This window comes from Cynocephalus volans, chromosome 9, assembly GCF_027409185.1.
Source record: "Cynocephalus volans isolate mCynVol1 chromosome 9, mCynVol1.pri, whole genome shotgun sequence".
Taxonomy (NCBI): Eukaryota; Metazoa; Chordata; class Mammalia; order Dermoptera; family Cynocephalidae; genus Cynocephalus; species Cynocephalus volans.
Window position 1 is genome coordinate 48,274,753 of NC_084468.1, and position 144,179 is coordinate 48,418,931.

Consider the following 144,179-nt stretch of genomic DNA (forward strand, 5'->3'; position numbering starts at 1 on the left):
ACAAGCTAACAAAAACACTATCTACAACCTAAGGAACCACCAAACAAAGAAAGCAAACAGTAAATCAGAAAGCAAGGAAAAAAAGAAACCTAAGACAACCAAACAACCAATAAAATGCTAGGAATAAATCAACACCTTTCAATAACAACTCTTAATGTAAAAGGCTTAAATTCCCCAATTAAAAGACACAGACTGGCTGACTGGATCAAAAAGCAGGACCCAACTATATGTTGCCTACAAGAGACCCACCTCACCCATAAAGATTCACACAGACTAAGAGTGAAAGGATGGAAAAAGATTTACCATGCAAACAGAAAAGAAAAACGAGCTGGAGTAGCTATTCTTATATCTGACAAAATAGACTTTAAACTAAAAACCATAAAAAGAGACAATGAGGGACACTACTTAATGATAAAAGGTCTGATCAATCAAGAAGACATAACAATCATAAATATGTACTCACCCAATGTTGGAGCAGCCAGATTTATAAAACAAACTCTATTAGACCTAAAGAAGGAAATAGACACTAATACCATAATAGCAGGGGACCTGAACACCCCACTGTCAATATTAGACAGATCATCTAGGCAAAGAATCAGTAGAGAAACACAAGATCTAAACAAGACTCTAGACCAATTGGAATTGGCAGATATCTACAGAACATTCCATCCAACAACCTCAGAATATTCATTTTTCTCATCAGCACATGGATCATTCTCCAGGATAGATCACATATTAGGTCACAAATCAAGTCTCAATAAATTCAAAAAAATTGGAATTATCCCGTGTATCTTCTCAGACCACAATGGATTAAAACTAGAAATTAATAACAAACGAAACTCTGGAAACTATACAAACACATGGAAATTAAACAGCATTCTACTTAATGACATATGGGTCCAAGAAGAAATCAAGCAGGAAATCAAAAAATTTCTTGAAACTAATGAAAATGATGATACATCATACCAAAACCTGTGGGATACTGCAAAAGCAGTATTGAGGGGAAAATTTATTGCATTAAACACTCACTTCAGAAGAATGGAAAGATGGCAAGTGAACAACCTAACACTTCACCTTACAGAACTAGAAAAACAAGAACAATCCAAACCTAAAGTTAGCAGACGGAAAGAAATCATTAAGATCAGAGCAGAACTGAATGAAATTGAAAACCAAAAAACAATTCAAAAGATCAACGAATCAAAAAGTTAGTTTTTTGAAAAGATAAATAAAATTGACAAACCATTAGCATGGCTAACAAAAAAAAGAAGAGAGAAGACTCAAATAACAAAAATTAGAAATGAAAAAGGCGATATTACAACTGATTCATCTGAAATACAAGGAATCATTCGAGACTACTATAAACAACTATACGCCAACAAATTTGAAAATCTGGAGGAAATGGATAAATTTCTGGACACACACAAGCTCCGAAAACTGAACCGTGAAGACGTAGAAAATTTGAACAGACCAATAACAATAAAGGAGATTGAAGCTGTTATCAGAAGGCTCCCAACAAAGAAAAGCCCAGGACCAGATGGATTCACAGCAGAATTTTACCAAACATTCAAACAGGAATTGACACCGATTCTTTACAAACTATTCCAAAAGATTGAAACGGATGCAAATCTCCCAAACTCATTCTATGAAGCAAATATCATCCTGATACCAAAACCAGGTAAAGATATAACCAAAAAAGAAAACTACAGGCCGATATCCTTGATGAATATAGATGCAAAAATCCTCACTAAATTACTAGCAAACAGAATACAGCAACACATACGTAAAATTATTCATCACGGTCAAGTGGGATTCATCCCAGGGATGCAAGGTTGGTTCAACATACGCAAATCAATAAATGTGATACACTATATTAATAAACTCAAACACAAGGACCATATGATCATCTCTATAGATGCTGAAAAAGCATTTGATAAAGTTCAGCACTCATTCATGACAAAGACCCTCTATAAGTTAGGTATAGAGGGAAAGTATCTCAACATAATTAAAGCCATATATGCCAAACCCACAGCCAATGTCATCCTGAATGGGGAAAAGCTGAAAGCTTTTCCTTTAAGAACAGGAACTAGACAAGGATGCCCACTCTCACCACTCCTATTCAACATAGTGTTGGAAGTACTAGCCAGAGCAATCAGAGAAGAGAAGGAAATAAAGGGCATTCAGATTGGAAAAGATGAAGTCAAACTGTCCCTGTTTGCAGATGACATGATCCTATATATCGAACAGCCTAAAACCTCTACAAAAATACTGCTGGAATTGATAAATGATTTCAGCACAGTAGCAGGATACAAAATCAACACACAAAAATCAGTAGCATTTCTTTTCTCCAATAGTGAACATGCAGAAAGAGAAATCAAGAAAGCCTGCCCATTTACAATAGCCACCAAAAAAATAAAATACTTAGGAATTGAGTTAACCAAGGAGGTGAAAAATCTCTATAATGAGAACTACAAACCACTGCTGAGAGAAATTAGAGAGGATACAAGAAGATGGAAAGATATCCCATGCTCTTGGATTGGAAGAATCAACATAGTGAAAATGTCCATACTACCCAAAGTGATATACAAATTCAATGCAATCCCCATCAAAATTCCAAAGACATTTTTCTCAGAAATGGAAAAAACTATCCAGACATTTATATGGAACAATAAAAGACCACGCATAGCCAAAGCAATGCTGAGCAAAAAAAATAAAGCTGGAGGCATAACACTACCTGACTTTAAGCTATACTACAAAGCTATAATAACCAAAACAGTATGGTATTGGCATAAAAACAGACACACTGACCAATGGAATAGAAGAGAGAATCCAGAAATCAACCCACACACTTACTGTCAGCTGATCTTTGACAAAGGCACCAAGCCTATTCAGTGGCGAAGGGACTGCCTCTTCAGCAAATGGTGCTGGGATAACTGGATATCCATATGCAGGAGAATGAAACTAGATCCATACCTCTCGCTGTATACTAAAATCAACTCAAAATGGATTAAGGATTTAAATATACACCCTGAAACAATAAAACTTCTTAAAGAAAACATAGGAGAAACACTTCAGGAAATAGGACTGGGCACAGACTTCATGAATACGACCCCAAAAGCACGGGCAACCAAAGGAAAAATAAACAAATGGGATTATATCAAACTAAAAAGCTTCTGCACAGCAAAAGAAACAATTAAAAGAGTTAAAAGACAACCAACAGAGTGGGAGAAAATATTTGCAAAATATACATCTGACAAAGGATTAATATCCAGAATATATAAGGAACTCAAACAACTTTACAAGAAGAAAACAAGCAACCCAATTAAAAAATGGGCAAAAGAGCTAAGTAGGCATTTCTCTAAGGAAGATATCCAAATGGCCAACAGACATATGAAAAAATGCTCAACATCACTCAGCATCCAGGAAATGCAAATCAAAACCACATTGAGATACCATCTAACCCCAGTTAGGATGGCTAAAATCCAAAAGACTATGAACGATAAATCTGGCGAGGCTGCGGAGAAAAAGGAACTCTCATACATTGTTGGTGGGACTGCAAAATGGTGCAGCCTCTATGGAAAATGGTATGGAGGTTCCTCAAACAATTGCAGGTAGATCTACCATACGACCCAGCTATCCCACTGTTGGGAATATACCCAGAGGAATGGAAATCATCAAGTCGAAGGTATACATGTTCCCCAATGTTTATCGCAGCACTCTTTACAATAGCCAAGAGTTGGAACCAGCCCAAATGCCCATCATCAGATGAGTGTATACGGAAAATGTGGTACATCTACACAATGGAATACTACTCAGCTATAAAAATGAATGAAATACTGCCATTTGCAACAACATGGATGGACCTTGAGAGAATTATATTAAGTGAAACAAATCAGGCACAGAAAGAGAAATACCACATGTTCTCACTTATTCGTGGGAGCTAAAAATTAATATATAAATTCACACACACACACACACACACACACACACACACACAAAACCAAGGGGGGGGAGAAGATATAACAACCACAATTATTTGAAGTTGATACGACAAGCAAACAGAAAGGACATTGTTGGGGGGGAGGGGGGAGGGAGAAGGGAGGGAGGTCTTGGTGATGGGGAGCAATAATCAGCTACAATGTATATCGACAAAATTAAAAAAAAAAAAAAAGATATTTTCTGAATTTCTGCAAATTTTCCAAATTTCTCAGGAAAGCGGCTTTACAATTCAGGTAGGATCTAAACAATGACTAGTTGTGTTTTTAACGTTGTTCCACAGATTGGAAGTGATCACACAACTGTGTTAGACTTTGAATGGCCATAACAAAGACTCACTCAGACACCTTCAGAAAAAAGGGAATTTATTGTAAATATACAAGAGTACATGGGGGCAAGAACTGAAAGTAGAGGTGAGGCTCTGGGGACTGACATTTTGCAGTCTCTTTTTAAAAAATCGACCTCAAAAACTTCTCTAGTGATTTTTTTTTGCATGCTTCCTCCAATGTACTCTTCCTCCAAACTGGCCAGTTGTAGGTCCCATGCCTGACCCATCAGTTCAATAGCCTTTTTTCCTGTTTTCCAGAATTTTCTATTTTGTCTGCTGTAACACCAACTCTGGCAGAGCAGGGATGAAATGCTGGGTGTCCTGGATGCTTCTCTCAATGCAGAGACAAACCACAATAGATGAAATAGAAAGTAGAAAAGAGAGGAAAAGCCCAGGATTCCAGCCTATGGAAAGAATGCTGTGAGAAGAAAAAGCTGGCTCGGGTAGCATGATAAAGAAAGATCACAGAACTCAAAGAAGTGGGGTCCTCTGGGTAGGAAGTGCACAGATATTTTCCTTTGGTCAAAGAGAACTATCATTTCTGTCCTGCTCCAAGTTTGGTATTCTTCTTATTGCTCATGTGTTCAGTCACACTGAATGACCAGAACCACCACCACCCCACCAGGAGGGAAAAGAAACAAGGTGGTTTTATAGTAAATAGTCATTAAGGTCTTTCATTTTCGTAAACCAACGGCTAGAGTTGCATTGACAAAGTAAACGCCTGGCCTTGATCTCCCAAATAAGCACGTAGGCATTTAGCATTCTCACTACCAGGCATGTAGCTTCACTGGCATATTAAGAAACAATATTTCATCAGGAAGATATAGCACCTTTTAAAGGGAAGAATAAATAACCTCTTCCCTAAGTTTAATGGACAGCATGATCTTCATGCTCTGAGTTGATCTATTCACCAACTCTTCTTCTTATCAGTTATAATACATTCCTGTTGGCAGCTTGATTTAATTGGGCTCGTGGTAACTGATCCAATTGAGCACTTTAATTAGGTAATTATTTTGTTATAAGAGCCACTTTCCAGCATGCATGAAAGAGGGAATTTGTCATCTTTCTCAAGCTAAAAATAGAACCTGGATTCTTTTCTTTTATAACAAAGTGGAATAAAAATGATTAGATAAAGAATTAAGCTGAGATTGAGCTGTAGAACGAAGAAAAATAACCTTGACTTTTGCATTGAAAAGAGACAAGTGTATTTTTGAGAAATGAAGACAGAATTAGAGTTTCTCAGATTGTGAGTACTGCCGCCAGGTATGTCTGTGCTTTTGAACAGAGTGATTATTCATCCTCTGCCTCAGTTTCTCTCCAGAAGTGTAGATTTCTTTTCAGATCCTACACAAGAAAATAACTGCTGGAAAAAGAAAATAAGACATAAAGAAATACTCCTGTTCCTTTGTTCTGAACAAATGTCCTTGGATCTAGGGATTTCCCCCCCCCAAACACATTTAATTAATTATTGCTCTCTTAGAGAATTTATCATGAAAGTTAGTAATTTATTAACTTCAGTAAGAGACTTTGTCTTGAAGAAAAGGAACATCGAGGATAAAAGCTGTCTTCTAATTTCCACATCCTTGTGAAATTTAACCTTATTATCTTTTGCTGGTTGGCAGGAATGATTGCAAATTATCTAAGGATACCTCAGATCAAACAAACAAATAATTAGAGTTGACACTAGAAGGGCCAACAAGACCCTAATTAATTGATTTGCTAATGGCTATTCTCCATTTACAGACATTAGCCCAAATTGGGTTTTAAACTGTGACAAGGACCACAAGATAAACATTTTCTTTCTCTAAACTCCTGATTCCCCACCGGCCTCCCAGTCTCATCATTAATTAGTCTTTGGAGATTTTTGTTCCCTAAAGGGCTGAGGCTACTTCTAAATAGCTTCCATCTGAAACATAATATTCATCTGTAAGCTCTTTGTGGAATGGTCAGTCAACGTAGCAATTATGTTTTGCTTTAGAATTTTTTAGCTTTATTTTTTCAGTAGGAAAGATAGAACAAAAAGAAACATTCCTTAATTAAATCCTCATTTAAACAAATGATGTTGCAAGTGAAAACTTCCCTAGTGTGTGATAAGAATAATGACAATTCTGTTTCAGAAGCCCAGGGGCCAGAGAATGGCTGTGTTCCAGTTATCCCTGTGCAACAAACCTTTTCAAACCTAATGGCACAAAACAATATACATTTTATTATCTGTAACAACTTTGTGGGTTGACTGGGATCAGTTGGGATGTTCTTCTGTTCTATGGGATGTCATTTGGGCTGCAATTGTCTAGGGACTTGACAGTGTTTGAAAAGTCCAAATTGGTGCACTTACATGGCTGGCAGGAGGTGTTGGCCATCTGCTGGGAGCTCAGCAGTTGACAGGAGTGTTTTGGATTTTTCCACGTGGGCTTCTTAAAGCATGTGGACTGGTTGCAAGAAGAAATGTTTTAAGAGGAGGGAGAAGAGGTACGGGTCTCTGAAGGCTCAGCCTCACTTCTGCCATGTTCTAGAAGTCAGAGTGATGCACAGAGCCAGTCCAGATTCAGTGTGGTTGTACCAGCGTATAGGCTAGGAGGCAGGGTCACTGGAAACATCACTGAAGATAAGCTACCACGAGCATCTAATCAGAACCGATGGAGGCATTGCATTAAAGTGTTCTGGAAATCGCTCTATCTTGTGCTTTCTCTATGACCATCTTTGTTAGTTGTTAGGGTGACTTCAAATGGAATTCAGGGCTACCTCTTTAAGAAGAATAGATTTGAGGGTAAAGCTATTCTAAGATGAAGCAATGTTACTACTCTTCTGAATTTTCTTATGTATTAAACAAAGCCACAGTTAAAACCTGTGCTCTCTTTGTCTAAGAAGGTTTTTCCAGACAGTCTTCCTTTCTCCTAGCTGCTGTGGTTGTGATGGTTGAGTGCAGGCTCTAGAATCAAGTTTTTTGGGTTTGAAGTTCAGCTCCTTCAGTTACTAGCTTTATGAAGCTGGGTAGAAAATTAGTACTAGCAAGCCTCAGTTTTCTCATCTTTATAGTGGGATATCCATTCTGCTGCATAGATTGTTAGAGCTGAGATAATGCATAGTGCTTAGTACAGTGCCTGGCACATGGTGAGTGTTCAGGAAATTGTAGCTGTTTTTATGTAGTAAAATAACTGTTATTATGTAGTAATAATGTAGGGGAGAGCCTAAGCATCAACAAGTTGAGCATAAAGTCATAGAGTGCTGAGAGGTCTCAGTCAGATAGGAGAAGAGTTCCTAAGCCACACGTCTTTGAATTAACAGCAAATGTCACTGTACTAAATGAATCTCCTCTTTTTTTCTTCTTCTGATACTTGTGCTGTGTTTCACATCCATGCAGAGAGGATTGCTTTTGGTGTTTAAAGGGGGTTGAAATGGGAGGGGTCTGGGCAGCAGTGAGTAGAACCAGGCCAGAGAAACAAATAACCAGATTCTCATGTCTCCATTGGGACACTATGGCATCAGAAACTCTTGAATTGAGCTCATGATCTTTGAATTCTTTTAAATTATTTCACAGCCCCTGCAAAGGCAAGATTTGGTATTAGTTAGCAGATACTTATCAGAAATGAAGAGTGGTGATTTCCACGAATTGCTCGACCTGGAAAAGCAAACTTGCCTACATGCTTCCCATATTCACTAGCCACATACTGTCCTGTGTCCCAGTGGTTGGGAAAGGGAGACTCACCAAGGGTTTGCCTGTCGTGGGTGTTTCTCCTTTTCTCTGGCTTCATTATTTCCATTTGCAGGCACTTAGAGCAACCCTCTGGCCTCTTGTCCCACTCTTTATTCCTTGTGAGTTACCCTGAGTAAAATCCACTGGTTCATGCATGATCTCAAGAGAAGAAAAAGGTTCCAAGCTCTAGGATATGTTCTCTTACTTTCTGCACTATTCTAGATAAAATGAGGAAACACTTGCTGTAAATGTATGTGCCCTGCAGATACAAACCTTCATGCAGATGGGTTTTTCCCAAGGTCTAGTGTAGAGGTAAGGAGAAGGAAAGGGTCATAAATTATTTGGGTTATAGAATGAAGGGCCCATCTTTCAATGGACCTATCAGTACTAATGGCATTATTACCAGTGCATCACCTTTATTCATCCATCAGCCGGAAACCAGGAGAAAGAAGAAAAGGATATTATTTATGATCTCCCTAAAACCCTAACAGTGACATTTTCCAACCCCTGCTTAGCTGGAGTTGTCCAAATGATTGGGGCTGATCTGATTCAACTGAAGTCATATACATTTTTCCTGAAAGAAATGTATATTGTCTGTAGATGACACTAAAAATGACACTTTTTTCTTTAATGTTGCAAACTTTATTGTTTTATTGTTTTCATTAATTGAATTTTCTAAGTGCATTGAATTTGTTAATTTTCTTTTTTAAAAAAAATTTAATTTTATTTTATCAACATCCAATGTGATTGATTATTGTGGCCCATTATCGAAGCCTCCTTCCCCCCTCTCTCCCCCCACCCTCCCAACAACCTCATATCTGCTCACTTGTCATAACAACTTCAAAGAATTGTGATTGTTATGTCTTCTTCCCTCCCCCTCCCAGTTTATTTGTGTAAAGTGACACTTTTTTTGAAAAGCAAACATGTATAGAACTCTTAAAAAAACATTACTTTTTGCATACTCACATACCTTGGGTGGCAAGATAGGTGTGCTTCTCTTTAGTGACACAACAAATATGTACTTAGCACCCTCTACATGCTAAGCGCTGTCTTAGGTGTTTGGAGCTTCACTAGGAAGTAAAAACAGATGGCACCCTGCCTCCTTGTTGGTCTTACATTCTACTAGGGGACATGAGCATAAATGTAAAAACAAGTCACACAATTATTGTGTATATAAGAACAAGCTGAGACCAACGTGATAGAGTAGCACATGGCTTGGTGAGATTGTTTAACATATGTCCTGGTCTAGACTGTGGGTGGGTTTGGGAGCCTGGAAAGTTCTCTCTCAAAATATGATGCGTGAGCTGAGGGTGAGCATAAATAAATAAACAAATGATTTAAAGTTAACTGGGTCTATATACTCAGAAAGAAACAATTAACTGGCTCTCTAACTTTTAATTTTGTCACCTATAGTATTCTGTTCAGCTCTTCTGAATATTCAAATATGGCAATGAATTCTATTGTATTTTCCAGCGATCTTGACCAGATTTCCCAAACCTAAAATAAGAACACCAACCTGTCAAGAGTTTTTTTTCTGAGCTGTCTATTTTTAATGTATTTACTCATCACTCACTCTCTATCTCTTCCCATCCACTCACCTGTTCATCCGTCCATCCAAACACATTTTTCATGTGCCCATGTGTGCCCACTACTATGCTAGGGAATGTGGTATAGAAAGGCCTAAGAATGAAATTATGGTTAATTGACATTAACTATATCTTTTGCTGGGCTACTACACTACTGTGCTTCTCTCTCTGCCCTTTCAAGGACTGTGTTCGTTAATTTTTGTGTCTTCTCGAGACTCAGCTCCTCAGTCAGGCACCATATCTCATTTATTTTGAGTTCCCAGTGCCTAATATGTGACGGACACATAGTTAGTATTTAAGAAATACTAGTTAAGTGAATGAACTTATGTATTACCATTATTGAAATGCATCACATTAAATGTCAGATGAACAATCACTGTTGTGCAGGCTAAAGTTCGAGTAACTTGTTTGATCCTATGGTATAAACTAATAATGTTTCGCCTTAAAGAAGCAGATAGATTCTGGTGAGATCTTGACAGGCATGTCCAGGAGCCATCAGTACTTGTCCCTCTGCTGCTCTCCTAACTGTATTCCTCCGCCAAACACTTTGCCTCTTAGTGCCTCACGTCTTGAAATCTTCCAAAAGATTTCAAGAGAGCAAAAGCAGTAGCCCCATTGCTCTGCAACTAGGGAGGATTAATGACATGAAATAGGTAAAAGGAGCCTGTTCCTTGGACACAGTGCTGTGTAAACAGCACTCCATGAATGGGCATATCTTAATCACATAGCACCACATTGTGTCTCTAGATTCTAGAAGAGTTTAATGAAGTAGTTAAAAGAGTTAATGAAGAGTTAATGAAGTAGTCAAAAGAGTTAATGAAGAGTTAATGAAGTAGACAAAAGCAAAAGGAATTTGAGTTCCAGTCAAGATGGCGGACTAGACGGTTCCCAGTGTCACTCTCTCCCACAAATCAACCAAATTTACAACTATAAAAATGTAACATCAGCCAAGCTGGGGCCTCTGGAGCTCAGGGGAAGAGGAGGAGAGACCTACAGAGTTCATGAAGGCAGGAGAAACTACGATGAGAGGAAGAAAAAGCTGCTCTGAGCATTTCAGGCTGCGGCTGCTTTAACGCTGGAGCTGATGAGCACATGGAGCAGGAGCCGGCAGAAGCTGCAGCTGTGCCCTTCGGATGGAGTTACTTGGAGGCAGCAGGAGAGAAGAGGACCGTGGTGGCCCCCAAGACAGCAAGGCCACTAATAGGGTTCCCATGGACCCACAAAAGAGCAAGGAGCTAGAACAACTGAAAAAAGTGGAGCCATTCAGAGGCCAGTGAGTCATTGCAAGGGACCAGCACAGGGCCCATCCCATGGGAAGTGTTTGGAGCACAGGCAGTGGGCAAGATGGGAACACTGGGAGAAGACTGGGACACAGAAAGGACAGCCGACTTGTCCCCCAGTCAGCACAGGACCACTCAGAGGAGACTGGTCACGAATGCAGAATTGCATGGGGTGCAGTTTGATGAAAAAACTCAGGCCCAGATCAGAGATTCTGCAGAACACAGATCCACCAGGTCTCTGGAGAGCCAGAAGTACCTATAAGGTCAACCATTAAACCCTGAGCTGCACAAAAAGTCTTCCCTAGGGAAACAGCAGCAAAGAAGCAATTTAAACAACCACACAGCTCAAGTACTGGTTCCCACAGGAAGTTCCCCGTGTTAGAAGCAAAGAACAAAAAATTAGTTCTCGCCCAGGCACACCACCAGCACCTTGGGGCCTGCTTAGGAACTGGAGGCTTGGATCTGGGGACCGGACCCCACTCCCACTTCCAGGCAAACTGCACCAGTCCCTCAGGGCCTGCCCAGGGACCCAGGGCATGGAGAAGAAGACCAGACCACCCTCCCACAACCATGTACAGCAAGCCAGCACCTTGGATCCCCCCTGGTGAACTGAGGTATGGAGCCAGGAACTGGACCCTCCTCCCACAACCAGCACATGGCTCCAGTGCCTTGGGACCTGCCTGGGGACCCGTAGCATGGAGAAGGGGATCGGACCATCCTCCCACAACCAGGGACACCAAACCAGCACCTTGGGTCCCACCCAGGGACCTGGGGTATGGAGAAGGGGACCAGACCACCCTCCCACAACCAGGGACACCAAACCAGCACCTTGGGTCCCACCCAGTGACCTGAGGCATTGAGCCAGGAAGCGACCCTCCTCCCACAACAAGGCACACCATGCCAGCACCTTGGGGCAGTGCCTTGGGGCCCACCCAGAGACCTGGGACATGGAGAAGGGGACCAGATTGCCCTCCCTCAACCAGGCACACTGTGCCAGCAACTTGGGGCCAGCCCAGGGACCCAGGGCATACAGAAGGGGACTGGACCCCTCTCCTTCAACCAGGCACAACGAGGCAGCTCTTTGGGTCTCATCCAGTGACCTGAGGCATGGAGAAGGGGACCAAACACACTCCACAACCAGGCATACTGCCAGTGCCAAGGAGCATACCAAAAACAGCACCTCCACGTGGGAGGCCCACCACAGCCACCACAATAACCATGGCTGCTGCAAAAGTGGCTAGATGCCACAACCACCACGCAGATGGTCTGCCAACCACTGGAGTGCATTCACACAAGAAGAGTCACCAGCAGAGACAAAGAAAAGAAGAGGATGTCTCTTTCCACAAAGCCCATTTCAGAGTCACAGAAGAAGCATCTGCTCTATGATAATATTGGGGGACCTGATCACACCTCTCAGCATTGGACAGATCATCTAGGCAACAAATCAACAGAGTAACCATTATTCTTTCAGAAGGAAAGAAGAAATCTAGGGTTATCAGTGGTGTGAGGGGGGAGGGAGAGGGGGATGGGGAGAGATAGGACAAGGGGTATGAAGAATAATTACGATTTGTAACAATATATATGCTAGTAATATTGATTTAATCAACATATCTCAATGTTCAACCCCCAAAATATGTATAATCGATTTTGATTCAATAAATAAACTAAAAAAAAAAAAAAGCAAAAGGAATTTAAACTTTTTCCTTAGCTTCAGAAATAATTTCTATAAATTTTACACTTGAGTTCTCTTTAAGTAAAGGCTGTTTTAGAAGAGTGAACGAAATACCCACACAGATCCCTCAACTCTCAAAATAGACCTGTGAGATTCAGATGTAAAAAGGGGCCATAATTTCTTCTCTCACAGGTGCAGTACAGATCAAATGATTTCCATTTGTTTTTCTTGTCATTTTAGCCACTGCTATAGCTTTATTATATTTTTGTGTTTCCTTCCTCTCTGCTTTACCAATTCCTCCTAAGATTTTCCAGTTCTTGGGTGAGAACTTATAAATGACCTGACAGTAAAGTCAGGGGATAAGTAAATCAACATCCAGTCTGATCACATAATCAAAATGTTTGCGATATGTCAGACCTTTAACAAGTCAATTGCTTCTTTTGAAAAATGTGTCTGTTCTTCCACTTGCTGAGAACAACCAAATCATTCTATGAATTTTGCTCTGGTATAGAACAAAAGTCAATGTCTTCAGACTACAAATTATGTCAAACATCCAACGAAATGGCTAAGCAGCCCTCATATCTTTTTAGTTTTAAGAATCTTATTTCATAGTTTAATTCTCTATATAGAACAGAGTCAAGCTCTGCATCTCTGGTAACTCATGTAGGTAATGTAAAATTTGCCTTGAAGTTTCAGCGAGTAAAAATTTAGTCTACAGGCTTTGAGCCATTTATGGTTTCCCATTAATGTCATCAGACATTTTCCTTCTAACTTGTCTTCAGAGTGGTGCTACATATCCATTTTGTGTTGCTCATAAAGGAATACCTGAGACTGGTAATTTATAAAGAAAAGAGGCTTATTTGGATCATGATTCTGGAAGCTGGAAGGTCCAAGATTGGGTAGCTGCACCTGGCAGAAGCCTCAGGCTGCTTCTAGTCATGACAGAAAATGGAAAAGGAGAGGATGTGTGCAAAGAGTCCACACGGTGAGAGAGGAAGCAAGAGAGAAACCAAGGGAGCCAGACTCTTTAGCAACCCACTGTTGCAGGAACAAGTCCATTCCTGCAAGAACGAGGACTCACTGACCTCCTCAGGAAGGCATCAATCTTTGCATGAGGGATTAGCCCCCATGACACAGGCACCTCCCACTAGGCCTCACCTCCTAATGCTGCCACGTTGGGAATCAAATCTCAACATGAGTTTTGTGGGGACAAGCCATATCCAAACCATAGCACTACATATGTATGTATATACTTACCATATGTATGTGTATGCACATTTATATTTATATATAAAACTCCCTCCACTCTGAGAGTTGTTCATCAGACCCTAGTTTGTTAATGACTATTGTTTCTGCTTGACTTCAATTAAGCTTGCCCACAGATGACAAACTGGGAACATTTGGAACACATCTGTCAAACCCAAGCTCTTTCAAAAGTCAAAAGCAAAGATCTTATTTAAAAGATTTTGAAGAAATGTTTGGACACTAGGATGAGCAAGCATTTCCAAATCTTCTGAGTCTCTGCAAACACTGGGCTCACTGAGACTTGAGGAATTCAAACAGGGCTACCAATTTCTAGGTGAAAAATTTTGTACCAGAGGAGTGTGTTGGCCTATTAAATAGAAACCCTTTTCTGAGAATGGTCAATAACTGGGGCCTTAGAAAAAGGTGATTTCTCACAGGTGGTTTCAAAAATGGTTAAAGAAAACATTCCTGAGCCTTTTCAAATAGTGTAACTGGTGATCTGAGATGGAATATGAATACTCTTTTGTCAAAAATAAAGCAGAGAATGAATTCTCTCTCTCTCCTCCCACACTCCCCATCACACACACCTGCACACAGAGAATTTACACAAGTACACGTAGAATCCACGTAATGCTTTTTCAGACTTAGGTATGAATTCATGTGGATGAGAAAGAACTATCTGGGCATGGAAAGAACCACAGATCTTTTGTGTTTGTCACCTTTTCTCATCTTGCTCCCTATCTCAAACAACTCTTTCCCAGCTTACAAATAAGTCGCAAACACAACCTCAGTATTTTGGGGTTATCCAACTAACTAAAACTCATTTAATTTTCTTGCCCGTAGTTTTCATTACACAAGATTGGCTAATCCTCTCAAAGGATCTTGACAACTTTATTTTAGCTCTAAATATAAGGTGAAGGGCCAAAAAGATGTTGGTGGGTGTAGCTGGGAGATAGAAAGTCTTGTAAAACCCTCCGTTTATAGCCCCCATTAGCATTTTTCTCATACAATGAATCAGACCATTCTGGATCTCATTAGCCAGCCCTCCCAATGGCTCAGTCTGCTTCAAATGGACCGCTAGCTGCAGATCATGCATGCTCAAATATCTCATCAATTCCACATAATTCCCCTAAATGAGAAACTTGTACTTTCACTGCATTCTCAAAAAGCAATTTCCTAATGACTTATTAAAATAATGCCATTTCCCAGCCTTTTAAAAAGTCTCACTTTTGCATGGTGTCTTGCTATAATTAGTAATACAGCATCAGTGATTAGGCTGAATACCAATTTGAGGCACTTGCACAGCCTTAACAGAGTTCTGTCACTAATGGGATATGGCACTTTGATTGTTCCTTGACACCTGAATGCTGCAACAATAACTAGATCTTGGGATTACCTTGAAATGTTGATTTTAGACTCTTGAAACCATGGCAACAGTTGGTTCAAATGAATCCCAGAGCTTTAAAAACCAAGATTTTGTTGTTGAATTTCTTGGCTCTTTTTTCTTTTTCACCCTTTGGATCACAAAACTCATGGGAGAATAGTTACAACCAGACTTTATATAAATGTGGTATCCACCCACCTTTCTATAGAAAAGGTCAAAATGCAGAGATGACTATCTTTCCATTAGAGAAGGGAAAACCGATGTGTGGCCCCATAACTGGTCATCTAAATGTTATGCAATAATAGCAAAATGGTAGCAAGAAAACAGTACAGTATTAGAATATACCCAGTTGCTTAAGCTTGGAAATTACCACTCCTGTATCCATCCGCTTGGATAATGAGACCTCACATTCTACGGACAAGACATTTTTTTTTTTTTGTATTTCTCCCCTCCTCCTCGTTCTAATTACCACTTCCCTAATCTAGGCAAGAGTCCATTAACCCTGCTCCCTGTCTCTCATCTGGCACCTTTTCAATCCATCCTCATGGCTGAGTGATGCCTGAGTGGTCGAAAACCTGTGATGGCTCTCCAGAGTCAGAATAAAATAAAATTTTGGATAGGAATTCAAGGCTCTCTACTCAATAAAATTGGTTCAACCTACCTTTCTAGGCTTATTTATATTTACTTCTCCCCAAGCACACAAATTCTAGACATACAAGGTGTTCCCTGAACAGCGCCTGCCATTCCTTTTGTTTTTGACTTTGTTTTTACTGTTCTGTCCATTGTCCTAGAGGGGACCCTTTCCTCACCTGGTCTGTCTGATGTCCATGAAGATATTCTTCAAGTCTCGGTTACATTTCCCCTCCTCTCTAAGCTTCTCTGACACCCCTGCTCCTTCCCCTACTGCCCAGCAAACTGCCAGCCATCTTAGCATACCAGGCATGTTAGATTTCAATTTCATTAATTATACATTTCTTTTTTTTTCTGCTGCATCATGAGCTCTTTGAACACCAAGAACTTGCCATATTTACCTCTTTATTCCCAACATTTAGCACAGTGCTGGCCACATGACAGACTCCTGGTGTTGAGATGAACTGAATGGTCACGAAAACTGGTTCTATGGCCATTCCTCACTGAAACAGCTCAAGACAAAATGGCAAAGAACTAAAAATTTTTTTATTTTTTATTTTGGGTCAATTGATTTTTAAAATTTTTAATTTATCAATATACAATATAGTTGATTTTTGTGTCCTTTTATCAATTCCTCCTTTTTCTCCCTCCCTCTCCTCCCTTCCCCCCTTTGTTAAGACGTGAATCATATCTGTTCACGTCTTAACAAAATCAAGGTGTTGTTGTGATTGTTGTGTCTTCTTCCCTCTCCACCTCCCACGTTCATTTGTATATTTACTTATTTATTTTTATTAGCTCCCACAAATAAGTGAGAACACATGGTATTTCTCTTTCTGTGCCTGGCTTATTTCACTTAATATAATTTTCTCTAAGTCCATCCTTGTGGCTGCAAATGGCAGTATTTCGTTTTTTTTCATTCCTTTCTCTCTTCTTCTCAGACCTAACCCTTATCAGTCTAGTTTCAACGTTACTCTTATAGCTTTGACGGCATGTAGAGTCCCCCTCTATCACACCTCCTTCATGACATCCACAGTTTGTGCGCAATCTGAACAAATACTTAGCAGGAGAGGAGACAGGAGAGGAGACCAAAGCAGACATTGGGGCAGCACGAAAAAGGCAAGTCTGGGTTGATATCTCAGTGTTAGGATTGGACTGCGTGCCCCTCAAGTGCTCCTACCTCCCCTTCCTCCTCACCCTCTTCCTTAATGTCCTTGACTAATGCGAAGTTTGATTTCTTCACAGACTGTTAAACTCAACAACTCACAGACCCTGTGGAGATTCCTTTCCCTTCTCTTTCGTGGAGAAGTCTATTTTTTTTCTTTTCTGGATTCCTGATGCGTCATGGCAAATAGTAAGTTAATATGACCATTTGAGAACAGTAGGTGGTCATGGTCCATTTCCAGTTATCTGATCTCCCATAGCATCTGAAAATAGAGGAGATTCAACTCCAGGGCTATGTTTCCCCCCCTTGAGAAGCTGCCTATACATACTTATTAAAGAACCTCCATCATTTCACCCTAAAACCCCAATGCTGTATTGATCCATCTCAGGGGTCAGAAAGTTGTTCAGCAGCAGCAAAAATTTCACCTCAGACTCTCCTCTTTTTATTACTTTTTAAATTGCCGTTTGACAAAAGGAGGCCAGAGAAGAGCGAACAAAGTAAATTCTTTCTCTGATTGGGGCAGGGAGAAGCAGCAGTGGTGCTTCGTATAGTTTGTGTTTTCCTATCCACTTTCTTGTCTCTGGGCTTCTTTCACTCTTAAAGCCATCTTTTTTTATCCCTAGTTTTATCTTTCCTGTTCATGGGTTTCATCATATTTATTTAAATATTTCTCAGTTATTCCTTGAGTTCATTCATTCATTCATTCAACCATTTATTTCAACCAAATGTAATTAAATACCTGGGCTATTAGTCAGGGTAAGTAAGGCTAACAACAATTTTAGTAGCTTCGCACAACAAAGGTGTATTTTTTGTCCACCTGAAGTTCAACGTGAATGTTCCTGCTGAGGCAGCTCACCTCCCGTGGGTGATCTAGGGATCTGATCTCTTTCATCTTGAGGCATAGCCATATTCAAGGATATGGTTCTTTGCTTCCAGCCACATGAATAAAGAGCTTTTGAAAGCTTAGGATATGTTATGGCCGGGATGTTACTATTGTATTGACACTCACTCATGCTCCATTGGGTAGAACCCAGTCATATGATTACATGTTCCAGGCTGGGAGTGGGTAGATGCAAGAGGATGATGCAAAATGTATTTTAATTGTATGTCTAGGAAGGAGAGGAGAACTGATGAATACAATGCCAGACATTTTACTAGGTATTGGGAATTAAATGAAAGTGAATAAGAAACAATGCTTAGTGTCAGGAGCTCATAGTCCAGGGGCCCAGACACATAAATAGAAAATTAAGTATAGTATGGTATTAACAGTTATTGAGTGTTTACTCTTATCCATGTGCTGTACTAAGCCCTTACATTAATTTATTCCTGAAAACAGCCCCATGAGGTAGGTAATTTTATTATCTTCATTTCATAGATAAGGAAACTGAAGCATGAGTCATGCTGAAAATAAGTGACTGAGCCAGGATTCTAAACTAAGTGGGTCTATCTCCAGAGTTTGAACACTTAATCATTACATTATACTACAATGATAAAGAGGTTTATACAGTTTGGGGACTACAGGGTAGACCCAGCTGGGGATGGGATTAGGGCAGGGCTTTTTGCAGTAGGTGGTCCATGAACTGAGGTATAATGGCCAAGTTGGAGTTATCCAGTTTGGGGAAAGGAAGAACTCCAGCAGAAGAAACAGGATGAATAAAGGCAGAACAGTGACAAGCATCTTGGTGTTTCCCAGGAACTATAAGTAGTTTGATACCATGGGTCATGTTCAGGCTGAAACTGGGGAGAGACTAGTTGTAGACGTGGATGGGGCCAGGTCATGGAAAGCACTTTAAGCAGCATTAAGAAGCTTAGAATTTATCCTAAGTGCAGAAGCCTCTGAAAAGTTTCAATTAGGGGATTTAATGAATAAAATTTACATTTTACCTACATTCCTGGTGGCTATGTGAAGGATGGATGGGAGCAGACCTAGAGTGCTGGCTAAAAGATCAGTTAAGAAGTTTTGAAAGTAGTACAGGAAGGCCAAGGTTTAAAATATCTGGTTTTATTTCTTATGGCACAGACAAAATAAAATGATAGCAAATACTTGCATACTATATGCATTTATCATGTGCTAAGAATGGCACTCATTTATCTTCATAACAACCATGTGAAAGAGGTACTGTTATTATCCCTATTTTACAGAAGAGGAAACTGAGGCATAGATTATTTGTGTAAATGGGTAGTAACCAAAGGCACCAAGACTCAACCCTCTGCAGCCTGGCTCCAGAGTCTGTGCAATTAACCCCTAGTGTAGACAGTTTCCCCATATGAGTTACTGTTACACTTTATGGAAGATACAGAAAGCTGGGTGCGTGATATGGGGAGGAGTAGGAGGAGGAGGGATTGGGCAGCTGGATCAGTGAGAGGTGAGCCAGTCATTGGGCATGAAGACCTTCTCCTTTGGGGCCAGACAGCAGGGAGTCCTGTCAGGTGGTCAGGTGTGCCTCATTTCACAGATGAAAACACTGAAGTACTGACAAATTAAGTGACTCACCCAAGGTCCTGTAACTAGTAAATTACAAAGAGAGACTATGAACCCAGTTTGTTATTTCTGGAGTCCATGTTCTCAATCACCATGCATTGCTGACTGTCTGTCCCCTACCCAATCAGTTATCTAGAGTGGAAAGCATTTTCCTGGAGTATAAGGGAGTCTTGGATCAATACAAAACTTACCAACTTTCAAACCCACTTTCACAGTTATCAATAAACACCTTACATCAATAATAAAACAGGGGTAGCTGTGGAATATACATATTCTTGGTAAGGATGGGAGCCATTTTTCATTGTTTGCATGAATTACTTCTCACAGATATAAGGTCTTTAAAGATATATATATATATGTCAAGTCTGGTGGAGTTTGGAAGTGTCTTTACTCTCTGAGAGTTCTCTTGGGGACTCCCTGCTTTCCTTTTCTATTATCCTGGGATATGCAGCCCTTGTTCCAGATACACCATAATCAGGGCTGAGTACATAATTTATGGGGTCCTGAGCCCCTTTTTCAAAAATTAGTAAGGTTTCAAGATAGCAACAACAGAGCATTAAACCAAGCCGGGGGCTTTTCTAAGGGTAGGGCCCTGTGTGACCACACAGGTCACACATTGTGAAATCAGCTCTGGGGGTGGCTCTGTCCAACATATAGCTCAGTGGTTTTCCAAAGATGTCATCTGAGGTTGCTAGTTTTGCTGATCCCTAAATTGATGGTATTCATGTCTCCAAAATGCTTAATCTGGAGAGTGACATCATGAAGGTGGTGGAATAGATCATTCCCACTGTCATTCCTGCTCACAAGTAACCAATTTACAACTATTAAAAAGCAAAGACTGGAGAAGAGGAGGGGAGACCCAAGGAGTTTGTGAAGACACAAGAGGCCATGGTAAGAAGACATAGGGATGACGCCTATCATTCTGAGCCATGGCTGCTTCTCAGACACCCTGATACTGAGGTGTGGGGTACCTACTGCACATGGATCAAAGCCAGAAAAACCTGCAGCAACATGCTTCCCACAAGCCTGCTTAGACTCTGCAGGGGAGAGGAGGGCTTCAGAGCCTACCATATCAGCGCACAGACCAGAAAGAACACTGGCAGGATTCCTTTGTGCCTGCAGCCACAGCCCACTGGAGAAAGGAATCACCCAGAGGCCAGTGAGTTATCGTGAAAGACCTGTACACGACTTGTCCCATGGGAAGCAGTTGGAGTACAGGCAAAAGGCTGGCCTGCCAGGGGAACACGGGACACAGTGTGGGCAGCTGGTGTAAGTAGAAATCTGTCAGGGTGATAGAACTGCAGGGGGCACAACCTATAGGAGAGACACAGTCCCAGGCTGGAATTCCCACACAGCCCAGACCCAGAAGAGATTAAAAATCTGCACCAAAATCCTTTCCCAGAGAATCAATGACAAAGCAGTAATTTTAGCTCAAGCTCAAGGTCTGGTCTCACAGGAAATTCCTCCATCTCAGAAACTAACCACAAGACAGCACATTAGTTCTAGTGCAGAGTCTCAGTGGTGGTGGTAACTATTAATCCACCACAGAATGGAAAAAAAAAAAAAAAAAAAAACCCCAAAAACCCACAGGCCAGAGACAAAGCTCTGATATTAACCAGTAAATATCTAACATAACCAAAGTACACCTATAAAACCTAGAAGAGGTAGCAGTCTCCTCAAATGACCAGGCATCAATGTAAAGATGCAAAGAATGAGAAAGAATGGAGAAATATGTCACCACCAAAGGAAAAAAAAAAAAAAAAGTTCCGGCAATGGATGCAGAAGAACAGCAGATCTACGAAATGTCAGACAGAGACTTCAGAATAACTCTCTTAATCATGTTCAGGAAGTCAAAAGAAAATAAAGTGGAGTACCTACTGCACATGGATAATTTAAAATATTAAATTATATCTGGAAAAAATATTCAGGAGCAGAACAAGAAACTTGACAAAGGAATTGAATCAGTAAAAAAACCAAATAGAAGCTCTAGAAATAAAGAACACATTATCTGAATTGAAAAACTTGATAGAAAGCTCCAACAGCAGACCTAATCAAACAGAGGAAAGAATCAGTGAGCTTGAAAATAAACACACCAAATTATCCAATCAGAGGGGCAAAAAGAAAAAAGAATAAGAAAAAATGAAACAGAAATACAGCAAATATGGGACTCCCTCAAGTGAAATAACTTCTACATAAATGGCATACCTCAAGGAGAAGAAAAAGGAAAGATGTAGAAAGCATATCTGAGAAAACAATGGCTGCAAATTTCCCAGGTATTGAGAAAGATAACAGCATCCAGGTACAGGAAACTCAGAAGTCACCGATCAAATTCAATCCAAAGAGGAACATCCCAAGGCACATCATAATCAAATTATTGAAAACCAAAGATAAAAAAAATAAAATACTGAAAGCAGCAAGAGAAAAAGAAATACATAACACTCAAGGGAGCCCCAGCACATTTCTCAGTGGATTTCTCAGTAGAAACTCAGTAGAAACTTGACAGACTAGAAGACAATGAATGGGATGATATATTCAGAGTCCTGAAAGAAAAAGTCTGTCAGCTAGAAATTCTCTAGCCAGCAAAACTAACCTTCGAGTATGAAGAAGAAATAAAGTCTTTCCTAGACAAACAAAAGTTAAGGAAATCGACCAACATTAGACCTACCTTACAAGAAATGCTAAAGGCAGTTCTTTAATCTGGAAGAAGACAATGCTAAGGTACATAATTCATTAGTAAAGTAAGCTTACAGAAAACCTCAGACTACTCCAATGTCATAAAGGCAGTGAATAAACCACTTACCTCCTTAGTATAAAGACTAAAGGACAAATCTAACAAGACATTAATATATACATAACAACCATATGAGAGATAGGCAGTATTAAAAGATGTAACTTGAAACCATAGACTGTCAAAAAGTGGTGCAGAATGACGCTAAAGCGTAGAGTTGGCTTTGGCTTCTTTCTTTTGTCTTAGATATCAAGTTAAGTTGTTATTAGTGTAAAATAATTTGTTATAACTATTACATGTTTTTTTGTAAGCCTCATGGTAACCATAACACAAAAACTTGTAAGAGACATACCAAAAATAGACAGTGAGAAATCAAAATGTGAAGCTAGGGAAAACCACTCAATGATAAAGGAAGACATTAAGCTGGAAAAAAGCAAAAAGGAATCTACAAAAAAAAAATCAGAAAAAAAAGCGAAATGGCAGTAACAAGTGGCTATATATCAATAATAATCCTAAATGTAAATGGATTAAATGCCCAATTAAAAGACACGAAGTGGCTCAATGGATTGTAAAACAAGGACCAACAATATGCTGCCTAAAAAAACCTCACTTAACCAATAAAGACACACACCAGCTTAAAGTGAAAGGATGGAAGAAGATATTTCATGCAAATGGAAACCAAAAAAGAGTGGGAGTAGCTATACTTCTATCAGATAGAATAGACTTCACACCAATAAAGGTAAAAAAAGATAAGGAAAGACATTATATAATGATAAAAGGATAATTAAACAAGGGGATATAACATCTCTGAATATATGTGCACCTAACTCTGGAGCACCCAGTTATATAAAGCAATTACTATTGGATCGCATGAGAGCAATAGACTCCAACACAGTAACAGTTGGGGACTTTAATACCTCACTTTCAGCAGGGGACAGATCATCCAGACAGAAAATTAACCAGGAGACATCTGAATGAATCTCTACGATAGGCTGGCTTAACCTAACAGACATATATGGAACATTTCTTCCAACAGCTGCAGAATACACATTCTTCTCAGCAGCACATGGAACATTCTCTAAAATTGACCATCTGTTAGGAAACAAAAGAAGTCTCAACAAATTAAAAAAAAAAGTCATATAAACTATCTTGTACAACCACAATGGCATAAAACTAGAAATCAGCAAAAAAAGGGATACTGGAAACCATATGAATAAATGAAAATTAAACAATATGCTCCTATACAATGAATGGGCCAAAGAATAAATCAAGAAGAAAATTAAAAAATTCCTGGAGACAAATGAAAGTGAAAATGAAGCATACCAGAACCTGTGGGATAGAGCAAAAGCAGTTTTAAGAGGGAATTTTATAGCAATAAATGTCTATATCAGAAAAGACAAGACTCCAAATAAACGACCTAATGTTACACCTCACAGAGCTAAAAAAGCAAGAACAAACCAAACTCCAAATCAATAGGAGAGAAATAACAAAGATCAGAGCAGAAATAAATGAGTTAGAGATTAAAAAAAATACAAAAGATTGATGAAACAAAGAGTTGGTTTTTCAAAAAGATAAACAAAATCAATAAAACTTTAACTAGACTAATAAAGAAAAAAGAGGGAAAACAAATAAATACTATCAAAAATGAAAAAGGAGACATTACACCTGATACCACAGAAATACAAAGGATTATAGGAGACTATTACCAACAACTATGTGCAAACAAACTAGAAAACCTAGAAGAAATGGATAAATCCCTGGACACATACAACTTACCAAGACTGAATAATGAAGAACTAGAAAACCTAAACAGACCAATAAAAAGTAATGAGATTGAAGCAGTAATAAAAGGTCTCCCAACAAAGAAAACCCTAGGACCAGAGGGTTTTACTATTGAATTCTACCAAATATTTTAAAAAAAGAGCTAATAGAAATTTTTCTCAAACTCTTCCAAAAAAGTGAAGAGGAGGGAATACTTCCAAACTCATTCTACAGGGCCAACATTAACCTCATACCAAAACTGGAGATACAACAAAAAAAGAAAACTACAGACTAATATCCATAAAGAACACATATGCAGGCCGAGCCTGTGGTGCACTCGGGAGAGTGCGGCGCTGGGAGCGCCGTGATGCTCCCGCCACGGGTTCGGATCCTATATAGGAATGGCCAGTGCACTGACTGGCTGAGTGCCGGTCACAAAAAAGACAGAAAAAAAAAATAACACATATGCAAAGATACTCAATAAAATACTGGCAAACAGAATCAAACAACACATTAAAAAGATCATTCACCATGATCCACTTGGATTCATCTCAGGATGCAAGGATGGTTCCACCTATGCAAATCAATAAACATGATAGATCACATCAACAGAATGAAGGATAAACATCCCATGATCATTTCAATAGATGCAGAAAAGGCATTTGATAAAACCCAACATCCCTTCATGATAAAAACACTCAATGAAATAGATATAGAAGGAATGTACCTCAACACAATAAAGGCCATATATGACAAACCCACAGCTAATATCACACTGAATGAACAAAAACTGGAGGCTTTTTCTCCAAGTTGTAGAACAAGACAAGGATGCCCACTTTTCCTACTCTTATTCAACACAATACTGGAAGTTCTAGCCAGTGCAACAAGGCAGGAGAAAGCAATAAAGGGCATCCAAATTGGAAAGAGGGAAGGCAAACTATCCATATTTACAGATGACATGATCATATACATAGAAAATTCTAAAGATGCCACCAAAAAATTACTAAAACTAATAAATGAATTCAGCATAGTGGCAGGATACAAAATAAACACACAAAAAGTTAGCCTTCCTACATGCCAATAATGAAACAGATGGGGAAGAAATCAAGAAAATAATCCCATTCACAATAGCTACCAAAAAAAAAAAAAAAATGAAATATGTAGGATTAAGTTTAACCGAGGAAGTGAAAGTACTCTACAATGAAAACTATAAAACACTGGCGAAAAAATTTGAAGAGGACACAAGTAAATGCAAAGATATCCCATTTTCTTGGGTTGAAAGAATTGATATCATCAAAATGTCCATATTTTCCAAAGCAATCTATACATTCAATGCAATCCAGTGACATTCTTCACAGAAATAGAAGAGACATTCTTAAAATTTGTATGAAACCACAAAGGACTCCCTATAGCTAAGGCTATCTTGAAGAAAAAGAACAAAATTGGAGGCATCACACTTCCTGACCTTAAAATATACTATAAAGCTATAGTAATCAAAACAGCATGGTACTTGCATAAAAACAGACAAATAGTTCAATGGAACAGAATAGAGAGTCCAGAAATAAACCCATGCACTTATAGCCAATTGATTTTTGACAAAAGTGCCAAGAATACACAGTGGGGAAATTACAGCTTTTTCAATAAATGGTGTTGGGAAAACTGGATATTCATATGCAAAAGATTGAAACTAGACCCCAATCCCTCACCATACACAAAAATCAACTCAAAATGCATTAAAGACCTAAATTTATGACTCAAAACTGTGAAACTACTGGAAGAAAACATAGGGCAAACACTACATGAAATGGGAGAGGACAGCACTTTTTTGAATAAGACTTCAAAGGCACAGGCAACAAAAGCAAAAATACTGGAAATTTTCTGCATAGCAAGAGACAGTATAGACAAAGTTAAGAGACAACCTACAGAATTGGGGGAAGTTTGCAAACTACACATCAGGTAAGGGGCTAATATCCAGAATATAGAAGGAACTCAAATAATTCAACAGCAAAACCCCCCCAAATAACCCAATTAAAATGGGCAAAGGACCTGAACAGACATTTCTCAAAAGAAGACATACAAATGGCCAACAGGCATATGAAAAAATGCTGAACATCACTAATTGTCAGGGAAATGGAAATTTAAACTACAGTGAGATATCTTCTCACTCCTGTTAGAATGGCTATTATTAATAAGACAGAAAATAATAAATGCTGGCAAGGATGTGGTGAGAAGGCACCATCCTACATTGTTGGTGGGAATGTAAATTGGTTCAGCCATTATGGAAAACCGTATGGAGGTTCCTCAGGGAACTGAAAATAGATCTACCTTACGATCCAGCTATTCTACTACTGGGTATATACCGAAAGGAAATGAAATCAGTATATCAAAAACATGCCTGCACTCCCAAGTTCATTGCAACACTATTCACAATACCCAAGAGATGGAATCAACCTAAATGCCCATCAACAGAAGAGCAGATAAAAAAACTGTTGTATATATACACAATGGAATAGTATTTAGCTATAAAAAGAAATGATGTCATTTGCAGCAACATGGATGGAAGTGGAAACCATCACGTTAAGTAAAGTAAGTCAAGTAGAGAAAGACAAATACCGCATGATCTCACTCATATGTGGACACTAAAAAAAAAAATAAATAAAAAAGTGGTCTTCATTCTCATAGAAGTAGAGAGCAGAATAATGGTTACCAGAGGCCAGGAGGACAGGGGGGTGGGAGGGAAGAGGAGAAGCGGTGCATTAACTGGTACAAAACTATGCTGTCTACCCCAAGTGAATCATTGTGCAGTATATGCATGTATTGAAACAACACACTGTACCCCACAAATATGTACAAGTAAACAGTAAAATTAAAAAAAACACTTTAAAATAAAAATTAAAAAAATGACAGAAGAGTAAGAAGAAAAAATGTTTTCAATACATATGACTGTCACAGGATGTGTCCAGAATATATACAGAATCCCTATAAATCAATATGAAAAAGATAACTCAATAAAAATGGGCGAAAGATTTGTTCAACCATTTCATTCAAGAGAAATCATGAATAACCAATAATCTTATAAAAATATACCCCTTCCCATGAGTAATCAGGGAAGTGCAAAGAGATCCCCTTTTGTGTTTGTCAGGTTGGCAAGTTAAGGTTTTTTAATACCAACTTTTGGTGAAAATATGGATCAGTGGGCACTTAAAAATTGGTCCAACGATTTTGGAAATAATTTGACTTAATCTAATGAAGATGAAGATGTGTACATCCTACAAGCTTGCATACATCCCCTAACCCAGAACTTTGTGCTCAGAGGGTGGTCCCCAAACCAATAGCAGCTAGAGATTGTTGCCTGGGTGCTTCTCAGAAATGTCATGTCTCAGGCCCACCCCAGACCACTGAATCGGGATCTGCAGGTGATAAGTGTGCACATTACAGGTTGAAAGGCTCTGCTCTAGGGTGCTGTTTATTAAACATTCTTGACAGAGACTTATGCTAAGAAAGCCTTAGAGTAATAAATACATTTTACAGCATAACACAGCACATGCATGCACACATGCATACACGCACACACAAAGTAAAAGAAACAGTTTCATAAAACAATACTTACCAAATGACTTGCATTACACTCTGACATTTTTTATTCTAGCATACACTGATGGTTGAGCCTCACTAAACTAACTGGCTAGAGTCTTGTCTGGAAAACATTGTACTAGGGACATTCTTACACATGTTCTCTGGGAGACACAGAAAAGAAGATACGATGTAAATACTGCCAAATACTCACAGCCTGGAATACTACACAGCAATAAAATGAATGAAGCCCCCATTATTTGCTTCAACAAAAATGAATCTCATGGACATAATGCTGAGTGAAAAAACAAAAACAAAAACCAAGTTGCAGAAAAGTGCACACAGTATAATATCCTGTGTAAAGTCCAAAAACATGGAAAATTGCATAACATTTCTTAGAGATACACAAATATGTGAAGCTATAAACACAAGCAGAACATTGATCGATGCATAATTTGGAATAGCAGTTGAGGGGTTGGGATTAAGCAGGAGCATGCAGGAGGCATGAAGGCGATGTTCTAGTTTTTAAGCTGGGTGATGGTTAAGAGCGTGCTCATTTTATTGTTATTCATACCTTTTATATTTTTTTCTCAAGTTCATTTTATTAACAAAAAGTGCAAACTATTTTCAACAAAAGTAAACTATCTGGCAAGATATGGGACACGGAAAAGTGAACAATATTTATTAAGTAAAATGAAGCAGGTGAGATGTCTCTCACATGTATATGTAGTTATTCATACTTTTCAACAGTCTGTTAGTCAACTTTCAGTGTAATTTTCACAGATATATAGCAGCTTAAACTCATGCAGGAGCACAATGACAAAGTTTGGCAAAATTTTGGGCTAATTATGAGTATGAAAGAAAACTTTATTTCACAGTTTCACTTTGGTATAAGCCACTGTGCTATATGCATCAATTTTTAAATGTACTGACACTGAAATCAATGTCCAACTAATAAGAATAAAGAAAAAGAAGATTTTAAAATATTTGTTGCTTTATAGTTGCATAGTAAGAAGCAGAAAAAATAAAATAATTTTCAATGATCTTATGTGTGTCCACATAACCAGGAACATAACCAATCCACATTAACTTAGATCATTTAAAATTACCTTTGCAAAAGCATACCTTTCACATCATAAATATTCCATTGCACATATTTAATATTAACAACAATAAAGACAAAGGGAAGGCTGAACATCAGAGCAATTACAAACATAGTTTCCAAAAACCACATCTTCTTTAAAAAGAGGTTTTTATTTTTTTAAGACAGAAGTAAATCTGTTAAAAAATAAAAACTACTCTCTCCTCCATATGACTTGCATAAGATGAAAATACCTAAGTAGATTTAGAAACCACCCTTGTAGCATAAATATCCCTTTAATCACTGTGTTGGTCAAAATACTTAATTGTGGTACTTTATTCTTCCATTTCAATGTAAGAAAAACATGGTTTTGCTGATGACAATTATGCTGTCATGTTACAGTGGGGGCAGATGTCTGCACTGAATCTGAGAAATTATCTGCATTTCAATGTTGTGAATATCCTTCACGATAATTAATAACAGACTGTGTAAGCAGACCCTTTCACCTCCCTGACGAATTCAACCAAATTGGCGATACATAACCATCTACAGACTCATATGCCATATGCTCCATGGAGCGTTCTTTTTGGGTCTAGACACTAACTAGTCAGGATTCATTAGACCCTCATCTTTTACTGAGTCTTCCATTTCTTTATTATTTATTCTTTACCAGTCCTGAAGAATAGGGCTTGGCTGCTTCTCCAATTTTGCAGGGAAGGCGGTGGGAGGCAGGTCATTTGCCAAAGGTGAAAGAGTGAGGTGGCAGGCCTGAAATTAGAGCCCACAGTCCCCGGGGGGAATTTAGATCCCACCGCCTCTGTGAGTGGATCACCTGTGTTCATCACACGTCTTCATCCGAGGTTGCCGATGCATTTCATGAGCAGAAATTCTTTTTCTCCTGGTTGCTATGGCCCTTACAGGACGCATCACACCACTCAGCACCTCAATTGCTTCTATATGTTTTTATTTTCTTCTTTAAATGTCTGATTTGTGGAAAGGACTTGAATCTTTGATAAAGGTGTGAGCTCCTTAACAACAGGAAACATGGTTTTCTATTTTCTCTTGTTATTTTCTCTCTTTATTAGCACAATGCTAGGCGTGTGGGTCAGCCCTGTATTAATAGTTATTGTCTTCTGATCCCTCATTATGACCCTCTGTAAACTAGGTGACCAAAACACAAGATTCCAAATTGCTTTACAAAATGAAAGTTTGCTTTTATCAAGAGAGATCTGTGTTTGGGCTACTTTTGAAATATGGCTAGATTTAATAAAATTCAGTTTTGACATCATTTCCTGTGTGCACATTTAGCAGGGGCTTTTATGGGTATATTCCTCAGGGAGTCATTTGACCACATTTAAAAAAAATTGTAGAAAACATGTTCTGTGTTTCCTGTAAACATCTGCTCGGGCAACTGGAACTGCATAAGGCACCATCACCTCTTGTCTGTTCTAATCTTAGGTTTCTCATTTAAGCAATTGTGTCTGGCCTATATGATTTCCAGATTTGGAAGGAAAATGAAGGGAAGCATAAGGGAATTGAATTACTTACCATGAAATGGTAGGAATAAATGATTGTGAAGAATACTGATCTTGAGTTTGAATTATTTCAGAGTCATTTAAAAAGGATTAATTATGCAAGATGATCTCTGTTCTTCCCTTCTTTGCTTTCTTTTTTCCTTCCTTAAGCCTTCTCTCTAAAGTGTTCTGTTTTGTTTGGTTTGGAGACTCCCTCTCCCCCAGCCTGACAAATTGTACAGCGCCCCCTTCAGGGATGATAAGCACCAATTCCCACTGACACATGACAGCGGCATCCATTCTGAGTTGTCTATCCCTGTATCACACTGGTTGTTAACGATTTTGACTATCACCTATCCCTTGCCATACATGATATAAGCTCACTGCGTATTTTGGTTCTCTTCTATCCAGGTGTTCTTGCTGAGCCTTTTTCTTCAGCTCCACTTTAGGTTTCCAAAGTTGAAGATGAACAGGGTATAGTTGGTCTTTACTATTCTTGCCTGCTCAGCCTCTATGGATCCTACTTCTGGTAATAACCCCAGATTTTGTTCAGGGCTCATCCCTCCCCATGTCAGTCCATGAGGTCCCAGTAGAGCTGACTCTGTCCCTGACACAAGTTCCAGATCTGGCCACATTAATTATGATTTCCTGGCATCACTGGCCTCCGTGTAGATCTTCATCTTCACTGGTCTTGGAGTTGAACCCTTGCATTCTGCTATTCCCAAAGTCAGTTTTACTCCTGGAATTTGTAAAAATTCATATAAAATTTAAGTTAAATTAAAAAAATTGTCTTTGAACTGAATTATGACAACATCCCCCAAACTGGTCTCTCTATCATCAGTCTTATTCTCCTTCCAATCTTTCCTCCACCATCAGTCACAGGGATTGTTCTGATTTACAAAACACACCACATCACTCCTGTGCTTAATTTGCATGCCCACCCCCATCCTTGTGGTATACTAGGTTCTTGGGATAAAATCTAATTATCTGACAAGACCCAAGACCCTTGGCTGATCTAGTCCCCTTCTCTCAGCACTTCTCTCTCATTCTTTGTTCTAGAATTGTCTGTCAATTCCATGACAGTTCTGGTACCTTTAAGTCTGCATATGCTGTTCTCTTTGCCTTGAAGACTATGAACACCAGTGCCTCTCCCCTTGCTTGGCCAAGTCCTAACCCTTCCATGCTCAGCTTAGATATCACTTCCTTCAGAAGTCCTTTCCTGATTCTGTAGTCTGGGTTAACTCTCTCTACTATATGTACCCACATAACATGTCTACTTAGCATTCACTATCACACTGAATTGTGATATTCCAGCTGCTTTAGTGCGAGCCTTTGATGTGAGCCTAGAACCAAGCCTCAAACCCATGAGGTGCTGTGGTAGGTGGCTGGACGGCTGGGTCTGGAATCCTAGACCAGGATAAAATGGTCTATGGAGGTAGGGTGAAATGAGATGGGCCCAGATTTGGGGGGAGGGGAAGGAAGGGAGAGGAGGAGAATATGAAACTCAGTGAGGAAGAAGGAAGGAAGGAAAATTTCGGTAGGTGCTTTTATGCATCTCTCTGTGACTGGTATTCCTCCTGTGAGATGAACATGATTCTCTCCATTTTCCAGAGAGGGTTGAGAGATGTGAGAAAATTATCCCAGTCCAACGATTAGCAGGAGGCAGAGTTGATCAGGTTGCCCTATTTAGCAAATAAAAATACAGAATAGCCAGTTGAATTTGAATTTTAGGTTAATGACTGTCTTGGTCTATTTGTGCTGCTATAACAAAATACTGCAGATGGGGTAATTTATAAATAATAGAAATTTATTTCTCATAGTTCTGAAAGCTGAGAAGTCCAAGATCAAGGTGCTGGTGAAGGCTGCTTTCTCTGCTTCCAAGATGGTGCCTCATTGCTGCATCTTCTGGAGGGGAGGAAGGCTGTGTCCTCACCTGGTATAAGCACAGAAGAGCAAGAGGGCCAAACTCTGTGTGAAGCCTCTTTTATAAAGGCCTTAACCCAATTCACAAAAGAAGAGCCCCCATGACCTAATCAGCTCTGAAAAGGCCCCACCTGTTAATACCACCACAATGAAGATTAAGTTTCAACATGAATTTGGAGAGGACACACATTCAAACCACAGCAATGACAAATACTTTTTTAGTATAAGTATGTCCAAATTATGCATCATTTTTCTGAAATTCAAATTTAACTGGGTGTCCAGTATTTTACTGAGCAACTCTAAAAGGTGGGCACTTTCTACTACACTCATAGCAGATACTTTCACAGGCAGGATGCAGCACTCTAACCTAGTCACTCTAGTCTTGAGAATATTGAGCCTGAGAAAGTAGTAAACAGGCTATGTCAAGGTGACAGTTGAACTGTGCAATTCTCATATATCCTTAGTGGAAGTAAAAGTGTTGTCAAAAAACCACAAGGTGATATGTTTCCAGAAGAGTCATGTCCTCTAATCTGCATCACAAGTCTGAGGATTTTAGGAAACAGCCACCTTAAATCCCCTTCATGAAAGTCAGGTGTCAGTTAACCATCAATTGATTTCCCAAAGAAGTATTCCAAAATATGGAAATGTTTTTGAAAAATTGCTCATAATTTATAAATGAATTTCTTACCCCAAATGGAAAAAACACTGGAGAGATGATTATATCCACTCCATAAAATACTTTGCAGTGTTAAGAATGATGATTATGAAGAGTCTTTAGTAACGTGAGTAAATGTATATGCTACAAGGTAGGATACGTAATTGCACATACAGGATGATCATAACTGTTTGAAAGGGAAAAAAGGGAAAAAAATGAAAACTTATATTTGAGAAAAAAGATTGGCAACAAATATACCAAATGTTGAAACTGGTTTTCTTTGGGTAGTAGGAGTTTTTTTTTTTTTTTCCCTCTTTTCAACTTTTCCATATTTTTAAAAATTTCTATCGATGGCATGTATTACCTTTATGGTGAAAACTATCAGTATTTTATTTTAAAAGAGAGGAAGTAGATACAAATATTATTTGTTGTAACACCTGTTTTCTCCAGTAGATATAAACGTTTAGCATCATGTTTGGTGCATAGTAGACACTCAATAAATACTTACTGAATGAATAGATGGGGACAAGGAGTGTGTCAGTATTCTTTACCATTTTATTCTCTATATCCAATTAAAGAGAGTTGAATGAATGGGAGATTTTAGCTTAGTGGCTTTGGATAAGCCTCCTAGCCCCTGTGGATCTCAGTTTTCTCACCTGTAAGTTGAAGGCTTGGACTATCATCTCAATGGTAGAAATAAGCTGAAATATTTTGTGATTATTTAATTATACAGTATGAGTGAGGTTCAGACTGTCGGGCAGTGAGGGAGTAGGAGCCAGTTTTTGATCTTATAATTCCAGGCTACTTCTGTGCTCTAGATGTCCCTACTTTAGGATCAAGCAAGCCTTTTACAAGAGACTATTTTATGAGATTTCAGAATTGCCCAAATGTTTAGGGATCACTCATGATTAAATCTGCTGCTTTCTGCATTTCAAAGATTTTATTTTACGTGGCTCCAATGCTTTTTGATTTATTGCTTTGTTCTGAAATAGTAGCAGTTTCTGGCTTATTTTAGGATTGTTGGCAGTTCTTGGTGTCTCTCTAGAGCTGGCTGGACAGTTTGCTCTGCCCATAGTATATCAGAGAAATAGCATGTTGCGAGGCCAATTTATTCTATTGTTGTTATTGTTGTTTGTATTTGGACAAAGAGATACTTTATATAAAAGCAAATTACCAAGAAAAAAGAGGAATTCAGAAACTCTTTATGTTCAGAATTCTGTTTATCCGTTTGAGGCACATTCATAGATAAAATGGAAATGTGCTCTGCTGAGCTAGTTACATTAGGGAGGATGTTTCTTTGTTCAACAATTCTTTTTTTTTGTGGCTAAAGACTTTCTTATTCTTAAGTCTTTTGCTGTTGCCATCTCCAAAATTTTTTTCCCAACTCTTTGCTTATAATGAGAGATGTTTAGCAGCTATATTTAGCTAACTTAGTCAATAGCCCCTAAAATATTTTCTTAGTTTTTAATGATATATCATATTCTTTTTACCTTTTCTCAAAGCTGTTTAGTTTTCATGATAAAATTTTTTTTCAATTATTATGTGAATAGTTTATTATGTAGGAAAAATGAGAATGCTCCCAAACCTAAGTTAGTTAATTCTGTTTGCAACAGGAGTCAGCTGAAATGCCATTTGTCCAAGGTTATATCAATCGTGAAAATACCAGTAAGGTTGAGTTACCAAAGCAATATGTTGTCGCTTCTTCCATATTCTCCCAGAGTTTGTTCCCTATCTGCTCCAAGAGAGGGTCAAATAGAGAACGGGGAACAGCGAAAAAGTAATAAATGCATGAAAAAAGCAAATATGCAAAATAATGAAAAAACAGTTTCTCTAACCCTAAATTAAAAATACCCATGCTTAGGGCACACAGACACAAATGCACACAAGAAACCAGAAATGACTGGATCTTGTAAGAGCAACGCCCTGTTTTTTGAGAGAACCTCGCCAGCCATATCAGTTCGCCTTCTCCAATTAGTACCTAACTCTATAATGTGTTTAGCTTTCCCTTTCACAAAAGCTTATTGATTGTGGCAAAAATGCCATTTTTTCAGAAAAAAAGAAGAATATCAAATATTGAACCGGCATAAACATTCATACAACTGGATACTTGTCTATTCCAGTCCTTGCTCTCCAGCTATTGGGTTTTGGCTGCAATTGTTAGAAACTGAATATAAAAGAAGAGGAGGCATCAATACCTATTGCAGGAGCAGTTTCTTCCAATCTTGTCCCTAGCAAATTGAGGGGAAAAAATAAAAATGAAAGATCCCATTTCTACCTTCTCTGATAAGGATGAGGATGTGGAATTTAAATGCATCCATTGGAGGATGGGTAGTTGGCTTGAGAATAGAGAGTAAGGTGGAAAGACATTCTTCAGCTCAGTGAGAGGGCCACGAAGCTCACAGCTTTCACGGGAAAAATACAGAGTGAGGAGCAAATGAGATAGTGTGTTCTTTATTAGGCCTGGAGGCAGATCAGCAATTTATGCATGTATTCATAATTATTTCTTAGCTCTGTGACTTGGGGACATTTAGTCACAACCTATCTTTCCACACTGTTATCCACCTCCCTGATCCACCCTGTGTGCCAGGCACACTGTTCTACTTGTGATTCTATAAACATGCCATGTGGTTTCATCCCTTATGCTCTGCATTTACGTTTCTCCATCCCACAGTTTTCACTTGCTTGTCTCCAAGTCACACCTGAAGCCTTGATTGAAATGTCACTCCTGTATGAAATCTTTCAGATACCTTAAGAAAGATATAACTGCATCCAATCTGTGATCCCACTGCAATTTAAATATATACATATATATATATTTTAGATAGCAGTCAATTATATTGTAGCTAGATACTTGTGTCTATTTTTCCAATAGACTGCAAGCTTCTTAAGAACATGCTAGTGTGTTAATCAACTCTGTTCCGTAAAGCACTGGGTACAAAATAGGCACCTAACTTCCTTATCTTCCATTTTCTTTCTGTGTATAAAAGGCAGGATGGGGTTTTTCCTCCCCTTCTTGCTGGAAAGAAGGTCTTTGTTAGTTACAGTAAAGAAACGGTGACTTTTTATAACATGCATCCAAGTCAAGTTGTTTGTCATTCAATATTAACAAGATAAAGATTTGTCTTGTTCGACTCTGAAAGATATAAAAGAACTAGGATTTCTCATACAGTAAACTGTAGGATTCTTCCTTTACCTGACAAGGACAAAGCCTTGAATTGCATTCATGGTCTCAAGGACACTGCAAAACATCTCCAAATTGGAAATGCAGCAAAGGTGGATCTTAGGGAGTTGAAAGAAATGAAAAGAATCCAGAGCAAGCAGGAACTCCTGGAATTCTTTTTGAGGAGATCCTATATGGAGGGAAAGATGACTATGAAGAAAGACCAAACAGATCTTTTGTACAATCTTTAGGACTTTGTGTGTTCCTGGTCATCTAAAGGCAGGATTATTTTATTTGGAAATGGGTTACACCTTTGATGGGAGTCTGGGAGTCTCTCTCTCATGTCCTTTTCTCTTCTTCCTCCTGCCTCATCATCCTCAGATCCTTGCTTTGTCTTTTCCATTCCCTTCCCTGGCTCTAGGATCCCAACTTCATCTTCAAGGCTCAACCCTGACTTGGTGGAGAGAGATCACTATGCTTTATGACATGAGCATAGGTCCAACTGGTGTGGACTAGTGTCCCATCACCTGTACCAGATTCTTTGCACCACGGAAAGGGCTTAGTTTAAAATTTCCATCAGTCCAGTGAAAAGAAGCCTTGCAGCCAGAAAGTAAGTTGAGTTATAGAAAATAAAATACTATTTCTTGCACACTTGTGTTTGTGAATTATGATTCATACTTGGTAGCTTTGCAAATATTCATTTTTTTTCAGATTATAAAGCAAATACACGTTCATTTAATATATATGTATATATGTATAATATAGAAAAGCATAAAACCCCACCAATAATTCTACCATTATTTTATCCAACATTTTAGGTACAACAAATCAATAAATGGAGTTTCTCTTCTCCACTCATTTGCTATCTAATCCATAATTTATTTTAATGTTTAAAAATATATAAATTACTTACTATATTCATTTACTTCTATAATTAAACAATTCCAAAATATTAGTTGAGTACTGTAAGTGTGAAACACCATGGTGGGTTCTACGAAGGAGTATGTATGTATGTGGTGTGTGTATGAGTGTGTATGTGTGTAGAGTTGAGTTTGATTCTTATCCTTGAGGCATCAATTAACCACGTCAGAAATATAGACAAGAAAAAGATAAAAATATTTTAAAAGAAAATATGTTACTACAACCCAAATAATTTCTGGCTAAACATAATTATTTCTTAAGAATAGGTTAAGATTTTGGGAAAAAGAAATTATCTTTTTTTCAGGAACTCCAGTGACTTCAGTACTTTACTTATGATACCTTTGAAGTGACTGCATTGAGTCATGCACTCAGAAATCTAATCAACTTGAATAATGTATAGCTTTATAAAGAAAATGAAAAAATATCATTTTTGCAGGCCAGCTATAGGAATCAACCCTTATCTTTTTGCCCCAATCTGCCTTCCAAGGAGCATTGTGTGAGACCGAGCATGAAGAATAATTGGGAAAAACAAGCCCCTATGGTACTGACAGGAACTGAGTAAACACAGCGATCTTTCATCTTATGAAAATAAATAACATTTCCTTGTTCCCTCACCTTGGGTTAGGCTTGATTGAGCATGAAAGGGGAATTTTCTTCTTCCTTTCAGAGCAGCATTTATGAACCTCTAAATGGAAGTCACTCTATCTGCTCCTTTGCTCAGACGAGGGGCCTCGCTGCCATATCCTCAGGGTCTACACGGACCACAGACTACCACGTGAGAGCTGGATTCCTATTTCTGGGTCTGCCCCCTGGCTTGCTGTGAGACCTGGTATAAATCACTCACACCTCTCCATTTCCCCGACCACAAGACAGCTGCTGAAACATTCTCCACTGTCTCCAATGTCACAACCAGTCTCTTGCTACAGGCTTGAGAACAGGACAAAATAGTGTCAGTTGTCAGAAGAATCATTTTCTCTAATGTGATTGAACTGCCTTGGATAAATCTACCAGAGGCTTGATTTTTACTTTACCCCATTAAAAACAAAACAAAATGAAACAACCTCAAACCCTACAAAAAAAAATAATCCCAAAACACTCAGGTGAAGTTTTGGGAAGTTTTAATACTTAGACATTTGGTCCTCCTGGGAATACATATATTTTTGGTGTGAAACAAAAAATATTTTGGAAATTCTTGGAATCATTAAACTTGAAGATTAAAAGAAACTTTGGAATTAAAGAAGATCTGGCTGCTCGTCAGAATAAGCCAACAAACTTTAACAGGAATATAAATTCTCATAACCCAGCCAAAATATATTAATTTAGGGGGCCCAGGCACATGTATTTTAAGAAAACTCCTCAGAAAATTCTGATGATCAGTTAGCTTTAGGAACCATAGATCAAGTTCAGTACATTGGAGACATATTCTCTTTCAATGTATTTGAATACTTCCAGGTTTGGGGAAATCACTAGCTGGAGAGAGACAGTAAATTCTATTTTGGAGTAGTTTGGGAAATTAGCAATCATTATCTCCTTTGATTACGAATGAAAACACTACTCTTCCTCAATTTGCTGCTACCACTGGTAGGTGTTAATATTTATTGGATGCTTGCTGCGTACCCGATATTCCGTTATAGCGTGACCAATTTTCCCAGCTTGTATGACACTGTCCCAGTTTTAGCACTAAAAGTTCTGCATTTAGGGTAGTTGTTTATGCAGAGATTTTCATACACTGTCCTTCTTAATCCTCAAAATCAGCCTATGAGATAGATCCTGTTATTGACCTCATTTAACATCTGAGGAAACTGAGATGCAAATAAATTAAGCAGGTTGCCTGAGGTTACTCAGCATGTAAATTGAGAACTGGGATTAGAATTCAGATAATTCAGCTCAGGAAACCCTTGCCTCATCATTATTCATTCCCAAATGCTTTCAAAAGTCATTCTTATGTCTTCTGTTAGTGGCAGATTCACCATCATCGGTGCAAAAGGACGCCTTCAAACAGTCTATTCAAAGCTCTCTGATTGAAGTGGATTAATACTGGCCTTTCTGGGTGACAAAATCTAGCCTTGCTATTGTGCTGTTGGCATTGATATGGGGTCTTCCTCTGAATTTTTTATTCTGGCTAAACTTGGTTGTAAAATAATGACCATATGCAATGGCCTCAAAGGAGAAGATAAACACGGCAGAATAACTTGAGTTGAGCGGTTGGGAAGCATGTTGAGAAGGAAGCAGGAGGTGGTGTTGCTTGGCTCTTAACAGTAGGCTTTTTGTTTAGGGAATGTTTATAATGGGATTGAATATGAGCCTCAAAGTTTGTTGGTTGTTTTATTTTGCTACTGCTATTATTTTTATTTTTTTTCTACCAATTTCCAGGGCTCTCAGCTTGTCCTTTATCTATCGCCTGACCCTTACTATTTAGAAAGGTACGCTAAAGAAATTTGAACACTGACTGAATAGTTTATGATTGAGTTATATGATTTTTTGAGATATGGTACTGCTATTTTTGGTTATCTTAAGAAATATAGGAGTCTCTTAGCGATACCTACCAAAATACTTATGGATGAAATAATTCTCTGTGTGGATTTGCTTTAAAACAATCCAGTGGAGCAAAGCAAGATGGTGGCTACATGAAGGCTCATTTTCCTATTCTCTCAACTTTCAGTTTGTTTAAAATTTTCCATAATAAAAAACAAAAGACAAGTCCCCAGGGTAGAATCAGAGAGGAGTCCTGTTGCATGGCAGGGTGATCACAATACTAATATCATTTGATGTCTTGTGCTTTGATTCTACTTGTGATATCTTATTTACTTATGTGACCTTGTTCAAACTGAAGAAACTTTAGAAAGCACTACATTAAATATGAATTTATTTTAAAAATGTCTTTATCACATGGATGGAAAAGATCAAGCCCTACAGAAGGGGTCATCAACTCTCTGGCCCTGTCACTGGCTTCTGGGGTAGAACAGAGTTAGGTCAGGAATGGGCTTACCATGAGCCAGGTGGGGATGGAGTAGGGTCCAAAAGAAGGACTTGCTTATTCTGCCATGATTTGATTCTGCTTTCTGTCTGCCTCAGGATTTCTACATCATATTTCCCAACCCTTCCTACAACTCATCTCCTCTGTGCTTAGTAAATTTCTTTCTCCCCACTCTTTAAAAAATTCTCTTGCTTCCAGACACTTTCTTAAAGCAACTCTCTTCTGGCTGTTAGCATTAAGAATCTGTCAGCATTTTCCATTATACACCTCTCTCAGCTGACACTCTATTCTTAATTGGCACTATTGTAGTGGGGAAAAAGACAAAAAGCTTTAGTTAATGCTGTGGAGCAGGCTAGATTTTCAATCTTAATACTGTGTGTCCTGGATTAGTGGGTTTAAGTTAGTCCTTTAATTTACTTGAATGTCTTTTATTCCCAGGTGACTTCTCTGTTATTTGCAGTGCCTTGTCTACTGACAACCAGAGGAAAGTCCCTTTGCTAGGAAGAGTAGAATCTTCACCTAAATTTAACACCAGTCTTAATAGTTTTCCAAATGGGCCAGCTCTTGTAGAAGAATAGTAGTGGGACACACCAATTGGAAGCATCTTTAGAAATTATCTTGTCTACTCACCTTGTTTTATAAATTTAAAAATAGGCCAAAATATTTGAATGACTTTTGCAAGTCAGCAATCTATTTAGTATAATACAGTCTTCTGAATTACCCTTAAAAAATGATTCAGTCATGAGTATTCTTTAAATTTACTTTTTATATAAGAATTTTTATCATGAGTTCATATGGAGAATTAAAAAAAGATACACATCTTAAATATTTATTTTACCTTAGAAGTGTCAAATATACCTTCATTTGCAAGTATTTTGTGTAGGCTGTACTAATTGGTGTTTTTCCACACCCATGATGTATCATCTTTGATATCCACTTTCTTTAAAGGAACTTGAGTGAAGTGAAATGTGTAGATATTTGTTAAGCAATCTGACTGCAGAATTCTTCTAAATTTTTAAGGCTCCCCAACCCTTTTACAGTTTTGTATTTCCTAACTAATTTGATAGAAATATTTTTAGCAACTCACCTTTATAGTCTTTCCAAGGAATTCAGGCTGTTTCTATAAAAACAATAAGTCCCTCTCCTTATATATTCATATTCTATCAGTTACCTTAATATTTAATTAAATTATGAAGTTAAAATTACAAGTACCCAAGCAATGACAGGTTTAAAAACCAATATTATTGACTTTTGGTAGGCATAACAACTGATGGAAGCAGAAGTACATGGTTTACCAGGGAATTTACTACGCCAATAAGGGGCATTAGTCAGTGGGTTTCAAAGGTAATGAAGAGTTTTAGTTTATCTGGCCAGATGGTGAAGTGGTGGCCATTTAAGAGTCCATTTTTTAATAGGCGTGTGCTTTGGGGCTTGTGGCCTACTGTAGGAGGCCGGGTTCTAGCTTCCCAGGCTCCTAGGACCTTTGCCACATGCTCAGCCCTGGCCCTAGAGCCCATGTCCAGGAGCACAGCTCTGCTGGAAGACTGCACAATTAGCTCACACTTCCTTTTCTGTGAAATCTCTTTTTGTTTTGAAGCACTTAGATATTTCTATTTCTATATTTCAAACTCAGTTATGCATTACTTTTTCTGGTTATATTTTATCCAGAATGTGTATCTTTTTTGGACAAGGGGATCCATCCCCACCAGCTTAGTTCATTTGTCCAGTCCTCTGGAAGATCTTTCTAGTCCAAGTAGTTGATTCAGGAATAAAGAGCTATGATTCTCCTAGTGAAATGTTGCAGTAGGGTCTTTGCTTTCAAGAAGGCAGACACAGCTGTGCTACTGGGGGAGTCTCCTTTGCTTATGCCCACCCAGTATTAGAAGTGTCTTTGTTCTAGCACACTCCCCAACCTCACACGTTACTCCCACATTCCCTTGGAAGTACTCCAAGTTATCATTGCTTTTTATCTCCCTAGAAGCCAAGTTTTAATTCTACTTCCTATTATCCCATCACTCTGTCTCTTGGAGATTCTTCCTTTGATATAGGTCTGTCAGGCCCCTTTGTAAAAATGTAAACCTATTACATTCCCTTTATTCACCTTGGCACTAATGTCCTGACTTCAAATAAATGTCCTGAAGCTCTGTTGGTTGGCCTTTACAGAGCAGCACATTTTTAAGTTACTTTCCATCTACTGTCCTCTTTTACTTTGTTTAAGATGTAAAATGAGGGCAAAGCATCACAGGGCTTAACTAATAGCCTGCAATTTCCTGCTGTCTCTATACCTTTTTTATGGTATTAATTCATTGCCACTTCTCTGACCTGCAGAATCTCTTCTGGATAGCAATGACTAGGAGTTAAAATAAAGTTAAAAAAATACCGATTTGATTCAATAGTCTTGTCAGAGTTCTTGTCACTGCCTCTTTGGGACAGCACATACTATTGTAATCACTTTAACAACTGCCCTCTGTGTTAAAACACATATCTTAATTACTCATCTCCTCTACCTGAAGGTTAGGGTTTTGATTTAGCTTCTTTTGGTTAGAAAAGAAGTGATATTCACTTAAACTACTTAAATTCATCTAAATTTCTCACCTCTACTGACCTCTATTTTGTCAATTTTCTCCAAACAGATCATTATGGTATAAGAACTAAGGAAAACACCCAGTTAGAGTTTTGCATTCTCAACTTTATCGTTTGATATTACACTGTTTGAGTTTCTCAAACGTGCGATGGTTAGTACATATCAGGCAGGTTGTTTGGGTTGCAAATAATAGAAACTGATTCTAGTTCATTTAAGCACAATGACAATTTTATTGGCTTATACAAGGGGGCTCAGAAAATCAAGGTGAAGCCTTCAGAAAATGGGCAGTATGATAATCAGCTACTGCCACAATGATGCTGCATTATAAACCACCTCAAAACTCAGGGGCTTAAAACAATGAACATTTACTCTCTCTCTCACAGGTCTGCAGGTTGACTGGGGTTTGGTGAATCCTGGATGAACTTGGCTGGTACGGGAGGCTGAGTACTGACCTCCCGAGATATCCAGGTCCTAATTCCTGTGACATGTAAATGTTGCCTTATATGGCAAAAATGTAGTTAAATTAAGGACCTTGAGATGGGAAGATTATCTTGGGTTATCTAAATGGACCCTAAATGGATTACAGTGTCCTTATGAGAGGAAGGCAGAAGGGGATGTGACACAGAAGGCAGAAGGTGATGTGGGATGGTAGGAGAGAAAGATTTGAAGATGCCATTCTGCTGGCTTTGAAGATGGAGGAAAGGGCCACGTGCTGAGGAATGCAGCTCTACAAGCTGGAAATGGCAAAGAAACAGATTCTCCCCTAGAGCCTCTGGAGCGAGCCCAGCCCTGCCAATACCTTGTTTCAGCTCAGTGAAACAGCTTTTGGGCCTCCAAAACTGTAAGAGAATACATTTGTGTTGTTTTAAGCTACTAACGTTGTGCTAGTATATTACAGCAGCCCTAGGAAACGAATATAGCCTGTGGTTCTGCTTTGGGTTACAGGTGGGCTGGGCTCAGCTCCAGGCTTTGAGTTGGGTTTAGATGTACTCTATGTATGTTCTTCCTGGGAGCCACAGAAAGGAAAGAGACTTCCCAGAGCATGCTCTTATTATGGCAAATCACTGGAGTGTATGCTTCAAGCCAAACCACACAAGCACATTTAAGGCTTCTGTGCATCATGTCAGCTAATTCCTTTCACCAAAGCAAGTTACACAGCCAAGTTCAACATCAGTGGCGTGGGAGGCATACTCAGTCTACCAGCAGAAGGCAGGGGCTAGAAATAATAAATGTTTGCTGAGTTCTAATCCAGTCCACCACAGGCATGGGTCAAGTGAATCTGTTGACCTGAACCACAGCCAAGGTGGTCCTTTCTGCTTTTTTTTTTTAAGTCACTTGATCTAGAGTCAATGTGCCAGGTGCAAACATGTGATTGGCCAAATCTAGGTTCAGAGTTCATGGACAGCAATTCTCTAGCCTTTTCAGCTTCCATATTGGGAGGCAGGGCCTTGCCTATTGCCAAGTCTCACACATGAACTGGGGGTGGGGGGTAGGGGGGTGGGCACAAACATTCAAACCACAGCAAGTGTTTTACCTTCCCACTGAGGTGGCAAGTGTTGGACATCTGCTGTGTACATTCTTCTGGGTGAGGTCCAGGTGATGAAGGCTGCTGTTTTCCTAAGGACTGAACTTTATTCTCTTGGCCTGTGCTTTGTACATTCATGTTTTCCTTCTCTACCTGTGTGTGTTAAGAAGTTTGCTCCTGCAGTGAGATCCAACATTATAAAGGGCGAATAGTCTTATTCCATAGAGAAAGTATTAGGAGAACCATTTAGCGGCAGGTCGAGGTGCACTATTGAATCTGGTGACTTCAGCAGTTAAGCTGATATCTTGATATCTAGTTGACTGCTGTGTCTACTCCAAATCCATAGTATGAAGGGGTGCAATTGGCAACCTCAACCTCTCCAAACATTATTATATATGAGTCAAAGAATGAGACTTATGATAGAGAGCTGTTATTCAGAACTCTCAACTTAGCACTATCTTATTGTGCTAGTTTCATGTCCTTTAAAATGGTTTATTTTTATATAGGTAAATGACTGATCTCCAAATATCGAAAATAGCCTGAGAAGGCAGATGACAAACTGTCGTGTGGTAACCACAGTGATGAGGAACCTAAAGTGTTTACAGTCTTCTGAGTGGGCTTAGCTAAGCATACCATGAAAGAAGCATGTAATTGGGAGCTGGGCAGATCTGTGGCTAACTGTGCCACCTGCATGTTCAAGTCTCTTTACTTTTCAACCATCCTGTCTACAGGCCGTATAGTGAGTGCAGAGGGAGCTGAGTGGACCTCACCCCAGTTCTCTCACTATTTGGGTGCAAGGATGCCCACAGAAAGTAGTCTAGAATGGGAAGTCGTCATAGTCTTTTCAAAGTGATAGCAGTGAATTCTTTCCAGAGGAGCAGAGGGTGGATAGAAGCATCATCAATGCAAGGTCAATTCTTTTCTTCACTTTTCCAGTCTTGACCCAGCCCACCCTGCTTTTCAGGTCTAAATATCCTGGACAAGTCTAAGATGAAGCTTTACTTTTCTATCTGTTTGGAGAGCATGAAAGATGTAAAAACCTATCCTTAAGTATACTTCCTCTGTAATTCAGAGAAATTATATTTGAAAATAGTTACTCAGTCGTGTATATAGTCATGTAGACATGTCTTTAATGGGACTTGTCCAAAGTGAATCCTGTAGATCAAAGCAAATATGCAACCCAAGAATAAAGTTCCCTAAATAGAAAATCAATGAAACCTTGATACAAATGACAGACATATAGATAGTGTTATTAAGAGTGGCATGGATGTTGGGTTTTCTTTGCCTACCCAGCATCTATTTTCCAGTCTTGGGAGTTTTCTTGGGTAGAATCACCCTTCCTCTGTGGTTTGGGTATGGCTGACTCTACTTTCTAGATATTGAGATTTCTACGTGACACAAATTGATCCAATAAGATAAAATCTCATGTGACTATGAGGGGACTTCATGGTGTGACCTCCCTGAGAATGGAGCGACAGAGATAAACAAAATCAAGAGATGAAGAGAGTGAGAAGTAAGTACTAATAGCATCAGTTGAATACCTGGATTCAGTCATGCCTGAAGCCCCACTGCCTCTGGAATTTTCAGTTTATTTGAGCCAATAAATCCACTATTTTTAATCAAGTTTTGGTTGGATTTCTGTTACAAATTAAGGAGCTCCTACTCATATAAAGAGCAGACAGCAGATAAGAAACACAGAGGCAGCATGTAGCAAGTAGAAAGAGCACAAGCCTGGATTATGAGCTCCACCTCAATAACTAAACACTTCTGGGACTTTTCCTTCACCTGTGGAATGAAGCTAGAGTTTTATAAGTGCTATTTATTTTACTGAGGATCTAAAAGATTACATGGCCAGGCAGCTAGCATAGTCTTGTGGTCAGGTGACCTAAGTTCTCATTCTTGGCCTCTGTTCACAAGATTTCTTCTCCAAGACTGATAGTCTTTTATGCTATTGGATTGACATCTTCCACAATCTGTGAAAATCCACATGGATAAAATGGTAATAAGAGAAGGTCATGAATGAATGGATGTTTCTTCTATGTCAGAAAAACACTCATTAGATACAAGAGGGGGCATTGGAAAACTGACCCACACTTAAACCAAGGATTGATGTACTAGAGATTTTTCTCATTTTATTCTTTGAGAAATGTTTGAGAAGGATTTAAGGCAGTTATTTGTTAGATCCCCAGTGCCTCATAGTGTGCCTGGTACATAATGAGTTCTTAATAAATATTTAATAAGTGGTTAAGTATCTGGGGTTATTTCTGCTTGTATTACAAAGTCCTTCATTTTAAATCAATAACACTTTCAAAAGAAGGAGATTCCCAGAAGTCTATTCCCTTTGTTACTACTAAAGAATATTTAAAAGTGGTATATTTTTAATACATGGCAACAATTTTTAAAAAATGGACATTTACGTATGATAGTTATTGCATTGTTTCTTTTCTGTATAATTCTGCATTTGGTTCCTTATTAGTTTTCTCAAATTTGTTTGACTTACTTTTCATGTTATGTTAAAAGATTAACTTCTTTCTTCCTAGAGAAGTCAATATTATTCATGGTTGAATTTATATTTTCTTAAATGTTAACACATTCTACCCCCTGCCATGTTATTTGCCATGGTGGTTCCTTTACTGCACAGAGAGTCTGAAATAGATTTAGATATAATTGGGTCACAGATTATTAATTAACCAGGTTCTCTACTTAGTTTTTTTTTTTTTGCCCAGATTCTCTCTTTTTTTTTTTTTTGCCCATTACCGCAGATAATTTCTCTCCATTGAAATTAACTGGGTGGAAATTTGCTCATGATCTGAATTTATTCAATGGTAGATGTCACTTGTTTGTACCCCTTCTTTAAAGTCCTTTTTAAGCCTTCAGATAAGATTTATCATTGGTTTTCCTATTTTCAGCTATTTATTTTATCATATTTCCTTCCTCCCTCTCTCGTACACGCTGTCCTTGAATCTCTTTAACCATTCCATTATTACTAAATTAATTTCCTTCCTTCCTTCTTTCCTTCCTTTTTACTTCCTCCCTTTCCTACTTCCTTCCATCCTTCCTCTGTCCCTCCCTCCCTCCCTTCCTTTATAAATTTAAATAAATAATTTGGAACCGATTTACTATTAGATGCCCTCATTCTGGAAATTTTTGGTCACCCACTTGGGCCCACTGGACAAGGGCTTCATTTCCACTTTTTGCTTCTTTTCTCTTTTTGTTCTCCTTTAATTTATGTAACTTTAGATCTCTGGATTTGTTCTTTTGTTTTCTTCCACAGGAAATAACAATAATAAAATATGAACACGATCTGTTTTTCAGGAAGCATAGCCATGAGATTACTGTCTGTGTACACTGCCAGCTTTGAGATGTTTATTCCTGACAGCTTAACCTTTCTGTATGTTGATCAGACAGAGGAAAAGAGAGAGAATTTATTTCACTGGTTTAAAGCAGGGGTTCTGGTGACAAGCCACCCAGCTGACTCCTAGCTTTGCTCTATACCACTGTGTGACCTTAGGTAAGTTACTTAACTTCTCTGTGCTCAACTTCCCCACTTTAAAATAAGAAGACATTAACAATACCTAATGGATTGAAATATTGGGAAGTTTAAAGTCAATGAGAGATAAAAAAGTAGAAAATCTTTTATACATGCTAGCTGTAATTATTGTAAGTGGAAATTAAATCCAAAGAGCTGGAAGGCGAAGATTAATATTTTTATCATTAGTAAAATGCCTAACTTAGAAACAAATATTAAAATTAGCCAATCATTTGATGAATCATTTAAGCAGTGAATAAAGGACTGTATCGTTTTAAAGGGATTAAGGTATATAGATAGCACTAGAAGCAAGAACAAAAATTTTGAAAAATTACTTTCTATATTAAGGAAAATCTTACTAACTGTTTATTAAAAGACTGTGGATATGTATATGTACTGGAAGAAAGATGTTTCACTTATATACTGTTGCATAGTAATCACCCCAAAATTCAAGTCATAAAGCAACAACCATTTTATTTGCTCATGGATTCGGTGGGTCAGGAGTTTGGACAGAACACAGAATGGATGTCTTGTTTCTGCTCCACATGTCTGGAGACTCCAACATGTCTGGGTCTCACCTGGGAAGACTCAAATGACTGGAGACTGGAATCATCTGGAGACTTCCTCACTCACATGCCTAGCAATGGATAAATGGGTTGGGATGGAATAAACACAAGACTCTGGTCAGCTGGGACTGTTGATTGACATGTCTACCTGTGTCCTCTCCACGTGGCTTGGATTTCCTCACAACATGGCAGACTCAGGGTAGCCAGACTTCTTACTTGGCAGCTCATGGTGCCAAGAGAATGTGCTCCAGAGAACAAGAATGAAGCTGTGTAACCTTTCATGACCTAGCCTCAGAAGTCACATGGTATCACTTTCACCAAGCTCTATTGTTCGAAGTAGTCATGAGCCTGACCTGATTCAAGGGGTGGAGACATAAACCCCACATGTTAATGAAAGCAGTATTAAAGAATTTGTGTCTATGTTTTAAATCACCACAAGGGGTTAGAGAAAAAATTAGTTGCACGTCATTCTAGTTACATCTGCTGATTGCAAGGAACAAGTGTTCTTATTTATTCACCTGAAAACATAGGATTAAAAGACAGAGGATCTTCCAGTAAGTAAGTAGCATCTATGGGAAAAATAGTTCTATGGTCCTGAACATTTCTGGTTTATGCCACCTTGATGCTTTTCTTATTTAAATACTTATTTCCATTTTTAAGATTTCTCCCATTCTCTGATTATACAAATAACACTTTTGTAGAAAATGCAAAAAGTACATACAAATATAAGGAAGCAAAACTATGCTTCCGTCAATCCTCCCACAATTAGTTCTGCTACCAAGAGGGAAATACTGTTAATATTCTGACATGCTTATCTCTCTCCAGTCTTTTTATTATGATAGTTATACACAGTTTGCATAATACTGTGTGTATCATATTATATTGCCCAGTTTTTCCATTTAACATTCTGTTATAAGCATTTTTCTTCATATATTTAAAAGTTATCTGTAATATTTTCTCTTTGTCTCTCTTTATTATCATTAGGTGTTTAAATGAAAAATTTAGATTTAAATTAAAATAACACATGTTCATGATAAAACATTAAAATATACAGGCGTATAAAATTAAAAAAGAAAAGCCATTTGTCCAACCAAATTTAAGTTATTGGTCTATAAATAACAAGTACTTAACATTTTTTTCAAAATGGGATTTTAGTACACTTATTACACTTATTGTTTTACATCTTATTTTGCCTTTACATTAGTAAATTTTGAACTTTCTCTTTAGCATTTCTAGATTTACCTTTATTTAGAAAATCCCTTGTCCAGGTTTTCCAATATTTGATGTTATGCTGCAACAAATATCTTTGAATGTGAAAACATTTTTTTTGCACATTTATAAAAGCTTTTCTGTAGGACGAAGACCTAGGAGTAAAAATATTGGCTCAAAGGACGATCATTTAAAATTTTGATAAATAATGACACATTTGTAATCACCTGTTTTAATATTCTCATATATGAATAATATGTGAATGTAATTGAATTTGCTTAATCATTTTCCCAGAATTGGAAATTTAAGTTGTCTTCAGTTTTTCCTAATGATAAATAATGCTGCATGAATACCCTCATGATAAAATTGTTGTCAGCACTGCCTTAAAATTGATTTTTATAAAGGAAATTAGTTGTCATAACATACAAACATTTTAAAGACTCCTCATTTATATTGCCAAATTGCTTTTTAGAAATGTTGTATCAGTTTATATACCTGGTACCTGTAAACTTCTGAACTTGAGATCAAGCTAAAATGTTGCTACGAAATGTTATGGCTGGTTCTTAATTTGCCATACTTGAGGTTAATAATATCTTGATTAAAAAGGCCAGCATTTGGCCAGAAAATAAATACTTTTCAAATGATTCATATATTACTCAAAATTCCATGGACTTTCTATTAAGAGTGTCCTCTGTTATCCCTTGGCAGTCGCTCCCTATAGCTGCAACAGGTGGGAAATCTCATTATGTGTTAGCGGCGGTCAGGTCAGGTGCCACCAGGTCAGTGGTCAGTATGGGTCTATCACATATGAAGATGAAGTGGTAAATGTTCAGCTCTGAAAATATTTTGTTTCTCTAGATGAAGGAAATGTTAGAAATAATCCCTAAAAATCACTCCCATGTTTGCAACTAGATTTGCAGAACTTTTGAAATTATGTTTTATTACTTCATATGTGACTTCATTTTTTCTTATCTTTAGGGTTAAAACAATACCCTGAGGTAAATGGCTTTTGGATTTTTTTTAGAAAAATGCTTCAAGTTCAGGATGTAAATAAATAGAGGACTGGATTTTGTATTCACCCTAAATCTTGATTTTTCTTTCCTTCTATCTTGACAATCACTCTCTTGTCATTTAGTCCATATTGCTGTGTATGCGTAATTTTATTCAGTTTGGGCATATATTTGTGTTTAATTTCAAAATTAGTTCCTTAGCTCCTCTAACACAGGAATCATTTCCTGTACATTTTTGTATCCCCTGATAGTGCTAAAAAAGTGCCTTGAACATGGTGAGTTCTTCATTTACTTACTTGTTCAATATTCCTTTGTTGAGCATGTATTCTGTGCCATATGCTGTGCTAGTTCTGGAGATTCTATGAAAAAAAAAACATAGTCATCATGCTCATCAAATATTCATATAGTTCCCTATATTTTCCAGCCTTCATTGAAGTTGTGTTGGGGCCAGGGGACTAGTTCTGACCCATAACCTAGGAACTTTTAACTGTGCTGGGGAGGTTAAGAGTGAGCGTATCACTACCACTCACCCTTACCCTGATGTGGTGTCCTTGGAAGCCAAATACTGAGATGATAGCATCCCGACATGGAGTCTGGATCCCTGAGACACTGAATAGAGGAGAGCTGGGAGTCCCCACGATCCACCTCAGACTGTGTGTGAGTGAAAAATAAACTTTTGTTGCTTTAAACCACTGTTATTTTTGGGTCGACTTGTTTCCATAGCAAAACTTATTCTATGTCCAGGCACTGCCCTTAGGCAGCTCATAGTCTACATGAATTAAGTACATGTATGGTTAACTTTTGGGTATGTGGCTGGGAAACAGAGTGACCTGTGGACCCCGAGAGTCTCAGTGAAATGAGAGTCCAGTGTGGTCAGTTTCTCTGGGGTTTGGACTCTATTTTAACTATTTAGGAGTGTGGGGAAAAACAGCCTCCCAGAGCCACAATTTCCTTGTTTGTAGAATGTGAGGACTGGCCACTTTTCCTGCTCTAACTCTGGCTCTTTGTACGCAGCTGTGAGAGTAGAAGAAGCAGAAACCATAATGACAGTCATATCTGTATAACAAGAGGTACTTTTCTGTGATTTAGTGCTTGGGCACTCAAAACACTCCATGTGAAGTAGCAGACGGAGGCAGGAAGGGCCATTATCTTCTAACTCACACATAGATCTCTCGGTCTGTCTTTAGACAAGCCATGAAAATTTGTTGCAACACATTCATTACTACCAACAAGGATACCTTTTCTTTATAAAGAGAATACTCATGACACCGTCAAAATCCCACTCAACCTTCCATGTCAGATATTGCATCTTAGGGCATTTTTTTTCTTGAATATCTTTCTATCCCCTTACACAATTAAAGTTATCCACTACCTTATACATGCTATTGCCACATTCCAGACATACTTTTATTATGTTACATGTTACCTGGTATTTTATTATTGTTTTTTAAATAGGTATTTCTGCTCTACTTGATTGCATGCTCCACAAGGAAAGGCTTTTATTTGTTATATTCTCATGGTCTAACCCAGTGCCTAGCACCCTATAGCCACCTAATAAATGTTTCTTAAATAACTGATTGATGAGCAAATGAATCTTTCTTTGATACTGAATGTTTCTTGGTAAACTGGACTTGGAAATGGATGAGACAGTGCTAGTACTTAAATCAATTTGCTGTTGCTATAAGTCCCTCCTCACCACTGTTTTTCTTTCAAATTGACTTGGCATGCAGTTGCATTGCAGAAATCATGTTTTAGCTCTGGCTTCTTAGTTTGTTTTGCAAAGGAATTAGGTGGTTTAAAGCATTTGTGTAGCTAAAGAGCTTGAGATCTGCTTAGGAAAGTCACTTTAAAATGCCTAAGTGCTAGTATCATAATATTTATTGAGAACTGATGAATAGAATTCTTAAAATAGTCTTGCTCATTGTGGTATCACTGAAAACATGCTATGCTAAATCCCATTTGTCTTGGATGTAGGATTTCTGGAAGATGAATGGAAAGAGGAAATTAGTGGATTTGGAGTGGATTGTATAAGAAATGAACAATAAAGATCCCTTTTCTTAAAGTGACAAATGCTAGAAAAGTGCCTTTAGCTGCACCTACACTAGCTTGGTAATTACAAGTCTGACAAATGGACAAATCCCACATGCTGCCAGATGGAGAGTGTGAGAAGCACCTCCATCTTTAAGCCTTTCCTGGGACCTGGCAGAAACACCGCAGAGGGTCATTCCAGTTTAGGATCCCTAACATTAGGTATGTCATTTATGATAGTGTCCATTCACTGTGGGAGAGAGGCTTCATTCTTTTGTTGTGTGAAGTTCGACAGCCTTTGGTATTTATGTCAGGCACTGATAAAAAAACAAAAACAAATGTCTTTCATGCTGAGATAGGATTTGGTGGTTGGACCACTTGCTGGCTAAGGTGGGATAGTCATCTTCACTTGGGAGAGCTTGGACAGTGACTCAGGGAGACAGCTAGAGGGAAAAGAGACTATTCCACTTGATGGTGCTAAACATTCCCTTAAGTGTTTTTCAAACATCTAGTCTAAACCTTTCTTCTCCCAAAGAAAAAAGCAGGGCTGTGCTTCTGTTCTTCTCAGTCCCTTTTTTTGCACTGCCTCTTGGCTGCTCAGTTTTCTCTACAAAGTTTCTGTTGGTATTTGCTTAAATCTCATTTTACTTCTGTAAAAATATATAGAGTATCTTGTCTAGTGAGCCCCCAAAGTCCTGCCTTCTCCTAATTTTAAGGAACAAAGACTCCAAAATAGAGAAGCTAGTCCAATTTCTGCTCTGGGAGAGTAATCCATCACTATCATCTACAAACACTTATAGACTACCCATTCCATGTAATAATAATAGTTACAATAATAGTTAACAATAATTAAAAGCTTACTTAGAGGTCCTGACACAGGGAAACTTCAGAGGACTTTCACAGATCCCTTGTAGCAGAGGCAAGAACAGACCCTAAGTTATGGAAGTTCAGCCTAGAACTGTATCAGAATGGTGGCTGAGCAGCCACCCATGCTTAGCACTTCTCTCAAAGACAGGTTTTAAAGACCATCGGCCCCTCTGGTCAGAGGAAGTGATATTTTCCCACCAAAAGGGGGAGACGGAGGTATTCCTGGGTGTGAATGTAGATAAGGTTTTCATGGTGGTGTGTAAAGTGTGTATGGGAGATGGTGAACAGAAAATCATTGTGACTGGATGTCATTGACATTATTCTCTCCAAAGGAGAACTTGAAGTTTTCTGCTGACAGTGGGTGAAGGTGGGGGCTTGATGGGTATGGTTATTACTTAGACTAGACTGTAGATTATCGGATGTGTCTTCAAATCACAACAAATATAAATTTCAGTAAATTCCAGAACTTAGGTTAGTTCTCCATCACTGTTATGATGATGAATCCTCCATCACTGTTAGAGATGATAAATCCTCTGGTCTGTGACTTCATCAGAGAGAGTATGCTTACAGAATGGCAGGAAACTGGCTGGTATTGATGCCATTTTGAAAGCAATATTTAACGTAGCATTGGGATACCTGGGACCTAGTGTTACCTGCAGTTGGAAAATCTTGGATGAATACTTCCCCAGGCTTCAGTGAATTCTCATTAATTCTGAGAAGCCAGATGGAAGACAGAAGAGGCTGAGACCCTCTCACCGTACCTCTGTGAGGGCCACACAGCACTCTTCTGTTTGTTTCCCCAATTGTCCCATAAGAATTAGACAGAGTACCCACTTTACACACTTCATAGAAATTTGGGGATGATTGAATCAGAAAAGAAACAATTTTTTACTTTTTAATTTTGTTCCATTTTGCCTTTCGAAAAGATCTACTTGGAAAGGACTCTTTGTATATAGCTTATCTGTTCACAATTTTAGCAGTTTGTCTGCACTTCTATTCTTAATTCAATTGTTACCTTTTAGAAGCTTTTCATGCCATGTTAAAAAAAGTCTCTTTTCCACAGCCGTACAGACAGCAGAAGTAGATACTGGTATTCAGTAAGGAGTAGGTATCATGAGCTTAGCACATCAGAAATCCTCTGAATATAGAAGGATTTCTTCTGAAATGATATAAAAATTAGAGTATTTAAGCGGAGAATACCATTGTCATAGCAATTCATTCCAAAAAGAATTTGAACCTTTAATTTTTCACTTCTCTTTTTTCTAAAGTGTTAAGCAGGGAAAGTTTAGTGTAAATACTTATAAAAGCACATTTTCCTTACTAAAGCAGTAGTAGCAAAGCCTTCTGGGTAATAAGGCAAATTAAAAATTAGGAGGACTGGGTTCTTTCAAATTCAACTACTGCCTGGCCTTAGTTATGCTGTTTATCCTCTCTAAGGCTCAAACTCCCCATCTATAAAGTTGGACTCATAATGATCTTGCATTTACACACTCCTTTGAGGATTATAAAGAGAAGGTACTGCATAAACCAGGAACTTTTTATTCTTTATAGTTTTCAACTGAGAGTATTATTAGCTAGAGTTCAGGACAGATTAAGGAGGGGATAGAAAGTAGGCTTTTTAAAGAAAGGTTAAACTAAAAGCTGTGCAAAAAGAAAATATTTATATATTAATTTATATAATTCCATTGGCTTCCAGTATATGTTTGGAAATGTTTTTATAGGAAAAACCAAAGGGCCTGAAATTATAAGAAGAAATTTCACTTGAGAATCCTAATACTTGGCTGGCCAACAATGGAGCCAGCCTGATGCCCCACCTGGGGGGAGCGGTCCTGAGATTCAGGGGCTGTGGGCCTCAGCCCTCCCCTGTCGCCAACCAGCAATGGAGCCAGCCCAACGCCTGTCTGGGGATACTGAGAGACAGGGGTTGGCGCCTCAGCCCTGTTCTTGCCTCTGCACATCCAGGCCAGCAAAGAGCCAGCCGGACACCCAAGGGTCCTGAGACAGGGCCGTGGGCCTTAGCCCCACCCCTGGTGCACATCTAGGCCAGCAAGAGAGCCAGCCGATCCCCCCGCCCCCCCCCCCCAGGAAGCTGAGAAGCCCCACTGCTGCCTGCAACCATATCCTAAAATGTACTTATTAACCACGTGTGTTTCTTTGGGGTGTGTGACTTATCTGCTCACGTCCTTCACCAAATTTCTGCTTAGATTTTTCTAATTCATTTTTAAGAGTTCTTTTGCAATAAGGATGTTAATCTTTGTGTGTTTAAAAAAGAAAAAAATAAAGTAGAGAGTAGAATAATGGTTACCAGAGGCTGGGAGGGATGGAGGTGGGGGTGGGGGGAAGATTAAGGATGAACTAATGGGGACAAAACCATGCTATCTACCCTAAGTGAATCATTGTGCAGGGCATAAATGTATTGAAACAACACAGTGTACCCCACAAAAATAAGTATAAATAAAATTGAATTAAAAAAAAAAAGAATCCTAATACTCAACTTCAGGGAGAATTTTGCCTTTGTCAAAAATATAGTTAGATTATATTTAATTCTCCTACTCATTCTGGTAAGATGTTAGAAGATTATACTGTATGACCACACATATATTTAAAAATACACTGGACACTAATGACCTCAATGCATATCCCCACTGTCTCAACTGAAGTTTGACTGGGCTATGACATCATTATAGCTGATTGGTAGAAGTCCCTGAGGAAGCATAAGAAGGTGTGTTTTTAGAGAAGATATTAGTTGTTTTCATTTAGCATAGTAGTGCTCTCTGATGTGCATGGATGTTGATTCTCAGAACTAGACCAGAAGAAGACTTTAACAATGGCAGTGTTGACAAAACCAGCAAGAGTCCCAGCAAGAGTAACTTTGGAGGCAACCATTACTTCACATCTAAAATAGATAATTTTATATTAATAAAACTGACTTAAACTAAGTATGATCAAGGTGAGAGAGAACTTTTACTTGGAGGACAGATGAACCTAAGTAAAAAGGATTTAATGAGGCCTTCTGGGTTCTATGAATTGCAAATAGGTGCTCCACCTGTCTGTCTACTCAACAGTTATGGGTAAGGAATAGCACTAGATACTGGTATGGGTAATTAAGCAAATTTTCTGTATGCACAAAGAAGTCTTCTAATCAAAGAAAAGGGTAAACAAAAGAAGAAGAACAATAACAGAATAATAATTTGGAGATTAAATATCTTGGGGTAGTAGAACTACTCAGGCCTTTGAATGGAGAAACTACTCCAGGAAAAGTACTGGCTAAAAAGACAAAGCAAATTATGGGAAAGAGAAAAGGAAAGAAAGTGAATGGAAACCATGTTTAGAGTTTATCATTTATAAAAGACTGACAGAACATATTGAGAACTGCTGGAATGTTTTTGCATTATTTAGTGATGGAAAACTGACTTTAAATATGTGTATTATGCACTCATTTTATAATGAAAACTTGTGGAATTTCCTTTCTAATAGTTTGAAGAAAAGGATGTAGAGATGTCTTCTGTCATCAGTAGTTCCATACATAAAAGATGGCTTGAGGCATTAGGGATTGGTGGAGACTGTGGTGAAGTGTAAGTTGCTGGTTATGTCTAGAGGAAAGAGGATGGACTTTCTCTGACCCCTTCAGTTCAAAGTTCTTGGCTGCAAGTAAATTTCTTTACACTGTTTTTCAGGGAAAAATTACATTTGGCTTTCTTGACTAACAGATTATTCAAGAGAAGACGGTCTCTTGTGAACAAAGAGATTTCAAAGCCCAACTCACCCCCACACAAGAAAACACAACTCATTCCCACAATGACACTTTCTATATGAGCATTTGGTGCCTTGTTGCTGATTCCAGGCAGCATAAACTTTGTATAGCTGACATTTTCTGACTCAACTCCTGCTATAATTGAAATTACTTTATTAAACAAGCTTGAATCATTTCAATTACTTTGTGGCCTGGAGTGCTGGTGGCGTACATGATGACTACATGCTGATTAAATTAGAGCTCATATACCCCAGAAAGATGTGCATACCAGAAAATGGCTTTCTCTTTCTTCAATATACAAAGCTCTCTCTAATTCATATTCACTGGATAGATCCCTTTGGGTTGTATATTAATATTCATAAGATAAACCACATAGCTAAAGCAGAAGATTAAAGTCAAGTCTCTTAATAAAGAAGCAAGAGTAATGACTACAGTAAAATCTCCAAAAATGCCATTATCCCCCTGAAGAGTGAACACTACTACTGTACATGTGTTGAAGCTGAGAAAGAGAACAATAAAAAATGAATTACTGCAGTGATTTGGATTTTAAAATCTGCTAGAGAGGAATGAGCAAACACAAACACTTAGACCAGTAGATAAGAATATCAGGATCAGACAGCTTAAGAGTAGAGTTTACAGTTCATCCTATTTTGATAAGAAAATAGATTTGTGCTATAGGAGATAGCATTAAGAATTATTTCCATTAAATAGACTGCGTGGTTTTCTCTTGGATTCAGTACGAATGCTGAGGGTTGGAAGTAAATTAGATCACTAATTAAACCTGCCCAGCTAATTCCTTCTGGTTTATCTACTCTACTTTTGCTCTTCTTTGGCCATGTGTATTGAGCTCTCCTTGGTGAGATGAGAAAAGTACATCTGCATAGACACTGCCCTGCCTCGCTCCCCTCTTTAACTTCTTTCTGCATATACATACCGAGTACCCATTTTGTGCTGGGCACTTTCTAAGGAGCTGGGGATCCATCAACTAACTGACAAAGCTCCTGCCTTCATGAAGCTTAAATTCTAGTGGGAAAACAACAATAAACATCTAAACCAATTACAAATAATAGTTTTAGAGAATAAGAAGTGTTGTAAAAGAACACAAAGTTGATAAGGGTGCGAGGATGACTTGGTTTTAATTGGGGGGTGTATGCTATTTTAAATAGGGACATCAGGGAAGGCCCTTTTCTAAGGAGAGGACATTAGAGAAGAGAACACTTGCATATTAATACTACAATAATAATAGTAATTTATTTTTGTACCATGCTTTACAGTTTACAGAACAATTTCAAACAAAATATGTAATTTAATCCTCATATCAATCTTGTGAGATCAGAATTATGGTCTCAATTTTCTAAATGAAGCTAAGAAAGTTTAAGTGACTGGCCCCCAATTTTATAGCCAGTTTATGGCAGGAATTAGGTCCATGGCTTATATCACAAAGATAAATTTACTGTGACAGAGAAAATAGGGATTTAAGTAAATCTAAGACCCTACTACTACAAAAATATTGTATTTGCGAAGCTCCTTTCAGTCTATGTGAGGGCATGAACATGTGTGCACTCGATTCAAAATGACTTGAGCGCTTTAAAAAATGTATTACTCAGTAACTAACTGAGGTTGTACACTAACATTTGGTCAAAACCAATTTATAAAGGAATTGTGACAGTCATTTCTATAATTACAAATATTCCAGATGTGCACCTCCCATCATCCTGTAGCCTAGTTCATTCCAAATATATTGCACTTAAAAGTAAAACAGCAGTCTTTATTTCTTCATGGTTAGGAGGAAGATGACTACGAAATTAGGTTCTTTTTTGTTGTTGTTTGTTTCCTTTTCAAGAGATCATTAAAAAAAATTGTAATTAACAAAATAATTGTATATATTTATAGAGTATGATATTTTGACACATGTACACAATGTGTAATGATCAAATTAGGGTAATTAGCATATGCATCACCTCAAACATTTGTTGTTTCTTTGTGATGAGAACCTTCAAAATCCTCTTTTCCAGCTGTTTGAAAATATACAATAAATTGTTGTTAATTATAGTTACCCTACAGTGCTATCTAGCTGTAATTTTGTATCTGTGAATCAACCTCTCCCTTTCCCCCCACCCTCACCCTTCCCATCCTCTAATGACCACTATTCTACTTTCAGCTTCTATGAGATCAACTTTTTTAGTTTCACATGTGAGTGAGAACATGTGGTGTTTACCTTTCTGTGCTAGGCTGGTTTCACTTAACATGATGTCTTCCAGGCTCATCCATGTTTCCATGAATGACAGGATTTCATTCTTTTTTAGGGCTGTATAGTATTCCATTACATACATATAATACATATAAACGTTTTCTTTATCCATTCATCAGCTGATGGACACTTTGGTTGATTCCATATTTTGGCTATTCTGAATACTGCTGCAGTAAACATGGGAATGCAGATACCTCTTCAATACACTGATTTGCTTTCTTTGGATATCTACCCAGCAGTGGGACTGCTAGATCATATGGTAGCTCTATTTTCAGTTTTTTGAGGAACCTCCAGACTGTTTTCCAGAATGGCAATACTAATTTATACTCCCACCAAAAATGTATGCATTTCCCTTTCTCCACATCCTTGCCAGCATTTACTTTTTTGATAATTGCCTTTTTCACTGGGGTAAGATGATATCTCATTGTGGTTTTAATTTGCATTTCCCTGATGACTAGTGATGTTGAGCATTTTCTCAGATACTTGTTGGCCATTTGTATGATTACAAAATGAGGTTCTTGACATAATCTACATACAAACCACATGTTTCTATAATTTGGTTGATTGAGCAATATAATTTTAAAAGTGTTCAATTTTAAAAAATTACCCTATAATTTGTATCATAGTAGTTCATTTCTACTTTTGTGAATTTTTAATAATCCTTACATGCCATAATTTGCTAAATGGTTAGACTGTAAAATGTGGGTTTTCTTACTCCAAACCATCAGTACAGTTTCACTTAATAAAACAATCCCCTCACCTTTGAAAGCTCATCTTGCTTCTGCCAGAGCTCAAAACAGTTGAAGCTTCATTTTTGTTTTCTTCCAGGAAGCTTTTCTATCAAGATGAAGACAAATTCCAGGCAGAGGGGACAGCATACATGAAGGCTTGGAGGCTGACACTTAGAGAGTGAAGGAGCAGAGTGACAAAGATGAAGACTGAATAACACGTAGAGAGGCCCCATCTGGAAAGGTGTTGATGCCAGAAGGGAGTGTGAGTTTTATCCTTAGGATGATGGGAACCATGAAAAGGCTTAAGCAGTGCATGGACAAATTTGCTTAGTTTCTTATGTTGGTTTGCAGGTGCCATTTTTTTTTTCAACTTCTTGTCCTAAAAATTTCATGAGAAACTGGCCATGTTGACTACGTGGGAAGGTGTTTTATGCTCAACCCTGAAACATATTAATAGACATAACCAAAGTCATTTCCCCCTTTCATTCTGAGCTTAGTTTCTATTGTTTCTGGAGGAATTTCATAAGCCTTAATATATATATATTTACGTTTTCAAATGTATTTTTCAAATACTTGGGAATTCAGTGCATGCACATTCACTCATTTAAGAGTGTTCATTCCATCATCTTAGAAGTTCCCATTTTCCCTTCCTTTGCCCCATCATCTCCTTCCCAGAAAGCAACAATTAAAGTTAGTGCTGTACCAAAATTAGAAAGCAGCAAAATATCCCCAGTATTATCATCTGGAGTCATACTGTTTTAAGCTGTAGTCTTGAAAGAGATTGAAAGATTGGATTTCAGGATTGAACACTGACTCAACAGTAGGTACCTTCCTGTGGAGATTAATGTTTTGTTCTGTTTGAGGAAAAGAATGATTTATAAGATATGTTGAACTGAATGTTAGAGGACTCAAGCCCTTATAATGTCATAATGGCTTTACTACATAATAAGGGCTGTAATTTATTGTGCTAGGTGACATGTATATCATCATATATATGAGATGATATGATTGTATACATGTATAATCATAATTTGCAAAAAACTCTATAAAGTAGATATTACCCTTATTTCAAAGTCAGGAAACCAAGATCTAGAGAGGTTAAGGATGTTGTCTCAGGTCATACACAAGAGGTAGAATGTCTCTTTGAACCAGGTTGGCTGTCTTCTAGGTCATGGCTTCTGCTCCCCTTCAGCAAGCCAACTTTAGGCAAATTAACCTCTGTGTATCTTTCTTTTCTGTAACATATAGAAGTTGGATTAAATTATCTCCAGACTTTCTAGCTTGTACATTCCATATATGTTCTTCCTCTGAGACATCGCCAATTATGAGCAATAGTATTATTTATATGAGGTCAGTATTTGAGGTTTGCTTTCCAAAACACCAATTCCTTCACAGGAAACAGTAAGGAATCAAGTCTAGTGGGTAGGCCCACAGTGAATGACAGAATAAGCATTTTAGCAAGCATAGACATTGGAGCCTGAGGTAGCTGGATGCCAATCCTAGCTGACAATCAGTAGATGGGACAACGTGGAAAAGTCACTGAGTATTTCTGAGCTCAAATTTCCTTATACATAAAATTTGGATGATGATATATAACTTGCAGAGTTGTGTGAAAATTAAAGATAATTTTATAAAGTTTCAGGTTATCATTGCTGTTCAATAAATAGTATTATTATTATCAATATCATTGTCATTATTATGAACAGATTGTCATTATCAGAACCCACAACATTAATAATAGATAAAAGCGAAACTTGCTATGATTTTCTTTGATATCTAGTGAAAAAGGTCTGAATCAGATAATTGGTTTATACTCAAAAGATTAGGCTAGAACTGGGTAGATAGGCAATAAGTAGTTGAGTATAATACTCATTCATTCAACAAATATAAAACACATGTTTTATGTCAATTACTATTTTAGACCATGAATTTGACAATAAACAAAACATAGTTCCTGTGGTCACAGAACAACATATTAGTGGGCACGACAGAAATAAATATAAATTATGTCAGGAGTGATGAGGGCGATGAAGAACAATCAAGCAGTGTAAGGAGAGAGTGTGGATTTATCTGTAAGAAGCTTCATATATACAGTGATCAAGGGTGAACTCTCCCATTAGATGACATTTGAGGAAAGACTTAAGGGGAGTGAAGAAGAAAATAATGTAAACATCTGAAAAAGAACATTCCAAGCAAAGGGAACAGAATGTGCCAAGTCTCTGAGGTGGAAATGTGCCTCAGTGCTTAAAAAAGAGCAAGAGATCCAATGTATCCAGAGCAGAGTGAGCCCAGAGAGCATTACGAGATGTTAGAGAGGTTGCAAGAGCTGATCATGTGGGGCTGTGTAGGCTGTTATATGATTTTTGGCTTTTCCTCTGAATGAGATAGGAAACCACTAGAGAGATGTAAAGCAGAGCAGTGACGTAATCTGACATATTTTGCTGAGTGTTATGGTTTTAATGTGTCCCTCAAATTTCATGTGTTGGAAATTTAATCCCCCAGTTCATATGTTTGCAGCATTTGGAGGTGGGGCCTTTGGGAGATGATTAGGATTAGACAAGGTCATCAGGGTGGGGGCCCATGACAGGACTGATGGCTTTATAAGAGAGGAGAGACCTGAGCTGACATGCATGCTCTTGCCCTTTTGCCATGTGATGATTTACACTGTGTTATGATGCAGCAAGAAGGTTCTTGCAAGATGCCAGCACCACAATCTTGGACTTCGGCACTTTCAGAGCTGTAAGAAATAAATTTCTTTTCTTTATAAATTACCCAGTCTTAGGTATTCAGTTATAGCAACAGAACATGGACTAAGACACTCTGGTAGCAGTGTTGTTGAAAATAAACTGTAAGAGTGGAAGCTAGGAGATATGTTAGGAGGCTATTGGAATAAATGTGAAAATTTAACAATAATGTTGTTGTAATCCAGATAGTTTTAACAAAGTGGTAGCAGTGGAAGTGGTAAGAAGTTGTAGGATCTTGGGTAAATTTCTAAGGCCGAGCTAAGATGGTTTGCTGATAAATTAGTAGTAACGCTAAGAGAAGGGAAGTAGTCAAAGATGACACCGAGGTTTTTGGACTGAGCAACCAGAAGGATGGAGTTGACATTTATTGAGAAGAAGACGATGGGAGGAGTAAGTTTGTGTGGTGGTGGGTTAGAAATCCATAATTCAGTTTTGGATATATTAAGCTTCAGAATGTTAAGAGATATTCAAATGGAGATGCCAACTAAGAAGTTGAATAGATGGTCTGAAGTTCAGGGAGGAAGAAAAGTATAGAGATAAACATTTAGGGGACAACAGCATGCATGTGGTATTTAGGGACATGGAGCTGGATGAGAACCCTTGGGAAGTGAGTGTTGATAGAGAAGAAGTCAAAGGACTGAATGTGGGGACCTGCCCATGTTTGAATGTTTGGAAGATGAGAAGATGTAAGCAAAGGAGACCGAGGAGGAGCAGAGAGGGAAGTGGAAGGAGACCTGTGAGGGGGTGACTTGGAGCTAAGAGAAGAAAGTGCTTCCGGGAGGTTGAATGGGACGACGGGGAAATGAACACTGGGTTGTCCATTACAGCAATGGCTGATAGCTTTGACAACATGGCTGCAATGGTGTGTTAGGGTTTAAGTCCTGACTGGAGTAGATTAAAGGGAGAATGAGAGGAGACAGGATGTTTAGAACTTTCTGAGAGGTTTGCTGTTCTGAGAAATAGAGAAAGGGGGGGGGCAGTAGTTGGAGAAGACATATGGGGTCAAAAGAGGACTTTTGTAAAGGTAGGAGATGTTACAGTATGTTGTATGTTCTATGATGATGGGAATGCTGTGATTGAGAGTTGACAATATAGGAGAGATAGAGAGAAAAAGTGTGTGTGTGTGTGTGTGTGTGTGTGTGAGAGAGAGAGAGAGAGAGAGAGAGCGAGAGAGAGAGAGAGAGAGAGCGCAGAATGTTTCCGAGCAGTGTAGAGGGATGGTCTGAGACAAGCAAACAGTAAACAGTGTTCAGGGAAGTAATCAGATTGCAGAAACCAGGGGCCTGTTAATAAGTTATATGAATAAAAATAGAGACATAACTATGGAGACAAAAGTGAGAGACTTCAAAAACTGGGGCAGCTTTCTGTCTTTGATGCAGGGTCTTCAATATCCTGCCTGTGGAGGTGAGAAGTCTAATCCTGGACTACAGCAAACTGGGAGGTCCAGAGGACCTGGCAACGTGGAATATCTGTTTGTAGCCCTTACCAATTGGTGAAGGGCCATAAAAAATGATTACATTGTGTAATGTTGAATACACTGATTATCCTGATTTGAGCATCACATATTGCACACGGGTGTTGATATTCAATGCTGTACTCCATAGGTGTGTACAATCAATTATGTTTCAATTAGAAAATATTTTATTCTAGTCACAAATGCATGGGCAGGAAGTTAGGTTCATTCTAGATTCTTGCTGCCAGACTGATGATGCGTCAACACCCTCCTGGTCAGGTGGCATCTTTTTTTACTCAAGTTCACTATTTGTATGTTTCCTAAGAGCAGGGACAATACTTCATGTCTCTTCATATCCTCCTCTATCTCCTACAGTGCTCTGTACACAGTGGGTGCCGAATAAATGTTTGTAAAATTGAATCTTAAGATACTCCTCAGTACTAAGGATTTACTTTGGGTCAAAGTAACAAATTAAAAAGTAAAAAATTGAATCTTTCAGTCATGGGCAGCCATGTGATTGATATCTTTGTAATTAACTGAATTTGACTTCATTGACTGGCTTAGTGATCTAAAGACAGAAATAAGGCTTCATGGAGAAGTGCATTGAATGACCTCTTTTTTTAGGCCTCCCAACCATCTACCTCAGAGCATTTGAAAGCTTTCTTCCCAGCTTCTTTATGTTTCAGTGGAAACTATGTGTTTTACTCCAAGTAACAGAACATTTTTTTTTGTTTTAGCAGATCAGGCCAATTGCTATTATATCTGCTAATAACATGCTAAATAAGGGAGGGGGCAGGAGGTGGAGTAAAATGTATAGCAAAGAGTTTGAAGATGGAGCAGAGCTCCAGATATGAGCTCTCTCTGCTGATTACTAGGTGTAAGATTTAGGGCAAGACCCTTAGGTTTCTGAGCTTCAAATTCCTCTGTTATAAATTATAATACCTGTGCTGTTGACCTTGCAGAGTACTGTGAAGATCAGATAAAAAATGCCTAGAAAAAGATAAAGCAGATGCCTCTCTGCTTGAGTACATAGATAGGCTTCTGGTATGTTCAGGAACCTCCTGAAATTGAATGCAAAATTTGGCACGTGTGAGAGTCACTGGCATACACACAGTCACTGCACACACTCAGAAGGTATTTAGTGGGTAGGTTATTGGAGAGGGTTTGATTTTCAGGAAGTGAGTAATATTCTTGAATACGAAATGGTAATGATATCTACCTTGGACCTCACTGTTGGAAAGAATAATAAGTTTCTTTGATTTTGGGCAATCTTCTAGGGCTGCCAATAAATACCACAGACTGGATGACTTATACCGCAGAAATTTATTTTTGCATGGTTGTGGAGATCAGAAGTCCAATATCAAGGGGCCAGAAATATGGTTTCTGGTGAGGTCTCTCTTTCTGGCCATCTTCTCACTGTGTCCTCACATGATTTTTTCCTTGTGTGTGGAGAGAGAAAGAGAAAGATCTCTGGTCTCTCCTCCTCTTCTTATGAGGACACCAGTCCTATTAGATTAGGACCTACCCTTTTAGCCTCATTAATTTTTTCCTTAAAGACCCTATCTCCAAATATAGTTCCTTTGGGGTTCAGGACTTGTCTTAGTCTGTTTTGTGTTACTATAACAGAATACCACAAACAGGGCAATTTATAATGAGCAGAGGTTTATTTCTTACAGTTTTGGAGGCTGAGAAGTCCAAGGGTGAGGGGCCTGTGTCTGATGAGGAGACTTCTTGCTGCATTATAGCATGATGGAAGGCATCATATGGCCAGAGAGAGGTTGAGAGAGCAAGAAGGGGCTTAACTTGCTTTTATAACAAACCCACTCCCATGATAATGACATCAATCAATTTATGAGGGCAGAGTCCTGATGACCTAATCACTTCTGAAAGGTCCCACCTCTCAACACTGTTACATTGAAGATTAAGTTTCCAACACATTGTGGAGTACACTAACATTTATACAGCAAATGTATTTCACAGGGCCTATTTTCCAAAGCCCTGTAGTTTCAGGTATAACCTAACTTTTAAAAATTACATATAGAAATGTTAAGCTTGCAAAAGACAGGAAAATTTCCCAGGCTAAAGTCTCTGTTGTAGATAAAGAATTGTAATACAGCAAAATTGCATGCTCAAGGACAGACCTCCTTGGAGCAGGTTAACCTAAAGTTACTTCATTTTTATGTAAAAATACTGAGGAAACTGCTGCAGGAAAGGACAGTATTTGCTAAGACAAGCTTTTGTTGGTGGATCAATTTAACCTTTTGCAAATTGCATTATGGAATGTCACTTTGTTATTTCACTGATGTTACCAGTTTCTAGTGTTAAACTATACTTAGCCATAACTCCACCTGTGTTCCTTTTCTGTAACTTTCTGGCCTGGAGAATAAACACTGAGACAGAACCCCAGTCTGGTGTTAATTTCCCAAGGAGGAATGCCTCTCTCTTGAGGGTTCCTGGAAATTAACCCCTTCGAGGTTTCTCACTGCTCAGAAGAAATGGGCTTTGAGTAATCCTTTGCATCTCCATCACCCAGGGGGAGAGAGGTGACAAATCCGTGTGAGGATAAGGAGAATGCAACACACATGAACTTTGGGGGACACATTCAAACAATAGCAGGGCTTCAACATATGAATTTTGGGGAAATACAATTTAGTCCATAACAGATAGGGCATGTGAGTTCCTTACTAAAGCTGACTGTCTTCATTCTTGAGCAGCATGCCACAGCTCAACAGCTTTTAACACCTCTTTTGAGGGCCAAAGTAGTGTACTGTTCCATCTGACCATACGCCTGCTATTTCCTTGCTAATATCAAAGACAGGCAGAGCTTTGCTGTTTCAAGCCCAGCAACTGGCAATGGCTGCCATTTGGGTTGAATGAGCCCTTCAATTGAGGAAGTCACGGGATTCTCTGTAGAGCCAGTCCAATAACTTGAAAGTGCATTTTCTTTTGAGAAAGAAGGAGGGGCTTTCAGAAATAAGTACTTTTGAAGATGTTTACATCAATGGTGAACAGGGAATAAGGAATTGAAATGTAAGTACCATTTTTAGTTTGGATTCTGATCTTTTTTTTGATGGTACATGGTCCAAAGTCACCTGCACTGTTCCTTAGGAGAATGATGTACTCACATTTGGCATGACTGTCTTGGAAAGCTACTTATAATACTGGTGAGTAGCATAGATATGTAATGGCTAACTACCAGCATTCAGGATGAGAAACACTTGGAAAAAACCTGTAGCTAAAAGGCAGGAGAAGGACATGTTTCAAACACTGCAGAAATTGTGCTCTATGATATATAGAGTTAAATTTGGATAATTTTATTTTGTTCCTCACAAATGTCATTTTTCAAAATCTCACTGCCTTACTATTTTAATTTTCACAGTCCTGGCCTCATCTTCATTTTCTGTTTGCCCTTAATCCTTTAATACTTTCTTCTTATCTTTACTTGACTGTTCAGAATACTTAATGTTTGGAAAAACTCTTTTTCAATTAGGTCTGGTACCTGTCAAGGAACAGTAAATAAACATTGTATTATAGATTAGATTTTAAAAGGCTATATAAGTCCCATCAGTGTGAGCCATATTAATATTTGAGATGCCAAGGGGCTTTCATAGCTTTGCAACTCAGAGGAGACTGACACATCTTAATCCCTGAAATGTGGAAGAGGAAGAAGGAGAGAATGTTCTCACTTTTATGTGGGTAAAACTTGTCTGTCCAAGCGTATGTAGATTCTTAGAAACACAAAGCAAAAAGAGATGGCAGACAGTTGCTGTTTAGGGGCAGTCTTGTCTATTTGCCTGTACAGATTTCATCAATGCCCCCGGTAAGGTTTGAATGCATCCCCCAAAAGTTCATGTGCTGGAAACTTAATCCCCACAATTCATGGTATTTGGAGATGGGGCATTTGGAATGTAATTAGGATCAGATGAGGTCATGAAGATGGGGTGGGCCCCCATGATGGCATTAGTGGCTTTATAAGAAGACGAAGAGAAACCTGAGCTAGCATGCTTGCTTTCTCTCACCAGGTGATGCCCTCTGCCATGTGATGATGCAGCAGGAAGGCCCTTGCCAGCTAATGGCACCATGCTCTCAGACTTCCCAGCCTCTAGAACTGTGAGATGACTAAACCTTTAGTCTTTATAAATTACCTGGTCTGAGATATTCAGTTATATGTATATGAACAGAAAATGAACTAAGACAGCTCCCGAAACCTATCCCCTTTAAAAACAATTGGTACTTCCTTAAAAGCTCTTGCAAACTATTTTCAAACAAGTCAGGACTAGAGTATTAAAAATGAGTAGCTGTAAGTCCCAGAAAAATAGCATATAGGAAAAACTGCAGATATTTATGCAGTAGTTTTGGTTCCAAACATCCCCATTTCTCAAGGCATTTGAATATTGTTGGTTTACAAAGTGCTTCCACTTATTTTTTTAATGTTAGAAGTGTCTACATTTTTATAACTCCTACTAAGTTGTCTTATGTTCATTACTGTCTCCATAACAGCTAGTGATTTGGTAGCTGTGGTGCACTTTATGAGCTGTCATGGGATATACTACACATTACGTTAAGGTGAGGAGGGAGAAGACGACAAACAAATCATAAAGTTGTCCATTTTTCTGGACAATTTTACATCTGTTTTCCTCATTTTTTAATGTTTTAAATGATATATACATTTGGCAAAGTAAAGTGTTTGTGTTGCTTTTTCATGCTTGGTGCAGGGACTGTGTTCTTATCAAAACATATGTTTAACAGTTTAAACCAAACACCGTGAAAAGGAGACTTGTATGCTCATTCCCAGCTGTGCCATGAATGACCTCTGTAACTCTGAGTCATTTCTGAGTTTCTTTCCCTGTTTGAAAGAGATGAAGGGATGATACCACTTAGTTCTGCAGGTTCAGATGTAATATGGACTCCAAGAAGTAGCACAATGGGAAAAAGTGATTTGTATGTCCCAAATTGCCTATGTGGTATTTGGGTTACTGCTGGGGTATAGTCCTCATTGTTAATTAATACATTGGTATTTTAGTCTATAAAGCCATCAATGCAGGTTTTGTTAATGCATCGCAATCCTAGTTGGACCTGACCACTTTTGAGAAAATTAGGCGTAAAAATAAAGGAGCAGTTTATGCAAAGCTAAGTCTGAAGACTTCGATTCAATTGTGTAAGTATTCTAAACTTGTGGACATAAATAATCATCATAATCATAGTTAAAAGGCAAAGGATAAATTTGGATAAAATGTTTATAATGAATATGATGGCTAAATGGTTAATGGCCTCACTATATTAAGAGATCTTTAAAATCTATAAGAAACCTCTAAAATCACAATAGAGAAAAGAAAAAAGGATGTGAATATAATTTATTAAAGAATAAACTTAATGACCAATAATGAAAAAACATCTAATTTCATTAGTAACCAACAAAATACAAGCTAAAATCAAACACCATTCCTCTTTATCAAATTGAAAAAGATTAAAAAATGTATTTAATAATAATTTATTTAATACAAATGGATGCCCTAGCACCTTCAGGATGGCACTGAGATAATAAAAGATGAGAAACTTCCTTGGAGAGTATACATTTTAGAATGTGGGTAAATGTAGCATGTTTTCATTCCCTTGCTGGGCAATGTTGCAATGGGGGAGACCAGAATTCAGATGCAGGCACTCCAGGTTAGATTCTTAGCACTCCTACCTCCAGTTTGACCTTGAAGAGGCTGCTAATTTGTTGTTTTTTGTTTTTTCACAGCTGGCCAATATGGAGATCTGAACCCATGACCGTGGGGTTATAAGGCTGGGATCTAACCAACTGAGCAACCAGCTAGCCTTGAGGCTGCTAATTCTTAAACCTTGTAAGCTTTGATTTCTCTTCTATAAAATGGAGATCATGCCTAATTTGCAGAGTTATTGTGAAGATGAATTAAAATTAAAAATTCTTCTAGAAAAAAGTAGCTCCTTAATAAATGGCACTTATTATATTGTTTTAGACTATTTTCTATAGTTCCAAACATAAACTTTGCAATGTAAAGGTCTTGACCATTCAGAGTATGTGTGTCAGGTACAAATACTAGCAGGAGCTGGCTCATCAACAAACCCCAGGCTGCTCTGTGCTATGAGACATTTGACAGTGCGACTCTGGAAGTCACTGACTTCTCTATAATGGGGAACATTCTTTCAGGTAATAGGCAACTTGGAATTTTTTTCTTTCCACCAAAAATCCATACTGGATTTTGCAGAATTGAACATAAAATTTATGCAGAACAGAGTGAGATAGACTAAGCAGGAGACAGAAAGAAGCATCATGCAAAAAAGAGGTTGATTCTCTGGGTGGCTGTTCCCCCAGGCACAGTACACACAGGAGGACCAAATCTATTGCAAAGGTTCTCAGAATCAAGTCAGCAATGAGTCTTTGTACAGTTAGAGAACTTCAAGTGATGAAGCCACTGTATTTAAAATGTGAACGTTGAACAGCTGAAGATGGAGAGATTGAATGGTTCTGACAGAGAATGCACCCTGTGTGTGAAGTCATGGAAGAACTTGCATAGGACAGACAAAGTCAGAGAAGCGATGGGTAATATTCGCCAGGAAAAGGGTTCTCTAATTGTGCAATGATGAGCAATTGAAATTAACATTAGAATAATGCTGCAAAATGTTTATTGTTTATTTGGTATATGTGTAGCCCTATAGGTACTAGCTCAATATTACCCCATCTGAAAAATAACAAGATTTTAGGTCCTCCCTTATTTAAAATTCATCCTTTCTCTTATTTCTAGGAGTCCTTACAGGATGGTGGTCAGTTGACTGAAGTCGCTATCACCAACTTCTTCTATCCATCAAATCCTTTCTCTCCAGTGCAGCCCTCCACCTGTCCATTCGTTGCTGCAGACCCTTTGGAGAAACACTTTTGCATGAGAATGCCAGTGTCCATATGGAGGGTTGCATCTCTCTGCATCCCCCAAACTTCTGGTCTTGGGGCATCATATCTGAGCTGGATTCTGGCAGAGGCTGGGCAAACAGCCTTATCTTCATCTCAGCCATACTCCTCCAGGTCCCAAAGTAGATCTACTTGTGCCCATCTTCTTCCTCTTTGTGGGATGCAAAACCTGTCTAAGGGACTAAAATAGGCAATAACCCAGCTTAATATATTTTCTGTGTCTTCATTCACTTCACCAAAGCATCCTCTCTCCTCTCCCAAGCACAACCATTTCTCTCCCCACTTTTCCTCCCCGAATGGCCCTGCAGGAAACCAAAGATAACTCATGTGAATGGAGAGTGTGCTTACACACCTATCTAATCTGCTTAAGTTAACTCTTAGGAAAGGTCTCATTCATTCCACAATGTAAGAAGCAACCATTCCCAATTTATCCCTTTTACATCATTGTGAAGTTTTCAAGAAAAGAACCTGCATTGTAACAGAGTAAACCCCCCAGCTAGAAATTAAAATGAACATTCTGCTTCCTGAAGCTGGCTGACTAGTTGGGCAAGTCCTCACCCCTTCCCAAAGGGTCCGAGAAAGCCTGTCCCGGGCTGGGTGTGCCACACATTCTCTGTGCTTCTGAATAGGTTATGCTTCCCAATGCTCCGTTTTATCAGCTTACAATTTTCCTCGGATAATACCAAGCAATTTCTCATTTTCTTCCTCCTCTGATGTACGATCTTTCAAATATTCATAGATGTTTTCCCTGCCTTTTTTGTTGCAACCTGGGGTGTTTATCTTCAGTTCTTCAATCATATCAGTTTTACAATTCTGAGTTCTCACTAAATGTATGACAGCTGGAGGTTTCTAGAGCCTGGCTCCCAGAGTGGAATAAGAAGGTAAAAGCACTTAGGCAAGTGGCTTTGGGACAAGTGTCCTCCTGGCTGAACTTGACCTACTTGACCCTGTGTCATTTCTCTGGATCTGAACCTCAATTTAGGTTTTCCTATTCTCTCTACTCCAGAAATAACAAAACCGTAGCACCTAGGGGCAGTGTTTTGGAGGGTAGAATGAAAACATTAAATTTAGGAAGATCTCTGTTCTGTTCTGCAGTAGATTGGGGTTCGGGTGTGGGCATGAGGGCATGAGCTGCACAGAGCCACTGGGTGGCCTTGGGTAAGTGACTTAAGGTCTCTCAGCTCAGTTCCCTTATCTGTAAAATGATAATTTTTGAGGCAAAAATGAGATGTTGGAACATGACTTTGACCCTGTTGGGCACTATTATACACTTTGGAGCCAGAGAAACCTAGTTTTAAATCCTATTTCTGCCACTCACCAGCTATGTGACCTTCTGCCAGGGGTCAGCAAACTTTCCATAGAGCCAGATAGTAAATATTACGGCTTTGTGGGCCACACGGTCTCTGATGCAACTATCTGACTCTGCCATTGTAGTGTGAAAGTAGCTACAGACTGTACATAAACAAATGGGCACAATTGTGTTCCAGTAAAACTTTATGGCATAGTCTGTTTGGGCTGCTATAACAAAACACCATTAATTGGGTAATTTGTAAACAACAGAAATTTATTTCTCACGGTTATGAAGGCTGGGAAATCCAAAATCAAGGCTCTGGCAGATTTGGTGTCTGGCGAGGGCCAAGTTTCCTTGTTCATAGATGTTGCCTTCTAGCTGTATCCCACATGGTGGAAGAAACTAGCTAGCTCACTGAGTTCTCTTATAAAGGCACTAATCCCCTTTATGAGGGCTTTGTCCCCATGACCTAATCACCTCCTAAAGGTCCCACCTCCTAACACCATCACACTGGTGATTAGGTTTCAACATATGAATTTTTGGGAGAAACAGCATTCATACCATAGCACTATGTTGAGATATGAATGTCATATCATTTTTACATGTCACAAGATATTCTTCTTCTTCTGATCTTTTGCAATCACTTAAAAATGTAAAAAGCATTCTTGGCTATCAGGCCAAACAAAAACAGGTGGTGAGCTGGGTTTGGCCTGAGGGCCTTGATTTGCTGAAGACCCTCTTTTGTTTCAATACTTCATCTTTCTAACTCAGTTCTTTTTCCTGTGAATTGGGTTGGTGTGTATTTTAATGAGGTAAAGTGCTTGGCACATACTAAGTTTTCAATAAATTATTGTTGTTGTATTTTTATTCTTATTAACATTTAAAAATGGTGACCCATATGCTGCAATGGTCTATTTTTAGTTTAATATTATTAACAGTTAAGGAATAAGGTTTAGTTTAGTTCCTTTTTTGAGCTTCCCTTATCGAAAAGGGTGGTTGTATAAAACCCAATTTAAAAATGTCATTTATAAGCTTTTTATCTGTTGTATAATGAAAAATTGGTCTGGTCTTTGTCCTGGTTCCTGGGTGGGAGCTCTTAAACTTTTGGAATTTTCCATGCGATAGGACTGTCTTTGTTATTCACGGGGGGCTCCTGGGACCAACACCTGAGTTTATGCTATGAGGTGACTCAAGGTGGGCCTCTAGTTTCAGCAGGAGGGCTGGCCATGCCAGAGAGACCAGGTGATCAGAGGGTTGGGGCTTTGGGCCATGTGATATCAGGCCAACCACCTGACCTTGGGGAAGGGTAAGGGACCAGAGGTTGGGTACAATCAAGTGCCAGGAATGAGCTGGAGGGGGAGGCATCTGAGGACATGGAAGCTTTGTATTTGGGGCTCTCCTAGACCTTGCCCTATCCAGCTCTTTATTTGGCTGGTCCTGACTTGTGTCCTATATAATAGAACTGTAACTATAGTGCATTCCTTATTCTGAGTCATTCTAGAATATTATCAAACCTGTGGAAATAGTGGAAAGCCTCAAATTTGTAGCCAGTGGGTCAGAGTATGGGTGGCCTGTCATCCTGGAGCTGTTGGCTGGTGTCTGAAGTGAGGGTGGTCTTGTGGAGGACTGCACTAACTGGTGAAGTCTGCTCTAACTTTGTGCATTGCATCATCTAACCCTAAAACCGAGGAATTCGTGTTAGCTCAGTCATTTAGTGAAAGCTGTGACGTAATGCGAGACTTGATGACTCTCTGAAGCTGGTGTTTTAGAAATGTATAGCAACGAGGATAATGCCAGACTAATTTTAAAGGCACATTCCTGCTGTGAAGAAGATAATGTAAAATATTCCAACAATGAGGGTGTACATTTCATGTAGAGAGCACCTATGACCTAAAAAGGAATAAGCGTGTGTGTATACATTTATTCTTCATGTCTAGTTTCACCATATTAAACAAATAAAAATACAGGGACCTAGTTAAATTTGAATTTTAGATAAACAACAAGTAATTGTTTAGTTTAAATTTGTCCCAAATATTGCATGGGATCCGCAGAACTCTTGACAAAGGGGGAATGTTGCCGCTTCCCACCCATTTCAGCCTTGCCCCATAAAGGAGGAGAGACCCACTCAGAGTCCCTCTGTCTGTCCTCATTATCAGCTCCACTCCAAGGTCACGGGCAACCTCCAGGGGAAGTAGGCCCTGTGTGGGTGGTTACTGTCCCTTGGCGTCATGGGGCAATGCAGGGCACTCCCTTCTTCTTCACATTCTGAACCCAGACGCCACAGACCCTTCTCTACTTCTCCTTGCACTTTGTTCCTGTTGGTGGCAAGCTGGTCAGCGAGGCCTGGCTACTGGGCAGGAGGACAGGGAGAATTCTGGGTGCAGGAAGAAGGAGACTCTCTTAGGTGATGTGGTTTAGGCTGCATTCTCCCTACCACTCCAGTTCAGCTTTTACCATAGTGGGGTGTCTGTACCCCCAAGCCCTGTATGAAAATGCACTTAGTTTTGTACCTGGCTGGATCCCTTGTGTGCATAGTTCCCATTAACATTGCCCATAACTCTAGAGAAGGAGAGGGTTGGGATGGGATTTAGGCAGGAAATCTGTCTTAGTCCCTTGATACAGATCTCTACAAACTTAATCTCTAATCTTTATGATAATGTTGCAGAGCAGGGATTATTTTATTATCCCATTTTCCAGATGAAGAAAGTGAGGTTCAGAGATGTGAAGGGAAGAGTTATAGTTAAAATTCGGGGCTCTTCCTATGTATCAAAGAGATGCCTCAAAACTTTTGGTTGTATGAACTATTGCTCTATTGCTTAGTATACGTTGTCCTCCTAACCTAGAATAATTGTAATTATAACAAAATGGCTGACACATATTATTTACTGTTTGTTAAGTACAGTATTGTTCCAAGTGTCATAGATATTTGTGTATATATAAAAGTAGCTTAATAACCATTTATGATAGATACTGTTATTATTCATCTTCTATAAGTTAAATAATATAGAGGCACAGAGAAGATAAGTAACTTGTCCTAAATCACACAGCTGAGAAGTGGTGGAGCCAAGATTTGAACCCAAGCAAGCTAGCTGTGGAGTTCCTGCTCTTAGACACTAAGCTATACTGCGTCTTAGAAAAATTGTGACAGCAGCTAACATATTGGGGACAGTTGCTATGTGCCAGGCATAGTACATGCATGTGTTGATGTATTTAATCCTCACAGCAATCCTATACTAGCTCCTATTATTAACCCATTTTATAGATGACAAAACCAAAGTATAAAGAGGTTTAGTACTTGCCTGAGGCCACTGAGTCAGAAAGTAGCAGAACCAGAATGCAAACCCAGAGCCCACTGCTTTGTAAAAGAATCATACTAATTCTCTAACCTGCCTGAGGAAGAATGTTTAGGGGATAAGACAGGTGATGGGAGAGTAGACTCAGCTCTGTGGCTCCAGTCCGGACATTGCAAGACCTTATCGACAGAAACGGAGAGAACCAGACAAAGGTCTGCAAAGAATCACTCATATACACCCCAAGAGACACTATAAATAATTCCCGCATGAGGAGAAAGTCCCTGAGTTACCTGTGGCCAGCACTAGTAAGTCCCCATGCTCAAGGGAAATGTGTCAAGGACCTCCTTTCCAGCTTACAGCTCTCCAAGGATTGTCAAGTGGCCCCATGCACTTCTTATTTCTGCTTCTTCAGGCAGGGAAGAGGAGGTCAGGCTGCATTTTTCCTAAAGCCAGCCATTCTGAAGATTGGCTAGACATGTGATGCTATATTTTGTCTTCAGGTCATTATTCTGAGTTGTCCCTTCTTTTTCACTTTCACAGCCTCTGTTTATGGATCCCGGGAGATCAAACGTTATTTTTACAAAACTGCAACTTTTCTCAGCAAACTTTTACTGTGAAGGGTAGAGACATACCCTTTTCTAAAAAAATACATCTTTAATTGTTTCATTTTGGAAGAGAAAGAATAAACTACAAATAATTTTTAAATGAGTATGTGCATGGGCAATTATTTCCCTAACGAGAGTAATAGACAACAAAGTACGCCCGGTGGGGTGCACAGCAGTGTTCTGGCAATATTAATCTGGGGACTGGAAGCTTGTTATCAGATGAGGAATTAAAGAGGAGAACCTCACAGCTCACTCATACTCTGTGTGGGCACCTTGCATCTGTGTGCTGGGTTCCGCACTGGCTTCCCATCTGCTTGGGGAAGGAATTCAAGCAGTCGAGGTGGAGATTGTGATCTATGGGGCTCATGATGATTGGGTCCTCACTCCTTAACTGTGCCTCTCCATTTCTCAGCAGGGGCTGGTGACAGCTGCAACTAGCTGAAATTCTCTTGGGAAGAATTTTATATCGGGACTCTTCAAGCAGGGAGGTCTCAGGAGAGGCCATCAGCTGTAGAATAGATGTCCTGTTATCCTGCAGCAACCTAAATCTGTTGAATTTCACTGCCCCTGGCAGAGTTGTTGGCGCTGACATTGGCTTCATTTCCTGGTGGCAGATCCAGGGTGTGGGAGGAGCGGGAGGAAAGGCAAAGGCCAAATTGACTGGGGGCTTGGCTTGGCTTCCTTTCCGCTCGTCCTCCTTTTCCCACCCCTGCTCCTCTTCTTGTGCTCCCTTTCTCTGTTAATTTGTTAATTTGTCCCAGTGCCATCTGTGCTGTCACCCCAAGGGGAACCCTGGAATCATGTTCCAGTTCTTTGTTTTTTATTTCCCATGTCCAGTGTGCCATCTCAGTCTGACACTTGACCCTGGCAACATTTTTTCAGAAGAGGCCAGCCCTTCCATTATTGAGATCTGCCCTAGATTGCATTCTTGTCATGAGCTGCTGCCTGCATTAAGACAGCTTCCTAGCCAATTTCTCTGCCATCCGTGTGGCCCTATCCAGTTGAATAACAACACAGATTCCAGAATAATTTTTCTAAAGTGGTGGTTCTCAAAACTTTGCTGCATATCTGAATCACCTGAAGAGTTTTTAAAACTCCTGATATCTAGACCATACCCCACAACAAATAAATCAGAATCGAATGGGGCTGGACTCTGGCATCAGCATTTAAAAAACTCCCCAGATGAATCTAATCGGCATGTCCTAAATCATTGCTCTAAATCACGTATCTGATTTTGTTACCAGGCATAGGTCAGGCTGCCCTACCCCCTTTCAAAGACAAACCACTCAAAAGTCAAATGTTGGTGAAAATGGAAATCAGCTTTTATTCAGGAATACCAGTGACCTGAGGAGAGATGTTAGGCTAACCCATCTCACTGGTAAACCTGAAGGAAAATGGCCAGAGTAAAACCATCTCAAAGACTCAGATTTACTGAGGGTTTTTTAAAGAGGAGGCTGAAGGAATGGAATATGGGAAATGAAAAGCAGGAGGGAGGTGGACATGAGCTGTGCAGGCTCCATGTGAGAAGCCAGGTGCAAGGTCTCACCAAGACTCCATCTGGTTTCTGTTCCCATTTTTGCTGTTATCTCAGGGTTTAGAAAGTATATGCCTCCTGGCAAGTCTGCAGCTTCAGGCTGGCTGGAAAACAACTTTACATTTATGTAAATAACGTCATCTTACCTTTACCAAGTTTCAAAATATCAAATAACGATGGGAAAAGGAGGAACTCAGAGAAATGCATGCCAAGAAAAAAACTGTCTTCTTAAAATTTGCCTACAGCCCACGCACGCAGTTTTAGGTCCCAACATGGCTTCTGTCCTGATCACTCCAGCAATTCTGTTTCTCTTGCTCAAAAACTGATTGATGGCTTCCTATTGCCTATAGAATGAAAGCTTGTACTCCTTAACTGGGAATTCCTAGACCTTTATTTTTAGTCTTAACTCTGTATTGTTCTAGTTCTAGTTCTAACCTAATGTCTTGTAGACTATAGCGAGTGTAGTAGGTGTGGATGGATCAGTTGGTAGTCAGTTAGCAGTCCACACTAAAGAGATGTGACTTGAAGGCCCTGCTCTGGTGTCATCTCTGTGAAGTGGAGCTTAGCCAAAGGGAGAGAGAGGTGAGAATGGAAGTTGGACTGCACAGTTCATAAGTTTCATTTCTACACTGCACATCGCCCAGATGATGAGGACTTCCTAGTCCCCGGGTCAGAGTGAGTGACTCATTTTATAGACATTGCAGCCTTTGTTTGTTCTGCTGCTACAATGGACATCATTTCATTTCTGTAAAGCAGACACTTGTCCTGCTCGTCATCATGTCATGAGCACTCACTCTTGCTCATGAGTGCAACATGTACTTGGGAGGACTTCAGGAGCCAGACAGCTTAGATGGGACTTCTGACTCTTCCACTTGCTAGCTCTGTGACCTTGGGTGAGTTACCTGGCCTCTTTGTGCCTCAGTTTCCTCACCCACCTCAAGGGGTCATTGTGAGGACTGATGGAGCTCATAAACCTTACTGAAAACAGTGCCTGGCACATGGTAGGTGGTATATATGTGTTTGTCATTACCATTGTCATCAATAGGGTCACTCATCTTCTTTTGCCAGTGTCTGGTTGCTTTAAGAATGATTTTAAAGGAAGCACTAGTACCCTTCAGTTTTCGTCAGATCCCCTCTCTTCCCCCATGACCTACAGGGTGTTCATGTAGGGAGACTTTCTACTACGTCAAACGTTTTCAGAGTGTTAGGAGATTATGATGGTTAATTTTATGTGTCAACTTCACTGGGCCATGAAGTGCCCAGGTAGTTGGTCCAACATTACTCTGGGTGTGTCTGGATGAGATTAATGCTTGAATTGGTAGACTGAGTAAAGCAGATTTTCCTCCCCGGAGTGGGTGGGCTTCATGCAATCAGTTAAAGGCCTGGCCAGAACAGGAAAGCTCACCCTCCCAGGAGTGAGAGGGAACTCTTCCCGCTTGGCTGCTTGAACTGGAACTTTGGTCTTTTCCTGCCTTTAGACTCGAACGGAAAAATTGATTCTTCTTGGGTCTTGAGCCTGCCAACTTTCAGAAAGACATCGATTTTGTGAATCTCTGGCTTGATGACTGTAGATCTTGGGATGTTTCAGCCTCCATCATCGCGTGTGCCAATTCCTCATTAAAAAAAACTCTCTTCTCTGTATCTCTCTCTGTCTCCCTGTCTCTGTCTCATTCTCTCTTTTTCCACGTATGTTCTGTTTCTCTGGAGAACCCTGACTAAAACAAAGATGATGAGGAAGAATTCCCCAAAAGATTTTATTATCCCAGTCCAGATTCTTGGAATAAGCAGTCATGATACAAACTAATGGGTAACGACATCTAGTTAGTACCCCCTGGGCATTTACCCACCTTTAAAAAAATGTCAGTGTCATGACCACAGTAAGAAAGGTCTCTAGCAATTTCATGCAGTGCTTAATTATCTGTGCCTCATTCATCATGTCCACAGGCTGGTTCCTAGCAGGACCCTCTGAGGAGCTCCTTCCCCCTTGGTTTAGATGAAGTGATGGAAGAGTTAGAAGTGGTCCCTTCCTTCCTCCCATTCCAGTGCTCTGCCTCCTTTCTCTGCCCCACATTCAAATTCACACTGCAGAGTCAGAACAGAATATCTTACATTTTTCTTAAGTTATCATAGCATTTAAGGAAGCAAATGAATCTTTTTCTTTCTTTTTTTAATCACAAAATTGCTACAACTTGTGCTTACTGGTGCAGGATGCTTCATCTTCCCAGTTGCGATGCCTTCTAGCAGAACACTGTGGCTCTCCTTTGTCCAAAGTCAAACTATGAATCTAGTTACTTTATAATAATAGTGAATGAAATGAAAATCTCTGAAGTTTCTCCTCTCTGACTCAACATTTGGTTGAGAAAAATGAAGTTGCCATTGTTTGAGCTGATGAAGATTAAATGGACTGCCTCTGAATTTAATTGAGTCTCTGTTTGAATAATATCCATGATGGGTTCTACTGCAATGTTTGGTGATTAATGGTGAGAACGAACAATAGTAACATCTGGACCCAAAGCTGTTCTTGGCTTAGAAGGTGTTCATTCCTTTGAGAAAAAGGATTCTCTGCATCATTGTCCAAATAATCATTAGTAGATAGATCAGCTGAGGCATTTTAATTAAAATTTCAAAACGCAGGGAGAAGCAAAGTTTCTTAATGCTCTTATTTTATGTGTCCAAGTAAAAAAAAAACCTTCTTATTAAAAAGGGAAATAGGTGTCTACTTGCTCAGAGAAATGGAAGAAAAGGTGGATTATGAAATAACATGTGTTTGCTCTTGGACAGATGTACAAAAAGGAAAATTCAAGTACAGGATTTTTTTCAGTCAGCTGTTTTAACTATTATTGCAGGAAATATTTAAGAGAACTTGAGGAATCAAGTTGATTTAAAACACAGTTTTGCCTGGTATTCATCATATAAATTTTTTATGAACTAAATTTAATAAAATGGTAGTCATGGAAAGCATTATGAGTACAGTAATTAAGATGATATAAGAAATAAAGGCTCTAGAATCATTTGGAAGATTCTGTTTCTAAATATTGAATTATTACAAAATATTTTGGTAAATAAAAGGCTTTTGCATCTGTCCTTGTTATAATAGAAATTCTATAACGGAGGGAAGAAGACAGCTAATTAAATATAATAACAAATTATTTGAAGAAGGGTATCTTAGCTGAGGATAATCTAATCCACAGCTAAAAATACAAGGAATATAATTAACAGATCCAACTTCTTAGAAGAGATTTAACCCCAAGAAGATGCTAGATCTCTTAACATTATAAAAAATAAACACAAGTAAACTAGGAAATAAAGATGTTGTGTTTATTTGAAAAAAATGCCCAAGTTTAGAAGTTTCATTTTACAACATAAAAAGACACAATTGGACAAAATAAAAATATCCATTAGAGAAAAAAGAACCAATAGATGTGAAAAATATTTGTTTTCATATAGGTCATTATTTGTTATTATTATTGTTTTGGTGGGCTAGCTTACTCTGTGTCAGAATGGGTATACATTTCAATAGTCACAAGTAGCTGGATTGAGTTTAGGCTTTTCACTAATATTGGAAAATAATCTGCGTCATAAAGCATCAGTGTGTCTGTCCTAACATGTGGAAATCTCTTCACCTACATGGTAAAGATTTGTCTTTTTCACTTTGTCCTTGTTATATGAGGGTACTTCAGAGAGTTCATGGGAAAATAGAATTAAAAGATAATATGAACCTTTCCCTGAACTTTTTGAAGCACCCTTGTTTTGGAAAACCCACTTACTTTCTGCCTAAGGTGAGAATACTTGGTTTGCACAGAATGACAATGTCAATGATTATCTAATGTAAAAATAATAGTTTAATAAGAGCAGAAAATGTATTTTGTAGAGTATTAGAATATATCTAATTACTTTGTAGAGTTGGAATCTGTTGTAAATATATTTAATTATTTAGGAAATAATGTTGAGCTTCTTCTGTCTATAGGTGCTATATTTTATGCAGAATGTAGAAGTGAATTAGATCTGGCCCTTGTCTTTGGAGAGCTTCCAGTCTAGCAGGGGAGATTAAAAAAACTAGAGTTCAAAGAGAAATGTGGTAAACATCACTGTGGGCTGGCAGAGAGCCTCTACTCATCCATTGTACAGTGACTCAGCAAGATGAAGCTTCCGCCATCTTGGATGCTGCTGCTTACTGAATGCCAATGGAAAAGGGTATTCCAGCATTTCTTATAATACTGGCAATTAAATGTTCAGCCAAGAAATGATACATATCACTTCCATTATAACTCAAGGTCTAGAGTGAGTCACAGGGCCCTTCTCAACCAGGAAGTGAAAATCTACCATGAGCAATGTTTTTTGGAACTGGAAGCATGTGACAAGTAACAATCATGACTACTCCAAGAATTAATCCCCTTGTTTTGGAATATCTGATGCCCTTGATTCTGTGGGATGAGATTCAATAAGAATAATATTTATCAGGGATGATAATTTGGCTTTATTTTACTTTATTTTATTTTATTTTTTTTAAAGATGACCTGTAAGGGGATCTTAACCCTTGGCTTGGTGTTGTCAGCACCACGCTCAGCCAGTGAGCAAACTGGCCATCCCTATATAGGATCCAAACCTGTGGCCTTGGTGTTATCAGCACCTCACTCTCCCAAGTGAGCCACAGGCTGGCCCTGATAATTTGGCTTTAGATCCATTATTGCAACCTATATCCAAATATGTGTGCTGGTCATGTGGATCACGACATTTCATATCAAATAATAAAGATTGCCTCCTTGCAGGCCAGTTATAAAAAGAGATTCTTATGTCTGCTCTGTTGCCTTCCCTCTGTGATTGCAAGGGATGGCAATAACAGTTAATCTAAAGTAAAGCACCCTCCTAAACAGAGTGAATTTCTCATCTGATTGTCTGACCAAGATGTTTGTTGGTGAGTATATATGCAAAGGAAATGAAATCAGTATGTTGCAACCATGTTCATTGCAGCATTATTCACAATATCCAAGATTTGGAATAAACCTAAGCATCCATCAATGAATGAATTGATTTTTTAAAAATGTGGTATATATATATTCATATAATATATTTCAATCCAAAAAGGCTGGAATGGAATACTGTTCAGCCTTAAAAAGGAAAGAAATTTTGTCATTTGAGACAACGTGATAAACGAGGAGGGCATTATGCTAAGTGAAATAAGTCAGTAATGGAAGGACAAATACTGCCTGATCTCACTTATATGTGGGATCTAAAAGAGTTAAACTCATAGAAGCAGAGAGTAGAAGGGTGGTTGCCAGGGGAGTGAGTGGTGGTAGCATGAGGATGGACAGATGTTGGTCAAAGGGTTCAAAGTTTCAGTTAGGATGAATAAGTTCTGGAGACCTCTTGTACAGCATGGTGATTATAGTTAATAACAATGTATTGTATACTTGAAAATTGATAACAGAGTGTACTCACTCTTAAATGTTCTCACCACAGAAAAAATGTAAGTGTTTGAGGTGATGGATATTAGCTTGATTTAATCATTTCACAACATATACATATATCAAAACAATCCATTGTACACTGTAAATATGTATGTCTTTAATTTGTCAATTATACCTTAATAAAGCCGGAGGGGGGATGGTCTGTTGGGCTCTCATTTTCTGAACAGGAGAAGGTTAAGTGAGGTCACAGGGAGATTTTCAATTTTCTGTGCCTTCTGGCTTTTTATAATATCTGGTAGTGTTAGCCTGTCTCATTCTTCTTTGTCAGTTTTTTATTTATTTTTGTGGTTACTCTTGTTCCTTTGTTCCAACATGTGAATTTTAGAATCATTTTTCTTCCTTGTGGCTCTTGATGGTAATGTGTAGGAAGGAGAACTAAACAATAACAACCACAACAAAACAATGCAAATAAAAGAGTGTCAAACAAGGGTTATCTAATTATGTCCAAAACAATTCTGAAAATTAAGTGAATGTAGTAGATTGCATTGATTATATTTGTCATTACTATGATTGTACTAAAAATTTCTATGTTTATGGCATTCACTTCACAAAGGGATAATCCTGTTGGGAATTATAAACAAATTAAAATGTGTTGGGCAAATTTATGAAAGTTGGATCTGTAAGCGGCTTCTGAGACAAACTAGAATGTAGTGCACTTTGAAAGATGACCTATAGGAGAAACAGCAAGACCTTTTAGTCCATTACTGTCTGCTTAAATTCTCCAAAGTCTTAACCGTGACAGAGAGAATATGCTTCATAAGCATTATGTGAAAGTTTGTGGTAAAGAGCTTTATTATATAATTTTGGAGGGGGTTTGAATAGACAAAACGTTGCAGAGAATGCCGTTCGTTAGGGAGATACCATGCCACGAAGACCCAACGAACATTCTCGAGTACAGAAAGAGCTTGGGGTGGAATTGGTTGTAGGAAGAGGGTTAAAGGAGATAGCATTTATTGAGGACTCCAGGCTAGGTACTTTTACTTATGTTGTCTTATTGCATCCTCTCAAAACTTTGAGGAAGGTTTATTACTTCCAATTTATAGGTGAGGAGACTCAGGCTGAGAAAGGTTTGTTGATGAGCTTTGGATTGGGCTTTGCATCCATGTATGTTAGACTCTAAACTACACTGTTTCTATGACATTACACGGCTGCACTGGATCACCTGTTTAAGGGAAGGAAATATGTGGGATAATGGAGAAATGGAACCAAGATTTTAGCAAGGGCTGATATCTTAATCTACTCTTCTGTTATTTCCCATGGACTTTCAAAGCTTTTTATTTTTGACTGTGGTGCTCTAAGTTTATAGATGTGTAATAAAATTTTGATCTGAGGAAAAAACATGGCTTGGTCTATAGGATTCTTCTGCTTTCTAATGATCCCGAAGGCAAATTCAGATTTGCTCAGTCTTCTGTAAAATGCTTTTTAGGTGTTCTATTATGTTATAAAACCATCTGTCTTATCTGAAAATTTAAATCCAGTTTTATGTTTTGAATACCTGTGATTTGTCATGGTTACATATTTTTGAACCATGAGAAGTATAGAGGAAAGGTTTTCTTCTTCCAGGTTTTTTTCGGCGTAGTCACCTCACTGGGGGCTTTTTAACTTTTCAGTGATAGGAGAGTTCATACCATTTTGATGATGCAGTGATGTCCGGGGCCTGGTTTAGACTGTCAGACTAAGATTTCTTTGGAATATAAGAAACGAAAATTGATAGAAGTTTCTGGTGAAGGATGGAGTAAATAGCTCACACCAAAATAAAGCTATGGTAGCAGTAGCAACACGCAAGAGTAACTAAAGCAATAGATCTTGTTATTTGTGTAGAAAATATTCCCACAGAATAAGCACATTGCAATGCCACACAAACAACAGCACATTCGGGTAACGCTCTTCCATTTATAAAACATTTTCTTGCAGCGTCTCTCCCTGAGCTTGACAGCAATTCCATGAGGTAGGTTTGACAGTTGTTAGTATGATAGCCCTATTACCACATGAGAAAATGGAGACTTAGAAAGTAATCGGATGTAGAATTCAGGTTCTTTACATCCAAATTCATATGCTCTTGACACTCAAGGACTGTACCCACATATTTTTGACCACTTATGAGATAGGATTTCAGGGTCAAGGTCACTAATAGACCCATTTGTCTTAAAATAGCACTTCACCCCCTACCCTTGGTAATGGTAGTTCTGATTCCACCATTAACTTTTGGATGATGCTTATATAGCATGCACTTCTGTCACTGTAAGACTTTGGAGAGTTTAAGGAGACAGTAATGGCCAGAAGGGTTTTTTTTTTTTTTATCCCTACAGTCTACTAATTTTCAAATAAGTCCCATGGATGCTCTCAGACAGGATTTCCTCAAATTGTACAGATTGCACTTCCTAGCTGTGTCACCCTGTACAAGTTACTTAAGCCCTCTGAGCCCCAGTTCCATCTGTAAATGAAGATAATAACAATCCCTACTGTACTGGGCTGTTGTGAACATGAAATGAGTTGCTATATTTAAGCCATTTAGAATAGGATGTGACACATAGTAGCACTCACTAAATGTTGCACATTGTTATTACATGCAAAGTGCTTGGTACCTAGTAAGTGCTCAATAAATGTGAGTTTTTTAAAAAATTAAAGAACAAGAAAGAAAGGCAGCCAAACCATATTGAATTTATAGTTTTCAGGGGGAGTAGGCCTTGATGACTTAGAAAAAGGGGCAGAACTAACTCCCCCATACAAACTTACAAACACAGTGACCCTAGTTTAGCTGAAATCTGAACTTCTGATCCCAGACTCCTTGCTAAAGTTTATCACCATCCATCAAGAAAATGCCATCAAACCACTGGGCTGTGATTCACGTTGCCAATTAAAGCTGGCGCCAGTAATGACCTCTCTTGCTGCCTCCTTGGGTGGGGTTTGAACCACTAAACCCAGCCATTCACCTGAACATTTTTCAGTACTTTGGTCCCCTGCTAAAATGAATGGACTCACAGGCACTTTTCTCAGCAAAAATGACAGCAGTTGCTTTTAGAAAGAATGTTCAAAAGCACATTCACAAGAATGTTAAGCCAGGCGTGTAAGTAAATGTGAATTAAGTCATCACATTCTGGCTAATCTCTAAAGAGACTGTGCCTGTCTTTGAGCAGTTAGGAAAAAGGAAAGAAAGGATTAAATTATTTGCATGCAGAGGAACTAAATGCCAAGTTTGCCTTTAGGGCAAAATGTTTATATTACTTCCTACCAGGTCTGCAAACAAGCTATTATGCTTCTGGCTAAGAAGATTAAGTGCCCAGCTACCTGGGTTTTCAGAACAGGTTCTAACTTAGTCTTTGGAGAGGAAAAGGCTCTTAGAGTCAGGATACAAGCATGAGGGACAGCAGTTTACCTTGGCACTTTGGGTTTTGTAGTGAGAATTAAATGACTAAGGATGATTTACTTTTCTCTAAAAAATGGACTGTAGAAAACCAGGGAGTAATTTCCTCTCTGGTAATCTACTCCAGAGAGGTAAATTCAGAAGTAGGTAACTATAAACTGAAAAATCATTCTAGATCTAGCTCCTTGGGTACACCAAGTTCCCCATTCTCTGTTTGGGGTTTGACACAATTCTTTCTCTTAAAAAAAGCAACATGGGATAGCTTGACTTTTGTAAGTGCAAAGAGGGAGATTATAAAGTTTTTTAAAAGGAAATTATGACAACCCTATACATAGGACATTTCTTTTAATGAAATTGTTGATGATTGTGGGTTTGCTTCAGACCGAAGGTAGATTATTTCTTACTCATTGCTCCTCAGCCCCAAACTTACTTTGACTTGCTTTCCTGTTACTCTGACTTCTTGCAGGTTGTAGAAATGTGTGATACGACTACTACTAACAATTATAGGTTAGTAATAATAAAGACAGTCCTTTGAAAAATAGCTAAACTTATGAAGTGCTTGTTTTGTGCCAGTACCTTTCTTTATACTTATTTCATTTATTTCACACAACAATCTTAAGAGGTAGATGTTTTTATTAACCCCATTCAAAGGATGTAGGGAATTTAAGTAACTTGTCCAATCTCGTTCAGTTAGTAAATGTAAGGTTAAGATCCAAACCAACTCTTAAGTATTACTACTGCTACTACTACTACTACAACTACCGTGACTATGACTACTACTAGTACTACCTACTACTATTGCTATAACAACAACAGTAACAATAGTGACCGTCACTACTTGCTGTGTGACAGAGACACAAAGGTTACTCAGAGCCCAAATATTAAGAGCAGTGAGAAGCCCAAAGGGATTGCACTTAGAAAAACTCCCTCAAAACATGGGGGGAACATGGCCTAGCCCCGAGTTGGTATTTGCTTCAGCTTTTATTGTAAAGACAAGGAAATACAAGAGAAAAAAGACAAGGAAATACAAGAAAAAAACCAACTTAATCAAAGGAATGAAAACAATTGGCTATGGGGCATTCTCTGGAAAGCATCTTGAGAAACAAAGGAAAGGGAGTGAAGCTGGGTAAGAAATGACCTTAATGTCCTTATCTAATGTAGCAGAACATCCTGGAAGATCTTTGTTGTGCTAAGGGCTTTTGCCCTTTGAACAATCCTTGTTCTGCCTCAAATCTCTTATCTACACTAAGGGCTTTTGCCCTGTGTAAATTCTCTTGTCTTTCTCAATCTTAACATTCCTGTACTCCTCCACAAGCAACCGCTATGGCAATTACTACAACACAATGGCTACTACAACTATCATGATTATGACAACTACTACTAAAATTACTACTATTGATATGACAACAACTGTTACTACTACCACACTACTACCACTACCAGAAATAAACACATATCTATCAAGTGGTGACTTTTTTTAGCAGTGATAAAAAAAATCCTGAATGAGATCTGAGTTGCTGTTTATTAATGATACACTAACAACTTCTTACACTTTTCTATTGAAGTAGCCCTAATGACAGGTGAAAGTGAATAGAGGGTGTGGGCATGGCCCAAGACAACCCTATAGAAGACTATAATTTTCTAGAAGTTTGGTGCTGGGAAAAGAGAATAATTTAATCAGGCACCCCTCACCTCAGGGCTGGTTGGGGGTGGTTCAGTAAACAAATTGTGTGTGTGTGTGGGTGGAGTTGGTGCACATGCATGGGGCTGCGGTTTGGCTGGTGACTGCCTTGGGCTGATGCCACTATGCGCAGCCATGCCTTTCAACCTATGGCTTCCAAGGACCTCTTTGCCAGTTATCTAACTCATAGACCTGTGTGTGAGGGGTCTGGTGACCCAGCCTGGTGTGTGAGGGGTCTGGTGACCCAGCCTGGCATGTGAGGGGTTCATGACCCAGTCTGTGAATGGGCTTGAGGGGTCTGTGAGCTCCAGACCCAGCCCTAGCTCGACAATTGGCCCAGTCAGCAGGATTACGGGCAGGTAAAAGAGCACGGGAATTGGTGACATCAGCAGGATTCAGACATTAGCCAAGCCTGACATTTGGCATTTTTTCTCTTAAAAAAAACCCCACAAAGAACACCTCAAATATTGGTGTTTCTGCTATAATAAATCTGTTGGTTTTAATAAAATTAATTTTTTTCCTAATAGATTTCAAATAAAATTGACAGCATGGAAGCTGTGCCAAGCAATATCATGACTTTGTATTTTCCCAGTAAACTCAGGTGTGTGAGTTTGTGCACATTAGGCTGATAAACATTGATACGTGACGGCATATAACTGATTGGCTGCCATAAATAAAGGGCTGGAAGTTAATGCGGACTCAAACTTGAGTTCTCAGCTCAAATGCTGTCTCTTTGAGAAGGCTCCTCTACTTCTTCTTTTCCCACAACTAAGTCAATATCCCACCTAATTTTTTTAAACTATTGCTAATCCTCAATAACCCATAAGATTGTTGTAATTCTACAAAGAGTTAATTACATGGGAACAAAGATCATGTCTAGTTATTTTCTCACTTTTAAATTCCTGGGCTTAACACAGTGCCTGGCATGTAGTAGTGGCCTAAAACTACTTATGAAATAAATGAACCGATAAAGAAATGCATGAGGTTGTGGAAAAGTCAGCCCTCCTCTCCCTCAGCTAGGCGCTGATGTGGGAAGCCGCTCTCAGCTTGGCAGTTTCTCTCTAACCAGACCAAGTCGGTGCGAGTGGCACCTCATTTATTGGTCACCTTTGGGGCATGAAGTAGTTCTCCTGTGTGATGTTTCCATATAAAGGAAAAAATGTATTTAAGTTTTAAAATAGTAAAACAACAGCCATTTGCACAGGCGCCCATCTGGCCTGTACTGGCCCTCAATGACTTTTTGGTGGAAGGCTCTGGGAGATGGCGTGCTCCCAGCTATCCTCAGAGCACACCTGTACCTTGCTCAGACCGACCTGAGGTGGGTGGGATGCAGTTAGGTAGAGGGCGATGATGCCTGTCCATCTTCCTTAGGAGCTGACTGCCACATCTCTGCAGTGCTTACCTTCCTAATGGGGAAGGGTATGCCTCTCCTGTGTGCTCTTTGGGAATTACAGATTCACCCTCACTGGCCAATCCTCTTTATAGAAACGGCAGGAGAAGGAGAATCCTCAGCAGGTTTCTCCCCCTTTCTTCAGCCTCGTATTATTTTGGTCAGCCCATGCTGTGTTGTTTAAATAACACTGTGAAATTCTCACTTATCTAGCACTATGCTGGATAGAGGTGTTCCACATAAGTGGATTTTCCAGGTAACTGAAACATCCTGCTAAGTTGCAAACTTAAAAAAAAACCCTACATTTTGTTATATAAAGCCTTCTAAAATATTTGATACTCATCCCTGCCTGCTTTTTAAATCAGAGTATAGCGAATGTATTTTAGCTTTATCTTGACGTCTCAGGGTCAGAACTTTGAACATTGCATCATAAGATTTTAGAGGTGGGGGGCCTTGAAGACGATCTGTTTCAACTCCCTCACAATGTCAGGAAGAGGAGGAGGCCCAGAGAGCTGGTATGACTTTCTGAAGACTGCACAGCTAGGCAAACAGAGCTAGGTGAAAACTGAGCCCTCAGTTCTTAGCTGAGTGTCCTTCCTATTGTACTAAATCAGAGTTTCTTTAGGTCTATCTGATTTTTCATCTCTTAATAAGTAGCTCTCCACTGCTGTGTTTACTAAGTTGTTATTCTTAACTTTTAAGTTTTTTTCCCTATATCTTCCCTAGTCTAAAAGTCAGTTTTCATTTGATGTATTTGCCTCTAGTAGTATCCAGTGTTCTTCTTTGGGATACCTCTTTAAAGTGGGTGGTGGTGTTGACTAGAGGGGGGACTTTTAAAATATTTTTGTATCTCTCACGACTTTGCACAATGTCTTATGTGTACTAAGCACTTAATAAAATAGTTGTTGATTGGTTGATTCTATCATCTGTGGGTAGCCAACATGGTTAGAAATGTGTTTTAGGGGAAGGCGACAAACCAGAGGCAGAGAGTGAGCGCCCGACCTGGCACAGCCCTGTGAGTGACCCCTGGCCCAGCCCTGTTCGGGGGGCTGACGCCCACCTGTCTCCTGCCTGCATCACTGGTTCACTCACCGCCCCGGAGCTGCCTCCATTTTCCCAGGTGCTGGCAGCTCCGCCCGGCTCGGCCGTCACTGAGCCTTCCCACTTGCTTGGCCCGGCGCAGGGCTTTCCGGAGCCTGCGGGCCGGCCTCCCCTCCCACTCCCTCCGCGGTTCTCTGGTGGGGCTGGTGGCATGGGGCGTCCCCGGCCAGTGTCGGGAGGGCAAGGAAGTACGGGTGGGCCGACTGTCACTCCACCACACCCTGGACTCTGGCCCCCGGTAAACTTCCTGTTACTAGGAGGCAGATACCATATCTGTGGCCACCAGTTCGGAAAAAAGCCTAACCAATTTCTGGTTGGGAATAGTGTGGTAGGAGAGTTCCCAGGTCCGCTTGAACCTGCCGGAGAGCTGGCTGCAGGTGGGCGCTAGATTCGGTCTATGCCGGGGGGATACAAAGGTGAACAAGTCCCGAGAAAGATCTACACAGTGCTACAAAGGCACCCAGAGAGACCGGTCGTCTGTGCCTACCAGAAACCTGGTAGACTTCCTGGGCGAGGCGGTGCCGAGCAGGGTCTTGAAGGCCCAGCTGATAGACGAGGGTTGCAGAAGACACGCGCCAGCCCAGCACAGTGTGCACAGAGTGGAGAGACGTGTGGCCAGGGAGGCGGAGACTCAACAGAAACCACACACCCAGTGGGGTCGCTACTGCATGATCCAACAGCCTGGGCCAGAGCACACGGAACAGGGAGAAGTCCTGCACAGGAAGTGAAAGCTCAACAGAGATCACACACCCTGTGGTATGTGATCCACCAGCCCAGCAGAGTCCAAGCTGACCAGAAAGGTGGCTCCCTGGAGAAGCCCAAGACCCGAGGCAACCACACACACAAGGCACTAGAGGCCAACTGAGCAGTCACGGAGGGAGCCATATGAAATTGGCAACCACAGCAACATCCGAGTTAGTCATTAGTCTCAAACTGGTGGACTGTGAAACCCCCTGCCACAATGAATAAACATCAGAAAAAAGATACCAGAAATACAAAAAATCAAGAAAGTACACCAGCAAAAGTTAATAAATCTCAAACTCTAGATCCTATAGAACAAGAAGCCTTTGAAATGACTGACAAGGAATTTCGAGTGATAATTCTAAGGAAACTGAATGAGATACAAGAAAAATCAGCTAGACATCATGATGAAATGAGGAAAAGTATACAGAATCTGAAAGAGGAAATGTACAAGGAAATCAATGTCCTGAAAAAAAATGTAGCAGAACTTGCTGAACTGAAGAAGTTATTCAGCGAAATAAAAAACACAATGGAGAGTTTAACCAGCAGGCTTGTCGAAGTTGAAGAGAGAACCTCTGAACTTGAAGATGGGCTGTTTGAAATAACACAAGCAGACAAAAAGAAAGAAAAAAGAATCAAGGACATTGAAGAAAATCTGAGAGAGATATCAGACAACCTTAAGCGCTCAAATATCCGAGTTATGGGTATTCCAGAAGGGGAGGAAAATGGAGATTCCATTGAAAACATATTCAACAAAATAGTGGCAGAAAACTTCCCAGGTATAGGAAAAATCACAGATCTTCAGATCCAGGAAGCTCAACGATCTCCAAATGTATTCAACCCAAAAAGGCCTTCTCCAAGACATGTCATAGTCAAATTGGCAAAACTCAGAGACAAAGAGAGAATCTTAAAAGCTGCAAGAGAGAAGTGTCAAATCACCTATAAGGGAGCCACAATCAGGCTAACATCAGACTTTTCATCACAAACCCTAAAAGATAGAAAGGAATGGGATGATATTTTCAAAATACTAAAAGACAAAGATTGCCAGCCAAGAATACTCTACCCTGCAAGGCTATCCTTCCAAAATGAAGGGCAAATAGTATATTTCTCAGACAAACAAAAACTGTGGGAGTTCACTACCACACGACCACCCTTACAAGAAATCCTCAAGGGAGTACTGGGTTTGGTTCCTGAAAAATAACTACCACTGCCTTAAAAACCCAAGAAAAATGAATACCCACTAGTATAATAAAAATGGCATTCATGAAGAGAAAACAAGCAAACAAAAACGCTATCTACAACCTAATGAACCAACAAACACAGAAACCAAACAGTAAATCAGAAAGCAAGGAACAAAAGACACCTAAGACAACCAAACAACCAATAAAATGCTAGGAATAAATCAACACCTTTCAATAACAACTCTTAATGTAAAAGGCTTAAATTCCCCAATCAAAAGACACAGACTGGCTGACTGGATCAAAAAGGAGGACCCAACTATATGCTGCCTACAAGAGACCCACCTCACCCATAAAGATTCACACAGACTAAGAGTGAAAGGATGGAAAAAGATTTACCATGCAAACAGAAAAGAAAAACGAGCTGGAGTAGCTATTCTTATATCTGACAAAATAGACTTTAAACTAAAAACCATAAAAAGAGACAATGAGGGACACTACTTAATGATAAAAGGACTGATCCATCAAGAAGACATAGCAATCATAAATATGTACACACCCAATGTTGGAGCAGTCAGATTTATAAAACAAACTCTATTAGACCTAAAGGAGGAAATAGACACTAATACCATAATAGCAGGGGACCTGAACACTCCACTGTCAATACTAGACAGATCATCTAGGCAAAGAATCAGTAGAGAAACACAAGATCTAAACAAGACTCTAGACCAATTGGAATTGGCAGATATCTACAGAACATTCCACCCAACAACCTCAGAATATTCATTCTTCTCATCAGCACATGGATCATTCTCCAGGATAGATCACATATTAGGTCACAAATCAAGTCTCAATAAATTCAAAAAAATTGGAATTATCCCATGTATCTTCTCAGACCACAATGGATTAAAACTAGAAATTAATAACAAATGAAACTCTGGAAACTATACAAACACATGGAAATTAAACAGCATTCTACTTAATGACATATGGGTCCAAGAAGAAATCAAGCAGGAAATCAAAAAATTTCTTGAAACTAATGAAAACAATGATACATCATACCAAAACCTGTGGGATACTGCAAAAGCAGTATTGAGGGGAAAATTTGTTGCATTAAACGCTCACTTCAGAAGAATGGAAAGATGGCAAGTGAACAACCTAACACTTCACCTTAAAGAACTAGAAAAACAAGAACAATCCAAACCCAAAGTTAGCAGACGGAAAGAAATCATTAAGATCAGAGCAGAACTGAATGAAATTGAAAACCAAAAAACAATTCAAAAGATCAACGAATCAAAAAGTTCGTTTTTGGAAAAGATAAATAAAATTGACAAACCATTAGCATGGCTAACAAAAAAAAAGAAGAGAGAAGACTCAAATAACAAAAATTAGAAATGAAAAAGGCGATATTACAACTGATTCATCTGAAATACAAGGAATCATTCGAGACTACTATAAACAACTATACGCCAACAAATTTGAAAATCTGGAGGAAATGGATAAATTTCTGGACACACACAAGCTCCCAAAACTGAACCATGAAGATGTAGAAAATTTGAACAGACCAATAACAATAAAGGAGATTGAAGCTGTTATCAGAAGGCTCCCAACAAAGAAAAGCCCAGGACCAGATGGATTCACAGCAGAATTTTACCAAACATTCAAACAGGAATTGACACCGATTCTTTACAAACTATTCCAAAAGATTGAAACGGACGCAAATCTCCCAAACTCATTCTATGAAGCAAACATCATCCTGATACCAAAACCAGGTAAAGATAGAACCAAAAAAGAAAACTACAGGCCAATATCCTTGATGAATATAGATGCAAAAATCCTCACTAAAATACTAGCAAACAGGATACAGCAACACATACGAAAAATTATTCATCACGATCAAGTGGGATTCATCCCAGAGATGCAAGGTTGGTTCAACATACGCAAATCAATAAATGTGATACACCATATTAATAAACTCAAACACAAGGACCATATGATCATCTCTATAGATGCTGAAAAAGCATTTGATAAAGTTCAGTACTCATTCATGACAAAGACCCTCTATAAGTTAGGTATAGAGGGAAAGTATCTCAACATAATTAAAGCCATATATGCCAAACCCACTGCCAATATCATCCTGAATGGGGAAAAGCTGAAAGCTTTTCCTTTAAGAACAGGAACTAGACAAGGATGCCCACTCTCACCACTCCTATTCAACATAGTGTTGGAAGTACTAGCCAGAGCAATCAGAGAAGAGAAGGAAATAAAGGGCATCCAGATTGGAAAAGATGAAGTCAAACTGTCCCTGTTTGCAGATGACATGATCCTGTATATCGAACAGCCTAAAACCTCTACAAAAAAACTGCTGGAATTGATAAATGATTTCAGCACAGTAGCAGGATACAAAATCAACACACAAAAATCAGTAGCATTTCTTTTCTCCAATAGTGAACATGCAGAACGAGAAATCAAGAAAGCCTGCCCATTTACAATAGCCACCAAAAAAATAAAGTACTTAGGAATTGAGTTAACCAAGGATGTGAAAAATCTCTATAATGAGAACTACAAACCACTGCTGAGAGAAATTAGAGAGGATACAAGAAGATGGAAAGATATCCCATGCTCTTGGATTGGAAGAATCAACATAGTGAAAATGTCCATACTACTCAAAGTGATATACAAATTCAATGCAATCCCCATCAAAATTCCAAAGACATTTTTCTCAGAAATGGAAAGAACTCTCCAGACATTTATATGGAACAATAAAAGACCACACATAGCCAAAGCAATGCTGAGCAAAAACAATAAAGCTGGAGGCATAACAGTACCTGACTTTAAGCTATACTACAAAGTTATAATAACCAAAACAGTATGGTACTGGCATAAAAACAGACACACTGACCAATGGAATAGATTAGAGAATCCAGAAATCAACCCACACACTTACTGCCAGCTGATCTTTGACAAAGGCACCAAGCCTATTCACTGGGGAAGGGACTGCCTCTTCAGCAAATGGTGGTGGGATAACTGGATATCCATATGCAGGAGAATGAAACTAGATCCATACCTCTCACCGTATACTAAAATCAACTCAAAATGGATTAAGGATTTAAATATACACCCTGAAACAATAAAACTTCTTAAAGAAAACATAGGAAAAACACTTCAGGAAATAGGACTGGGCACAGACTTCATGAATACGACCCCAAAAGCACGGGCAACCAAAGGAAAAATAAACAAATGGGATTATATCAAACTAAAAAGCTTCTGCACAGCAAAAGAAACAATTAACAGAGTTAAAAGACAACCAACAGAGTGGGAGAAAATATTTGCAAAATATACATCTGACAAAGGATTCATATCCAGAATATAAAAGGAACTCAAACAACTTTACAAGAAGAAAACAAGCAACCCAATTAAAAAATGGGCAAAAGAGCTAAGTAGGCATTTCTCTAAGGAAGATATACAAATGGCCAACAGACATATGAAAAAATGCTCAACATCACTCAGCATCCGGGAAATGCAAATCAAAACCACATTGAGATACCATCTAACCCCAGTTAGGATGGCTAAAATCCAAAAGACTCTGAACGATAAATGCTGGCGAGGTTGCGGAGAAAAAGGAACTCTCATACATTGTTGGTGGGACTGCAAAGTGATGCAGCCTCTATGGAAAATGGTATGGAGGTTCCTCAAACAATTGCAGATAGATCTGCCATACGACCCAGCTATCCCACTGTTGGGAATATACCCAGAGGAATGGAAATCATCAAGTCGAAGGTATACCTGTTCCCCAATGTTCATCGCAGCACTCTTTACAATAGCCAAGAGTTGGAACCAGCCCAAATGTCCATCATCAGATGAGTGGATACGGAAAATGTGGTACATCTACACAATGGAATACTACTCAGCTATAAAAACGAATGAAATACTGCCATTTGCAACAACATGGATGGACCTTGAGAGAATTATATTAAGTGAAACAAGTCAGGCACAGAAAGAGAAATACCACATGTTCTCACTTATTGGTGGGAGCTAAAAATTAATATATAAATTCACACACACACACACACACACACACACACACACACACACACACACACACACACACACACACACACCAAAAAAAAAAAAAACCCGGGGGGGGGGAAGAAGATATAACAACCACAATTACTTGAAGTTGATACGACAAGCAAACAGAAAGGACATTTTTGGGGGGGTGGGGGGAGGGAGAAGGGAGGGAGGTTTTGGTGATGGGGAGCAATAATCAGCCACAATGTATATTGACAAAATAAAATTAAAAAAAAAAATAAAAGAAATGTGTTTTAAATGAGAATATACTGTACTATAGCTAGGTTCTGAGAGACACCCTAGGGGGCCAGATAATACCTAAAGTTTATTGGCTTTGTGATAGCAATTTGGCTACTTAAAGACCGTGCTTGCTTCCTTCTGAGTTTTCAACAGTTATTAATACTGAAAGTAATTGGATAAGAGAAGCATAACTATAGTAGGAATAACAATAAAAATAACAACAGTAATAATATTTTACATGAACAACTCTTCAAAGCCAGGTTTGAGAGTTAGATTTTAGGCCTAGTTCTGCTACCAGTACAGGGCTAGCTCATGTGTGCCGTTGTAACCTAATGTCTAGCCCAGGGCCTAGCTGGAACCAGGTGCTATGATTTAAATGGGTCCTCCAGAATTCATGTGCTGGAAACTTGATTCCCAGTGGGCCTGACAGAGGTGTTTGGGTCATCGGCACCACCCTTATGAATGGATTAATGTCATTATCACAGGAGTGGGTTCCTTATAAAAGGATGAGTTTGGCCTCTCTCTTTCTCTGTCTCTCACCTTCTCTTGCCCTTCCATCTTCCACCATGAGATGATGCAACAAGAAGACCTTCACCAGATGCTGGCCCCTTGGTCTTGAACTTCCCAGCCTCCAGAACTGTAAGAAATTAATTTCTGTTCATTATGAATTATCTGGCCTGTGGTACTTTGTTATAGCAGCACAGAATGGACTAAGACACCTGTTGTCTAGCACAGTCCCTAGTTAGAACCCAGTGACTAGCATATTGCTCTGTACATAGGAGGGGCATCTGACTCTTAGAGGAGGCATTACCTGACCTGAATCCTGAAGAACAAATTGGAGGTAACCAGGCAAAGGAAGGGGTAGCTTTAGAAAAGCACTTTAGGCAGAGGAGGAATCAGTTACAAGATCTACTGGGGGAAAAAACCCCTTGAGAATGAGGGGAGGGTAGTTCATGGTGAAACCCAAGAAATAAGCAAAGATAGTTCATGGAGGGTCCTAGAAATTAGCTAAGGAGCAGGAATTTTATCTGGAAATACAATAAGGAGTCATTGGAGCATTTTAAGTTGGGAAATCACACAGTCAAATTGGTTTTAGCAAGATGACTAGGGCTTCATGATAGAAAACTTATTCATTTCACTAATAAACATTGATAATTTTCCTTGTGCTGGACTCTCTTCCAGAGAAAGCTCTGAATAAGTCAAAGTCCCTACTCTCAAGGAACTTACATTCCAGCATGTGTTAGTGTGTCTGGTGGTAGTGGAGGTGGTAAGGACAAGTAGATATATTTATAGATTTAGATAGTAACAAGGGATCTGAAGAAATCATAAAACAGAGCACTAGAAGGTGGCTGAAGTAAGGGGAGTATCGGGATTGGATGGTTGGGAAATGCCTCCCTGAGATGTGACACACTGGAGACTGTGCGTAGGGAGACCAGTTAGGAGCTATGGATTTGCTAATGACAGTTGTATGTTGTTGGGTCAGAGCTTGCATATTAGTGTGCCAGAACTGAGGGAATTGGTGAAAATTATAGGGGAGGGCTTATCCCTCCCTCCCACTTCTCTTGGTACTGCTACCAGGCACATGAGACAAATGATGAAGATATGGCAGAAGGTTCCTCATTCATTTAATATGTAGTTATTCAGTATGTGTGATGTGCCAGACATCCATCTAGACACTGGTCATGTAGCAGGGGACCAAATAAAGTTCTTGCTCTCAAGCCACTCATCCTCATTTTGAACAAACAAATAAATATGCAATATTTTAGGTGGTGGTAGGTGTAAAGACGGGAAGTGAAGCACAGTAAAGTGACAACGTGTGACAAAGCAGGAAATAACTTATATGATAGTTGGGGAAATCTGACCCGGTGTTATTCAAGCAGACCTGAATTATGGGAGGGAGTGAACCTTCTAGATATCAGGGGAAAGTGTTCCAGGCGAAGGAACCAGCAGGAGCAAAAGACCTGAAGCAAGATTGTGCTTGGCACATGTAGTGGATTGAATTATGTCCCCCCAAAACTCAATGAAGCTTAAATTGTGTCCTCTGAGTTTTATGTATTAGCAACTTAGCCTCCACTGTGACTGTTAAGAGGGTGGGACATCCTATTATGATAATTGAAAGGTGGAGCCTTGAAGAGGTGACTGGATTGTAGGACCGTGCAGTAGTGAATGGATTAATAATGGTGATCAGGGGCATGGTTCGGAGGGCTTTAAAAGAAGAGGAGAGTCTGCCTTTTGCTCTCTCTTTTGCTCTCTCGCTTCTCTCTCTGCTTCCACCATTTTGCAGTGTGAGACCCCTGGGTCGCTGTTGCCACCACCAGACAGACTTTGGACTTAGCCTCAGAAACTGTAAGCAATAAATTTCGTTTTCTTTATAAATCACCCAGTTCAGTGTACTTTGTTATAGAAACACAAAATGGACAAATACAGCATACTTGGGGTATAGCAAGGACGGCAGTTGTTGCTGGAGCAGAGCAAGCCAGTGGAAGAGCAGTGGGACATGATATTGGAGAGTCCGTGAGGACCAGTTCGTGTGGGCCTTGAGAAAACTGTGGCTTTTGGTCTGCATGAGTTGTGGATCACCTGGAACATCTTGAGTAGAGAAATGACATGAAATGACTAATATTAAAAAAAAATCATTCTGGTAGCTCTGTGAAGAGAGAGATGTAGGGATCAAGGGTGAAAGCAGAAGGCTATTGTAAAAATCCAGATGAGAGAAGCTGTTGGCTTGGACTAAGTAAGAGCGGGGGTGGGGGGTGGGGGTGAGGGGGTGGGTTGGAAGTGGCTGAATTTGGCCCTATTTTGAAGGTAGCTCCAATACAATTTGCTGTTGGATTGGATGTGGACATAGAGAGCAAGAGGGTCAAATAATCTCAAAGTTTTTGGCATGAGCAACTGGACAGATGGAATTAATATTTTTTCGAGAGGGGGTTGACTGTAAAAGAAACAGACCAGAGGGGCAAAATTAAGCATAATTTTTGTATATGTTAAGTTTGAGATGCCTATGAGTTATCCAAGTGTCCAGTTGGCAGTTGGAGATACAAAACTAGGACCTGGGAAGAGATCTTGGCCGGAGGTATCACCTATCAAGTTTCCAGTTTATATTTGGATCCTTGTCCTGGAGGCCAAGTGAAGAAAGTATTTCAAGGAGGGAGGAATAATAATCTATAAGAGGTTATATAAGAACTGAGAAATGACAGTTGTCACCATGGGGATCAGAAACAGTGGAATGGTGGGGACAAAAGTCTGGGTCAAGAGAGCATTGGCAGAGAGAAATTTGACGCTGCAAGTATAAATAACTTTTGCTTCTTTTAAATTGTGATTTGCTCTAATGGGTAGCAAAGAAATGGTTGTTGGAGGGGATGAGGTCTGGGAGGGCTTCTGTATAAGATAGGTGATATTATAATATGTTTTAATGTTTATGGGAATGATCCAGGAGAGAGGGAAAATCAACGATGCCTGAGGAGTGAGGGAGAGCAGGATAGAAGAGATCCAATGCACAGTGGGAGTGTTGGCCTCTGATAGGAGTGTCAACCATTCATCCATTTTAGCAGAAGGGAAGGCAGTGTATGTGAGGACAGAGGCAGGCAGGTTTATGGCTGTGGGAAGATGTGGAATCTCTTCTGACTGCTTCCATTTTCTCAGTGAATAAGAATCCAGGTCATAGCTGAGAGAAAGGATAGCAGAAGAGGTGTTGGAAGTTTAGGAGAGAAAACAAGACATAAAATATTCCTCTGGAGAGTTGGAAGAATGGATTAGAGAACTATCAAATGCATACCAGGAAGCAGCAGTGTTGCATTTGGAATTTGGAGTTATGTATTTGTAGTGAGACCAGTCAGCATAATTACATGTTCATGTATCCACTGGCTTGGGTGCCTGTGAGTCAGGTGCAGGTTCAGAATGGGGTTTGCTAGTAATCAGTGTTGAGGGAAAGAGAGGTTAGGGTATAAGCAATGAGGAGTAACAATGGGTTGTGGAATCTAGGCAAGGGTGAGGAGGGACAGTGAAAACATGGACGGGTTCAATGGATTGCTGGAGTTGCAGTATTAGGGGGAGTGAGCTAGAAGGACAGTGGATGGAGCTCAGAGAACTGAGCACACAGAAGAAGGGCAGTCATTTGTAATGACAGTATGTATGGCAAAGAAGAGGCTGGAGGGGCAGGTATGGTGGAAGATCACATCACTGTCGCTGAGAAAGTGATGCAACTGAAAGGCCAAGATATGGAAGGAGTTCCAAGTAGACATTGAAATCACCAAGGGTAGTGTTGGAGAGAGTGACAGTGAGTCAGGCACTGCATCTTCAAGGGAGAAGGAGCAGTAACTGATGGGTCTGCAAGGAGAATGAATGGGATCATATGAGGCTGACAGCATGACTTTGAGGGGTGAAGGGAAAAACATTTGAACCTCATGTAGCACCTTGTGTGCATTGTCACGATACTATCTTATCCTACATTTGGTTTTAGTTTGTGCTCTTATTCTGTCTCTTTGATGAGACCTATTTCCTCACCAAACTCTGAGTTCATTAAATACAGGGACAGTGCCTAACATAGTGCCTGGTCTATAGCAGGCAATTACCATTTGTTGAATTAGATTGTACCAGATATGAAAATTTAAAGATCAAGTGGCAAACAACCTTAGAGGATACAATATTGAAATGAAATTTACACCTAGATTTATTGTGTCTACTAAAAACATAGCACTGTCAGCTAATCATGTAGTTCTAATAGTTTCTCGAGTTCCAAAGACATTAAAAATATAATTTGATCATAAATATTGCGAAGAAAAGCCTGAGGCCATTTTATTTGCATGGAAAGGTGCTGTTGCCTTGTTTCTATACTGCAGGAATAAAATGTCTGGGAAGGAGGACCATTTACTAGCTTTGACCATTTCTTGACCTGCCCCAATGTTTGTTCATCCAAAATAGCTCTTTAAAAGCTCAAGAATAGTTAATTTTTATTTTGCAAAAGGATCTGTACCCCTGCCTTAACCAGACCTAAGGCAAACTGGACAATGTGAAAATATTATTCTTTTAAATCTCATCACTGTGCAATAGAATTGTACATGATAAATAACAAACATCACGAGAAAAGAGAAATTTTGATTGAAACTGTAAACTCAACTTAGGTTTGCTTCCATAACTTATTTCTGTAGCATCTAAATGTAAATTGTAAGGATGAAGAACTGTTTTATGTGATGTCCAAAATTGCCTTTTGAAAACCGTGATGCGGTGTCAGCACTTGCAGTCCTACCACTGACGTGGGTGACGGAGAGAGGCCATCTACCACACGCTAAAGCTTTCCGTGGGTAATTCACATTCTCCTTGTGTCTTTCAATTACCACTAGCAAATTGCATAACTAATCAACTTAGATCAAAGATGCTTGAGTTGTCCTCTTTCTTTCTCATCTTTGTCACCTCTTGCTCTCCCTTTCTTTATTCCCCCCTCTCCTCTTTTCCTAGACACTCATAAACCAGAATCACTTATAGATAATAGCTCCTTCAAAAATGCAACTCCACAGGATTTAATTAAACCCGAAGTCCCGGACTGGCCTGAGGAACCTGAAGCAGTATGAGATGAATCTTTGTTCAGAATGAATATGGGATTGTAGTGACTTCAAGGTGTCAGAGACCAAGTGCATTAAAAGAGAGATTTGGCTTGTTGCTGGCTGTATGAATTCAGTGAATTAAATGGTGGGCTAGAGAGTTAGCAGCCCTCACTTTTATGTGACCTTGGTGATTGCAATGTCCTTTCTTTCCTCTTCCTTGTCTATAAAGTGGACTTTGAATAGCAACCTTAACTTTGTTGTTGCTTTAAACCTTGACCCCCAATATTTTTGCCTTCAGTTTACAAAGGCAAAAATGACTATATGGGGTTATTTCAGTTCTTGCAGATATTTAGATAAAGATTTCAGGGATTATTTTGTTAATGGGTACCCCATATCCCATCATATCTCCTAGGGTCCTGGAGTAAAGTAAATTAAAGTACACTAACAAAGAAGTTGCTATAGCCCCTCCTTAACTGTTATCTAGGGCAAACTGCTCATGCAAAAACAATGTTCTTAAAAATCTCTTGCTTGGCAGATTTATTATAATAGCTAACATTGACATAAGGCTTACCATGTGCTAGGGACTACTCAAACAATTGATCTGTATTAACCTAATAGTCGTGTGTCACTTAATGATGGGGATACGCTCTGAGAAATGCACTGTTAGGTGATTTCGTTGTTGTGTGAACATCATAGGGTGTACTTACCCAAACTTAGCTGTTATAGCCTACTACACATCTACAATCTAATGGGACTACTGCTGTGTATGTGGTCTGTCATTGACCAAAATGTCATTGTGCAGTGCATGACTATATTTATGCCTCACAATAATGGTTTATAATAGATACTGCTCTTATCCCCATTTTACAAAGACAAAGTAATTTGGTCGAGGATTCCAACAGCATATGTGTTAGTCAGGATTCTCCAGAGAAACAGAACCAATAGAAAAAATATATATATATAAAGGGAAGTATTATAAGAAATTGGCTCACACAGTTATGGAGGCTGGGAAGTCCCAAGAGTTGCAGTTAGTAAGCTGATGGTGTAGTTCTAGTCTGAAGGCTGAGGAAAAAAATAAAAAAGATGTCCCAGCTGGAAGGCAGTTAGGCAGGGAGTAATTCCCTCTTATTTGGGGGAGGGTCAACATTTTTATTCCATTAGGCCTTCAACTGATTGGATGAGGCCACCCCCACAAGAAGGGCAATCTGCTTTACTCAGTCTACTGATTCGAATGTTAATCTCTTCTAAAACACCTTCACACACACATCTAGAAACAAGTTTGACCAAGTATCTGGGCACCCTGTGGCCCGGTAAAGCTGACACATAAAATTAACCATCACAGCATGTAAATATCTGGGCCAGGATTTGGGTCCAGGCTGCTTGGCTCCAGAGTACATGCTTTGGGCCAGAGGACATACTTATAACCATCCTAAGATCTTAGCAATTGTTACTGCAACCTGCTCAACATGAAAGTCAAGCAATGCTCAGGCTTTGACAAAGATTTTATAATTTTCAGAAGTACAAATATCTAACATCTTCCCATAAATAACATCAGAACCATAAAGGAACTTTATGAAGAATGATAGTTTGCTACTAGAATACTTGACTTTCTTCCCAGGAGATCTTATTTTGTCCTTTAGTATTTCAAAGTGGCCAAAACTAGATCCTTGGTTGCCTCATACTAAACCTCAAACATTCCAAATCTGATATTTTATAAACCACAGAAGAGAAAACAGACATTCTTTATATTTCCTTCCTAGATCTTTATACACAGAGAGCTGTAACTGGGCTGCTGGTCTGAAGGCTGGAACCTCCTGTCTGATCCAGCTCTTCCAGGAATACAACAGTGAATGAAAGATGCACATCCCCTGCTCTCCTGCTTTACAGTGAGGGACACAGTCAATACATCAGTAAACAAATAAAAAAGACATAATGGGATGCCAGTTAGCTTTTTGATTCAACAGGAGCTGGGAGAAGGGAGAAAGAGAGATGGGAGATGTGAGTGAGGTGGCTATTCACACAGAGGAGTCAGGGTAGTCTTCTTGGGAGCAAGTGACATTTGAGCAGAGATTTGAATGAAATAAGGGAGTGAGTCATGAGATAACCTCAGGAAAGAGCCTTCTAGATGGGAGCTGGATGAGTCCAGGCCCTGAGTCTGGAGTCTGCTTATTGTGCATGAGGAACAGTGTGATTGGAACAAAGTGAGCAAGGTGGGGAGAAGAAGGTGACGACGTCGCGAGACCGCTGGGCCAGGTGATGTAGGGCCTCTTGGTTAATGGAAAAGGCTTTGGATTTTGTGAAGGGAAGACACTAGAGGGTTTTGAGTAGGATAATAACATGATCAGACTCACACTGTAAAGGATCTCTTCAGCTGCTATACGGAGAATAGTCTCTTGGGAGCAAGCTTGGATGCACAGAGACTAATTAGGCAGCTGTTAGGTGAGAGGTGGTGGTGGCTAGGATGGGGTGGGTGGCAGGGGAGGTGGTGAGAATTATTTAGATCTGGTTACATTTTGAAGGTAATAGTGAGGGGCTTTGAAGATGGATTCACTATGTGGTTTGAGCCAATTCTGTTTCAATATTAGACCTCCATAAGGGCGATCTTATAACTCAGCAGATTTACGTGCAGGAGAGCAGGTTGGACTAAATGGTGTCCAAGGTCTGTTTCTCCAATACAGTGATTTTAATCACATTTACTACAAGTTCTCTGAGATATAATAACACTCGACTATTTTATAAGCTGCAGTTAAACTTTATTCTTCCTGTGTCTGAAGCCCAGCATATCTTCTTTTGATCCAGGGGGATTTTTAAGAGCAACGTATTAGTCCACCAAAACAGAGGTGGTAAAAAAAAATGCATAACTTTTCAGTGTATTCATGAAAATGACAGGACAATGTATAAAAAAATTACAAGAAAAATTTTGAGGGCTTGTATATATTAAGTAAATATGGGGAAAGCAGCCCATGAAGAAGAAAAACAACACATAACATAATATGTAAATAGCCCTCACAGAAGAACCAAAGAAAGGATTACTTTAGCTGCATCAGTGAAAAATTGCCTGGTTTTATATCAGAAAAAAAGATCCTATAATCCACTTTGAAAAGTGCTTGCTCCATATATTACACATGACATTTCCAGGCTGCCAAATTCCTGATTGAGCTGGTGATTAGAAGACAGTGCAGCCCCTCCTGGTCTCTCTTTTCCTTTCTTGGAAGCAGCCTTGCCTCAGCTCTGCTTCCTTGAAATGCCTCATGAAAGTCAGAGACAGAGAGCGGTGAGAGTGACATGCACCAAAGAGTTGATTTGGTTAAAGAGGAATGACTAGTGGGAATGTGCAGCAGCTCACACAGGAAGAGCTGGCAGAGGGGAGAAGGTGTTTTCCCTGCGGTGGTAAAGGTCGGAAAGGTGTCAGGTATTAATTGCCCTGGATGACAAATAAAATAAAGCTTTGTTTGATTTGCAGGTAGCTCTGAAGAGAGATGGCTCATTTTCAACACGCATGTTTATATCATATTACTTAACTGGCCTATTGAATCACGAGGTCACTGAAAAGCGACAGTGGGAGAGAGGAAGATGTGTTGGAGAGGGGGCGACAGAGTTAAAAGTGTTAATTTATTATGGTTGTTTTCCATGCTCACCATAATAAACTACTTCTGAGCAATGAGGTTGTGCTCCTGCAGGATTTGGGGTGGCACAGGTAGGCATTATTTAATTCATTTGCATGAAAGTGAGCAACAGAGGGAGATAAAGTGGGTATTAATCAGAACTCCCTGAGCTTTGGGATGGCTGCATCTAAATCAATCCTAGGAATCATCTGGGAAATCAACTCCCTGTTTTCAGCTGGCTTACAAGTTTTTTTCTAGTTGGGGGATATTAGAAGTTTTTATTCACTCACTTCTTCCCAGTTTGGTTTATCCTAATGAGCCCCAGAAAATTCATAAGTCAGGAAAAATTTGCTCTGACTAGAATTTCATTCCGTGGTCTCTGAGTACTGATGACCAGTAAGTGTTATTAGGATATTATCCGATAGCCTGAGGCTCTTCTGAGTTCTTTCTAGGCAGTAATGAGGATTTCTCAATATCTCCTGAGGTAATGAGTATGTATGTGGCTATGTCAGTCTGGAAGCTATGGTATAGTCAGTAAAGGTGACAAAGCAGACCTGAAACGGGATAAAATGAAGAACCAGGAATGAAGTGTCAAGGCTCTTGCTCTGGGCTTGTATGCAGTTTGGAGGCAAATTATTCATAAACGTTTCCCTTGGGTTTTGGTTATGGAATGCAAGAGACATTAGCATTGTCCTTGGAAGAATGTTTTGAAGGGGAAATGTCTTGTTTGCAACATGCCAAGATTGAAGAGCAGTCCCCAGACCTGAGAATGTGTATCATCTCCATGTACCTGCAGGCCTCCAGTTTGGGAAGCACTGCATTAAAAGTTAATTGCTGCCACTTTACGTTATCCCTACATGGCAGTACTCACTTGTAAGGGATCACCGAGATGATCCAAACATGCTTCTGTTGTTTTTGAAAGATGATTGAAATAAACACATCCACTAAATGATCATAAAACCTGAAGATGACCAAACACATGTGCATGGATTCCCAGGAGTCCATGAGGAGAGGCACTGAGCTGTAGGATTCCTCTAAAATCAATTCCGGGGCAAGTAGCTCCTCCTTGGGAGTCATTTGGTAGGCTCTCTGGTAGGCAAATGTATTCTCGTAGGCTTCCCGAGTACCATGTATCGATGCTCCAGGGCACTTACTGCATGCTCCACCAATGTCCCCATCATTTTCTACCTTCTTCTGTGCCAGGGAACTCAGAACAATTACCACGCCATCATACATGACCTGCTACATAAAAAACCTATCAGGGTTAATGAGAGGGCTGGTTTTCTGAGATAAATTTATACTGTACAGGATTCAAAGCTTTTGAAACCTGATCCCAAATTAATAAAAATAAAAAGATTCAGCTGAAACAAAGCACTTATTTATCTGAATATAAAAAAAGTTGGAATCAAGGGAACAGAGGAAGCCCAAATGATGATATTTTGTTGCTAAGTGTCATATCCCTCCCGGGATCTCAAAGCACCTCTTCCCATTTGGTTGTTCTTGTCAACTTGTCTGTTTCTTTTGGCATGTGTGCTGTTTACAGACATTAGTAAAGATGGTTAAGATGTATCAGTCAGTATATATTTTTCTAAACGTGTTTATTCTGAAAACACACATCATTTTCCCAGTGCAAATCTCTGGCCGTGTGTAAATCAAAGTTGACTTGTGTGTATTGACTCAGTGGGCTGCTGGAGATTTTAATGGACCTGAAGATTTCTGCGTTCATCTTTCTGTGTTTAAAAAAGAAAAGAATGGGAGAGAAAAAAAGAAACCTTTTATTCTCCATCTTACCTGGGGAAAGGAGAGTGGAAGGAAACTGGAGGCAGAGGGTTAAATTTACTTTTCGAGAAATGTAAGCAAGAGAAAATACTAGATGTGGCTCCAAGAGGTGCAGGATCACTGTTCCTATTGCAGAAGGGCCAAGAAAGGAGAAGGAAATGGTTTTCTCAGAGTTGGTTTCATAGGTCTGCTTACCTTGGTTCCACTGCCATCCTGGGTGTGTGTTCAGACAGAATTAGTCACACTCCCTGTCCAGTGGCCCTGGTCTCAACTAGTCAGGCCAGATTCAGACCCAGGGAGAGGACGCAGAACACACTCAGGAATAAAGAAGCAAGGCAGCAGGAGGAGAGGTCTGTCAATGCCCGGCAGCATCCACCTGAAAACCTGTTTGACAAAAATAAAGCATGCAAGCTGTGGCTGGTTTTCTTCCTTCAGGCACTATTGCTGTCCACCCAGTCCTGAGCTGTTGGTGTCTCTGCTGAGTGCGTCCCTGCGTGGGGTGCTGGCTTACATAGGCAGCAGGACCATTTTGAAGACAGGCCTCTGCATTGCTCTTCATGTTTTCTTGGCTCATGAATAACATGAAAACACCCATAAGAAAAACAATACTAGTAATTTTAGACACATGACACAAGCGGGACATTACTGAGAGGTAGGCTTCATTAGCTGAGCTCTTATTTTCATAATATCCATGAATAACTGAGCTCAGCATGAAATGCTTATTTCATTATGCCCAGAGCTTCTGATGTGGAGATGCAAAGTGCCCCCAAGGGAGCGTCTACTCCACATTAAACTGGAAAAAGAAGTTCTACTGATTCTCTTGAATCTAAATTTTTTGCAAAGAAATATGAGTCCATTCTTTTCTTTCTTATTCTGGATTATAGAGATAGAACACAGTTCTCATGGTCCATTACATATGACCAGCTCCCCTTTTATTCACCTGCAAAATATTCACTTTGTGGGAGTATTCACCGGGGCAAATAGGAAAAGATTGCCCCCATTTGCCACAGGGGTGCTGCTGGTCTGCATTCTCCCTACCATTATGATATATATTTAAGGAAAATGTAAACTGACCTTAATATTAATTGGACAAAAATTATGAGCAGGAAGGTAAATTCTATGCTGAAAATCATTTCTAAAGGTGAATATATAAATTGTAGATTTTCTGGGATTGGGATTACCTAAACCATAACTGCTCTTCAATGGTGCTGAAAAGCATATAAAACTGGGATGTTGCATATTTCTTTCCTCAGTGACCTAAAGTGAATTGGTATACATAAGCCAGAAGCACACATTTTAAGGACAGTTAATAAAGTCTGTTGCACCTAGTGACACTTTGCATACAGAATTATTGACCCCATTTACTCCCAATGTATTATTTCAATTCAACTATTTTTCTTAGGAAAATGACTCAAAGCGAAGAGCTATTAAGAAATCTCTTCACATGCTGAATTAGTGAGACAACAAGGCAGGACAAGTGTGTTATTAGGTGAAAAATTATCAGACAAGGCCTCCCTTGATTTTGTAGATTCAGAATTCTAGTTGGTGTTTAATTTTGTGATTTTGTAAAAGGTCACTTGGTCTTATAACCTTGTCATTCCTGTGCTCAAATACCTGCCATGACTCCCACTGCTTGTAATAGGTTGAACCTGTCCTTGGTCATGTGACTTCTCTTGTGCACTTATTTTTTTTTTTTTTCAATTTTAACTTCTTAATATACATTGTAGTTGATTTTCATGTCCCTTTACCTATTCCTTTCTTCCTTCCCTTTCTCCCTTCCTCCCCAACTACATCATATCTGTTCACTTATCTTAACAAGTTAAAGGAATTGTTGTAATTGTTGAGTCTTCTTCCCCACCCCACCATTTATTTGTTTGTTTGTTTCTTTATTTATGGCTCCCACAAATAAGTAAGAACATGTGATATTTCTCTTTTTGTGCCTGACTTGTTACACTAAGTCCATCCATGTGGTTGCAAATGGTAGTATTTCATTCTTTTTTATAGCAGAGTAGTATTCCATTGTATAGATATACCACAGTTTCCTTATCCACTCATCTGATGATGGGCATTTAGGCTGTTTCTAACTGTTGACTATTGTAAATAGTGCTACAATAAACATTGGGGTACAGGTATTCCTTTGGCATGATGATTTCCATTCCTCTGGGCATATTCCCAGAAGTGCAATAGCTGGGTCATATGGTAGATCTATCTGTAATTGTTTGAGGAACCTCCATACCATTTTCCATAAAGGCTGCACCATTTTGCAGTCCCACCAACAGTGTAAAAGAGTTCCTTTTTCTCCGCAACCTCGCCAGCATTTATCATTCTCAGTTTTTTTGGATATTAGCCATCTTAACTGGGTGACTTGGTATCTCAAAGTAGTTTTGATTTGCATTTCCCAAATGCTGAGTGATGTTGAACATTTTTTCATGCGTCTGTTGGCTATTTGTATATCTTCCTTTGAGAAATGCCTATTCAGCTCCTTTGCCCATTTTTAAATTGGGTTATTATTATTATTTTTTTTTGATGTAAAGTTGTTTGAGTTCCTTGTAAATTCTGGATAGTAATCCTTTGTCAGACATATATTTTGCAAATATTTTCTCCCACTCTGTTGGTTGTCTTTTCACTGTGTTGTTTCTTTTGCTGGTACGGTTATTTCTTATCATACACCTTCTTGCACTTGGCATCTTGGCCTCAAGGAACATTCAACATTTGTTGACTTACCATTCACATTTCTCTCTTGGAAAATGTTTTCATCTCATGTTATTGCTTCAGCCTTAGAATTCCCTTCTGCTGCATGTTCTCTGCTCACATCCTAATTTAAGACCCACCTCAAGTGATCACAAAAAATATGATCCATTTCCCGACTTGGAATGGTTTTCTCTTCCTTCATTTAGCACATCTATCCTGGATGCACATTTGTATCACTGGGGAGTTTTAAAAAACACTGATGTTTTAGTCTCACCTCCACACCTCTATTCTGTGCACAGAATTCTCACTTTAATCTGGACAGTGACCAGCATCATTGTTCAACAATAACTTTCCCAACCCTTTCCAGACAAGTTCCACTCATATCTCTTTTCAAGGACAGCACGATGGCATTTGCTTTTATACCAAAAGAGTTTGGATGTGAGTGAATAGGGGCAGATCCCTCCCTTGGATCCAGTGGTAGTGGGAGAAGTCTTCAATGCATCTGCCCCCACCTGCCATGGTGGTACCAGCTGGGTGGACTGTGCTTATGTCATGATCCGTGAGGTGTATAAAATCTTCAAGCCACCAGTCAGTAGGATCAGTGGGCAACATGAGGATTTATAGGCAGTTGGACACAATAGGAGGGAAATCAAACCTGAGCAGTACTGCTGGAGAGCATGTCGAGATTTGTCTGAAAGCTCTGGCTACAGTGGTTTTGTGGTTCACCATTTGCAATTTAATAAGTCTCCACTTATTTTATTGTTTGGTAATACTTTTTCCTTACATTGCAATAAACCTTTTTATATTTTCTTGTTCATGTACCAACAGCGAACCCCACAATTCTACCACATTTCCTTAGGTGATTCCTCTCCCACTGTCCCTAATAGCTATTTTACAACATTTCCTTTCTCCTCCAACTTTCATTATCCCTTCCTACTCCTTGCTCTTGGAGGATGATATTGCTTCCTATTTCTCTGAGAAAGTATACCCCTGTACTTTCAGAAGGGGATTTCCTCATTCTCTCACTAAGCAATTCACCAATCCACCAAGTCTGTACTGGGGACTTCTTTTTTCTTCCTGTATCACAGTCCCAGCTAAGGCCACAACCCCCACTCATGTAGCTGATCCTGCGTCCCCAACCCATTTACCTTTCAGACTTTGCTTCTACCTTTTGACCCTCTCTTCTGCTTCATTGTGTTTTGCTCTACTGGGTCATCTCAACATCCTATAGACAGGCTGTGTCATCTGCCACCCAAAGGAAAAAAAATCTCCCTTGACCCTTTATTTTTCCCACTAATGTTTTGTGGCAGCCTTGAGAATGTGCCTGCAGACATCATACTAATGGGAGCATCCTTGCTAGGGTCCCAGCTGCTGTGCTTTCAATCTATTCTCCCTTTGTACTGAGTCAACCCTTGCTGTAGACTGCTCCCTGCCAGTGATTGAGTTAGGCAGGGATACTCAGACAGAGCCCCTCTTGGGAGACACAGGACTCCTTTGTTGACCAAGTCTGGCTCAAGAACTGATAGCTTTGTTGAACTTTCCATGAACTGCATGGCAGTCTAGCCTGCTTCCACTCAATCCTCCTTCTCCTTTTTATACTCAGCATCAGACTTGCATTTATTTTCTGACAGCTCTCCTCACCTCCTCCAGCTCTCTCTCTGTTTCTTTTCACATAGGCATTTCCCCCTAATAAAATCTTTACATGTTGAATCCAGGCTTTGAGTCTGCTCTTTGAAGTACTGAGACAAACACATCTCCCCAATTCCTTTGCTTTCTTTCATAGCAAAACTTCTTTTAGGAGTAGTCTGCCCATTCTCTCCTGCCAGATCCCTCTTGAACCCTCTGTAGTCAAGCTTTGACCCTCACCACTCCAACAAAAATGCTCTATGGAGTCACCAGTGACCTCTGTGTTGCTAAACCCAACAATCAGTTTTCACTCTTCATTTTTCTCATGTACCAGCAACTGTTGACACTCCCCTTGAAACACTTTTTCCAATTGGTTTTCAGAAAACCACCCTTTCCTCTTTTTCCTTCTGCCTCATTCTAAGACTCCTTTGTTGGCCTTGTCTCATTTCTACCCCTAAGTGCTGAAGTGCCCCTCAGGAAAGCCTCAGATCTCTCTACATACTGTCTCCCTTGGCAATCCTATCCAGTCTCATGGTTTTAAATATCATCTATACATAACTCCAAAATATATCTCTCTAGTCTTAATCTTTTCCCCGAAGTCCTGGTTTGCATGTCTAACCTTCCCTCCATTGTCTAACATGTACCTTTAACTTGACATGCATATCTTAAGGTTGTCCCTCTAGAAAGCAGACGCTGAAGCCAGCATTAAGACACTACTAATTTATTTTACAGGAGTGAGTCCAGGTTGCAGAGGTGAAGAGGCAAGTGAAGCGGGGAAGGTGCAGTGCTGTGCTACAAGATCATTTACGCCCGGGCCCTGGATGTTCCATGACATTTTGTGTACAATTTTACCTAAATGTTGTGAGGTGGAGGGGCTGCCTGGCACAGGGGGGAGCTAACCTAGAGAAGAAAAGAATAGGCAGCGATGAGAATCTGAGATGGTGCACAAGGTGTGTGACCCCACACACTGTCCAAAACAGAATGGATTTCTTTCCCCATCCCCAAGTAGTCTCCTTGCTCCCATTTTGCCCCAGAAGATTATTTTCCAAATAACAGCCCATGTGATCTTAAAAAAAAAATCAGATTGTATATTCACCTGCTCTAACCCTTCAATAGTTTTTCATCAATAATTTTGTGTAGAAAAAAATTCAAAGTCCTTCTAGTGGCCTACCACACCTATGTGAGAAGACTCTGGCTTCATCTCCTATGACGCCTCACCCTGTGGCTCCAGCCACCTTTCCACCTTTGCTGTGCCTTGAACACACCAGGCTTGCTCCCCACTTCAGGTCTTCTCACTGCCTGGAACTCTCATCCCAGGATTTTCAGTGGCTCATTCATGTTTTATTTCTTTGTTTCTTTCAGATTACCGCTTTAGTGAGGCTTTTTCTAAATACCCTATTGAAAATCAGAGATATTTTCATTTCCTTTCCTTTTACCCTGCTTTATTTTCTCCTAAGCATGTATATACCCAACATTATATTATATATAGTATATATAATATATATGTGTTATGTATTACTATGTATATTTACTATATATAATAAATATATGTAGCACATATATAAAATATGTATATACTATATATATGTCTTTGTTCAGTCATCTGTCTCTCACTAGAATGTTAGTTCCCTGGGATCTAGGACTTTGCCTATTTCATTGCTATTTCCTCAGTAACCAGTATAATGATCGGAACATAGTAAGCATTCAGTATTTGTTGAGTGAATTAATTCTGGAATATAAAATTCAGGTGTCAGGTGAATGGAGAAAGGGGGAAGGGAAATGGCATTTGCAGTTTGTTATATGTCACCACATAGCTTTCTTTTTTTCCTCTCTTTTGTATTATAAGAAGATCTACTCACCATAAGCAGAAGAAAGTTCCACTATACAAAAACCAACTGTACAGTGTTAACAGCATGCTTAAAGGGTCAGTTTCCCCCAATTTTTCATTAAGCAGTTTTGTGCATCACTAGCCTCCTGGTAGCAAAGGACAGTCAGGGAATTTACTTGGAATAACGTGTAAGAGGGGCTAGTTGCTGAGTGTACGTTGCAGTCCCATTTTTGGATCTCGGTGGGCTACTACTGAAACTGTAGGAGAAGGTCTGGGGAGGCCACATGGCCAGTCTCAACCCACCCCATCCTCTTACCAGGTTCTTGACTCTGCCACAGGAAAGCATTTAAGGGCAGAGTCACAGAAGAAACTTTCTGCTGAAAAACAGGTTTAATATAGCAAATAAGAAATGCAGATTTCGGGCCGACCCCGTGGCGCATTCGGGAGAGCGCGGCGCTTGGGAGCGCAGTGGCGCTCAGTTAACTACAAAAGTAAGAAATAGACGTTCACAAAGTGCAGGCTGGCTCTAGAGTGAGCACAGCCTGCTAAAGGAAAAGAAATACGCACCTCAGATGAAGTGCGGGCTGGGCCCAAGACAGTGAGCAACAGCCCCGCGTTCAGCTGGGATTCAGCTTTTATAGTTTCGGTATCTAATACATATTAATGCTATTAATGAATATTCAGCTAAGGGTGGGGTGGTCCCCAGTTATGGAACCTAGTCTTGCACATGCTCAGTTGTTCTCTTTTAGAGCATGCTCATTGGTCAAATTCCACTACATGTGCCAAATATATTCAAATATATTTGGTGCTCTCTAGAGACTCCAGTGGGAGATCATTCAAGGAATAAACTCCTTTTTACGGAGTATGCTCGGCCAGTGAGATTACATTAAGTCTGCCCCCTGCTAACTCAATCTCCACACGCTGGTGCCCCAAATGGGTTCTACAAGACACGGTAGCTCGGGACTCAGGAGCGGAACTTGAATCCCAGGGGAGTGGCCTGAAACCTGATCCCGGGGGAACGAAGCACCTCCCAGTTCACCTCTGATCTCACTTTTTGAGTCGTGTGGGTGACTCAAACCAGAGCTCCTCAGGTACCCACAGGTCCTGTAGAAAGAGACCCAGGCTGATTTCTTAGGAGTCCCTCTCTATGTGACTGGAGTGTGAGCAGCGCAGCTTTCCATTGGGCAATGAAAAGAAAACATTTTAGTAAGGACTCACATTTGCAACGTCTGTTTCACTTGGGTAATTTTAGACGGCTAAAACCCACATCTCAGAATGATGAAGGCTCCTATCATCTTCCAAATGATTGCTTCCTCGTCTCTAATCACTCAGCACAGTAATTAATAGACTGTAAGGGCTGAGAAAAAATAGGACCCTTATTAAGCTCAGGAAACAGCATTCCTTTAGGGCAAACTGACATAGAAGAAAATAGTAAAATGGTTTCTCTCTCTTAGAAAAGCCTAAAAAAAAAGTCTCTTTTTCTCTCTTTTTAAATGCGTAGTAATGAGTTAAGAATTTTATATTTCTCTTAATCTTTCCTTATCCAGATATCATTGCTTAATTAATACTTAACACTTCTCAATAGTAAAACAACCTTATTCAAAGAAATTTACAAGGATAAAAATTGAATTTTAAAGAGATCAACCCAAACCCCATTGTTACTGAGAACTTTTTCCAAAGATAGCACTTAATAGAAATAATAGCACTTTTATTCATAGTATTTCTGGGTAGAAACATGAGGGAGATTAGCAGCTGTTAATTGTGTTGCACAGATGATGAAATTGAAGGCCCATAAAAAATACTTTCTCTACTTTCCTGCCTTTCATAGCACTTCCTATAGTACCTCCAGCAAGGGCTTAATAGATATATCCTGAAAAAAAGGTGTGACTATGAATGTAGATAATGATGGCAAAATAGAAAATGTAACTCTGATTTTATGAGCTGTGAATCCCCTTTTATGCAACAAACTTTATGCTCTTTTATATATCAAAACAAAAACCCTCTAACAGAAAGCAAGAAGATGGGGCGCTTATTTTAAAATCTTTGAGAACTTAAGTACAACCTAATTGGGCTCTTCGTCAAGCCTAATTCCTATTTGTATAGCTCTATGTGGTAAACAGAACACTCTGGCATTCATTATCTCATTTGATCCTCAAAATAATCTCTTCTGAATTGGATCCCAAAAGACTTCTCAGACCCAAAAAGGATTTCAAAACATTTAATTGCCTGGAGACTGATACTATTCCAGAAGATGGAGGTAAAATGTTCTTTGGGAAGGAGCTGTTTGGTCATCATGACTTTTCTGCCAGGTATTGGTTTAGTGTGTTCTATTTGCTAAGATATATTGAATATATGTAGATATATTGAGGTGGGATACTGCACTATGTTATGTTAATCAGGACAGGATAAATTATGCTATGGTGACAACCCCCATACCTCAGTGGCTTAACAGAGAAATGTTTGTTTTTTGCTTGCAAAGATGACTGCAAATCCAGGTGACTCTTTTGGGTGACTCAGCGGTCCAGGATAATGAGTGCTCACCATCCTGTAACTGAACTCTGGAAATATGTACCTCCTCAGTCATTGCAGCAGGGATGGATTGTGCAGCAGAGTTCATACCAGCGATTAAGTACTTTGCCCTAAGTGTGACACATATCACTTCTGCATTTCTGAGCATGGAAGTATAATCATCCTATGTGCCAGGAAGAAGAGGAAAACCATACATGGGTGACATACATGGTTTTCTGCCCCGTAAGTTGGGCTTTAACCCAGAGTGGACTTAGCCAAAGCAGTCAAGACCTGTGGCCTTTGTCCACACAATATGTTAAAAATGTTATTCTATAATGGCAGAGATGACTCCTTTTTAGAACAATTATGTTGGGCCCTAAAGTTTCTCCGGTAACAAGCCATGATGATCTCAACATGATGCCAAATCCACCCAGTATAGTCAGTGAATTCAGTGGGGAGAGGAAATTGGCCTGGCAGCTTTCACAGTGTGTAGAATAAATAACTGGTTGATTGTCTGCAATATTCACTTTCCACTGCATCAATGAGCAATGTAAGATATGCTTTTTTGGTCACAGCCTTTCTTCATGCAATTATGGAGAGCCTAGAAAGCAGTTACAAGAATTAGGAAGAAGACAGAAAGACTGGGTGTCATAGATTGTACTCTTGCAGGTTATGACTTTGTAGCTGGGACCAAATTGCTGTCTCTTGCAAATGCGATTTCGGCATCTTCTATGTTGATCTTACACCAGCTAGTAAATTTGGCTTAAAAAAATAATTGGCTACTAAAGAAGAATGTTTTGACTTTACCTAAATTGTATTCTCTCTTGAATACCTTAGTCCAAACTGCAGTGATGGGGTTTTAAATCTGGTACTCATAATTGTGAGATAGGCATAAGAACACCCGAGTAGCTTATAAAATTTAAATTCTAGGTCTCTACTCTCAAAATTTTTGGACCAGTACTGTGGAGCTTAGGAAAGCATATTTTTAACAAGAATCTCAGTTGATTCTGGTGCTTGCTAGCCTATAGATCTTGTTTTGAGAAACACTGAACTAAGTAAAAGAACATGGATTGATTGGGAAATGGTCAGAATCTTGTGAATTCTGAGCAGCCCTCAAAAATATCTGTACTGTCATGTAATTTGTTCATTATCCTATACAAAAGGCTTGGAAACAGAAAGCCACAATAGACTTTCTAAGATTTGACTGCTAGAGACTGCTGTAAATTTTATAAATAATCTGTACAACAGTTTTAGGCGTTTCTTCTAGTTAATATTGAGGGCTTTCCACCCACTCCATTTACTGGTGCCCTTTAGGATTGTAGAAAAGAACGGTTGGCCCTCGATGAGGGCAATGGAAAGCAAGTTGAATGAATCCCTAAATGGCATATTTTACTTAAAAAACATGCATTATGCTCTTTTCCAAGTAAACTGCACAGAAAAATGTAAATGAAGCATAAAGCTCTTATGAATTAGGCCCTAAGCGTTTTTCTTTTTAGCATATAAACTGCCACTAAGAATGTGATAGGAATGCATTTTCTACTATTTTTCAAACTGTAATTACGTTTCCCAAGTAAAACTCAAATACGTGATATGGTCCTGTTGCAACTGTACCAGACAGGTAATAATTGGAAAATTTAATGCAGAGCTTTATCTCTTAAATGCTAAAAGGTAGGACTACTCACAGCATACAGAACAGTTGGCATTAAATATAAAAGCTGTGAACCCGGTGATTCTCTATGATGTTAATTTTGCATCTGGAAATGTGTTCCAAAGCTGTAGCACCCTTTTAAATGTGCAAGAATAAAAGACAAGCAATTCCTCCTCCAACCTTCACCTAGAACAGCCTATAGTCTACATCTAACCTTCAGTAGTTCCATTTTTTTCACATTTACTGTATGTTAGTTTAGAATGTGATACATTATATCTCAGAGCAGTAAATGAACTTATTAAGTAGCAATGGAATAAAATGAAGCAAAAAAGAGAGAAATTCTCTGGAAAGCACTGTTTAATTGTGTATTCAAAGACCTACACAATAACACTTGTATAGAGAATTAAAAAGATTTGAAAAACGTTCTTCCCATCCATCACCGCAGTAGACTTTGTTAGCCAACATTTTTTTATTACTGTCTTTCTTTGTTCAGCTATTCTAAGACTTACACTACGTTAAAGATGTGTGCACCTACACAGAGACCAATGAAAAGCTCGTTAAGACATCTATGTGAATTGATAATACCTTTGGGGAACAATACAAGTTAAATAGTTTCCACAAGGGCACCTCCTATGCAAATTTCTATGGGAAAACTGTAGATTCACAACTTTAGGACAAAGCCCATATTGTCTGGAGTGTGATCTTACACTGTAAGATGCTTAGAAGAGTAGAAGCTGTGAAATCATTTCTGATAAGATCTCTCATGGAACCTTCAGCCTGACTTCGTATTTTCAGCTGGAAATACTTTGATGTTTTCTAGTGCATGTGAAACCAAATTCCATGGCCCTTTGGTGATTGTTCATCTGTACTTGATTTTTTATAGGATTCATCCAGACCTGATGCATCTTGATTTTATGTCTATCAAAGAAATATTAATTTATTTCCACATGCTACCTTTCACTTCTCATTGCTTTGCACATTTGATTACAAGGGACTTGCTGCAGCACAACTTTGCAAGCATGAGTTGAATTTATGATTTCTGAAAGCATTTATCAACTTTGGAGGCATAAAAAAATAATATAACTAAAATAGTATGACTTTAATTCCCAAACTAGAGATTGCATTTAGCATCCTCCAGTAAGTCAGGCTGGTCTCATACAGAGGAAAAATGTAGCTTCTGACAGCTGGAGAAGCAGTAGAACATAAGGATCAATAGCTCAGGTTTTCAAATCAGAGAAATTTCAAATCTCTGCCCTAATATTCACCAGCAGTCTTGACCTTGGGCTTATGCTCTTTGAGCTCAGTTTTCCCTATGTATAAAGCAGGAAGATAATAGTATAATACTTAAGGGGGGCAAACTACTGTATCAGTTAGAGACCCAAATGTATAATGGTTCAAACACAATAGAAATCAGATTTTTCACTAATGGTACTTGGTAGTGACTAAGGTGTCTCTTGTCTAGTTGATCAAAGACCCAGGCTGTCACAGGTTCTACTGTCTTCAATATGTGGCTTTCAGTGTTGCCTTGGAGCAGTATTTCTCAAATATTTTCTCATTATTTCCCTAAAGGAGAAAAATTAAATTAATTAAACCAAATTAATTTAAATTAATTAATTTAATTAAAGTTAACTTCTTAATGAGAAAAATTAAATACTAAGAAATAAGATTTTATCAGGTAGATTTGAGTTTTGGAAGGCTACAAACCATCATAATGTGTAAGATTTTTTTCATCTCCTAAGCAACCATTTTTACTTATTGTGAGCCATATTACTCATACTGAGAATGCACGTGTTGGAAGTTACCTTCATTCTAGCATGCCAGAAGGGGGAAGGAGAATGGAGGAGCAAACCTGGGAGATTTTTATGGGGCAGGCCTAGAAGTGGCACATGAGCTAGAATTCAGTCAATGGTCAGCCCTAACTCCAAGGGACACTGGGAAATGTAATCCAGCTGTGTATCCAGGAAAAAGGGAAGACAGATCCTTTGATGAATAGCCAGTGGTTTCTTTTACTATTTTATTTGCTTTGTAGGGATTGTTGTGAGGATTTAATTAACAGTTGGGATTAAGTGTTTAGCACCATGTCTAGCACATTGTAAGCACTTGATAAGGGTTTTTGAATCTGTGCAGGAAAAAAGGCAAAATTAAGAAATGTCACCTCTCCATTATTTAATCTATCAGAGAATGAAAGGAGTTTTAGAGTTGGAAGGTGCCTTAGAAACCATGTAGACCAATCTCCTGTTGATGGATTTCTGCTTGAGCCCTTTTGGTAAAAGAGAGGCAGTACATTTCCTTATCGTATCTTTGGTTACTTAAAAGTTTTTATTTCAGGCAAAAATCCATATCCTTGGACTTCCAACTCTCCCACCCTACCCATTATTTGCTTTTCCCTCTGAAATGTTTTACTCATTAATTTACTCAACAGATGTTTAATGAATGCTTCCTGTATGCCTGGTAGCAAACTTGGCTCTGAAGATTCAAAAACAGATGTATGCTCCTTTCCTTTAGAGACTTGAAGCATTCTACCCTTCAAAAGGCAGGGACCTCTGTCTTAGCTATTATGGTGTTCCCAGCCTCTAGCACAGAGTGGGCATTTAGCAGGTTCTCAATAAATAGTTGTTAAAAAAGTGGGTTTGTTTGTGGAGACAGATAAGAAAGAGGCAATGTCAGTAAAGGCAAATGATTATATTACAGAGCCAATAATTGGGTTATGGGAGAGCAACCAGGAGGGGCACATGCCCCAGCTGGAAAAGGCAGTTAGAAGAAGGTGACATCTGAGCTGAGTATTGAAGGATGTGAGAATTCACCATGTTAAAAAAGGGGGAGAGAATTTCTAGAAGAGGCAATAGCATGTTTGAGGCCTAGAAGTGAGGGCTTGTTAAAGTGTAGTATACCAGTTGGATAGTGTCTTCCAAAAATTCATGCCCAGCAGGAACCTAAGAACATGACCTTATTTGGAAACAGGGTCTTTGCAGATGTCACTGCTGGGAACCCAGAGGTTTGAAGAGGCAAAGAAGGATTATTTTCCAGAGGCTTTGGAGGAAGTGTAGCCCTGCTGACACTTTGAGTTTGTGCTTCTGGCCTCCAGAACTGTGAGAGAAAATTTTTTGTTGTTCTAAGTCTCAAGTCACCCTTTTGTGGTACAGTAGGCCCTCCATATCCATGGGTTCCATATCTGCAGATTCAACCAACCGTGAATGGAAAATACAGTCTTCTGGAAACAAAAAAAAAAACAACAAAAAAAACCCAGATGATTGTGTCTGTACTGAACATGTACAGGTTTCTTTCTTTTTTTTTTGCTTTTCATTGTCCTCTAAACAATACAATATCACAATTATTTTTTAGCATTTACATTTTATGAGGTATTACAAGTAATCTAGAGATGATTTAAAAGATGTGTGTAGTTTAAATGCAAAACTATGCTATTTTATATAAGGGACTTGAAACTGACCCCCCATGGATACTGAGGAACGACTGTAATTTGTTATGACAGCTCTTGGAAACTAATACAGGAAGTCTTATAAAATATAGTCAGTGGAAGGTTGTAGAGAAGGGATTAGCAGTCAGTAACACTGTCCTATGAAACTCATGATGGCTTTGTGGATATAAATAAAGTAGGTGCTCTTTTAACTGATTTGCCAGATGAACTTATACTCCCCATGCTCTCTGTACAGGATGCTGATAGATACCCATGCTTGACTGAACATGCTTGTTAGTAGGTTATTCTGTAGTTCACCCAACCCTTCTAATTTCAGGAATTGAGCTGTATGATTACCAAAAGAATCAGTCATGTTTGTTCCTAAATCTGTTTCTATCTGTTTAATTTTGCAATATTATTATAATAGATATTTAATGAATATATTGTGAATGTGGAAGGAGAGCTATTTCTTTGAAAAATAATTAAATATTTTGGAAAGACTGGAGTATGATTAAAAAATTGTAAAAATCAAGAAAGCTTATGCAATCAGATTGCTTTTTAAATGTCTTCATGCTTTGCATGTTAAAGAAACTGAAACCACCAGTTGTGGTGGTTTGTACAAAAAGAACTTTGAAGAAACTTAGACAGCTGCTGCTTGGTTACGTAACAGAGATGGACACAAAAATGTATGCTTGCATGTTTGACATTTAAATAACATATTTAAGATGTGTATTTTTTATAGTTTTCTGCTCCAACCAACTTTTATACTTAATTTTTCTGATTGCATTGCATTGGATAAGAAAGTTGCTATTGTAGGTAGGTAGAGTGACTTAGATAGGAATGTTAACAGGTGCTCTCTTCAGGGCTAATGAGAGCTTTCTTTCAATCACAGTAAGTGTAGAGCAAATTTTCTTCTCACTTGACATGTGGCTGTTTGGCTTTCGAGACTGGAATTTGGGATCCTGGTGCCCTACATTCTAAAGTGGGACTCATGTTCCCTATATAAACAGTATCATAAATGGTGTCTTATTTCCCAGGCCTGGGAATCTACTTAACTTAAGGTCATAGAGGCCATTACTGGCAGAGACAGACATGGAAACAGGTTCTTCTTTTGCTTTATATTATATTCTTTACGATGTGCTTCACCAACACAAAAGGAGTTTTATGCCAGCCGCTTTATGGTGGAAACAGTGTTTTATATCTTTCTTTTTTATCTTCCTTTTCCTCCTCTTCTTACTTCTTGAGGATATATGTTTCAAGTTCCAATCCCTAGTTTACACACGGTCTTTCAGAATGCCACCTATTTGCAATGTGAAATAGGCTTATATGTATATTTTTAACACATTTGAGTTTCAAATTATATGTTGTTTGGATAAACATTAGTATTTGTTTAAGTTCCCTGAACATGAGTCAATTGTTATTGGAGATGTGACCTAGAAATAGGAAATAGGCCAAGTGGTAGGGGAATTTAACCTGGGTTTGAAATTTTGTCATGGATAATTCATTAATGAATAATTACAAAATTATTGCTTAGTCAGCAAATACTGTTAAGTGACTATCATATGCCAGGCACTCTGCTAAGTGCTGGTGCATAAGCATGAATAGGAAAGACTCCGTCAGGTTCTGGAGATTTTATACTGGCATCTCTTTCTTCTGCAATCAAAACCAAGATTGCCAGGAACAGTAGTTGTAAACCTTAAAGCCCAGGTGGAATGTTTAGTACCATATAAATGCTATAAGGGGGGTGCTAAAATTTAGGTCCCAAGATTTAAGAATGCAGTTTCTATGTTTGAAATCACCAGTTAACTATTCAGCTGCATATAAAGTGCTTGGGCGTACTATTCTCTCCGAATTAGTGTGTTGTGTTGTAAAGAACATGATATCGAGAAAAAGAAGACAGTTTCCAGTCTTAGCTCTTCCAGTAACAGGCTCCGTGACCTTGGCTAATTCACTTTATTTTTGGATTCCTATATCCTCCTTGGTACTGATTAGATGAGGTGATGTCTACGGTCTCCTCCTGTTGTAAAATTCTCATTTTCTGTAGAACTTCAAGGATGTTTGAAGGACCCAGAGCATCCTTTATAGACTTTCTGAATTACTTCATTACCCTCACCACACAGCATGATATTTGAAAGTATAGTTTTTGTCACAGAGACATTACATGATCCAGTCTGCCATCTTTTACCCCATTAGTGCCCCTGTAGGAGGGGGGAACCAAGAAGAGCCAATGTCTCGCTGATTTGAGGAACAGTTTAAGGAATTAGAAATGTTTAGCCTGGACTAGCATGACCAAGGGAGATATAAAAGCCAGCATTGAGTGTAAGGAGTCTTCAAAAAATTCATAAAGAATTCATAGTATGAAAAATCTATGCATGGACTACAAAATATTTTTGCACTAAAATAAACTCATACTAACTTGTTATAACATATCTGAACAGGATCCAGTTTGAGGAACTAAGAAGGATAAGACATCAATTTGAAAAGAGCTCCTATCAAAGCAACATGAATTCTGCTAAAACTGAAGCACGAAGAAACATCAAACTTATGGTGAAGTTTGGGTGGAAAAATGGAGAAATCATCGATGCTTTACAAAAAGTTTATGGGGACAATGCCCCAAAGGTATCAGCAGTTTACAAATGCAAACTAGTTTTAAGAAGAGATAAAACAATGTTGAAGCCCTCAGCAGCAGACCATCTACATCAATTAGTGGGGAAAAAATTAACCTTGTTTGTGCCCAAATTGAAGAGGACTGACAATTAGTAGCAGAAATAATAGCCAACATTACAGACATCTCAATTGGTTCAGCTTATACAATTTTGACTGAAAAATTAAAGTTGAGCAAACTTTCGCTTGATGGGTGCCAAAACTGTTGTGCCCAGATCAGCTGCAGGCAAGAGCAGAGCTTTCAATGGAAATTTTAAACAAGTGGGATCAAGATCCTGAAGCATTTGTTTGAAGAATTGTAACAGGGCTTTACCAGCATGGTCCTGAAGACAGAACAGTCAAAGCAATGGCTACCAAGAGGTGGAAGTGGTCCAGTCACAGCAAAAGCAGACCAGTCATGAACAAAGGTCATGGCCTTGGGATGCTCAAGGCATTTTGCTTGTTGATTTTTTGGAGAACCCGAGAATGATAACATCTGCTTACTATGAGTAATAAAGTTAGCCAAAGCTTTAACAGAAAGAAAAATGCCCTGGAAATCTTCACTAGAGAGTCCTTCTACACCACAAAATGCTCCTGCTCATTCTTCCATCAAAGAAGGGCAGTGTTGTGAGAGTTTCAATGGGAAATCTTTCGGCATCCACCTTACAGTTCTGATTTGGCTCGTTATGACTTCTTTTTGTTTCCTAATCTTAAAAAGTCTTTAAAGGGTGCTGTGGATTGAATGTCTCCCAAACTCTTTTAAGCTTAATCACCACTTGTAACTGTTTAGAGTGAGAAATCCTATTATGATAATTGAAAGGCGGGGCCTTGAAGAGGTGATTAGATTATGAGGACCATGCCATAGTGAATGGATTAATCCATTTGAGGGTTTAATGGTGGTCGTGGGCGTGGTTCTGATGGCTTTAAAAGGAGAGCCAGTGAGGAGGTTAGGCTTCCTCTCTCCCTCTCTGTTCCTGCCATACTCACCATGTGAGACCCTGTGTCACTGTGTAGACTCACTGCCAAGAAGGCCCTCATCAGTTGTGTTCCTTGGACTTTGGACTTCACAGCCTCCAAAACTATAAGGAATAAATATTGTTTCTTTACAAATTACCCAGTTTCAGGTGTTTCTGTTATAAGCAACAGAAATGGAATGCTACAGAGAATGGGTACCAGAGAAATGGAGTGTTGCTTATAACAAATACTTGAAAAAGTGGAGGTGGCTTTGGAACTAGGTGTTGAGGAGAGGCTGGAAGAATTTGCAGGAGTAGGCTGGAAAAAGCCTAAATTCTGGTGACAGTTTAAAAGACAAAAAGACCAGGGAAAATTTGGAACATTTTAGAGACTGGTTAAATGGTTGTGACCAGAATGCTGATAGAAATGTGGACAGTAAAGGCTGTACTGAGGAGGTTTCAGATGTAAATGAGAAGGAGCTTATTGGAAACTGAGGCAAAGATCACCCTTGCTATGAACTTTCATGGAACTTGGCTGTATTCTATTCATGCACAAAAGCTTTGTGGAATTGAAACTTAAAGGTGTTGACCCAGGATATTTGGCAGAAGAAATTTCTAAGCAGCAAAGCATTTAGGAAGCAGCATGGCTACTTGTAACAGCCTATGCTGAGTTATGGCAGCAAAGGCATGAGGTAAACTCAGAATTTATAAGTTGAAAGAAAGCAGAGGGTAGTCACGCTTCAAGGTGCTGCTCCCTGCACCAGCACTCCAGCTGCTCCCTGCACCAGCACTCCAGCTGTTTAGCTGCCCCAGCTATAGCTAAAATGGTCCCAGTATGGCTGGACCCACAGCTTCAAAAGCTACAAGCTTTTAAAAGGAGAGTACATGAGAAGTGCTCTCTCTCTCTCTCTCTCTCTCTCTCTAGCTTTGCCATCCACCATGTGAAACCCTCTGTTACTGTCATCACCACTAATGCTCTCGCTAGATGTGTTCCCTGTACTTCCCAGCCTCTGAAACTGTAAGCAACAAATATTGTTTCTTTACAAATTACCCAGTTTTAGGTATTTCTATTATAAGCAACAGAACAGACTAATACAAAGGGCACCTGTTTTTCTTTAATTAATAATGTAAAAAAGATTGCATTGACATGATCAAATTCCCAGGACCCTCAGTTTTTCAGGGATGGACTAAATGGCTGGTATCACCACTTACAATAGTGTCTCGAACTTTATGGAGCTTATATTGAGAAATAAAATTTATCTTTTTTATTCTTTTTTTGGGGGGGCTGGTTGGTACATATTTTTATCTTTTAGTTCTATTTTCCACGAACTTTCTGAAATCCCCTCATGTTGGAAGGTGTGTCATCAAACATAGGCACTCAGGATACAAAGACGAGTGAGACATGCTTTTTGTCTTCGAGAAGCTCTGCTTGTCAGAGGAGACAGACACAAAAGACATGTGATAAGTCTAATGTCAAGGCAGGAAGGGTTGGGTGTTAGTTGACTCTGGTAGAAATAAAATGGAAGTACAAAGGTGATAGTAAGTTTCTATGTTTCCCCAGAGAGCAGAATTATAATACATGGATAAAAGTTATAGGGGGCAGATTTTCAGTCAATATAAGAAAGGACTTTCTAATAATTCTAGAGATCCATCATTAGATGGTACACCATGGAAAGGAGAGTGAGACGGTCTTTCCTTTGCATTAATCAAAAAGATGCTGGACAGATCTTTTGAAACCTGCACCAGGTGGGAGGTTGGATTAGGTGATCTCTAGATTGCCTTTAGCCACTCAGGCTTTGTGAGACATCTTTCAATAGGCCACACTGTTTTCTTTCATTGGATTTATTTTACAGCAAGCAACAGGCACCTTTAATGTTATCAGATGAAAATCTCCACCACCACAACAGACAAATAAGAACATCTTAATGAAAAGGAGAGCCGTTATTTCTATGATCATTGCTATCCCCAGTGGGATAAATAGCTCTTACTGTTTATTGATAGAAGTATGACTCCAAAAGAAGGTAATGGATACAGAGAAAAGTCCAAAAAAACTTCTTCCTTAGCAAGTAATGGACTCCATGACTTCTGAAATAGGGGATGCTGGAATGCAGCCTGCATAGAAGGTGGCTGTGATAGGATTTACTCCCAAGTGCTAAGCTAAGATTTCCTTTGAGGCTGTTGTCTTTAAGCTGCATGACTCACCAGCAAAATTCACAAAACAAAAATGTGATCACCGAGGATTATGCTGCCATTGCTGGTAGCACGCTGGCAGTGATTGTAACAGGACTTGCCAAGCACACGTTGACCCTCTGAGTCACATTAGTTCCCATGGAGATTAACACCATCAGTAGTGGGGACAAGAGCCCAGAAGTGCGATTGGTGTTAGATAGGAAGGAGAAAAATGGCAGTATGATCGTCTAGAAAGGCAGCAATTGCAATGAAAAAGGAGCAGGGGGTGGTGTAGTTCAAGAGAGAAAATGACTTGTAATGGCATAGCAACCCATTTCTCTAGCTCTTCCTGCAAATGGCTGGGGAAAAAGTGTGGCTTCTGGCAGATAGGCTACAATCTATTTTTATTTATCTGGCTGTTTCCAGCAAGTTCTCTTCTCATCCCAGATAGTGTATCTCTTCAAAGGAGTGTGTCCAAGGTGACCTCACCATGGACCAAGTGGTCCTGACTCTGTGTCTGATTAACATGTTGGGGTCCAGGGATGGGAAGGACACAGATTACTTAGATATATCTCGGTAGGTTTTCATTTTCTTTCTAGTTAAAAAGATTTTTACTTCTTAAAAACAAAAACATAAACAAAAACCTATAACCTCAGTTTTACAGTTTATGTGGTTATTTTCTGTATTATAATAGGACAATTGGGTTTCTGTGAATTACAGTCTATTTGATCTTTGAAAGTTGTTGTGAGGGTATGTGCTGTGCTTACCTCTCACCCTCCTTGTCCTTTGCAGCCAGGTGTCCCTGGGCACTCTTATGCAGGCTGAAGCAGCCTTGTGCATAAGCTTATCCTTCTGTGCCTGACTCCAGCTTCTCTCCTGTAAAGACAGGGGGAAAAGTCTGGAGACAGACATTTTCCAAATTGAATATATGTGAATCATGCCCAGCTCAGATGAGTCAGGGTATATGAGGTGAACTGTACTTTTTCCTGTCTCTTTTGTATCAGCAGTTGTGGAAAATGCCTATTAGTTGCTGAATGATCAAACAGATGTAAGAAGAATAACTGGTTCCTAGCAAAATCCGATTAAATTGCACAAAAGTAACCAAGCTGAAATGACAACATGTCACCCAGGAAAAGAAAACAGATAATGGTTTTCAAAGGAATGACAAGGCATTTTTGGAGAAAATTAGAGTTAATAAGATATCTGGAGGTGGAAAACAAGCCATCATTCTTCCAAGTGTTAGTTGTATGACTGTTCCATCTTGTGGGAGATATGATTTGGTACAGAGGGAAATGCACTGGGCTGTGTGTGGCCACAGTCTCTGCTGCACCACTGACTATTCGTGAGATCTTGGGCAAGTCTCCCAAGTTCACAGGGCCCTCAGTTTACTCATCTGTAAAATGAGAGTTTTAACCCACATAATCTCAAGGCACTGAACACAGTATCTGATGTAGGGTGAACACTCAATGAAGAGTAGTGAAGAAGATGATGGTGACATTGAGGATGACAACAATGACAGTGATGTGGCAACGATCTAGTGATCATTGTGTTAGTCAGGATTTTCCAAGGAAGTAGAATCGATAGGACACACACACACATCCATATATTTATTATAAGGAATCGACTTATGCAATGATAAAGGCTGAGAAGTACTAAGCTCTGGAGTTGGCAAGTGGAGGCCTGAGAACAGCCAGTGTGTCAGTTTGAGTCTGAAGGCAGGAAAAGGCTGATGTCCCAGCTCAAGGCAGTTTGGCAGATGGAGTTCCCTCTAAATCAAGGGACAACCAGCCTTCTGTTCTATTCAGCCCTTCAGTGGATTGGATGAGGCCACCCACATTTTGGAAGGCAATCTGCTTTACTCAGTCCACCAATTCAAATGTAAACACCCTCACAAACATCCAGAGTAATGTTTTACCAAATATCTGGGCACTTTGTGGCCCAGTCAAGTGAACACTTAAAAATCACACCCATCATAATCATGACCATTAAAGGATCTTGCCTCTTAGTTACAGATTCTGTGATTCTGAAAGGGTGTTTTGTCGTAAAAGAAATTTTCAAAAACTTGCTTTTTGTAAAGATTCTGTCTCATGGGAAGCTCAAAGTGTTATATTTCTCTGCTTGGAGAAGCAATTTGAAATCAGAGTCTTCTGCTTTAGAAACATCCTTTTCAAAGCCTTATGTCCCCTGACCTTTTTCTTTATGACATCCAATCTCACTTTGCTATATTGTGTGTATCAGAAAGCAGCCTAGCATAGTGACTAACAGCTCAAGGTCATGGTTATATTCCTGCTCTGCCACCTACTAGCTGTGTGACTTTGGGCAAGGTACTGAATCTCTCTCCATGTTTCAGTTTCCTCATCTGTAAAATGGGATGATAATAGCACCTATTCATTGAGTTGTTGTGAGGATGACATATTTAATGCATGAATGTATGTATGTGGTCCTTATCTGGCACAGGTAACTATGCCACACTCAATAACTATCAGATATTATTATATATCTTACTGAAAAATTAAAGATTTAGAGTGTTATCACATTTCGATTATTTTCATTTACAAATTATTCTGTCGTGAAACTTACTAGAGAGTACCTTTATGGTACTTTTGTAGTTGTTGGCTGAGCTTCAAGTTTGTTCTCAAGTCTTCCATGAAAAGAGAAAACGCGCGCGCGCGCGCGCGTGTGTGTGTGTGTGTGTGTGTGTGTGTGTGTGTGTAAAAGCCTCTGCTAATGAATGCGGATGCCACGTGTCTGCCCACAAGATGGCGCAGTGCTCCTGATGTTCCAATGTTCAGCTGCCCTGAGGGAGGCGAGGAATTTTGATTAGCATCCAAAAAATCACCTCATCTCTCCCTGCAGAGAGCACAGAGCACATGACTTCATGTTCTGTCAAGTACATGTTGGTAGTTCTTGCTTGTGATTTTGCAGGGACTATATAAAGTGAAAGCCACTTTTGCCTTTAAGTCTCCCCCAGCCAGGGAATTTTGTCTCACTCTAAATTTGACCTTTCAAGGACATATTTTGTCTATTGCTCCTTACAGCTGAAGTATGGCATTAAAGTGAAAAGTGAGGTAGAGTCTGTATCCCGCCTCTTTAGACAGATTACCTTACTGAAAACAGACAGACACAACAAAGACAAGAGCTTGTTTAATCTGCTGGAGGTCGAGTATGGGTGGGACTGCCTCGGAAGAAACTATCAAGGAGGTGAGGTTTGTCTTCAGTGTCCCCTGCCCCTTGGCTCTCTGGTTTAACCTCTTCCATGTGCCCTGCAGGTCCCACCCGCGCCTGTGCTGTTCCCGGTCTCCCAATGATCCTGCCTCCTTCTTCTCCACCTTTCCCTGCTCCTCACCTGTTTCCTCATCAGAGCTTCATTCTGCTGAGATCCAGCTCCTGGGGACCCTTCTGGCGTACCGAAACTCATCTGTTAAAAGAACACAGTCTCCTAACAGACTTTTGGGCAGAAATATTATCCTGATGAAGTAACACATTTTAATTTTATTCAAAGAACTGAAAATCTTAGAAATTGAGGGATGGAGCTTTCTGTGTAAATACTCTTGTGTGTTTATAACTTTTCTCATGGGCTGTAACATTATTCTTCTGCAAGAAATGTGTACCGCAGTAGAGTGATTTATAAAACTAATGAACTAAATTAGAAAGATTATAGACACACACACATGTACACAAACATGCTCACAGTCTAACAGTTTTTTTCTCTGCCACATCTTTCACAAAAGCCCACCTCACAGAGAGCAGGAGCCTTCTCAGATTGTGTCACATTGCCCCTGGGATGGAGACACTAACACGGCACTAATGGAAATTGAATGGCAAAGCTCAGCTCTCTGGTAAGAGCTGGCCTTGGCTCCTTCCTTGCAGAGAGACCTCCCTGGCACCGCTCGCTATCTTTTCCTCCTGTGCCATCTGAAATCTGTGCCCCAAGCCTGCTGGCAGCTTTCTATACCTCTTTATTCCAAATTTGGCACAAAGCTTCTTTCATCTGTGATTTTGGAGTCTTCTGCTGTATTACCCCATGATCCAGCATGGAGTTGGGGACTCTTTCACTAACTTACCCTTTCCCATAACAAAGAACCTTTTTTTGCTCCCAAAGACTCTGTACAGCACATTCTCCACACCCAGAAATGGCTAATGCATCATTATGAAGACTATTTGGAAGTCAGTCAAGCCTAGCTTATGCAGCCTTCCTGCGGCAGAGCAGATGACTTATTTGCTTGCTTCCACACTTGCAACCTTCCAATCCAGTCTTCCCAAACTGTCACAATGATCTGCTAGAAGTATAAATTAGGTCATTTCGCTCTTCTGCTTAAAACTCTTCATAGACGTCACATTCTTCATTCCTAGCATCTTTTACACACTTATTTCAGAGCACTAAGAGCAATTTGTAATACTATCACTTGCTTATGAGTTTACTTGTTTATGTTATATCTTCCCACCTGAAATGCAGGGTCTAAGAGCAGGAACCTCGTTGATCTTGTTCTCCGTCGTATCCATATGAGCTAACGCAGGGCTACACACAGGAGACACTCAATAAGTAATTGTGGAACAAATGTTCTTTTAGCTGCCTACCACTTTTCATAACCTAGAGCCCTCAAAGTCCATATCCAAAGAAAATTACAAAGTGATGATAATGGGGGGAAAAACACCAATGACCATTTATTGAGCACCTACTATATGCCAGGTATTTTATATACAGTAATTCTATTTCTTGAGTTTTGCAAGGGTGATATTATTATCTCAATTTTATAGATGAGAAAGGTCAGGTGAAGTAATTGACCCAAAGGCAACACAGGGTTGGGATAAAACCTGCATCTATTTGGTCTCAGAGACAATAGTTATTCTATTATTATACTATCTTTCCATCTTCTCCCAACCCTGAAAATGTTATTAATGTTTACGACATGGCATACAGTAACACTTAGATAAATGTAGCATTTACTTGTATGTTTTCTATCCTGACTCTAGACACAGACATTTTTAAAAAATTAATAAAGCAACCATGGTGCCCTCAAAGATTATTCAACTGTGAAATATCTTGTAGGCTGGTCCAGTGGCAAGTGCCAGGACCCAGAGGTAAGAGCAATTCTTTGTACAGCCTATCGTTTCAGATACATCCCTGCCTATCTCCCATTTCACCTGGGTTCTGGAAATAGAAAAGACTGAATGCAATCTAAAATGATGTTTCTTAAGAAATGGGAGGCCTCAAGGCACCAGCATTCCTGTTTTGATGTCCTTCTGAGGGAGTACAATAACCCCAAATGGAGAGAGAGACTTTCCTCTTACATTCCCTACCAGTAGTTCAACCATGCCAAATGCAAGGGGAACAGAAATGCAAGTTTATGGGTGACTAGTGCCAGTAGATGCCCAGGGAGCCTGCCAAAAGTGATTGTGCCCAGAGTATGTGGGAGCAAACAACAGAAAGGCTAGTGCCCAGAAAAGTGGTAGTACTGGATAGAAACAGAAGCAGTTGGCAGAGGTGGCAGCTGTCCCCTAGGAGTCCACGCCTAGCAGAAGGAGCAGTGATAACTGGCAGGTGCAAGAGGTAGATCTGACCAATGGGCTTTGTGCATGAACCATATGTGACAACCTTGAAGACCCAGAGGATATATGGAGGGATTTTGTGGGGGCTGGGGTATGTATTAACTGATGGCAGTGGGATGATTACTGAGAATGTGACACAATTCACACTCATAGGCTAGTTTAGCTTGTTTTAGGGCACAAGTAATATTTCTGCCTTATTGGATAGTAGTGAGGGCTGGACGAGACCACATGTATGAAATAGCTGCTTAGTGGCTGGTATATAGTAGGTGATCAAAAGGGTTAATGTCCTTCCCTCTTCCTTATTTTATTCTCTTAGAAATACAGGCTACTGTAAAGCATTGTACCATTGAAGTATTTCTATCTAAAAGGTCCTTTTAAGGAAGAGCATAACAGTTTGAGTATCCCATTAAGAGCATTAAAATAGAAACCTACCTGCATATTTTCTACATTGGAATAATCCACAATGGTACTAATGCAGAATGTTTGTATCAGGTAGTGTTCTGAGTTCATTATATGCATAAAGTATTTAATCCTATTAGGTGTGCACTTTTACTATCTCCAGTTTATGGATAAGCAATAGAGGTGCCAAAAGGTTAGGTAACTTTTCCAAGGTCACACAGTTAGCAAGTAGCAGAGCTAGACTTTTTATCCAGGCAGGGCCACGTGCATAACCCCTGCATTTACTGCTGTCTATCGTCGGTATGTTCTGATCACAAAGCAAATATTGACTGAGAACTTTCTGCAGAAAAGGCACCGTGTGGAGTGCTGCAAGGTGCATCACTGAGCCCCAGGGGGCACCACTTACCATTGTTTAGGTAAATGCAATGCACAGCCTGGACAGCTGTAGACAGCAACCGCAGACTACTCCAAGATGTAATCCTTTCTCTGAAAAAAGGTGGTCTTTGAAAGTTCCATTATGGAGAGAAAAAATTGCTTTAGGATCAGAGAGGACTGAGAGATTAATTTTGAGGACTTTATCTATTTAAAAGGCACAGAGCTATGGGCTAAATTTGTGGGTAAATAGTTTCAAACTCACAGATTTCCCTTTATGGGAACCAGTAGGAGACGTCTGTGAGAATTTAGTGCCTAGAAACATAGCTTTTTTGGGCAGCAGGTATTGTTTTATTTCATGGGAAGTATATCTCCTATACTTGTAGATTAAGTGATCTTTTTATTTTGGATGCTTATAGCTCTAAACAGCACCGGGTTCCTATTTTCATAGTTGTGTGCAATCTCTTGGTGTATGTTTCAGTGAGCTGATTGTCCTTCTGGTCTCATGTACCTTTCTTTTATCCTTGCTATGGTTTCTTTGGTCTATTTACAGTTTTATATCTAATTGTATGCATTCTTCCTGATGATTCAAATCCTTGGTAGTGGGGTAGAGTGACTTGGTAGTGGGGTAGAATGAGTTTAAAGTTACACCTCCTTAGAAAAGCGTCAGGCAGGTTCCCATGTGTAATCCCCATTCACTGTTCAGAATGACCAGGTACAACAAACTGTGCACCAGTCAATGTTTGATGTAAATGTTTCCTGGCTATTTTAGAAGGAAGAATATTTTTCTGCTCTTTGTAGGGTAAGTGTTGCTGTTCTTGTGGCTGATTGATTGATTGCATGATGACAGTCCAGCTGTAAAGACCATCATCTTGACACATTTAATATTACATTTGGTCCACTGAGGGCTGGCTTGATTTTGATAAACATTTAGCTGAAAGGGAAAGTCTACTTCTTGAAAGGGCAGGCATGGAAGTTTATTGAAACAAGAAAGCAGGTGGTCCTATTGGAGTCAAGATCAAGATAACTGTGTACAATTCTCCCAGGTCAAGTCTGTTCCCTTTATGTGCCATGAGGTACCACATTTAACACCTGCTAGGCATGGGACTTGGTATCTATTTCCACTGGAGAGGAAAGGAAAACATGGAAAAATGTTCCAGGAGATTTCCATCTTGTTTAGACTTTACAACAACCTTAAAAGATAATCATTTCTAATATGTTTAGCTGTAATATGGTGATAATAAAGCTTCAGACAGGTTAATGAACTTGCCCAAGGTCACAAAAAAAGCTAGAATTAGGAATCAGGTAGGTATGAACTGGAACATAAGCACCTAACTCCTATTAGCATGCAGTCTGGTATTTGCCTTTCTAATAGCAGGACAAGATCGTTAACTACAATACCTTAGGTTACTGAAGCCACAAATAAAGAGGGAAATCATGGTACTTCCAGGCAAAGGAAGCATCTCTGTAGTCCTGTCTGGTGGTACAGTTTGTGTACAGGAAAGCAGCAAATCGTTTTGAATCCTGAACTGTTTGTCAGCCTCCAAAGGGTCTTTGAGGTGGCTTGTATATTGATTGACTGGAGTTGCGTGTGCGATGTGTTGAGATCAAAAGGCAAGGTGCCAACAGACCACAGCTGCCATTAGTGCTGCCAGAGGACAGCCTGTTCAGACAAGGAAATCAATTATCCAGTGCTTGTTGCAGAGAAAACTGCCTTTGCTCTCTGCTGCCTTCTTCTGAACGGGTTAGGAACCCTTCAATCCAGAGAACAGATAGGATGTGATTTTCCCCCCTGATTTGGTGTTAATAATTCAGGTGTTCAGGGCATTGTATATTTTAAAAATCCACACTGTACAAAATGTATATAGTTTTATTTTCTAAAGATGCAGCAGAGATACTGCTGTGCCTCTGAGAAAGAGGGGGCTGAACCACTATCATTGACCTTGGCCTTGCAGAATCCTCTGCGGCAACTGTGAGAAGAGAGCCAGCATCATTCATTCTGGATTAGAATCATCTCTGCAAGCCTTAGAGAGCACCTTGATGCTTTGGCAGTCCCAATTCGCCACATGGGATGAGAAAAACCTCTGTATGTCATGGGGACAGGGCTTAGATAAACAATGCAAGCAGTGTGTTTACAGATATGCAAATAAGCATGCAAATTAGACTCCTGTCGGCTTCGTTTAGAATGTAATTTAAAATTAATTAAAAATTAAGAGGTAAATTAGGAGCTAACATCCAACACCATATGGGAAAATACACATATTTATCAGAATAGCATATATGTATACTGCATAGGCAGGAGTTCATTGTGATGTGTGCAAAACTCCTCCATTTTGCATAAAATCAATGTGGGGAAACCCAATATGTTGCAAGGATTACTTTTCAACACTTTATGAATTAAAATTCACTCTAATTTGAGGACGAAATGAATTTTTTTTATGTATTCAATTCTCTGTAAACTCATGCTAACAGACATAGTTTTACTGTTGGAAAGTAAAATGATAAATCAGGTAGAGCTTACCTCCATATGCCAAAAAATATTTGTGCAACTCATTTTTCTCAAATGGGGTCATTGAGCACATTCACCCTGGCAGGGGTTTTGCATATTGTTAATATGCGATCTATACTTGGAAAGTAATGCTTTCCCTCTCTCAGCCACTGAGGAGTTCTGGGTGATTAATGAGTTAATGACTACATCCACACAAGGCCAAAACAACTCATTGAAAAGTGAAAAATTCAATCACTCCACTGACTGTTTTGTCCACAAAACAACCAAACAACCTCTGTGATTGATTTTCTTTTCACTGAATTGATTGCTATTTTTTGGCAACTTCATTGAATTAACCAATTGTTTGATACAACCAGAGTGTAGATCATCTCCTTATTTTAAAAACATTTCTATACTAACCTTTCTCCCATCCCTAAAAATACATATAAGCAGGGATTCGATATATTGTACCTGTATAAGAAAATTAGAATTATTCCATACTTTGGCTATCTTGAATAAAATATTTAATTTTATTGAGATGTAGGTGGTGCTTTTAAAATAATGACAGGTAATACAAAGGACATCTTGTTTTTTGGAAAAATTCAGAGACAAAGGGATCTGAAATCAGCAGAATAAAATGACCACAGAGTAGACATGTTATAGAGAAAAAGGGAGAAAACCCAACAACAGTAGTGACAACAACAACAAAAATAACAACAAAACTCCCACAAAGACTGAGGGAGTTTTCAGAAGACAATGCAACTAACGAGCGAATTAGGAATTTGGAAGCATGTTCTGAGAACTGGAATGGTCAGCATCGGATTTGGGAAACAGGTATGGGGAGTCAAAAAAAAAAAGAAGATTCAAGGAAAAAATGTGTGCTCTTGGCTGATATACAGATGTACACATTGTCCTAATATAATTGAACACTCTGAATAAAATAGTTTCTTGTTTTCCTTTATCTCTGTTAACTTTGATTGCTTGACTTTTAATAATGTCAGCAGGCTCTGGCTTACGTGATAAAAAATATTATTCTTTAAAATGTTGGAGTGGAGAGCAGGTTCACGCACACCTGTTAAAGAGTAAATTAACATTTGGAAAAGAAAGCAAGCAAGCTATATTGTTGGAAGCTTTGCTTTTTATTCATCCTAATTTGAAGGTGTAGTAGTTGTGCAAAGAGGGAAATGAAGCTTTCATTATTACTTGCCTCAATTGAATGCAAAGAACCAGGTTTAAAAAAGGGTAGACATTTATTGAAACAAATGGTACCACAGAGTAGAAGTGAGCCTTGGTGATCACTTACTCCAAGTCTTCTTAATTTACAGGGGAGTTGGCTGAAGCTCAGAACGTGAGGGGACACACTCAAGGTCATGTGGCTCATTTGTGCTAGAGGCAGAAGAAGTTTCCAGATTTCCTGACCTTCAGACCAGGGAACATTGGCTGTGCATGAGTCAGTGATGCAAGGTAAAAATTTTAAAAGTTGGAGGAAAAGGTACCAATTCATTTCAAGAACTGCATTTGAATAGAGATTGCAGTAGACAGAGGGTCTCATACTGAGACCTAAGAAGTTGACGCCAGGTCAGATTCCCTTTCCTGGGTTGCAAAATTTAATGTCCCAAGAAGTTGCAAAGTGCTGCCTAAATTGGCCTTCCAGGGTCCAGGAGAGTGAACAGTCTTGAAGAAGGTCCTGAAGAAGGACCAATTTTCTGTACTGTTCCATTTTTGTTGCTTATAACAGAATACCTGAAACTGGGTAATTTACAAGAAAATGAAATTTATTTCTTACAGTTTGGAGGGTGAAAGTCCACAGTCCAGGGAGGTGCAGTGGTGAGGATCTTCTTGGTGGTGGCTCAACACAGTGACGTAGGGTATCACATGGGTAAACAGCTGAGCTGATTTGAGAAGAGACACAGGAATAGAGAGGGGCAAGAATGAGATGAACTTCTGAGTTTGGAATTTGCACTGGCATTGAAGATGGTTTCAAAGTAGTGTAAGAAAATTGCCATCTTTGGAGAAAAAAGAATTATAGGAGAGGAACGTTTTAAAAGCCAGTGCTATAAGTGCTATAGTGCTGAGGATAGAGGTAAGGCAGAGAAGGACTGTGCTCAGGTGAAGCCAGGTGAGTAGGAAAGCCCAGACTGGGGACAGTTATGGTAGAACTTGTGATAGACAGGAGACGAAAGGTCAATGTGCATTTGACTCAAATGCATTTTCACAAAGTGTCCATATAACTCTGATGCTTCTCTTAGGAAAATTGGCAGCTTGTCACTAGGCATGCAGTGCTGCTAAGGCGGGATCCATTCATATGCAGCAGACATGACTGAGGTGTTTGTCCACCGTCAGCCTGAACCAACAGAAAATATAACAAGGCAGGCATAATTTCTTTTTTTCAAGGAAGACCTACTTTTAATCAGAGAATTGAATCATGGGCCATAGGCTGCCTAGGGTCTCGAAGCCCTGAGTTTTCACAAGATCACAGTATGGCTTATATGCTGATAGGATGAGAAGCCAAAGTTAGGAAAGGCATGGTAGGCTGGGGAGGAGGCCGAAGCTGGGGGCTGGCTTAGCAGTGAAGTTGAGGTTTCTGGTCCAGGAGAGAGTGGGAGGAGCTAGGACGGAAGACACAAAGAAGTCAGGTGGTCAGCTGTGTATTTCCCCTCTTTTGTTTTTTTACTGGGGACTAGGAAGGGATATAAAATACCCAGTAAAGATAATGGGTTTTTGTTTTGAAAATCTGGGAGCGGCGATACTCACCAGCACTGGATAGTTGCACATAATTAACAGGGGAGAGCAGGTGGTTAGAGGAGAGGCTCTACTTGGCACTCTTGAGGGTCTCTGGTTTCCTGTTAATGAGGATGCTGAGTCGATGGCCATAGGTCAGCTGCGACACTTAAGCCCCCTCACCCTGCCACCCCCACTATACTCATCACCATCATGGCGAAAGAGACAGGGCGAAGGTAAGGCTGTTTGAAACACAACAATTTTATTCAGGAGAGACTGGGTATTCCCTAAAGCAGCTGTTTAAATTATTGGATCAAACTAAATTTAAACCAGGTTAGACATTCAGCTAATTTATTTTTCTCTCACCAGCAGGTGGAAGTTCAGAGGAAGACAAGATTGTAGACAAAATAAAGGCACTACATTTTCTCTGATAAAAAAAACCTCAACATTTTCATATCTTGTTGGTTTTCCAGTATATATAGAAATGCTCTGTAAGAAATAATCTCAAAATGGATGTGACAGATTAAAGATGGGAAAACATGTCCTGGAATACCTAGTGGGAACATTAGTCTATGTCTGTGCACACAGATCAACGTGACTGAGTATAGTTTTTTTTTTTTTTCGTTGTTGTTTTTTAAGGCAGTTGAATTCAGCAAGGCAATCATTTTATTGTTCAAAAAGACTTAATATTTGGATTCACTGAATTTCCTTCGCCCTTTATTTTGGAGTCTAGGTTCACAATCTAAACATGAAAGTGATAATTTTCTCACAGAAACTATACATAGTCTAACAAAGAGCCAGATTTTAGACATTACTTTATTTGGATATATTCAAGGGAATGTTTAAGCAAGGGATGCCTTGTGATAGAGGAAGGTATAGGCCAGCTAACAAAGGTTGACAGTGTCCTTATTCTATGTAGAGCACTTCATGGGCTCTAAGGATCAGAAGCGGCAGGAGGGGTGGAGAAGAATCATGAGGAAACAAGACGTGGAAAATAATTTTGACTGCCGGAGTCAGGAGAGCTTCACAGAGGAAGAGGCCTTTGGGCTGGGCCTTGAAGAAAGACTATGATTTCCATAGGTGGAGATTGTTTTATGGAAAAGCATTTGAGCTGAAGAAATGTGGACAAAGGAATATAAACGTGGAAGTCTCAGTGGGTTTATAGTCAGGCCAGTAGTCTGACATACCTGAGTGTGGGATGAGTGTAGGGTGGGGTGGGGGTGACAGGGGATGGGAGGGGTGGTCAGGAGATAACGTTAGAAAGGAAGGTTGGAGCTAAGGAGTGGAGAAGTCCAATGCCTTGTGATTTCAAAGCACCTTTGTCTTGGAAGATTTAAAAAAGAAGACCAGCACAGCCCTCCTGGTCTGACAATGTCTGGTCTTGAGAGCTGCCGATATCTCTATGACTGGGGCCAAATGTTAACATCTAGAGTTTGAGATTCTTCCTCTGTGACCTGCTGTGCAGACCTGAGGTCCTCAGGTTTGTGCTGCTTATGAGACTGTTTTGATGAGCTCTGTTGGGTTAGACTGACTATATCTCTTGGGCCTTATCAGTTCTGCTGAGGGCTTTTTGTGTGAGTCACCACTCAGGGGCCATGGACAGGAGCCATTGGCCTGAGGATCAAAAGAAACATAAGAAGACTCTCCGTGAAAAGGACACATAGTAGACACATGCTTTCCAATGCCCATATTGGATAGAGAATAGAGGCAGCAAAATCTTGAAATAACCACAAGCCCTACTTTATCTGTGAGGTTCAAGCAAAGCCACAAACTCTTGCAGGTATATTGCAAAATCTCTCTGTAGACTGGTATTTTTAATTTGTTAGTTGAGTGTAACACCTGTGCTGGCTCATTCTTACACAAATTCCTGAGGTAATTAGTTTCCTAGAATATTGCCAGGTTGGCATATTTCTCCCATTCCCATCACTCTTGGGAAGATCGGAACTAGGAGGCAGGTACTGTCTTATCACAGAGTTCTATTAATAAATTTAATTCACATAAAACAACATTAGTTCGGCAGCTGGCACCCGAGGCTGGAGAGCTTTTCCTTCTCACACCACCAAACTGCTGATCTTGGGAGTGTCTTTTAGCTGCTGTTTGTTTTCTCATAAGCCATGTTTATTGAGGTAGAATTTACATTTAGTAAAATTTCCCCTGTTAGGAGTACAGTTCTATGAATTTTACAAGTGTGTGTAGTTGTGTAATCTCCACAATAAGGATAGAGATTATTTCCATTGCCCCCCCAATTCTTACATGCCCCTTTACAGTCAATCCCCTCCTCTCGCTCCAGCCCCTGGCAACCACTGATTGCTGTCACCATGGTTTTGCCTTTTCCTTATTGTCACATAAATGAAATCATACAATATGTAGCCTTTTGAGTGTGGCTTCTTCCACTCGGCATAGTCTGCTTTCCAGATTTACCCATGTTGTAGAATGTATTGTTTTGCTGCTTTTTGTTGCTGAGTAGTTTTCCAACATGTGAATGTGCTTGAGTTAGTTTTTCCACTCCCCATCTGATAGACGCTTGCGTGGTTTTCAGTGTCTGGACCTTATGATGGAGGTTGCTCTTAAAGGTCACCTCCAGATTTTTGTGTGGACATATGTGTCTCTTTATCTTGATGATCTAGAATTGGGATGGCGGGGTCATATGGATAGGCATATGCTTAACTTTGTAAGAAACTTCCAAACTCTTTCTGAAAGTGGCCGCACCACTCGGCACTTCCACCAGCAATGCATGAACATTTCAGTTGTTTCACACTCTCACCAGCACTCTGTATTTTCAATAATCTTTATTTTTTCCATTCTAATCAGTGTGTGGTGGTGTGTCATTGTGGATTTAATTTGTGTTTCCCTAATGAGTAATGATGTTATGCATATTTTCATGTGCTTATTTTCTATTTTCTATTTTTTTTTTTTTGTGGGAGGCATCTGTGGCATTGGAGAGAACAGGCATATAGATCAACAGAACAGAAGAGAGTCCAGAAATAGCCCATACACGTATGGGAAATTGATTTTTTACAAAGGTGTATGGTAATTCGATGGAGCAAGAATAGTTTTTTCAACAAATGGTGCTGAGACAATTGGATGTTGATAAAAAAAAAAAGAAATAAAAAAAAGAATTCAGACCCATACGTAACAGCTTATATAAAAGTTAGCTTGAAACGATTCATAGACCTAAATGTAAGACTTGAAACTATGCAAGTTCAAGAAGAAAACACAGGAGACCATCTTTGAGATGGTTGGTTAAACAAAATATTCGCAGGACACAAAAAGCATAAACCACAAATGAGAAAAATTGCAAAAAGTTGGACTTCTACGAACTTGGAAACTTGGGCTCTTTGAAAGACCCCATTAAGAAAATGAAAAGACAAACCAGACTGGGAAAAATATGAGTGTTTGCAAAGTATGTATCCAATAAATGACTTATATCTAAAATATATAAGGCACTCTCACAACTCAATAAGTAAAAAACAAACAACTGGTGAAAAATGACCCTTCAGCCACTTGCTTTTGAAGGTTGACTATGGTGGCTCATTTCCTTTCAGGCTTCCCAGGGTTGGTGCTGAGATCTTGAGCCGAGCGTGTCCAGGCTGACCTCATCTCTGCTCTCCTGGCATCTGCAGACCAGCGAATGATCACTGCCACCTCCTCCACAGGGACCTGCCCTGCAGACACCGCCTTCCCTGGATGGCACCTCTACTCGCCCTCTCGTTACACTTACCAGCCTCTCTTTCTGTTTTATCTTAAAAAAAAAAAAAAAAAAAAAATGGAAAAAGCATCGGGTTTTGGCTCTAACGGCTGTTATACTACATGAGGAGATCTTCCTTACACTGTGGAATTTTTGGTTACAGCCAGGGAAGTTTGGGGTTGAGCTTCGGTTTTGGGGGCTGAGTGTAATGTACTCTGGGAGAAAGTAAGAGTCTTTTCATGAACCCCATTATTTGATTAGATCCAGAACTGATGTGGCTGGAACAGACTCTAACACCCAGTGTTTCAGAGTAACATGCGTTCAGGCTTTATTTTCTCTCATGTGTCCAAAGCATTAGCAAAGACCAGCCGTGGTGAGGACGCTCTGCAGCCCTGCAACCCTGCCCAGCATGCGCTTCACAGTGCGGTCCTTTGTGAACGCACCTCCCGGAGCTGGACGGGATTGTCCCTCCTGTCCCTCCTGTCCTTCCTGTCCCTCCTGTCCCTCCTGTTCCTCCTGCAGCAGGAGCAAGCAGGGAAGCACAAAAAGAAAGACACAGAGCTTCCCAGGAGCGTGATGCTGGGCAAAACTTCCCTGCTGGCTGTTCCTCCTTTCTAGGGGCAGGGGGACGGTGGTTTTACACAACCGGCAGAACTAATCATTCTGACCCAGTGTGTTAGATAGCCCAGAATCAGGGTTGCTGCCTCAACCTTTTCTTAAAGTGGGAGCTAGTCTGGAGCTGTGATTCTTCCCCCGCCTCCAACTCCTCAGAGCAAAAGCCAAGAAAAGAGCTCTGGGGTTAACTGAACCATATTATGGGCTGGCTAATTAAAGTAAGAGAAGTTTGCTTTTTTATATATATACACTTCAGCTGCATTAGTGGTGTGTGTGAGGGAGATAAGGGCATTGTGTGATGTTCAGGCAAGGAACCAGACTCCACGACGACAGCTTCTAAATCACACTTCAGTATCTCATGGGCTCGTCCACTGGGAGTGGCTTAGTGGGGTTATGGATTTTCCTCCTCATCAATTAGAAGTGTCCCAAAGGTTCAATTGGCTTGTTTCCGAAGGCCGTTGTAGAGTTCCTTTGTTCTACATTTATTGTTAGGGAATTTGGGGATCAATCCTTGAACTGTAGAACAGAGATGCTGTAACCTCTTTTATTTGAGGGTCTTTTTTTAAAAATCAAAACTTTCCTTCAATCTTCTGATAACAATCCCATTTAATTAAGAAAAAAAAGGGCCGAGCGCGGCGATGCTCCCACCGTGGGTTCGGATCCTATATAGGAATGGCCGGTGCTCTCACTGGCTGAGTGCCGGTCACGAAAAAGACAAAAAAAAAAAAAAAAAGTGACTTCAGGATGTTGGCAAATGATTAAAAAATATCATACCAGCAATTAAAAATGTGAGGCAGGACTATAGACCCCTTTGCCCTGACTCCAAGGACCCTCAGTTGGGGTGAGCCGATGGGTTATAGAAAATGCATGGTCTGGTGTGACATTCTTATTTTATTTTATTCTTTCCTCCATTCATTTCTTGTGGAGCACTCACGCTGCTCACTGAGAGTACAAAATAAAGGTTATGGATCATAACATGTCTTGGCTGGAAGGAATCTTGGGCATCTTTTAACCCAGGCACCTCATTTTACGGCTGAAGAAACCAAGCCCAGCCAT